This window comes from Cryptomeria japonica, chromosome 7 (assembly GCF_030272615.1).
Source record: "Cryptomeria japonica chromosome 7, Sugi_1.0, whole genome shotgun sequence".
NCBI classification, from domain to species: domain Eukaryota; kingdom Viridiplantae; phylum Streptophyta; class Pinopsida; order Cupressales; family Cupressaceae; genus Cryptomeria; species Cryptomeria japonica.
Window position 1 is genome coordinate 582,534,383 of NC_081411.1, and position 144,179 is coordinate 582,678,561.

Below are 144,179 nucleotides of genomic sequence, written 5' to 3' on the forward strand. Positions count from 1 at the left end.
TGTCCATTTGATGAACTTTTCACTCATTTTGTGTTGCAAGAGACAATAGAAGAATGGTAGTCCATTTCACTGTAGGTACAAAAGTTTCATCATTATCTCGTGCAATAAAGAATTTCATGTTAACTTCATCATACAACCTATAGGCTTTTGAAGATTTAGAATAGCCAAGAAAAATGCATTTATAAATTCAATGATGTAACTTAATTGTTTTTTCCTTGGGATTCAAAGCATTGGAAGTGAAGAGAAAACTATGAAGATGTCAAATAGATGGAGGATAACCAAACAAACTTCATATAGAGTTGCTTGGTGAAAATCGGACAAAGGAGATCCATTGCGAAGATAAACTATTGTTATTGCTCTGAAAAATGTAACATGATGCCTTTGAAATATAACATTACTTGAATCATATTCATGATAGCTTTATTCATTCTTTCAATAACCATTTTGTTGAGGAGTACCTAGAATAATGAGATGATGTTGATTTTGATGATTTTGATGAAGTTAATTCTTAGAAACTATAGAAGTAAATTCTCCAACATTGTCTATTCAAGAGTACCAATTTGTGGTTGTGCTTGGTTTACAATTATAATGTGAAACCTTTTAAAAGTTTCAAAAACTTCTAATTTCTAATACTAGAAATAAATCCAAATCGTGTGGCTATTCATGATTTGGTTGTATCTCATTTTTCGGATATTGTTTGTCTTCAGGAGACAAAGCTTTCAGTTGAGTCCATGCTTTAGTGTGCTCCTACTATTTGGGGTTTTGGTCACTGTTAATGTATCAGAGATATGGGTGCTTCTGGAGGGTTGGCCCTTTTCTAGGATCTGAGGAAGATTGTTCCGCATTGGTGGATCTCTAGCCCCTTTTCTCTTTCTTTGGCTACTTCTAGTTTGGAATTGGGTGAGATTATTTTGGTTACTACTATGTATGCCCCAACAGATTTTCAAGGCAAAGTATTGTTTTGGTCCCATATTCAGTATGTTAGAGAGACTGCTCCTTTTATTCCTTGGGTTGTGGCTAGGGATTTTAATTATGTTTTATGTTTGGAGAAGAAAAGTTGGGGGGAGGGGGGGGGGGGGGGGGGCGGGGGAGGGGTTGCCTCGATTGGGTCCTTCCTCTATGTTGTTTCATGAGAATGTGGACCATTTGAATTTAATTGATATTAAACCATCTAATGGAGTCTTTACTTGGAATAATAGAAGAAGTGGTGTAGAGGCAATCTTTGAGAGCTTGCACATGTTTTTTTTTCTTGTTTCTAGGTTGGTGGCAACTTGAGTACTACTTCTGAAATTCTTGACTAGAGAGGCGTTGATCATTGGCCTATCAAACTTTCAGCTTCTTCTGTGGTAGTTCCTAGAAATCCTGCTTTTAAGTTCTAGCTTATGTGGTTGCGAGACCCTTCCCTTCATGACTTAATGGCTTAGTCCAATGGAGAGATGGAAGCCCTGCTTATGGTACCACTACGTATTGCTTTGTTAAGAAACTGCAATTTGTTAAGTGGCATCTTAAAAAGTGGAACATGTCAAGATTTGGTAACCTTCATGTTATGACAAGGAATGTCCAGGCTTGCCTTGATGTTATCACTCATGAAATCCAGGATCTTGGCTTCTTAAAGGACTTGGGTAGAGCTGAGTCAAAAATTGTTAGTGAGTTGGAAGAGTGGGGACATAGGGAGGAGATTTTTTGGAAGCAGAAGGCCCGTAACGGCTGGCTTCAAGAAGGGGATCAAAATACTACTTTTTTCCACAAGTCAGTGCAAGCCCGTCATAACAAGAGTTACATATCCTCTTCCATTAATGCTGTTGGAGATTAGATGAATTCTTTGTCAGCTATGTCATGTGAGGCCACACAGTATTATGATGCACTCTTTACTGAAGATTCACCTTATGCCGAGGAACAAGAGAATCTTATCCCAAGTTGTATTCTTCTCTTGTTACTAATGAGATGAATGATTCTCTTATGTGTCCAATCTCTCTGTCTGAGTTGGAGGAGGTTGTGTTTGGGATGCGTAAGGGAAAGGCTCTGGGCCTGGATGGGCTTCCTATGGAATTCTTTCAGGAATTTTGGGATATTGTCAATTAGGACTTGTTGGAAGTGGTCCACGAATCTTATTGCAACAAACAAATGCTTAAGGCTATGAATTATAATTTCCTTGTTCTTATTCTGAAAAAGGATGGTGCTAATCGGCTAGACATTTTCAGGCCTATTGTTTTGTTTAATGTTGTCTATTAAATTTTCACCAAGTTGATTGTTGAGAGGCTCAAATGTTGGCTCCCCATTTTAATCTTAGATGAGCAAGGGGGTTTTGTGGTAGGTAGACACATTCTTGATGGAGTGGTAGTTAGCTATTCACTCTAAGGCCATTTCCAAAGAGAAAACTATGTTCATCAAACTTGATATGGCCAAAGCTTACGATCGAGTTAAGTGGAGCTTCTTGCAAAATATTCTCATAGCCTTTGGTTTTAGCTCAACATGGGTTCATAGGAATATGAGTTGTGTTACTTCTTTATCCTTTTCTATTCTTCTTAGTGGGGAACCTGCGATGTTATTTGGGGCTTCCAGGGGTCTTTGCCAAGGCGATCCTCATTCCCCTTATTTATTTATTATTATGGTTGAAGGCCTAGGTAGATTTATCAAGTCTTGAGTTTCCTAGTATATGATTTAGGGTTGGACTTGGAATCATGAGTTAACTAAGCTTTCTCATCTCTAATTTGTGAATGGAACTTCTCTTATGGGAGTTTCTTGCATTCATTAAAGCATAATCCTTTAGGTGAGTGTCAGATATCTACTTAGCTACTTCAGGTCAAAAAGTCAATGATCAAAAGTCTTCAATCTATTTTTTCAATACCCCAAAATCTATTTAGAGGAGGGTTACTGATATCTTGAGGTTTCAAATTTGGTATTTCCCCTTTCTGTATCTGGGTGTTCCCCTTGTTGTTGGACAACAATCAAGGTTGCTCTGGCAGGACTTGCTTGATAAGCTACCTAGGAAAGTTAATCACTGGACTTATTAGTGGCTTTCCACTACTGCTAGGGTTGCTCTTCTTCAATCGGTGATTTAAGCTCTTCCTATTTATAGAATTTTTGTTCAAGCAACTCCTATTTATTTTCTTAAAGAATTTGATGTTCTCACATTCTAATTTCTTTGGAGTAGTAATTTGCAAACTTCTAAGTGGAGCCTTGTTTGATGGGAAGTTGTGTGTTATCCCAAGAAGGAAGGGGGTTTGGGTCTTCAATCTTCTATCTGGAATGAGTAGGCGTTAGCAACCAAATTATACTAGTGATGGTGTACAAGTCAAAATCAGATTTGGTCTCAGATTCTCAAGATAAGTATTTATCTAGTGTCGATTAGGTGGATATTGGTCATTACCCTTTGGAGGGAAGGGGCTCTATGATTTGGCACACTTTGAAAATTGGAGCTCAGTTGGTTAAAAAGGGCCTTTTTTGGATCTATAATCGAGGCTCTGAAGCTCTTTTTTGGTTAGATTCTTGGGACGGTAATCCTCCTCTACTTTCCATGTATCTCCATTTGTAGCCCCTCTATGATAGGTTTTTAGCAACTGGTTGGAATAAGGTTATGCATTATAAGTGTATTCAAAATATAGGCCTTATTGTGGGGTATAGATGGAAGGAACCTAGTGAATGGTCATCGAGTGGCTCAGAGGAGAATCAAAATGAGTTGGCTCAGATTCCTGCATCTAGGTGGCATCTAGGGAGTGCAACTCTTAGGTTGGGTAGGATGCATTGGTCTGGGGAAGTGCCTTTATGGGCAAATACTCTATTTTTGTTGTCTATTTGGAGCTTCTTAAACAAATGTTTGGAGATATTGAGATACCTTGGTGGAAGCAGGTCTAGAGTAAATTTTGTTGATCAAAGTGCAAATTTTTCCTGTGGTTGGTTAGTCATAATCGGTGCCTTATGTGGGACAATTTATGTAAGTGAGGCTTCTAGGGTCCTTCTATGTGAATTTTGTGCTACACTGATGTGGAATCTATCTCTCATCTTTTCCTTTAGTGTTCTTTTTAGTTTATAGTCTGGGGTCAGTCTTGTTGGCATGTTTCTTCTTTGATTGAGTTTTGGGCCCACTAGGGGAACCCCCTTGTGAGGACCCAGTTCCTTCAGGTGGCTTGGCTTGTTGGTCACTCTTTTATTATTTGGCATATTTGGTTGCAGAGGAATCATAGGATTTTTTAGTATAGTTGGATGATCTGTTTGCATTTGTGGTAGAAAATTTTTCACTCTCTTCAGGAGATTGTCTTAGTGAAGTGTGACTTTTCTGGAGGTGTGGATCCTAGAGATGTTTCTATCTATACTCGCCTGAGTTTTCTACTTCAAGGAGGTGCTCCACTAATTGTTGATCAAGTTATGAGGAATATATGTAGACACCCTCTATGAAGAATCAACAGGGAGGATCGTTGGACCCCTCCGCCATAGGGAGTTTCAAAATTAACAATGATGGTTCTTCCTATGGGAATCTTGGTCATGCAGGTATCGATGGGGTTGGTCGTGATATTTCTAGGAACATCCAATTTATTTTTCTATAAAGGTCTCCAATTGAATAATCTTATGGATGCTCTATCCATCTTTTGTGATGTTAAGCGTAGGCATGTTCTTGGTTGGAGAAGGATCACTCATGAGTCTGATTCTCAGGTGATGGTGACTTTTCTTAATAGATAATAGTTGGATGATGTTGGGTGGCACTTGCAGTTGATTATTAGACATATTCTTCAGTTGTGTGGCTCTTTTGATTATGTTGTTTTTAGGCACACTCATAAGGAGTGGAGTGGGGTTGCTAATTTTTTGGCCAAATGGGCTTCTGATCAAATGTATGCTTGTAATATTGTGGATAAGAGACAACTGCCTCCTAACATGGCTACTATGTTAGATCATTTTATGGATAATGGCAAGGTTCCTTAAGGTCCTTGTGGAGTGGCTTGTCCTTCTTTTCTGTATTTTTCTTGTTCTTGAATAAAACTTTACCCCTCTTTTAGTTAAATTAGAGGGAAGTGATAATGTATCTACTCCTATATTGAAAGTGGGCATAGTTCAAAAAGCTTATTCTTTAGGAAAAGGCATCGAATCCCAATTGTTATTTTTCTTTAATGCAACCAACTCTTTGTCCATGAATTTCATCCAAGAATTTGCATCATCCATAGTCGTAGCCTCTCTAATAGTCTTAGGATCATCAATGTTAGCAATCAAAGCAATAAATATAGCTAGAATCCAACAATGAATATCCAAAACTTTTTAGTTGCCACATAACACATGTAGACCTCCTTAGTTGTTAAGTTTGAGGCTCTTTCTCTTCTATAGAACTTTCAAAGTTGCTTGATCTCTCCCATCATCAAGTCCAACAAAAGTCTGTAGTTCATCTTTCATTGGAGTAGGTAAGATTTGAACTACCTCCCTCTATTTCTCTTTTTTCTCTTTCTCTAGTTGCTATTAAACAGTGGAAGGTTTCATTTATTTGAAAATCACACTTTTACTATAGAGAACCTTCTTTGCAAATGGATCCCAAAGCTTGTAACCCTTCACATCGACACCATAGTTGATGAAGATACACTTAACTACCTTGCTTTCCAATTTAGATATTTTCTCACTCGATAATGTAAATATGCCTCAAAACCAAATACTTTGAGATGTCTCATTGAAGGCTTTTCACAAGACCATACCACCATGGGCATCTTATCAACAAGTACCAATGAAGGAGATTTGTTGATCAAATAACATGCAATAGCTATAACTTAGCCCATAACTTTTGTTCAAGGCCAACACCACTCAACATACTCCTAGCCCTCTCCATCAATGTTCTGTTCATCCTCTCTGCAACTCCATTTTGTTGTGGGGTGTATGGAGTAGTTTTGTGTCTTTCAACCCCATTCTCTTTATAGAACTTGTTGAATTCTGCTAGACAAAACTCACCATTTTTGTCATTCCTCAAACACAATTTTTCTACTAGTCTAATTTTCAACCAAGAACTTAAATTCCTTAAACCAATTAAATACATTAGATTTACTTCTCAAGAAATATAAATACATCCTTCTACTGTAATAATCTACAAATGAAACAAAATATACATATTTTGATAATGAAGGAACTTTCACAAGACCAAACACATATGCATGAATGTAGTCTAAAACCTTAGAAGACATATGAGAACTAGAATAAAATTTAACATGGTGTTGACATATAGACAATGTTTACAAAAATTGAACTTGAGACCACAATCATTAAGGCCTTTCACAAGTCTCTTACTTTTTAGAGGTCTAAGACCCTTCTCATCAATATGACCAAGTCTCTAGCTCCATAACATTGTTTTCTCCACTGGAAGCTTCATGTCTTGAACATTGACACCCTTAAGTACCCAAAAGCACTACCATCGGATGTAGAAAGAACAATTTTCTTCTCTGCTCGATCCAATAGTGAGGATGAAAAATCCAAAGGTCTCTTCTTTGGTACATCAAAGGAGCTATTGCACTAAACAATGCATGCATCCAACTTGTACAAAGTGTTGATTTGAACACCCTTAGCCAACACCATAGCTCCTCTTCAATCTCACTCCCACTCAAGAAAACAAATTGAACACCTACATCATTCAACTTGTGCACTAAAAGAAGGTTCCATGCAAAACTAAACTAGGGATATGGATTACACCATAAATTCCCTTCACTTTACCCTTAGGGAATAAAAATTTGACTCTTCCATGACCAACAATCTTTAGATGAGAGTCATCACTAAGATATACTTTTCCATAATTGTGCTCTTCATACTTCATGAACCAATCTCTATTAGAGGTCATGTCAAAAGATGCTTTCAAGACAATCAACCATACATCTTTTAATGCATGCATAGCCAAGGCTACAACAAACACATCATAATCACCTTGAAAGGATTTATCTGAATATGAATTAGAGGCATTTTTATTGTTTTGTTTTTCTCCTCCTTGCATTCTTTAAAAAATGACTGTTCTTGCCACAATTCCAACATTTATCCTTGGACTTCTTTGCAAGAGACTTAGATTCTCTGGGGACTTATATTTGGACATTGTCCTTTTCTTGCCTTTCTCCATTGATCTACCTCGAGCAACTAGGGCCTCCTTAGCCATCTTAAAAGAGTTTCCTCGCATTTCTTCAAATAACAATGAAGCAAACACATCATCTATTTTGAAAGTGGTTGTGGTACTCCCAGTACTGATTGCTAGGTGGTCCCATGAGTTGAGTAAAATCTATAATAAAATCATACAACTATCCTCGTTCTCAATCGTCACAACAATAGAACCTAGCTAAGCAAAAATCACGTTGAATACATTGAGATGATCAACAATGGATCCTTTTCCCTCCATCTTCAAATAAAACAACTTATTTCTGAGGAATAACTTATTTACCAAGGATTTTCCCTAATAATTGTCTCCAAGTTTCTTCTAAATCTCTGCTACATTATTCTCTTATGAAAATTTAAGAGATATAAATCATTTAAATAGACTCTTATCAGACCCTTAGCTTTTTGATCCATTATATCTCAATTGGTTTGTGGTGTTGTAGATATGACAACCCATAGATCTCTATCCATGAGCATATCTTCCATTTTTAGCTTCCAAAGTTCGAAGTTACTATGTTAGAATTTCTCCATCTTATAACTACAACAAGGTTATGAGCAAAACTTTTGCAAAAATTCCATTGAAAGAGATCAAAACAAAAAAACTCTTCTACCCAACAAAGTGTGTTGGTGAAAAATTATTTTCACAAAAATGTTGTTGGTTCCCAAATCAACAGATCCCTAAACCCTAAGGATTTAGCCACATTCTTATCAACAAGTCTAAGGCTGGATCTGGATAACAAACAAGATTCAGTCACTAAGGCTGCAATCTTTTGCACTTTTGGCTTTGCAAAACCAAGGCGAGTAAACCTTAATAGTGCCTAATGATTTTGTAGATCTACTCATGGATTGACACTATTACATAAAGCAAATATTTCAATGAAAATATACCAAGGAAAGGAAATAAATATTCAGATTTGTCTTCAACCTCAGTTTATACCTTACATTCTTGCATTGAGATTGGTTATCTAAGATAAAACTACTCCTATTGCAAAAATATAAAAGGTGAAACAAGAATGATTCTAAAAGCTTAAATTTGATTAGTGCCCACCTAGGGTAAACAAATTCCAACCTACAGATTATCAACACTCAAAATGAAACACATTTAATGCCCATTTGAACATACTATAACTTGCATAATATGCTTCTGAAAATCATAACAAAATACCTAATACTTCCCAGTCAAACACATATTGCAGTAGTTTGAAAATAGAATTTAACTCTTTCTTTGAAAGAGACCCATATTCAACTACACATTCCTACCGGAGAAAGATAAACTCATACATCATTGACATAAAAGTTCATACAACACATGGACATAAAGTATAAGGCAACCAGAAAATGATCTTCATTTCATCACTCATTCAAAATATCAGTTTACACTTCAAAAGGACATATGTAAAAAGGAAATGTTCATCAGCCCATATATTCCTCTTGGCCTATGTACATATTACTTAGCAAAGCTTTCAAAATTCGAAGATCAACCCCTTCACAATGGCCCCTAATTCCCTTTTATAACACTAAGGGAGCAAACAAGCTTCAGCCCAATTGTGACATCTGTCAAAACCCTAACTACTACATTTTACAAAAAAGCTACCTAGTAGCTCAAAATTCATCTTTGTGTGCAAATCTTCAAGGATCTAGGTTCTCATTCAAATCATGTTACTGTTATGAGGCCCCAAAATGGGCCCTTTTTGAGAGGACCATGGTACTGGGCACCCTGGTCATTGAGGACCATGAACATCAGGGTCCCAAGATCTTGGGGAGAGAAATGGAGACCATAAAAATTTGAGCTTGATACATGGTGTGAGCAGAATCAGAGCTTCATTCAGGCCTTAGGGGACAAACTCCAAAGTGAGGGCCCAAGTGAGGACATAATTGTAAGGGAGTACAATTTAGGATGGTACACAAGGATAACAAAGTTGGCTAAGATTTGATACCAATCGAAAGGAAGGTGAGGTATGAAAAACGCTTCCAATGCTAATCTAATCAAAGAGAGTGGATGCAAATAAACTTCAAACCCTTAACTTTTATAGTTTTAGATTGCATTAAATTAAATACAGATTAACCCAATGCAAATAATAACATCAAAATTTATGTTGAAAACTCCTTTTGAGAAAAGACCACACTCCAAAACACAAAGCTCAATTGCATTACCAGAAATAATAGTTACAATGCAATACAAAGAGATGATGCTCTACATGAGTAATCATAACAACAAAGAATCCTGGAGTAATTCTAGCAACATAATAGCATCTCAGAAAAGCCTTCAACCTATCATAAAAAATACTCTAAGGCACCACGTATTTGTAGAGCTCACACATGAAGAGTAGGTGCCCATGGTTTCTAAGACCATCTCCAATTCCTAGGTGGTTAACTAGTGTCCAAAACAACAAGTTGTCACAAACATAACCCATTACACATAGTTTCTCAAACAAATACCTACCTTTTCATCCCTGGGAAATCTACCACATGCAAAACATCTTCAAAGAAATTTTTAAATCCAAGAATAGGAGTTTACCATTGCACATAACCACCCATTAAATATGAGCTCTTCCACTTTCATAGTGTGAGTTAAATAACTTCCACAATTAACTCTCACAACTATTAAAATTTTCATCACAAGTTGTCATAGTTTGTCATTTAATTGACATAGCAACTTATGACACTCACCACCATAAATAGCCTAAATTATAGGTTTTCCAAGGTGGGTCCTAAATTCCTAAAAAATAGGAACTTTTTCATAGTCATCAACTTCCATACAGGATGTCACCTCATCAAGAGGTCCCAAGAAGTGATATGACAAAATATAAAGTTAGATACTTATGATAAAATGAACATGCATCAAATAATCAAATAAATCAATTCTAGGAATCTAAGGTTAAGTCACCTTAATCCCAACACACAACTTATGGGGATAAGTGTGATCAGATTAGGATCATATTATGTTATTTTTCAACTTTTACACAAAGTAAGCCATCTTACACACTAGTCAATGGATATAGGGAAACTACTAGGGCATGGGTATGTGATTTTTACCATATATTTTTCCCCCACTTGCATGTGAGCTAATGTGAGAGTACATGTCAGTAAAATCAAGTGGTCAATGTAGAAATGATATTTTCCACACCCAACATATGGATAAGAGATGTCGATCATGTGTGCTATCATCACCACAAGTGCTCAATCAATAGCTTGCAAGAACATGAGCAAAATTTGTAAAATGAGTATAGTCACTTGCTAAGATTTTTTATAAAAATTAAAAGTAATGTGAGATATTTTACTTTCTACTAGAAAAATACTACAACTTTGAGTATGTGGACATACATAAAGGATTCTAACCAAGTGGATAAGGACTTTGACCAAGTGCACAAATGTAAAGGAACTTACACCAACTAGATAAGGTTTCAATAACTGTGACCAAGCAAAAAAAGATTTGACTCTAGATATAACATGATAAGGTCTCAACTAAAGAAAAAATGTACTTCATTTGGTTAGAATGATGAAACTTTATTTACTAGTAGAAAATGATCATATCTATCATAATTGTATTGTTGCAATAAAAATCTTGAAGAAATGTCAATGATAATAATTCCCACTACGTAGTTGCATATTGAATGAAGTGAAATTAGAACAATAAATAAAATATTATATAGGAAGGTCAATAAGGGGGTTCATTTGTCCAATTATATAAACTAGAAATCAGGCAATTAACATCCAATTACATTAAGTGGAATGAAATTCAATAGGAGAGCACAAATTGAATCTCACTCACCTTTTTTATTTTATTTTAATTGAGTTTAAGATTGGAAATGATGAAGACTAGGTGTAATGATCTAAAATTGAGAGTAATCAACATGAATAGAGAGTTTCAGAACAAATATGGAGATGTTAAGTATAGATATAGCAATGGGAAGTAGAGAAGAATGTATGTTTGAAATCTGAGCTAAAAAATGCTAGACAAATGTTGCGAGGTGACCTTGTCCCAAAGGTATAAGATGTAGATACTAGAAATATATTTAAAATTAGAATGTTGCTTAGAATATTCTCCTAAAATAATGTTAAAAAAGTGTTAGACAATGGGGCTAGGTGACCTTGTCTAAGGTTTCCCGCTTCTTCAAAATCTGGTTCTCTATGTCTTAGTTTATAATTTTCGGATATGTATTCCTTCTCTTTCAAACCTATAACTTGCACACACAAGAGAGGAAAAATGGTGTTGCGCTGATAAGGGTTTTCCTTAGTCAAACCTTGGGTTTGGAATTAACTCGTAATGAAAATAGACTTAAAAATAACATGCAATTCCAAAGGAGGTTTGCCATGAAGAAGAAAAATATGTTGCACATGTAAGGAAGTTAAGTAGTGGAACAACTTCCTACACTAACCTTGAGAGGAGGGTGATGGAAATTTTTTTACAGATCATCACAACAATTACAAAAAATAAAAATAGATATAATAAGATTCAAACCATAACACAGTGATTTACGCGGGGAAAACCCTTTCGGGAGAAAAACCCCACACTCCAAAAGCCGCCCAATATATTATTCAGCAATAAAAAAAAATTACATTATACTTGCAAAGAAATATCTTCACAAGAGTACCACTAATCAAAGATTCAAAGGTAACTCAATAGCCACAAGACTCTTACACCCAACCTCTATCTCACACACTACATATATAGGAGATACAATACAAGAAATAGTCAAACAATATTACAAAACCATGGGCTAAAACTACCCAATAAGGTGTAGCCGACTTTATCTCCCTTCTAGATGCCCTATGATGTGTCCCTCCCTTTTTACAACTCTTTTATGTGTCCTATGTATTTTATATTTCCTATTTTAGGAGTACAAACTTCCAGAGGCCATAACTTGTGAACTGTGTGTTCGATTGACGAACCGTTTGAAGCGTCAGAAAGCTCGCAAAGTACTCTATTGCCTCGTAAAATGCTAAACTATTAACACCCACTTTTCAGGGTTTTTTGGGGCCTAAATTCCTCAAAATCAAATTTAAACCTTTCATTAGATCCCTCCAAAACAGAAAATTTAATATCTTCTAAACTAGTTGTGATCTTGCGACGTAACTTTACCAGAATGCTTATCTAGCCAACCAGAAGCTTCGAGGAGAATTTCACACCATTTCATGCTCAAATGAAAACTTACCATAAATAGTAACCTCATATAAATGCAAGGTTGAGACACCATTTCCCAACAACACATATGAATGCCATTGTTGTCATTGATGTCAAACCAATGTGAATTTATATGGTCTAGTTATTGTTGGTGATCCAAATATGTATATGTTTAGTGGAAGTATGGTATATCTGGTTGATGATCCAGATGTCCGTTTCTATGATATGTTGCTACAAGATTGATTGCATATTCACGTGGTGTTGATCAAAGGATATGGGATGATGTTTCGAGGTGTTTCCAAAATTTTAGTGTTCCTTGCCTGGTCGAAAAGTGATTATGTTATCTTTGGTGTATGCTCTAGTAAGCTATGTTATGTTCCAGAATGTATGCTTGTACCAAATATGCTTTACATGATGTTTCTATTCTTAAGGTGTTATACTTCTTTTATGGTGGACCACTTATTCTATTTTTGGGCCCGGATTAAGATATTTTTGATTTAGTAGATCAATTTGTACTGTCTCATGCATATTGGTTTGAGTGGTTGCATCTAAATATTTTTAATGATGATTGGAAGGTGTGCTGACTTGGTGTGAATCCTCACATGTCTTCTTTTCCATCTAGATGATATATTTTTGGGTCGATGCTATGTACACATTTCATTTTCCCACGATAGACTTAGAAAGTTTATTTTGATCCGATTTGTATATATTAGGCAAATCGATTATGTTTGAGGTGTGATACATGATGAAAAAAAGGGAGTGCGCTATGATGATTTGAAGGAGGTGTGAAGCAGATCTAAGGTTCGGTGGTTATGCAAAGGAGACATATGATTAAAATTTGTGAACTATTATCCCACTTTGATAGATGCTACTTTGTAAGCAGTTCAATCAATTATTTCTATTGTATGTGAACAACAATTTGTATCTTGCCCTAAAGAAGTGATCTTCAGTAGAGGAAAACCTGATTTTGTATCTTGCCTAAGGTTGTTGCCTTAGTCTGCAAGTCCAGAGTAGTGAGCTCTTTGGTTTTTTCCCTGTTTGGGTTTTCCACATAAATCTTGGTGTTCTTGTGTTGATGGTTTTTGGTGTGTTGGTGGTTTAATTTTATGCATAAATGTTTTGATGAATGTTATGGTTCAAGTAACTTAATGTGATCAAGTTTTTGTATATGTTGATTCACTCCTTCTCTTAGCTTTTTGGTAGTGTTCAACAATTGGTATCAAAACATTGTTTCTTGAAGAGATAGATTAACCATTGAGGTAGATCTTATATTTTTGAACACTATGTTTAAAGGAGAACTAAATGATATGGATCATTGTGGTTCGAATGATTTGGATGACATTGTTGATATGGAAGGTGAACTGAGCTATGCATTGGTAGACCTGGATGATAACACAAAAAAATATAAAAGGTAGTTGAGAAGATTTATTTTCTGTGAAGTCTACTTGATAAAGGAAAGAAGGTCATTGGTGAATTTAAAATAAATATTGATGAGAAGACTAGAGAATATTCAAGGCTTGAAGAAGAAATTGGCAAACTTAAGGAGGAATTGAAAGCAACAAAAAATTAGATTGATAATGGATTAAAACTCAAAGGTGGCAGTGAAGTGTTATATGTCATTCTCAATTTTTAGAGACAAAATAAAGGAAAAAGTGGACTTGGCTTTGAAGAAGGTGAATGCTCAAAGGACACTAGAAAAAAAAAGATCAATGAACACTCTAGAAAGAATCGAGAAAACTTCATTCTAGACTAAAACTTTGAAAATTCAAGGAATGTCCAAAGACCTCTTTTTGTACCTACCAGGTATTCATCCTTTAATGGTAATTGTTTATGATGTAATAAACTTGGGCATAGAGCTAGTGAAAGTAGAAATTAAATTAGAAATAAATATTTTCATGGAAGATGTCATTATTGTAACAAACTTGGTCATAAGGCAAGTAAATGCAGAAGTAGGATGAGCTAGAAAAGAGATGAAAATTTGAAAATTAGCAAAGGTGTTAAATCTTTCAATGAAACTTGAAATGTTTGTGTGACCTATGGGCATAAGGTTGTTGATTGAAAAATAAATTGGATATTCAAAAATAGTAGAATGAATGACAATAAACTTCAGAAAGGGCTGATATGCTATAATTGTAACAAAATGGGACACATTGTGAGACATTACAGAAGCAAAACTGAGAAATCTGATGACCCGGAAAATAAAATTGATATCAATGAAGAAAAGGAGAAGACGAAGATGAAATGGGTGAAGAAATCAAATAATGAGACTAAATAGAATATTGAGGATGGATCCACACCTTCTATGGGTGCAAATTCTTCTTCTGGTAACCAACTCAAACAATTGTGTTTGAGGGGGAAATCTTAATGCATATCTTTTGTCCCCTCTTGGTTTGACATTGAGTTTCTCTCAGCATGGGAAATGTGTGAAATATATTTCTAGTGGATTATATTGAAGGTTCAAAATGTTTTTGGTAACTTCAGGTATACATTGTATCAACTTTTTGAGAAAACCCTAGATGATGACTATTTATTGCTTATTCATTTGTGCAATTGCAATCAAAGAGATATAGAGTGAAAAGAGAAGCAAATGAGATCAATCAAAGGTATTTCTCTTGTTTTTGATATTTCCAAATGGCAAATCCTAAAATTATCAATGTCAATAGTGAGGCAAGACCTAGTTTGAATCGTTTGTTTTAGCGATGAACGACCCTATTGGTGCATTTTCTATTGTTTTTGACATTGTGGCATGTAAAGAAGACATTTTTTAAAGTTACATTCATGTTTCCTTGGAAGGGTATGATCATAGCTAGCTTAATGATATTAAGAAGATTCATCTAGTAGATGGTACATAAAAATTTAAGGCAATATATGCTTTTTAGGGCAATAGGGTTTAGATGCTTGGAGTAATTTTCCCATGTTCAATGATAAAGAGATAATTAAGATAGTGTTAATAAAAATTCATTCAAAGACTATTTATGGTTGGATCAACCACATTTGATCAATTGGAATCATGCTTGCTTTGAATTCTATAAAGAATAATGAGGTGAATAGATTAACTAGTGTTGTGTTTGATAAGAGAGCCCTTCAAATTGATAGAATTGATGACTTGGAAGTCAGGTTTGCAACTTTCATATAAGGTGTATAATAGGAATCGTGAAGGACCGTGTTCTTCCACGATGATATATGTGGCCTATAAAATGATAAAGGAAAATGATGATTATGATCTATGTGAATTGTTGAGGTGACAATTATTGAATAACCTCTAATTGACGAAGATTGAATTGTACGCCTTCTAGTATGGTTCACTCATTGTGTGTTTGGTATTTTATTTTCTAATGCATTGCCTAGATTAAATTATGTTGTATGGAGAAGACATGTTTTTGTTAGTGCTCAAAATAAGGAATATTTGGATAATTTAGATGATTGTGATGTTGCTTGTCATAAGTTATTCATCGATATTTGGACAAAAAATGGTTGTAAGGAATTGAATCCCTTCGAAAGTTATTGAATGGTACAAGTATGTTATTAATTTCTTGGTTGACAAAGACAATTGTTTCATTGGAGCTATTATTCTGAGGACTTGATGGGTGGATAAGCTTCCTTATGAAGTGTCAGAAAATGAATGCATGAGTATTGTGGAAATAATCCTTAAAATGCCAAAAGATGTGAATGAAGAAAGAATTGGAACTTATGATGAGATCATGGGTAAGAGTGTTGAAAAGAGATCCAACAAGATTGAAAATGTGTTGAAATAAAATAAAGCAAGGAAAACATCTAGAGAAGCTTGTGCTTCTTCTTCTTTGTCAAGAGCTAAACGTATATCAAAGGAATCTGTAGCGGCTATCATTGTTGAAAGTGATGAAGAAAACTAGAGGTAAGTATACATAGAAGTGTTTCAACAAGGAAGATGGTGATTGATTCCCCTACTTCTTTAGAGGAAGGTTATTTTAATGAAGATAAAGTTCTTGAGATTCTTGGGAGATCAGATGGCTTAAGAAGTTTTGGTGAGTTCTATGTCATTGGTCCCTCTTATGTTCAAGATACCATTGAACAAGCTTGTGTAATGTATTTGCTCCAAAACAATCTTCTTCCCATAAATGTTGCTGATGTTCTTCTAGAAGAATTGATAGAGTTGTTAGTTAAGCGTATTATCTATAGTTATTGGTGATGATAGTGATTCTAGTGAACCTTGCACATAAGGAAATGTGGCAGAGAAAATGACAGAAAAGTGCCTAAAGGCACACCATGATCTTAAGTTGAATTTGATTAATTTCAAAAAAATGTTGGATAATGCAACATAGTTGTATGGGTATTGCTTGAGGTGGCCTACGAGTACAAAAAAATTTAAAGATGAAATAGACTCCATTGAGTCTCAGCTTACGGAGTTAGCCTAGTCTTTCAATATTTACAAAGATGCTAATGGTGCAATGAGATCCAAGGCTCGAGATCTTCATTCTCAATTGTCATTGCGACAAAAGTAGAGAGAAGAATATGTGAAGTTATTTTGTGGACTTAAGGATGCCATGGAATTATGATTGTCTACTTTTCTCATACTACTGGCAGATGCAGAGAAAGTTCAGCAGAGTGTGGTAAATATTGATGTCTTTGATGATTCTATGAATTTAAGTATTGTTTGTGAGTGTTAGAGGAAAATTCTATTTGCTACTATACATTCATGGAACTCTTCTTTTGTGGGATTGATGAAATAATACAAGGATATTTGGTCTGGAAATGTTTGATAGGTATTCCTATTTTCTTTACTTTTTGGAGATTTTTGTTAGGGGGAGTTGTAATTTTGCTCAATATTTTTTTTTTGTATGAGAAGTGGCCCTTTTTCATTGTTATCAAAGGAGGAGAAATATTGCTAGGGAAAGATATTGCTTGAGGATTTTTTTGTTTTGCCATCAATGACAAAGGGGACATTGTTGCACATATGAATGCCATTGTTGTCATTGATGGCAAACCCAGGTGTCAGTTTGTATGGTTTAGTTGTTGTCGGTGTTCCAGATATGTATATGTTCAGTGGAAGTATGATATATTTGGTTGATGGTCTAGATACCTGTTTCTATGATATGTTGCTACAAAATTGATTGCATGTTCACATGGTGTTGATTAGAGGATATGGGATGATGTTTCAGGGTGTTTCCAGAAGTCTGGTGTTCCTTACTTGGTCTGGAAGTGATTCTGTTATCTTTGGTGTCTACTCTAGTAAGCTATGTTATGTTCCAAAATGTACGCTTGTACAAAATATGCTTAAGATGATGTTTCTATTCTTAAGGTGGTATACTTCTTTTATGGTGGACCACTTATTCTATTTTTGGGTCCGAATTAAGATATTTTTTATTTAGCAGATCAGTTTGTATCGACTTATGCATATTGGTCTGAGTAGTTGTGTGCAAATCTTTTTAATGATGATTGGGAGGTGTGCCAAATTGGTGTGAACCCCCACATATCTTCTTTTCCTTTTGAATGATATATTTTTGGGTCAATGCTATGTGTATGCTATATTTTCCTGTGGCCAACTTAAAAAGTTTATTTTGATATGACTGGTATATATTAGGCACATTATGTTTGAGGTGTGATACTTGATGAAAAAAGGGAGTGTGCTATGATGAATCGAAGAAAGTTCAAAGTAGATATAAGGTTCGTTGGTTGTGCAAAGCAGATAGATTAGTACAAATTATGGATTGTTATCCACATTTTGATAGATGCTACTTTGTATACAATTTAATCTATTATTTCTATTGTATCTAAATAGCAGTTTGTATCTTGCCTCGAAGAAGTGATATTCAATGGAGAAAATCCTAATTTTGTATCTTGCTTAAGATTGTGCACCTTAGTTTGCAAGTCTAGAGCAGTGAGCTCTTTGGCAGGAAGCCATATTCATTGTAAGCTGTTGATATATATTGTGAGTTACATTCTCATTGTGGTTTTTCCCTATTTGGGTTTTCCACGTAAATCTTGGTGTGTTGATGGTTTTTGGTGTTTCGGTGGTTTACTTTTATGCATAAATGCTTGGGTGAATTTTATTGTTCAATTAACTTAATGTGATCAAGTTTTTGTATATGTCAATTCATCCCTCAGCTCCCAACTTCCAGTAGTGTTCAACAAAATATATGTGGGAACTCATGACCAAACCTCTATGGCTTCTTGTTCATAGTCTTGCATGTCTCTAGTCACTCATCCATGCATGGTTTCAAACAAACTATAATGTTGGATGAATTTGTAATGGATTGGAATAGAAAATGAAATACCAAATTGTATCTAACACAATTCCAGGTTTAGATCATCCTCTAATGAAAATTTCAAGCTATCACCATCACTATTAGTTTTAGTAGACATAAAACCATTACCAACTAAAACAATCTTATGATCTCCTATAGTAATAAACTCAACTATTTTATCATCTTCCTGTAGCGTCATAAAATTGTGACCTTGCAATTTTCAACCACATTTGGGTCTTCCCATTGGCGAAACGAATCCCTAAGCCTGATTGGAGACTCGATACATGCTCACACTAGCCGAAGCTTGTATCATCAACAATTATAAAACCTCTAAAAAGAAGTAAAAGATAAACGTGTAGTTGCTAATGATAGCATGACTTTTAAAAAGGATTTTTTGCATGACCACCCCACTAGGACTCCAACTGCGCTTCCAACTCACACTTCACTTTTGAGAAATTTTTTGCATGACTATGAAAGCCTGGCTCATGCAACACCGTTTTCGTAATGGTCACCTAGTCACAGTTTCGTAGTAGTTAATTGAAGTTCAAGGCACAAAATTGCATGTTTTGCATGATTACAAAGTGTTGGTTCGTGGAGCACCGTTTTTGTAATGGTCACCCAGACACAGTTTTGTAGTAGTTAACTAGAGTTCAAGGTAGAGAATTGCATGTTTTGCATGATTACAAAGTGTTGGTTCATGGAGTACCCTTTTCGTAATGGTTACCCAGTCCTAGTTTCGTAGTAGTTAACTGGAGTCCAAGGCAGAGACTTGCATGTCAACCGCGACTCCTTTCTTTTTTAGAGCTTAATTTAGATAGGTTTTTTCCTAAAAAATAGGACAAGAAACTTTGTAAATTGGAGATTTCTATTCATTGTTAAGGGTCCACAAATTGATGATTTCAGACCCACTTAGAGATTTTAGATTATTTTTGCAGATTGTTATGAACTTGAGAAGTTTTTGTGACACATTCTTTGAATTTAATACAAGAAGTAGCTTATAGATTGCTTGATCTATGCATATGTTCTATGAGTTTGTTCTTTGCAGTCTAGTAATGTCTATTATTTGAAATCAACAACTTGTTCTGATCTTCTGTTTATTGCCTTATAAATCATATTGCGCACGTAAGTGGTGTATGAGAATTAATGCGATAGAATGATATTGTAGTGATATTATTTCCATGAATTTGTGAGGTTGCATGACTTTGTATGTTCATTGGAGGTCCGTTATTGAATGCTGATTTGGATAATATTTGATGATTTTTGGATTGCAGGGTACTAATTGAGTAGTTTGTTAAGTTGTTATTGAATTGGTTTCATTGTTATTTTCTTGTTTCTTTATCTTTTTCATTTTTTTACCCCTATCCTTGCCCTATTTTGGGCCCCTTCCATTCAAATTTTGCATTGGGCTTTGCATTTTGGAAGAGGGAAAAGTTTCCCTATGTCGGCCTATAACAAAAAATCAGTCAATTAACCCTAATTGACGAATACATAAGATGCATTCTTCTCTACTATTTGCATAAGATAGATACATGAAGAGGAAATTGCGATCCTAAGTGAAATCAAGCATTCAAGCATTCAAGCATTCAAGTGTCCATTCAAGCATCCATTGAGCATCTCAAGTCTCCTTTCAAGGCTAGGTGTTGCATTCAAGTCAAGGATTCAACCATTGAAGTGGAGATCTCTCTTGACATTCAATTCTACATATCCTTTCAAACAACTCTATCAACATTTCAATTACATCCTCCCTTGAGGTGAATTCCATTTCAGTCATTTACTTTCATTACTTACAAGTACTTTTCATCATTTGGTTAATTCCGAAACTGGGGTTTGACCTAAAGGCAAACCCCCAATCCCAACAACATTTCCTCTCTTTTTTGTGTGTAAGTTGCAGGTGCGCAATTGTATTTGTAGATTTGGACTCCATTCTTAGAGGCGAAAAAACACTTTTCGAAAGACCGTGTGCACTTTCAACACGGTCTCGAAAACTTTCGACCAAATTTGTAGGGGATTTTTGTCTCGGCCTTTTACTGCTAATTCCAAGTGCACATCTTCATCCCGCATTTCTATCTCAACTTATAATCATTTCTTTGTCGCTTTTGTCTTAAATCGCATAATTCAACCTATTGCATTCTAAAAGAGGGGTTACTTTCACTTTCCAAATTCATTGTCAATTCACTTGGCATTTAATCTCTTGAGATTGGATCTACTGAATTCTCCCCCCTCTTTTAAATGTAATGTGTGTGAGAGGTTGAAGATAATATTTTGTGAAGCTTTCACTCCTCTTGAGGAGAGAAATTTTTCCTCTTGACTTCTCCATCCCCCTTTTTCACCACATTACACTTCCATTACTGATAACCCCACATTCTCGACTTCTATAGTTCTCAGTGAAGACAATCTATCATCATTAGAGGCTCCAAAGAACTAGTTTGGGATACAAGCCACATAAGGATGACTATTTTCTATTTGTCTATAACAACCCATATCATTTGACTTAATAACTGACTAATTTCTCCTCCTTTTCTAATCAATTCAATTTTGAATTTATTATTACTTTTCATATTTTCAAACCCATCTGGTTCCATGTCATTACAAGAAGAAGAAAGAAGAAAACTCAGGTCATCTCATTTAGAATCATAGAGTTAAAAAAGAGGATTATTTGTAACTTTCAAGTGTTTATATGAATCTGGTTGCAGGTACAATACATTAAATATGTTCAAATCATTTTCATGCTCTTTATCCTCAATTTTTTTTATTTGTTCATGGATTATTGTTGCTACTATAGCGTTATTTATTGGTTCATCTACAACTTCAAAAGTGAATGTTTTTTATTTCATCTGCAACAAAAATACATCACTATTTATATTTCCTTCGTTGTGAACCATACCATCAAAGAATTATTTTGCATTCCCAACTGCTAAAGTGAAGAAAATTGCCATACTTGTTGATTGTGTATGAGGAGAATAGTTTTCTTCGTTTATTGAACTATTATAATCACTTTCATTTTCTTCATAATTAAAATTTGTATATTTCAACTATACGAGGCCTAACTTCTAGGTTGCCCACTTCATGATCTTGAAAATGTTCTTGACCAAAAAATGTAAGATTAGAACATTCAACTATGCAAGGTAAAAGATATACTCTTTTTGATTGTTCAATGTAACCATTCATATATTCTTTAAAATTTTTGTAATATGATTATTGTCACACCATCCAGATGACAACAAATCATCTTCTATTTCAATGGCTTCTTGCTTTGCAACTTCAAGATTACATATCTTACTTCATTTCAAATGAAATTGGATTTCTGGATGTAGTGTTGCAACAAAAATGGACAATAGGTTTGATTGACTGGGCTAATTAGCATGTGAAATTCGCTTTAGGGATTGGTTAAATTGATCTAAAAAATCTCTTATATGATCATCTTCTTCCTATTGAATTTTGAAAAAAAGGTATAGAAGAGCACCCACATTAATTGTTGGCTTGAATCTTGCAAGAAAATTATCTTTTAATATATCCCTAATTGCTAATCCATCCTTCTTGCAAATGTTCGAACCAAACTGCAATAATCTCTAGTGAACGACTCAATAAATAAACGAACAAATATAGCTTCAGAAACCCCAATAATCCCACAAACCACAATGAATACTCAAATGGGACTATTTGGATCTTATGTGTTTTCTCCATCAAACTTTGGAACACATTTTCTTGATCTTGTAGGCAAGGTTGTGTATTGAGGAAAAGATAAAAGCCCAAAATGAGTTTGCCATTTGGGCTACAATCAAAGCCATGATAGTTAAACTAATATTCTTTTAACAATTTTTTTTTTCTATATAAGCTTCAAAATATAGACTCAACAACCTCCATCCTTGGGGAGGTACCTTTAGATTTATTAGTAAAAAAAGTACCAACACTTAGTTCCCTGGTAGAGTTGCCAAAAATATATTAGTAAATCAATGTTAGTCTTTCCTTTCTTTCTTTTTCATCAAAAGCATACCCCTGAAAACCAAATTATGTTATACAAGGGAGCCACCCCTCTTAAACGTAGTGGAAGATCACCAATGCAATGGTGATCTCTCCAACTATTGGTGGAATTTGTGATGAAAGGGTATCAAGTTATTCTATTTAATTTTCTTTTTTTATTTTATTTTAGACTTATTTGGTAGGAAAAAATATGGGTAAAGGAAAATCCTGTTGCCACATGGGTAGGAAATTGGATAGTCGATATAGTTGCCTTTGCAAGGAGGAAATGAACACTTGAGAATGGTTGGAAGATTAATGGTCATAGTAGATAAATTGGAACAGTTTGGAGGAAAAGGAATGTATAAAAAGAATTGGTTATGAACATTAGAATTTAGTTGGAAAATGGTTAGAAAAGGAAGAGAAAAAAAGCGCCAAGGGGAGAATAAGAGGAGGTCGTTAGCATGCGCTATAGATGTGTGGCTAGTGGGAGTAATAGGAAGAGGCTAGATAGGTTGAACAAAAGAAAGTCTAGGCTAGGGAGGAGCTCCAAGTGTGGGCCTACATACAAATGGTTTCGACCATAAGAGGTGAAGGAGATGTGCAAAGAAAGGAAGAATAAGTTGGGAGATAAAGAAGCCAATGTTTGGGTACTGATCAATAGTTTGCATTTTTAGGAAAGAAATGAGACAAAATTTTGGAACTGATTGAGGAAGAAAAGAGGAGGTGAAAGTTGAGAGAAGAATGAGTGAGTTTGTAGAGATGGTTGAAAAGATAAAGGAAAGAATGATGGTTCAAGTAGGAAGAAAATAATATTAGTTTAAGCGTGCTAGAACCGACATGAAAAGATTGGTCGAATAGGCTTATGGTTAGCATTGTTGAGTAAAGAGGCCTTTTATTTAATTATAATCATCGATGTGTGTGTCAAGAAGGAATAAAGAAACATTTGGGTATTGTTTGAGTCAATGGTTATCCATGCTCTTCGCTAGTTATTGATTGTTCAGTTGAGTTATTGTAATCCTTGTTGCAAATTTTGTTTGTGTATTAATAATCTAAAAACTATCTTTTTATCTGTGAAGTTCCTATCACTATTTTTGATAGTAAGTGTGTGAAATAATTTGTGCTAACATTTTGGTATCAAAGCATGTGTATGTGAGGTTGTTGCCATCAAGTGGTATTAGAGCTTGAGATCTTGAGTGTGTAGATAGATCATCGAATGTGAGGCAATCTACACCAGGACCTTCAGGTGAATATTGGTGAAGGGAGAAGAAGATGTGAGAAATATTTGGTCATCTTGGCTCTCCTCCAACATAGATGAAGCTAGGTAGAAGGTGTGCAAACTTCTTTTACTGAGAGGAAGTGGGTAGAAGAGGTCTTGGAGAGGTTCATCTTCTAGAATCCTGTTGGGTAGAGGATGGTAGTGAGAGTTGTGGGAAAGAAGTTGAAGTGGTGAGAGTCTAAGAGGAGTTCAAGAGATGGGGTAGGTGTGAAGGAGTCCTGTACAATGGTGAGATATGGAAAGACTGAAAGTTAATTGATGGAGAAAAGAAGAAAAAAGCACATCGAGAAATAATTTATGATACATGATCTCATGTGCATGAGCACATGCTCTCTTTTGTCCCCTCGGGAGTCTAATGCAGGGGCATCTTTTTTTCTCTTTAATTTTCTTGTTTTATTTTATTTCAGTCTTATTTTGTAGGAAATGGTTTGGGTAAAGGTAGATCCTATCACCACATGGGTAGAAAATTGGATAGTTGATATAGTTGCCTTTGATAGGAGGAAGTGAACACTTGAGAACAGTTGGAAGATTAACAATCAAAGTAGATAAAGTGGAAAAATTTGGAGGAAAAGGAATGGATAAAAATAATCAGTTATGAACATTAAAAATCGGTTGGGAAACAATTAGAAAAGAAAGAGAGAAAACAAAAGGCCAAGGGGAGAATAAGAGGAGGTTGTTAGCAAGCATTGTAGACATGTGGCCAGTGAGAGTATCTGGAAGAGGCCAAATAGGATGGACAAAAGAAAGGACGAGCTAGGGAGGAGCCCCAAGTGTGGGCTTGCATACAAAGGGTGTCAGCTAGAAGAGGTGAAGGGGCTGCAAGAGGAAGGAAAAATAAGTTGGGAGATAAAGAAGCCATTGTTTGGGCAATGATCAATAGTTTGTGTTTGCAGAAAATAAATCAGACAAAGTTTGAAATTGATTGAGGAAGGAAAGAGGGGGTGATGGTTGAGAGAAAGAACAAGTGAGTTTATAGAGATGGTCGAAAAGAGAAAGGAAAATGATGGTTCAAATAGGAAGAAAATGAGATTAGTTGAAGTGTGCTAGAACTGAGAGGAGAAGATTGGTTGGATAAGATTATGGTCAACATTGTTGAGTAAAGAGGCCTTTCATTTAATTGTAATCATCGATGTGTGTGTTGAAGAAATAAAGAAACATTCAGGTATTGTTTGAGTTAACTATTGTCCATGTTGTTTGTTGGTTATTGATTTCTTAGTTGAGTTACTATAATTCCTATTGCAAATTTATGACTATGAATTAATAATTAAAAAGCTGTCTTTTGATATGTGAAGTTCCTATCACTATTTTTGACAATAATTTTGCGTTAGAGCATTTGTGCTAACAATTTGGTATCAGAGCGTATGTAAGGTTGTTGCCATCAAGTGGTATTATAGTGTGTGTATGTGAGGTTGTTACCGTCAAGTGGTATTAGTGTGTGTATGTGAGGTTGTTGCCATCAATTTGTCTTCGTTGATCGAGCAAATAGAGTTAGTAATCAACTTAATTTTGCAAAGACAAATCTGTCTACTAATAGAGAGGATCTAAAATTGAATCAAGGTGGGGGTTTCCTTTGCATTTCATTTTATATAAATCCACTATTCCTTCTACATTTTTCATTTGGAGAGAGCAATTGAGAAAAATCTAGGGGGTTGTTCATGCACATACACTGAACTTATAAAGTGCCCTTTTTATGTTTCATTCTTGGGGGTATTATATAGACATTTTGTAACTATAAACTGATATAAAGTTTATTTTTGTGAGTTCATGATGTCTTTGTATTTTTTTTTATCCTTCTATTATCAAGATGACTTCAAAGAACTATTGGACCTAGAAACAAGAGACAAATAATCATTATCTTGAGCAAGATCGATTACCCTATCTCTTTGGACTTGTTCCCAAGCCAAGTGACCATGAATAGAAGAAATGCATGGTTTACCAATAATGACATAGTCTATGTACTAATATGCCTTACTATTTTTGAGGTTTTTCTACATCACATAAAGCACATTGTTTCTTAGCGTAAAGTCAAGTATGGTTGAATATGGATAGATTTTGGTGTCTACATTATAAATTCATCCCTTCATTCAATTTTTAATCATCAAGATCAATAACGACATAAAATAAACATAACTTAAAAAAAATACCATCATAACTAGTATTTACTCAAAACCCCACTAGAACTCCTACATTTTTGTTTATACAACTAGGGTGAACAAGTTCTATCAATAATTAACCATAACCTAAACTATTATCTATAGGACATGCAAATATACCATGATCAAGATACTTGAACCATACTAGTAATAACATTTTCCTATATAAAAGGATATCATGTAACCTTTAATTCCTTGTTGGTAACACCATACACATATTTATCAAGTTTGCACCTAGATCAATAAGACCTCATGAATCTTGCTAGAAGAAAGATACATAATAAAACCTAGCTAAGTGCATTTTTCTTATGCAAATTATTATAAGGAAAGATAATTTGATTATTCAATTATCCAAGCAACTATCCATATTTAAGGATTTAACTTATATAGGTACTATATACAACCATTTTTTGTATACGTCTTTAATGTATAATCCTTGAGGATTCCTACTCTTGGTAGATAGTATTGCTAGAAAGCTAAGGACTAATTTAACCATGAAATATCAAGATGGTGATACAAAGCACAACTTTAATTGATTTTATTGACATGAATCTATTCAATAGGTTAAGATAGTACATTAATAACAACAAGGGTCCTAAACTAACTCTAATTAAGAATGCTAATACCAACATATTTATATGGATCAATTAGTTTAGTTGTAGTGGAATGCCCATTATTAATCACTACATGTGTTCCAATGTGAAGAATATTTAATTATACTAGAGTCACATGTGCTTACAAATTGTTTAAGGAGAAACAAGCTATACAATTATTTTGCCCGATGTAATAAAATTTATGGTTGACATATGAGTCAATTTGCATTTACCATTCACATGCATTGTGATATCATGAACAATTCCTATAGTAATCCAATATCATGTTTCTCTGAATTATATTTTTTATTACTAGTCAATTCATCATAACAAAACAATATTACATGAAAATATATCCTTGATTCCATCACAATTATTTACAACAATGGAAGCAATAATACATTTCTTGTCATTGTGCTATATAAGAGAACTCTTATCATGTTTCCATGAAGAACTATAATATTAAAATAATTTACTTTTCACTTAAATTTTAAACATGCTCCCCATAGGAATATAATGCACACGGTTTCGTTTTCCAAAAGAATTCTATAGTGTTATTATAGTTCTCATAAATATCTACCTTTACTATATTCTAAATTTTATCCTATCTGTACATGTTTGACATTACTATTTAATAAAAAAATAGGTATATTGTATTATTTCTATCATATAATTTTATTTATGGTTGGATAAATGTCGTGCTTACAAATCAATTCCATGTCATTACTACTTCAACGTCATTAAAAACAAATTGAGGTTTCGTAATAGTGAGATCATATATATTTTAACTTCTATAGTTTAAGCTATTTTTATGTTACCAAACATTATGATAGACTGACCTATATCCATGCACACAACGATAAAATTCACCCACATTCCTACCATGGTAGGATATTGGTATGTCTCACACACATATACACCAACTTACTATCTAGTTTAATAACATGCATTGATTTATTACAAACATTATCTATATTATACATCAAGTCAAGGCTCATACACGAGAGAAAAGAGAGCATGGCGAGACTTTTAATATTCCAAGTACAACATTTTCACTAAATGATTAAGGAACAAAATTCTATAGCTAAAATGTAAACCAAGGCCTTGCTAGGTGTGCCTCCAATGATTCCATTAGGATCAAGGTATCATCCTTCCATAATAAAAATGTTTAATAACAAGGGAACACATATGCCTCCCTCTAGGGACGATTGAAATTTCCTCCAAGAGCCTAAAGGAAGGGAACAAAGAGCATTCCCAAGACATCGTGTGCTAGATTGCAACAGTACTAAAGTTGGAACACAAGAAAGTGAAACTAAAGGAGAAAATCAAGGGCCTCAAAATCAAATCCTAGGCATGGTAGAAAATCAAATCCTAGGCATGGTACAACCACACAAGGCTAAATAAAGTAATATCTTTTTCCCAATAAAATTTATGGTAATTCTCTCCTTGTTGAAAGATCTATAATATGGCATGGAGGTGTGATTCCTCCTACATGTCCTTAAATTCATAAATGCATTGTCCTAGCAACAAAAAAATGATTTGCACTTCTTCAAAGGAACACTGATGGGCACCAAGTACAATAATATCCAAATATTCAATCCATGAAAAACCATAAACAATTATGTATTTCTTCTAAGAATTTCATAAACAATATGCATATCTCTAATTGCTAATTCTATATGCTATTTATTTTTCATAAATGAACCAAATTATAACTACACATATTGCATATATAAATAGAAATATAGAAATCCTTAGGGCAACGCTAAATGACTCCTTGCAATTTTCATTGACCTCACACACCACAAACCATAACACATTTATGACAATCTAGATAAAACTAAAGAAAGGTAGGCAAGCATATGCAATGCATTTTATGAAAGCATTGAGTAGTCACCCAAAAAAACACAAAGGGGATGCTCAAAACCTAGGTGATTCCAAGAGTCCAAGAAAATTCCTTACAAGATTTGTATGCTTAAAACTAAATTATAGCCATTTAGTTATCATTATTCTTAATTCAAGTGGTGCCATAACTTGAATAATGAATTTTAGACCTATCAACTACCTTTAGCTTCTCAATCCTTTTCAACAAATTGATTTTTTTGCTTAACTTAAACTCCTATTATTGCATGAATACACATTTATTGAAATATTTCTGTTGGAAATATGGATGGAGTAACTGAGAGGGGAGGGGTGAATCAGTTACCACAAAAATAAATCCACAAGTCCCTTAGATGTCTTAAATATAAACTGTTGAAACTCGGTAAATTAACTTATCATTGTTCATTAAACATTAACATGCATAAAACAAATAACATGAACACAAGTAACACCAGATATAACGTGGAAACCCAATTTTGGGAAAACCACCAATGTAACTAGTTACTGATTTTCACTCTTCTGAAGTGAGCCCTGTTAGGAGCCAACCCTGTTAAAGGTTACAAAACACACTATTAGGTGTGACCCTGTTAGAGGATTTAATCACCCTGCTAGGAGTGGCCTTGTGAAAGGTCTTAAGAACAATTCAACCGAATTGTCACCTTGTCAGAGGATTTACAAAAATGGTTGTTAGACCAACTCTGTTAAGAGATTTCGGTATCACTGCTACAATGGTTAGAAAGCAACAATGAAGTGATCTGAATTAAATACAACTTATCTTGCTGATACAGATCTCTGTTCTGCGCCAATAGATCCTTACTGATCACATATATCTTTTCTGCACCTCAAGGATATCACTGATCCTTCATTAGAATTTGCACATTTATGCTCCTTCACATTTCCATACTTCTCACACTTCCTCACACTTTGAAATCGCAACTTGATCTCTCATATATACCATTCAGGTTACCAAGTCGGCCCAATTACAAGTTACAATAAATATTACATAGGTCGGCTACATATACAAGTTTTAATAAATATTGCTTCGGTCGACTGCATAAACATTTCACTGATGCTCGGTGAACACTGCTGATTCTTCGGTAACCGACTGAACTCGGTAAGTACTGCGAACTCGGTAAAGACTGACTTTCCTTCACATATTCTTCGAAGACCGACTGAACTCGGTAAAGACTGCGAACTCGGTAAAGACTGACTTTCCTTCACATATTCTTCGAAGACCGACTGAACTCAGTAAAGACTGCAAACTCGGTATAGCATTCTGGAGTGCTAGGTAGACTCTGTAACTTGCTTCCCTTACCGTCTGAACTCGGTAGACTCTGTCTAACTGCCTTGTCGAACATTCTGAGCTCGGTAGACTCTGTCTAACTGCCTTGCCAAACATTCTGAGCTTGGTAGACTGATATGACATTTGTGTAACATCAAAGACAATACACAATTAAACAATTGTATCCAACAATCTCCCTCTTTGGCATTGATGGCAACACAACATGTCATAGCAGAATGAAATTTGAAAACAGGTCTTTTCCTTTATGACAACAACATGCCAACATAACTTTCCCTTTGGATAGAGAACACTCCCTCTTTCAATAATCTCCCTCTGTGAAGTAACTTCATCTTTGGACGGTAAAACTCTCCCTCTTTATCAAACAACTCTCCCTCTTTATCTTAATGAACTTTCTTTCAAATTTTAGTAGGATATGACAGTAAAACTCTCCCTCTTTGACAACACATGCCAAAGACAATAAGACTTCATCTGAGTGATAATGTACCTTTTGTACTGATTCATATGCAATATTTTCCTGATTATACTGCATCAACTAGTAGATTTTTCACTTAGGATGAGTTGATGCATCACTAAAACTTTTCTTTAGTGAATTTCAGATAGGGGAGTGACCCCTAACTTACCTCTTAGATACAAGAATGCATCCTTAGCCAATGGTTTTGTGAATATGTCAGCAATTTGTTCCTTTGTGTGAATATATTCCAATCTGATCTCCTTGTCCTGCACCAATTCTCGGACAAAATGATATTTTATTGCAATGTGCTTGGTTTTGGGATGCATCACTGGATTCTTGGACATGTCAATTGCACTTGTATTATCACAAAACATAACAATTGGTTCTTTGATTTCCATTTTCATGCCTGCCAATAGCTATTTAAACCAAACAACATTTGAACAATTTACTGCTGCAGCAACATATTCTGCCTCTGCTGTAGATTGGGATATACAGTTCTGCTTTTTGCTTGTCTAGGAAACCAATCTCTTTCCTAGAAAGAATGCTCCTCCGCTTGTACTTTTTCTGTCATCAATGTTTCCTGCCCATTCAGCATCAATAAATACTTTCAAATCAAAATTTCCTCCAAATTTGTACCATAATTCATACTCTTCAGTTCCTTTCAAATATCTCATTATTCTTTTGATTGCCGTCATGTGACTTTCTCTTGGTTTTGCTGAGAATCTTGCAACAATACCAACTGCAAGAGCAATATCTGGCCTAGTATGAACAACATACTGCAGCTTTCCAATCATAGATCTATACAGTGTTTGATCTACTTCTTGTGATTCATCTTCCTTGGTAAGCTTCAATCTAGTACACATAGGAGTTCCAACTGGTTTACAATCTTCCATACCGAACTTTTTCAGTATCTCTTTGATGTATTTTGATTGTGTAATGTAGATACCATTTTTGTTCTGTTGAATTTGAAGACCAACAAAGAATTTGATCTCACCAAACATAGACATTTCAAATTCCTTATTCATTTGTACTGAAAATTCTTTGCAAAGATCATCATTTCCTGTGAAAATAGTATCATCTACAAATATTTCTGCTAAGACAATTTTGTTATCTGATCCTTCCTTGATATACAAGCTACTGTTATCATTAGTTCTTTGAAATCCAATCTGAATAAGATAGTTATGCAATCTTGCATACCATGCTCTAGGGGCTTGTTTCAGACCATACAATGCTTTATGTAATTTGCAGACCATGTCCTTCTTTTGTGGATCAACAAAACCTTCAGGTTGTTCAATATAAACCTCTTCATCCAATATACCATTAAGAAATGCAGATTTAACATCCATCTGATAAACTTTGAATCCTTTGTAGGCGGCATATGCAAGTAAGGTTCTGACTCCTTCCAATCTTGCAACAGGAGCAAAAGTTTCTCCATAGTCTATTCCTTCTTGTTGAGCATATCCTTTGCATACTAGTCTTGCTTTGTTTCTTGAAACTTTGCCATCTTCATTCAGTTTATTTCTGAATACCCACTTAGTTCCAATCACATTTTTATCCTTAGGTCTGGGTACAAGAGTCCATGTCTTGTTTTTCTCTATCTGTTCTATCTCTTCTTTCATAGCCTCTGTCCAACTATCATTTCCCAATGCATCTTTGACATTTCTAGGTTCAAAATCAGCAAGTAAACAAGTGCTTTTCAACTTACCTCTTGTCATGGTTCCTTCAGATTTGTCTCCAATGATCTGATCTGCTGAGTGATGTCGTCTGACATACTCGGCTAATACAGGTTTCTTGCCTTTAGAATGAATTTCATCATTGTCCTCTTGTTCTTCAACTGGCTGGTCCGGCTCGGTAAATATTGGCTCGGTTTCTTCAGACTCGGTAGACACTGGTTCTGGTTCATCAGACTCGGTAGATACTGGCTCGGTTTTCTCTTTCTGTAACTCGGTTACTGATGACTCGGGAGTAGAAGATTCCTGATTAGCAGATGTATCTGGTATTGTATCAGGTTCAATAGACACAAATCTTCTATAATCTTCTGGTTCTCTTTTGCTTTCTTCTTCAGATCTTTCTGCAAACTCATCAACTTTCACATGTGCACTTTCTATAACTTTATGAGTAGACAAGTTCAAACATCTATATGCTTTACTCTTGCAAGAATATCCGAGGAATATACCTTCATCACCTTTCACATCAAATTTTCCTTTTCTAGATTCTTTCAAAATGTAACATTTACTTCCAAATACTTTTAGGTAACTTACATTAGGTTTGTAGCCATACCATAATTCATAGGGGGTTTTGAATGAGTCCTTCTTCAGCTGTACTCGGTTCAAGGTATGAACAGCAGTGCTGATAGCTTCCTTCCAGTATTTGATAGCAATATTCTTTTCAATCATTAAGGTTCTTGCACAATCCATGATAGATCTGTTCCTTCTTTCAGCTATTCCATTTTGCTCAGGAGTTCTAGGGGCTGATACTTGTCTTTTGATTCCTCTTTCAATGCAAAAGTTATTGAATTCATGAGAGATGAATTCACCACCTCTGTCTGACCTTAGACATTTAAGTCTTTTACCTGTTTCTTTTTCTACTCTGGCCAAATACCATTTGAACTTTTCAAATGCTTCTGATTTGTTCCTTAAATACATGACAGTCATCATTCTTGAGTAATCATCAACAAAAAGAATGAAGAACTTTTCTCCAGTATAACTTTCAGTTCCTATGGGTCCACATAAATCAGTATGCACAATTTCTAATATATCTTCAGATTGATAGTTTTTGCTTTTGAAACTAGTCTTTCCCATCTTTCCAATTTGACAATTCTTACATAGACCGACCTCAGGTTTCTTTATATCTGGAATACCTCTTACTTTTCTGAATTTACTTATTTTCACTAGGTTATCAAAATTTACATGACATAACCTTTTGTGCCATAACCAACTTTCTTCAACTTGAGCAATAAAACATGAATTTTCACTTGTTTCAAGTCGGAACAAATTACCTTTTGTTTGAGTGCCTGATCCAATCAGCTTTCCTTGATTATTTAGCAGTTTGGCCTTTCCATGCATGAATTCCACCTTGAGTCCACTATTAAGTAGCTGTGCCACACTCATCAAGTTGTGATTGAGACCTTCAACCCAGTAGGCATCATCAAATACAAGTTCTTTGGTTATAGGGATTCTACCTCTTCCTTTTATGTAGCGAGGTTCATTATTACCAAACCTTACACTACCTCCATCATAGTCTATAAAATGTTCAAACTTGGTTTTATCACCAGTCATATGATGAGAGCAACCACTGTCTATGATCCAAATATCATTTTTGCTTATATGAGAAATAAGTGCCATCTTATCTTCCTCATCATTATCAGAATCATCTCTTATAGCAATATAAACAATTTCATCTTCACTATTATCAGAATCCTTAGCCATAAAGCATGTTTTCTTACCTTTGAATGATTTGTAGTCCTTTTTGCCATTCCATTTGTGATCTTTCTTTTCATCTTTGCTCTGCTTGTTTGGGCATCTAGCAGCAATATGACCGACTTCATCACATGAAAAACAGATTAGAGGAACTTTGCCTCTGTATTTTCCTCTGCCTTTGGAATATTTCCTTGCTAGAAGAGCTTCAATTATTTCAAGATCACTGTCTGAACTTGGTTCTGATTCATCTTCACTTTCTGACCAAGATTCCTTTTTCTTTTTGCCTTTCTCCTTGAGTGAAACCTTAGCTTCAAATGCTGATTCCATGTTTTTGGAAGCTGGAACATAGTTGTCATAGTTGTCTAACTCAAATGCAGTTAATCTTCCAACTATGGCCTCTAAATTTATCTTATGATTTGCTTCACATCTTCTTTCCTGAATTGCAGAAACTTTGATTGCATAAATGGGTAGTAATGTTCTGAGAACTTTGCTTATGACTGTTTCCTCTGAGATATCACCTCCAGAAGCTTTGATTGCACTGACACTGGCTTTGACTCTTTCAACATATTTTGCAATATTTTCATCCTCACTCATTTTTAATTGATCAAACTGTCCTCTCAAGCTTTCTGCTTTGGCTCTTCTCACATTGTCATCACCACCATAGATATCTTTCAGCTTGTTCTACATTTCAAATGCACTTTTGCAATCTTTGACATCATCAAACTCTTCATAGCTTAGGGCAGATGCAATGTCTATCATCATGGTGTTATGAGTCTTCTTTGCAGCAATATCAGCAACAGTTAGTGTACCAGTGGGTGTCACATATTCTGTGTCAAGATGTGTCAATCCTGTATCTCCAATGGAAGCCAAATGGAGTCTCATGAGACCTTGCCATGCTGAAAAGTTATTTCTGTTTAGCCTTGGAATTTCCCTCTTGTAAGACATCTTGATCTTTAGCTTAGATCCTTGAGATCCTTCCTACAAGCACCGAAAGCTCTGATACCAATTGTTGGAAATATGGATGGAGTAACTGAGAGGGGAGGGGTGAATCAGTTACCACAAAAATAAATCCACAAGTCCCTTAGATGTCTTAAATATAAACTGCTGAAACTCGGTAAATTAACTTATCATTGTTCATTAAACATTAACATGCATAAAACAAATAACATGAACACAAGTAACACCAGATATAACGTGGAAACCCAATTTTGGGAAAACCACCAATGTAACTAGTTACTGATTTTCACTCTTCTGAAGTGAGTCCTGTTAGGAGCCAACCCTGTTAAAGGTTACAAAACACACTCTTAGGTGTGACCCTGTTAGAGGATTTAATCACCCTGCTAGGAGTGGCCTTGTGAAAGGTCTTAAGAACAATTCAACCGAATTGTCACCTTGTCAGAGGATTTATAAAAATGGTTGTTAGACCAACTCTGTTAAGAGATTTCGGTATCACTGCTACAATGGTTAGAAAGCAACAATGAAGTGATCTGAATTAAATACAACTTATCTTGCTGATACAGATCTCTGTTCTGCGCCAATAGATCCTTACTGATCACATATATCTTTTCTGCACCTCAAGGATATCACTGATCCTTCATCAGACTTCGCACATTTCTGCTCCTTCACATTTCCATACTTCTCACACTTCCTCACACTTTGAAATCGCAACTTGATCTCTCATATATACCATTCAGGTTACCAAGTTGGCCCAATTACAAGTTACAATAAATATTACATAGGTCGGCTACATATACAAATTTCAATAAATATTGCTTCGGTCGGCTGCATAAACATTTCACTGATGCTCGGTGAACACTGCTGATTCTTCGGTAACCGACTGAACTCGGTAAGTACTGCGAACTCGGTAAAGACTGACTTTCCTTCACATATTCTTCGAAGACCGACTGAACTCGGTAAAGACTGCGAACTCGGTAAAGACTGACTTTCCTTCACATATTCTTCGAAGACCGACTGAACTCGGTCAAGACTGCGAACTCGGTATAGCATTCTGGAGTGCTAGGTAGACTCTGTAACTTGCTTCCCTTACCGTCTGAACTCGGTAGACTCTGTCTAACTGCCTTGCCGAACATTCTGAGCTCGGTAGACTCTGTCTAACTGCCTTGCCGAACATTCTGAGCTCGGTAGACTGATATGACATTTGTGTAACATCAAAGACAATACACAATTAAACAATTGTATCCAACAATTTCATTCCAAAAAAATGTTGTACCTCCTCCATACTTCCATAACTGTTTTTTTATAATAACCAGAATTTCACATTAACTAAGTCATGGATTAGGGTTCCGCTATCACTTGTCGAAGCACGATGCAACTGAATCCAAATGAAATCCATTGTAGCCGTTAATAGAAATGTTCAAAAATATCTGAAACTAGAATGTAACGTGAAATCTTTTTTAAAACGTTGTTATGGAGGGCGGAAAAAGAAAAAAAAAGCATACCGGGCTAAGATAAAACCATTCTATCTTTCATTATCTTTTACAGAGTATTCTTCCTCTTCAGTTAACATTTCCTTTTGTTTCCTTTTCTTTCTCTTTGTTATATTTTTTTCAATGTTTTTAGTTGGAGCTTTCTAGGTTTATTCATCTTTTTGTTTGTTTTATTTTTTTGGTTGGGATTTTTCATCTTTCTGGTAAGGGTTTTGTACAGCGTGCACGCAGGTCTGTATTTCTACTGTTTCCCTTTTTTTTTTTTGGGTTGGTTTCTCTGTGATTTTTCCTTTTTTTTTGGTTGGTTTCTGTGTTTTACATAGGAACAAGCCGAGCAGAGGAAGGGGCAGAGGAAAAGGAAGAGGCAGGGCAAAATAAAGTGACAACTGATAGAGGCAAAATACTTGTGCTAGGTAATTCTTCTTACAGGTTATCCTTATTATAAGAAATTCTTCTTGTTTTAGATTTTTTTGATGTCTATTTTCGGTGACTACCTGTCCTTGTTTATTATGCCGCTGCTTTGAATTGCAACTGGGGAGCTTCCATTAATAATCTCTTTTTAAAAATTTTGCTGACTAGAGAATGGATTTGTGCATGAATATTTGGCAAGTGAGGAAGGATGGAGGAGTTGTGCTACAAGCTGATTTTGCTATTTTGAATTGAATGATAAAACCACCGAGGAGGGATGGAGGGAGTAAGAGATATTAAAGGGGACATTCTCACCTGCTTGAAATTGAAGGCTCTATGCGTAGTCTACATTCAGGTATGTCTTCTATCTGCTATTTTTTTCCTTCCAGCCACTAGTCATTCTTCACATTAGAAACTGTTTTTTATCTTATTGAAACTGAGATTGAGAATGACTTTCCTAAGAATTTGTCATGTCTCTATTTCAGTTTGATATGTTTTTATAATAATAATGTGTTGATTATTTGATCAATGATGATTGCTACCTATTTAATCAAGATGTTAATAACATTTAATTACATTTGATGAATGACACTTGTTATTTATTTGATTAATTTTTTTTTTTTAATCTGACCGGTTAGAAACTAGAAGTGGTTAACACATTTGTACAAATGTGTACAAATGTGATAAGGGAAGGGGTTCGTTTGACCTTAGTCATTAATAAAGACAAATTTCTGCCCCTGCTGACTGTTCCTTTACCAATCACTGCTAACAACAGACACGTCTCCCTAAATATGTGTGACCTTTGGAGGGATCATGTCTTTACATTGATTGTGGAAGACTATAAAGTATGGAACTGGAGGGGGAAAAAAGAAATAAAAAGGTATTAAGAAAATAAACTGTAAAAAAGGAAGAGATCGATTAGAGCTGGAAGAGCAGATCGATCAAGGACCAGAATTATTATAAATTGCAATCTGCATTTGCATTAATTGGGGTATGCATTATGGTTCATAAATATAAATTACTAACTTAAGTGATAAAAATAGATGAATAATAAATAAATATAATTATCTATTATATGGAGTAATTATATATATATATATATATATATATATATATAGGAATGTACTTATATATATGTATGTCAAAACACATACATTTATGATACATGAAAGACTATTATAATGATCTCGCCTTAAACTTTTCGTTAATGCCTTTGGAAGGATAGGTTGGTTTGTTTAGGGAGAGGCAGAGTAATTCCATCCCAAATTGGGTGACGCATAAGTGGTGGTATTAATGGGTGTTCATGAAACCCTTGGGCCAAGTGGTGGTATTGATGGGCATTCATGAAACCCTTGGGCCTACTTGTGGAGGTGGTTTCAAGCGTCCTATGGCAGTAAATCCCCATCCTTCATTAGGGTTAGGAAAGAAGTAAGGATGATGTATAAATATAATAATTATTGATTGTATTACGAACAATTAATTGTCTCTAGCATAATAATCGGAATTAAGGCATGATAGTGCATAATAATGTATAATGCTGCATGCTAAACAGGCAGTCCTAGCAAGGGACATTACATAATTTTTTGTGCTATAATATTCTTTCTCTTCTCTCCTTAATACTGGATCTAATTGGAATGAGGGTCAGGTTTTCACACTAAGCACTAACACACGATGCATGTAAAACAAACAATAGGGACAAGGCAGACATGAACCAAAACTATACATTTCAGAATCACAAAATCAGTCATAGGTGCAGAATCACATTTCTCAATTCATGTTTGATGTAAGGTCTCTAGAGTCACATTTCTCAATTCATGTTTGATGTAAGGTCTCTAGAGTCACATTTCACAATAAATGCTAGATGTAAGGTCTTTAAACTTAAGAGAATAGGCGTCACAATCTAGTGCCTACCAATGTTATGAAAAAATCTTAATTTGAGAATTTTAGAGGGAGGTAGATCATAAGGGAATTAGGGTTCAATTTGATAAGAGATTTATAATAAGTTAAAAATCCATCATAAGATTTCTTGAATTCCTACAGCTACAAGATATTCTATAAATTTAATAACAAAATAGGACCCACTTCAACTACTAGTAAATGAATTCAAAAGCATAGGAGTTCTCATATCAAGTAGACGAGAAGTGTTGTTTCCAAAACCCAACCTAACTATAATTTTATCATATAGTAAAGGTTCCACACAATATAAGCTACGCAAATAGTTAACCACAATTAAAATCGTTCAAGAGAAAGTTTCTATGCAAATTCTTTTGTATCTCATAAATGTGTGGGAAGGGAGATTTTTTTATCTTATTAGTTGAACTACCAAATGGAATTATAAGTAATTTTGTGTATATATATTTTACCTAAATGTACCATAGTCAACTATGGAATGGTGAATACAAGGATGCATAAGGACGTTTAGAAGTTATATGTTTCTTCTAACAATGTCTTGCTATACTCTTTGGCCTCCCTTAAATTTGCAACTAAAATGACCTTCATTCTCATCTCCTTCCTGACTGCACACAACTCATTATTCCACCATAAGGAGTAGGAGGCTATTATTGATCTATGTGAAACTAGCTTCATGTGGTCTCCTCCACTCTCTAATAGGGTGCACCATTTTACATGCCCTGCATCTTTCTCCTTGTACTGCCTTACCTCTTCTTCCACTTTTGTCCATGTTTCTCTCCACTCTCTTCTCTTCCTATATATGAAATATATGTCTTCACATATGGTAATTGTACTCCCCAATTGACACATTATTCTCTTACACTAATAAGTCTAGAACAAATATCTCACATTACTAGTCTTTCTTAGTCTAAACTTGATTTCTTTGGACATGGAGATAGCGTTTTCATTCTTCTTGCTGTCATCACAAAAAGGAGTCTCTTATTTTTTTATATATATAAAATCAGTATGGGAGAATTATTATAGTGTCGAGAAATGCTCACCTTAGAAGTGATCACAATGTGAAGCAGATCCTCAACATATTGGCTTACCCTATTTTTTCTCTTTTGCAGGCTCTCATTGAGTCTAATCTTGTATCTGTTGCTGAAGATACAGGGATACCCATCGTCAAAGGAAATGCTCCTAAATAAAAAGCCTTTCTCTCCTAGGTAAACCCCTCTTTATTACTCCTCTTAAGATTTATTATGGCTTGAAAAGGGATTCCATACCTCATAAATGAATGACAAGCAACGTTCTTCCCATCGCACCCATATCCATTAATAATGTCAAGCCCTTCACCACACCTTCATTGGTTTACAATATTCCCAAATTCATTGTTATGACTCAGGAATTGCGATCTGCTTCATATATCTAAATCTTAGTTGTATACTATTACAGTCATGGAAATATTCCGGACCCTATCTAAATCTTACTTGTATACTGTTACAGTCATGCAAACATTTCGGACCGTAAGTTGAACTTTTTTGGTTTAAGAGAGGTTTATACTTTTTAGTTTTAACTTTATTCTATCAATACAATCAACGCCATTTCTTAAACATTTCTAACCCCATCAGTCCGATGACCAAGTAAAGAACATTGCAATAAATAGGACTTTTCTATCTATACGGAACCAGGTTGCGATCCTCACAAGAATCTTAATGTAGCCATAAAACAACATAACCGGTATTATCATGCCTTGAGGATTACCAGTTCAACACTTACCTCTATATTCTATAACAGGGCATGTGCTATCCTAATGTGAACTTTTGAAGTTTGACAAAACATTCTCCTACATTACAGGGCATGACCCATAAACTCTTAATCGCAGTATTGTAGGTTTTTAAACATTGAGACTTGATTTCCACTCATGGCATGCACTATGCAAGTTCTTAGCTGATTTTCAAAACCTGAAACTTCTTTATATTTGGTGCACTCTGAAATGCAGACTTCTGCCCAAAACCTTTTATCTCGTTCTTTATTCTATGCTGAAATCTCAAATCACTGTTATTGAATGACAATTTTAATGCCTTGAAGAATACCTATTGTCTCTGCATGGTTTAAGCTTCCGAGCAAATGCACTTGAAAGTCCATACTTGCTCATGGTAAGAAATGAACGACGGGGCAAAGTCCAAAACACACTGGCTAATTAGGAAAACAGATTTTAGTTGCAAGTCTGACATAATCTGAAAATTCTCGTATGGATACAACACATCTAAAAAATTGACTTTTAAGAAACATCACCTGCCTTCGAACAACATAACTTAGCATATAGACATTATTATTGTAAACCTAAGTTACCAGGTTCTTCTAGTTTAGCTCAGGTCCTGGTATTGGTATAATTCGGGTACTGGTACAGTTCAGGTTCTTTCTAGCTATAGCTTGGGTTCTTCTTGGGTACCTTGGTTCTCTATGGGTCTTTCTATGAAGAACCCACAGAGAACCCAAGCATCCGGAAAGTACCAAGGGCTGTGCCTAAGCATAGTTTCATAAACTAAAATCTCAGTTTCACTCCCACAACTTTGTGACAGCATTTTTTATTAGAATATGCTAGCAAGCAAGCAATTAAATATCATTTCAGTTGCATTTGTGAGCTATACATATGAAAACAGGGTTGGTAAACTTTATATCAGCAATAGTGAGCTTGATTTCAATTGATTTACATTATGCATACGTAGCAGGTGTTTGCTTATGTTTTGTGAAATCACTTTCCTTGTGTTGTTAATGGTTTGACAGTTTATCAAATGTTTGAAAAAATGAAATTGAGCCAACTTCTGCATTTGACACAGCTAGTGGTAGTGGTAATCCAATTGATTGTGATTCAAATGAAATTGAACCAAAAGTTGATATTGACTTTGACTCTACTGATTAAGAACATGAATATTAAAATCAATTATAATTTGAATTTTCATTGTGTAATGACATTTTGAAACTTGAGTATTTTCATTTTTTCAAATTATGAATGAGGTATAAAAATATTCTACTTTTTGATATTTATTGACAATTATGGATTTATGAGTATCACTCTTCTTGTAGTTTTACAATGATGTAGTCTATGATGTTTGAACACACACACACACACACACGTATATGTATGTATGTATGGATGTACCCAATGATTTTTTTTTGTCGTACCCACGAATCTGTACCTATCTGTACATGTACCGTATCCGTACCCAAATTGGTAACTTAGGATTATACTATTTAGGAAAAATATATCCAATACAATAGGTTTCTTCCACATAATCTCAATCTATAGACCAATTGTATACAATCTCCAACTAGAACTTCATACCTTCAAGATACAACAAATTAGACCAATTCCACACTATCCAACCTTGGCACATTCATATGAAAAAATAGAAATTGCCTTCTTCATGACTAATCATCAAACTATCTAATTGCTATGTAAAATACCAATAATCACTCAACCATCTCATGATCATTGAACCAAAGATCGTGGAACCACTTCTCTTAAATCCTATATGCATTTGCATTAGCAACTTGTATTTAGCACTTTATGAGCTTTGAGGCATTTTCTAGATTATTTTGTATGCACCATGTATCCCTTGTTTTAAGATATGTATAGTTCTCACATCATGTCCTATGATGTCTATGCCTCAATAATTGAAACTTTGGCATTGCCTCATCTAAGACCCAAATCCACCTGCTCATTTGTTTATGATCCTATGTAGTCGGTCAATATTAAATCAAATAAGCATTAGTGCAAATGATTTAATAAGATATTCTAGCCCTTTATGAATACACAAAATTTCAATACGCTAAAGCTAGCTCTTTATCAAATTCCTTAATCAGGGAGTCTAGGGAGTCTAGCTGCATGCAGCCTTTGTTTCATTAGTCATGGATATACAATAGAGGGGAAACACTGGTGAGACCAGTAAAAGAAAATTTCTCTCAGGAAAATCATCTCATGCATTCAGTAGAAGTGCAATTAGAATAGGTTTTGAGCATATACATGATAAGCTTGATAAAACTCTCAACAGTAACATCATAGGCATGCATAAACAGAGGTAAATAATAACACCTTGCCACTTGCATTGCACTCATTTCATGACCATTTTCAAAGCTTGTGAATGTAATATCCCTACATAAATATTAATATATAATCAATTATCTTATTTCTCATTTTATTAATTTATTTCTTATATAACCAATTTCTATTTTATATTCTTATATAATCAATATCTAAATATTAATTTATAAACAATGTTTAATATTTAATATTAATTTAGAATCAATAATAAATTAATGTTTAATGTCCAAGGGGTTGAGCTTAACTGGCTAAAACATTGGGTTCTCACTGTGGAGACCCAAGTTCAACTCCCAATAGGGACATCTGAAATGAAATTCTAAGTTGTGACTCTTGGTCTTCCATAAGATGGGGAAGGTCTTGGGGTCAATCTAATGGAACTCTAAGTTGTGACTCTTGGCCTTCTATAGGATGAGAAGGTCTTGGGGTCAATTTAATCAGACATAATAATAATAATAATAATAATTCAAAGATATGTAATGGGGATGGGGCCCCCTACTGTGTCCCCACTGGTTCATAGCTCCAGTCAAAAGCTATTCGGGCTTCGACCAATTACCAATCACAATAAATAAATTAATGTTTAATATTTAATGTTTTTTAATGTTTATCCAAAATATATAAATATTTGCGAAGATTTTATATTTTTCTTTAAGGGGGGGTTTCTTAAAGTTATTATTGCTCCATCAAGATACCTGTACCAATAAACAAGGTGACTACAATCTCAAAGCATATTTCTCTCATCATCCATCATGCCAGCACACAAATCATATAAGATCCATCTAAAGAGAAGCCACACTTTGTCACAAAACAAAGCACAAGTCTTGTCTCAATTGATATCTCAGCAAAAAGACTCATCCAAATGTATCACTATGCATTAGTAGCTATCAAGATACAATAGCCATATCTGAAATAGCACTCACAACTAGTGCTAACACATCCAAATGTCCATACCTCAAAGACATACAAAGCATAGTAAAGTCATTCCATCAACCCATAAATCGCAATCACAAACTCAATGTGCAAACTTGTCAAAGTAAAACATACACATATAGGAACTACCACTACGTGGGTAATACAAATTTGAAAATGATCAAGGCATATCAATCCTACTTATAGCATCACATAGAAGTGCAAACAACATCATGTAGTACCAAGGAACATCCACAATGATATGCAAAATCTGCAAACCAATAACTTGCAAGTACAACTCTCATCATAATTCTCCATAGCTCTCCCATGTCCTCCACATTCAATAAAGGAAATAAATAAAGAAAGCTCCATGTCATCACCCAAGAACCAAGTGAGAACACATGAGCACAAACTAGTAATCACCATAGCTCCATACAAGACCTCAACTTTAATGTCATGTGAAACCAAACATCTAGGAAGATTACCAAGACCAAAGAGAGAAACTACAAATCAAAGCTTGTAGCATGTCTTTCTACATACACCTCTAAATGCTAAATGTTTAAGTATGATGTCCTTCACAATACCCCAAAAGAAAAACTATAAAAACACCCAACTATTCAATCACAAAGATCAAACACATGTATCATGTAACCAACATGGATGTAAGCCTTTGTAACCAATAATATCAAAATCAAAGTAAACATTTCCAAAGAAGGAAATCATCCCAATACACCATCTTCTAAAACAAGGAGACAACCATGCTATCCATCCCTCAAAATGAATATTCTAGAACTAACCATCTATCCATAGATCAAAATCTTTATCTATGAAAGATAAAGCATAAAAATAATGCACATGGAAGGAACAATGGGAAATACCTCCCAAGTAATAAACTATTGAGTGGACCAAGAGTGGGGAATGGGAATGGTCCTCCAAGATATCCAAGTCATCATAATCATCCAAAGACAATCTCCTCATAGGTCCATTTCAAGGTGTATGATTCTCTTACTTCCTACTAAAATCTCACCAAGAGTATCTATATCAACACATGTCTCTAATCACAAGAGAAAAGAAGCCTCACTTAAGTCTCCAAGTATCCATGAGAACTTGTAACCAATTGTGATGTGGTGAAAATTAGGAGTTAGGGTTTCACCAAGTATATCCACTAAATAACCCAATCAACACCACAACATTGAAAGAGGAGTGAACCCAATAGATCTAGGTTGAATCCCCAATGGGTAAAGCGCTGAGGTTTTGATTGGATTCACTGGTTGGAGTTGATTATCCTCTTTCCTAGTTTAATTTGAAATGTATTTATGAAATTAGGGCGAAATAAGAGATATTTGAAGTAACTTGACAAATATGAAATGCTACAGATGTCCCATGGAGCCACAAACTAAGATTAGGAAAAATAATAGATTCAAAACCTATTCCTAGAAGTTTGGCCTATTTTTTTGGACCAGGTAGCATAGATCTGCCTTGGTCCTCTGAATTTTTTGCTATCAAAAGCTGAATCTGTTCGTCATTGTCAACATTGCCGAAATTCTCAGAGTATAGCTCTTGCACTTGTTTTTTGCACATAGAAAGAAAGGGAAAGATGTCGTGGATAGGAGTTTGCTTAAATCAAAACCCGGTTTAGGAATTAACTTTGAATGAAATAATGCAAATACTGAAATAAATGTTAAGGAGATATACCTCATATATGCAATTGTTAATGATGATGCAGTTCTCTTTGAATGTAATCACAAATGTTGAATGTAATGCCACGACAAACACATGAACATGAAAAACCTATCACACACACATGCTTGAATGAATATTGATTTAACTTTTCTCCACAATGCTTGAATGATGAATACGCAATCTTGAATCTTTGAAAATGCTTGATGATGATTGCTTCACGGATGCACAAATACTTTAGCTAGATCATGGATGTCAAAATGGATTGATAGGATGTCTTTATATATGGTTCCTTGGGTAAATTACTGATTAGGCTTACCTCCAACCGTCATTTGTAGCCTTGGGGGCTGAAATCCATTATAGAGGTAAAGGATCGAGGCCATTTCAAATTAGGGCCTATTTGAGGGGGACCGAGGCATTTTGGTGTGCCTTGGTTTAGACCAAGGTGCTCCATGCCTTGGTTCTCCAGCAAACAAGACCAATACAAAGAGAAAAGGGGGAAGGATCTCCAAGATGGGACCCACCAAGTGTTGTTCATGACATCAAAGTTGAAGAATAGGGTCAAACCAGACATAGAGAGGGGATGGGATATGGCACACTAAAGTAGGAGCACAAACATGAGGTGTAAATTAGACCGGTTACAATTTACAATGCTACATTTAGCCCCCACTTTAACGAAAGTATGAGCCTACACAAATACTAGTGGTAAAGTAGAAAATATGAGAGAGGAGCAATTAGGAGCAAGATCACAAGGAGATTAGACATCACTAATTTTGAGGAACCAAGCCCCCAATCTTAGGATCTTAACTCATACAATCATATGCAAAGACACACAAAATAAGACAAAGACAAAAGGACAAACAAAGACAAAAGACACACAAAGACAAAAAGGCTCCAAGTCAACTACTAGAAGAGACCCCAATAATCAAAATGTCTCACCTGCTAATATCATTCTCGGAATGCTATCACAAGAACACAAGCAATCACATAAAAAGAGCAAGAGCTTGCATCAAATGATGAACCATGATCCACAAATAGCAAATCTATGAGCTCATGGGGAAGAGAAAAGAGAGGACATGGATGCCACAGGCTAGCAAGTTGTGTTATGCTAGGTGATCCATGTTGGGGAGGAGAGTTAGAATAGTCTAGTTGTGTTTTGCTAGTTCCACTCATCTTATTGCATATGTTGTTGTCTGGTTTCAGGAATTAAGCATCTTGTATAAGACTTTGTTTTATCTGTTTTCGAGCATGCAACAACTTGTATAAGACATGAAATGAAAATCAAAATGTGTCTAGTTTCAGGAACATCTCGTATAAGACTTTGTTTGGTTTGGTTTCGAGAATGTGTACCTCGTATAAGACAAATATATGCCTGGTTTCAAAAACATCTCATATAAGACTTTGTTTTGTCTGGTTTTGAGAATGTGTACCCCATATAAGACATAAAAATGTTGTGTTTGGTTTTAGGCATTACACATCTTGTATAAGACTTTGTTTTGTTTGATTTTGAGTCTGAACACCTTGTATATAAGAGATGCAAAATAGAGTACAAAGAGGGTGATATGCAATGCCGCCCCTTGAGATGTCAACATAGTCCTATTTTGATGTCTTAAGGAAGCTAGAAACAAGGATACACACCTTCAATCAAGGAAGTATCCTTTTAGGCAATAATTTACATAAATTTAAGCTAAAGAGGCATTACTCTTACAAGCAAGGACAAGATATTTGGAAAAGAGATATCTTGCAACAAGTGTACATGGAATTCTTGGAGGAGAAGAGATATTTTCTCAAAGACATCTACCTCCAAGAGGAGATTTTTGAACAAATATAACATCATCAACCAAAAGAGAGGAAGGAGAACAATAATGCATACCTTCCCCCTATTCTTAAGTGAAAGAGATTCTTGATGAAGGATGACACTTTTTGAAAAATTGATTGTTCAAATAATTAGATAATCTATTCAACAATATACAAGCGTATATATAGAGATTACAAGACGACGTTCTAAATTAGGAACTAAATATAGGTGAATAAAATAAAATTAAATATTCTAATACCCTCCCTTAATGGTCGTTCTATCTACTAACTACCCTACAGAAGACACTGCTGGTCTTTTGATCACAAACGGAAAGAACACTCTGCTGCGGACACCCTCCCCGGATCTGCAACACGTGAATGACCAAGAATACTAGAATCCATCCAACTTGATGTTGGGTAACCAAACTGAAACTTGAAACCACATTTTGAGGAAAAATCGACAAACCCTTCAAAACTGAAGATACAAATCATTTTTTGTGGAAAAAAATGGTAAAAACCCTAAATAGGAACAAAAACCCTGAAATGATTGCTCAAATAATTAGATAATCTATTCAACAATATACAAGCGTATATATAGAGATTACAAGACGATGTTCTAAATTAGGAACTAAATATAGGTGACTAAAATAAAATAAAATATTCTAATACCCTCCCTTAATGGTTATTCTATCTACTAACTACCCCACAAAAGACACTGCAGGTCTTTTGATCACAAACGGAAAGAACACTCTGCTGCGGAGACCCTCCTCGGATCTGCAACGTGTTAATGACCAAGAATACTAGAATCCATCCAACCTGATGTTGGGTAACCAAACTGAAACTTGAAACCACGATTTTGAGGAAAAATCGACAAACCCTTCAAAATTGAAGATACAAATCATTTTTTGTGGAAAAAAATGGTAAAAACCCTAAATAGGAACAAAAACCCTGAAACGATTTTTGAGGAAAAAACTGAACAAAACCCTAAAACATTGCATGGCAAGACCCAAAATATCACTTGGTAAGACACTAAACATCACGTGGTAAAACACCAGACAACATCACGTGGGAAAACACCAGACAACATCACATGGTAAAATACCAGACATCACGTGGTAAAACCTTGATTTTTGAGGAAAAAATAAAGCAAAACTCTCCCATGATTTTTGGCGAAAAATCAGAAAACCCACTTTCCGCACCCATAAAATCGCAAAAAATCTAGCAAAATCCGTCGCTTGAACTTAGACTGCCAAAAATCGAGCAAATATACGCGGGTAGAAAGACTACCGCCATCGTCGCCACGAAAACACCTAGATGCGAAAATTTCCTTGGGTCAGAAAAAAATGACTCACCAAAATAATATCCCCCAAGCAAAAAAAATGCGAAAATCCTTTCGTGCGGGGAGGAAACCCTAGTTGCGTCCGCCTCACAAACTTCCGACATGGGTTGGGCACAAAAATTGTGGTCATCCTAAAAAACGACGCGAAAAAAATTGTGCAGAAAACTCAGAAAATCAGGGCCGTGAAGATCGCAAAAACTCCGCCAAAAAACAAACGTGATTTCTGGAAAGGAAAAAGACGACCTCCAAAAAAAAACTTCCAGCAAACCCTAGCAGGCGGGACCTGCAAAAACTTTTGATCCAATTCGCCTAGGAAAAAACTTTCGAAAATTTTCAAAAAAAAATTTCAATAAGAAATAATTTTAGAATTATAAATTTTCCAAAACTTTTTAAATCCCGCTTTGATACCATGAAAAATTGATTGCTCAAATAATTGGATAATCTATTCAACAATATACAAACGTTTATATAGAGATTACAAGACGACGTTCTAAATTAAGAGCAAGTCGTTTAAAGTGAACTACTAAAAAGCTAAACGCTAAATAAAGCTTAAAAGCTAATTAACTAAAAAGAAAAAACTAAATGACCATTAAACAAGGAACTAAATATAGGTGACTAAAATATAATTAAATATTCTAATATTTTTGACCCTAAGTGAGGGTTTTGTTAATAATAGATATACATTACCAAGTATAGAAGAGGTTGTAGTCAAAGATACACACCTCTTGCATAAGAGAGAATCCTTGAGAAAAAAAACAAATACACACAAGGAATGACATCGTATTGTAAGCAAACATCACTCAACAAAGGAAAAGTGGATGCTTAGAAAGGATAGGAAAGATCAATCTTCCCCAAGCATAGGGACAATGAGAAGGATTACACAACCTTCAAAGAGAAATTATACATAAGAGGATGCACCACTTGAAGCAAAGAAAGGTCCTAACAAGTAACACACATGTACTCGCACGAAGGAATATTCAATGTAAGAAAAGATATCAAGATATGCACAATGCAACTCAAAAGAAGAGATAATCTTCGAAAAGGAGAGAGAGAATTGAATATATATTGTCCTTGCCCCCCAAGCGAGGAGATAAGGAAAAGCTACATTGCTGCCCCAAGATCATTGTTATTGAAAAAGCATCACCACTCATGACAAAGAGCCCCCAATGAAGTTAATTACCAGTGTCTTAAGGTTAGGAGCAACATGATAGGGTGAATGGACTGCTAAGGCACTACCTCTTTACCAAGAAGAGTGCAATATCAGTTATAAGAGCTATGCGAGCTCGATCATATTGGTCTTGAACAAATGCTTTAACGGCCTTACAATTTCCAAGAGAATGAGAATAACACGATGAAAAAGACAATGCTCTTTGCCTTCCTTATACTTATAATTGTAATTAATTTTAATGTAAGGAAAGACAACATTCTTATCATATTTCAATCTCCAAAAGATCCTTGTAGCCAATTTCTCTTGATCGTCAATAGGAGTAGGTCTTGTCTCTTGAGATGTAGGACAAGGATCGCTAGAGGGAGGGAAATTGTCTTCTATGACTTTGATAGTTCCATTATCAATGAGTTCTTGTATTCTCTTTTGAGAATCAAGATAATAATTGGCATGGTGATCATGGGTTTGATGATTTGAGCAAAAAGGATTATTTGAGGAAGAAGCACCTTTAGGGGGACCATAGAGTTCATGTCTTGCAAAATGCTCCTTAAGCTTTTGCACCTTAAGGAGATCATCCATAGGTGAATGATGAGGATGTCCTAGACCTTCTATACTTGCATGCGAAAGAGGGTTTGTAGGGACTTTGATTCTTTGTTCATATTTTCCAAGTCCTTGTCCACTATAGCCTTGTTTTGAGATTATATTATAACCACTCCTATAAGAATGTTTCAATTTTGAAGGACTATTATCATAAATTTCTTTAAAATTGATAGTGTAAGGACACATGGAAGGATCAAAAGGAGAATTAGATGAACAAGGAATATCCTTTGTAGGAAATTTCTCCTTTATATATTTATTCATATCCTCTTTGATGGGTTGGGAAGGAGGGTACGTATCATCTAAGGCTTCATTTTTGCTTAATGTTATGTGAGGCGATAGATCATGAATAAAATGCATAACATCATTGTTGGTTCCCAAATCAACAGATTCTAAGTCCTAAAGGAATAGCCACTAACTTATCAATAGACTTAGAAAAAGATTTGGCAAATGAACGAGATTCAGTCACAAGACTGAGATCTCCTACACTTTAGGCTTTGCAAAACCAAGGTGGGTCTCCCTTGCAATGTCTTAATGACCTACAACAACTTTATGCTCAGACATTGCACGCTACAACAGATTATCCCAATGAGAATATATGAAGGAAAGATAAATAAACTCCTAGTTTTAGCTACAACCTTAGTTTATCAACATCTATATAACCATTGGGACTAGTTTTTCTACACTACTCCTACTCCTAAAACAAGAATGAAAAATAGAAATGAAATGATATTTTAAGAATAAATGGGACCAACTGAACTAGAACATGCAAAGCATTGACCAGTGCCAAAGAGAGGGCAATAGAGTCACATGAAAAACCACCTATGCTATTACATTCAAACATGCTTTGAAGATCTTCTAAATGTTATCAACTTGCAATAACAAGATCGCTAAAACATTATCACATAACCATGCTTATAAATCCATCTATAAACATAAAACCATCTAAAAACATAAAATCCCATTGTACTCAAGAAAGCAGTTACTCTATCCTTTGGATAGAAAGCAATCAGAAAACACAACTCAGAGCAGCAAATGTGCCTGAGAATGACAATAATACTTGATTAGTTCATTCAAAGAAGTTTACATTTCCAGGTGGAGACAATTATCTGATAAAATAAAGCCATTAAACATATTTCAAAACACAAAAAAATTCACAACTAAGACTAACTTCCATAGAACACTTTACAATTTTTTTTCAAAATGTCTGTCTGCCTTACCAAAAATCAGGGTTGGAACCCTTCAAAATGAGGAAGAAAAGAAATAAATAGACAAAAGAAAAGATCTAAAGAAAACCCTAGAATGCATTATAGAATGACATGTCCTTGTCCCTGTTGTCTTCAATTTAAATCTCCATTTTCTTCCTCCAAAATGGGTTTTCAATCTGCCCTCAAATGTGACACTTCAAAAATTTGGAAAAGCTTCAGCAGTTACTTATCACATTCACCTTTTGCTTCTACTCTGAAAATTTCTCCATTTGGGGCCTGACTGTCACTGCTTGCAAACTCACCTTTCAATTCATTTTGAAAATGGAAAATCACCCCTTTTGAATGCCTTGACCTTCTGCAAACAACCCACTTTTCTATTTAATCAGAAAATAGAAAATTACCCCTTTGGGTAGCTGACAGCTCTGTCAATAACACACCTTTTTAGTTCAGGCCCAAAATTGGCAAGAAGCTCCTTTTTGCAGCTGCCTTGTCACAATCTGAAATCACCCCCTTGGCTGGAAGCGATCCGTCATGTTATTTTCTATGCATTTGCCTTTTGAAAAAGCACATTTTTCAAATTTAGCAAATATGCCCCCTTTGCACAAAGGAACATCTTACTGTAGCCTTAAAATTTACATTCACATGCGTCCCTTTGCTACAATTTGCACCCGAGTAAAAAAATACCCCTGCTAGGTGAAAACTATTTTTGAATGAAAAGTGATGCCATCCAAAAATATTTGCATGCCTGAAATATTTCATTTCTTTTCACCCTGTACATCTGCATATTATTTTCTATGCATTTGCCTTTTGAAAAAGCACATTTTTCAAACTTAGCAAATATGCCCTCTTTGCACAAAGGAACATCTTACTATAGCCTTAAAAGTTACATTCACATGCGTCCCTTTGCTACAATTTGCACCCGAGTAAAAAAATACCCCCGCTAGGTGAAAACTATTTTTGAATGAAAAGTGATGCCATCCAAAAATATTTGCATGCCTGAAATATTTCATTTCTTTTCACCCTGTACATCTGCATATTATTCCTCGAATAGCTCTTTAATCATCAGCATCCATTGCTGAAATGCTTACCTCTTACCTCAATTAAATCTATACTGACATATGTTACTCAGATGGAAACAAAACACCTTTATGCATTTTCCCCATAGGTGAAATAACTCATCTGGTAATAATGCATACTCTTTGTTTTATCTCTGCCCCTTTGTGTAAAGTTTTCAAATACATTGAAAGTGCCTCTGAAATCATTTTCATTGTATATTTTGTGTGAACACAAATATCTACAACTTCTTGCTCGCTATTGTTTCCCAAAAATTGTACAATAACTGAGGCTCTCTGGATGAGCACTATGACAATTGAATGAATGTTTGATTGATATCTGGGTGTCATTGGTGTGAAAATCCCCCAACACGCCCCCTTTCTTGTATTTCGCAGATGAAGCAGCAAGCAACAACCATCCACAACTTGGCATACACGAGCTTTTATGCCAATTACACGACTTTAAAGTTTCGAAGCCTTTCAAAACCCCTTTACAGATGCTTTGCAATTTTGGTTTTTTAAGAGGCACATTTCTCTTTGGCGTTTTAACAAATCATGTGCCATGCGAGTGTATATGTCTCCCATGGTATTGTAGCTATACCATCTAACATAATTCTTTCATGCTTCAATAGATATGCATACTCCATCTCAGAGCTCCCACACTGGCACAAAGAGGAATGATGCTAAGAGTCATAGCAGTTTTTGGCACCATATGTGCCATTGCATTTGCTTGGAAGTTTATATAACTTCTGCAACAAATACGTTCCTTGCATATTCTATACAGTTACAATATTTGCCAGAACTCCTTAATACTTTATAGATGCCAATATGTTGCCACAAATCTCCCATTCTGGCATTGACAGAGAGAGCTAGGAAAGTGGCGTGTAAATGTTTCATCGATCTAAAACAGATCCTACGTTTGGAGTACAGGCCTACCAAGGTGTTAGCAAAAGGTTGTGGGGTGTGGCCTTATACCGCCCAAATACATTTGACCTGCATATTTATAAAGCATTTCATCAAATCTATTTTGTGCATTCACCGCAATCACATTCTATGATGTCACTCATCTCTGAAGCATCGGTCTCCCACCTTTGTGTATGCAACCTCAATACCATCTGCAACAACTTCCTGAAAATGGCAATAACACTATTTGCTCTCCCGCAGTGTTTATAATGCCACAAACACATCGTGGTGGGTTCATTCTTTGAAGATGGCCCTGCTCTCACGCCTCCACAGAGACTTAGCAGAGATTTGCTTCAACGACTGACTTGGAGGATCATGCCACTCTCATCGTGGCCCCTGACTAATACCAAGACGTACTTTCTTTGTGATGTGCAACGACAACGCCTCCACCATGTTTCCTTCCAGCCTGCATTCAGTTTACAATCATCGCATGAAGATGTTGGCACAATTTGGGATAAATATTCCTTACGCGGTGATGGATATCCACTGAATCATTGAATCATATTTGAAACTTGTCTTTGATCTCGCACCTAATCAGCGTGCATTCACTGCGGTCACCATTCCCATTGATTTCCATCAATTCATCCACAATGCAATTTGGGACAATTCCAATCACCATTGATTAGTGGTGGAACAACCACTCTAACTATTTACCTCCATGGTGCCGAATAGATAGAGTTCTTGTGCAGAGAGACCAAGATCAACTCGATGGAAACCCTAGCAATTTTGGTGTTTTTTACACTTACCACTTTGTTCGCCCTAATTTCATCTCATCTTGTTTGCTTCGCTGGCCTGCTTCTTCATTTTGCTTATCTCGCCGTGTCTTCTTGGCCACCCTGTGCGTCTTGCAGGATGGCGAGGTGAAAGTTTCCTCCCCGTGCTTCTCTCATCCTGCAGCCCCTTACTCCCATCAGTTTGCTCCTTGTGGGATGGAGGGAGGAGACTAGGTCTCCCCCATTCCCGCCAGCCCGCATAGGTTTTCACTATGCTTCTTAATGCTTGCGGGGTGGCAGGGCACCTGCTTCCTATCTCTTATCCCGCGCGTCATTTGTGCGTCTTGGTAGCCCTTCACGGGGAAAGAACAAAGGCTTATAAAGTCTTTAAGATTTTAAAAGACAAATCTTTTCCTTCGGGAATATCCCGCATCACATTACAACACACACACGGGCAAAGACAGATGAAAATCTTTCAAAATTTTGAAAGTGAAAAACTTCATTCCCTCCATGGGATATTTCAAACTTTTATTTTGTTTCTTTAAACACATGGGCCCACCACTTTTTCCCAAAGCTTGCATCATTCACTTAATTGATTAATCAAGAGAAAAACTTTTCATTCTCGGTAGGGTTCAATTACTAGAATATATTTTACAACCCCCTCCTCTACATCACCGAACATTAAGATGATCCAAATCATCTATTTCGTTCTAATGATCCAAAAAGCTCAAGAATAATATTATTTAAATCAACTCAATTTAAATCATATTCATTCCACATTTTGGGCATCAACTGGTTTTGTGAGCATTGACTATTTGCTTGATCCTTGGCATTTTGGCAAACAACTTCCAAAATTAACTCACCCATATGATCTTTCAATCTTGTTGCAGGGATCCACCCTATTATTATTTAAATCAATAGTGATTTAAATGTTTCTTTAGTTGAGTACAAGTTTGTCTGGTTGGGTCATAACTTCACTCGTGTCCCAAGGTGGGCCTGACTAAAAAAATTTCGTTTTCGATAAACTGACCCGTTGAAAACGCTCTGGTGCACTGACTGGAGATGTTCCGGATGTGAGAAATTGAATCCGCGATCATCAACCTTGACATTTTGCAACCCTGATTTTTAGTCAAAAACACCTAAGTAGCTCCCAGAATCAGCTTTAAAAACTGACTCAAACACCTAATCAAGGCCTACAGACTGACACATTGATAAAATGTAATACTGAGAATCCAGCACATTAGACGAAACGTCATTATGACCTCCGAGACAAAAGATATTAACCTTGAAAGTCGTTTACTCAGAAAATCTAGAAAGTGCTGCTTCCGAACCCTAAAATAGTCCGTTTGGAATGGGCCTTGAAAATTGAACAAATGACAAGCTTGGGGGGCTACAAATCGGGAAAGTGGTAGATAACTTTATAGAGAATCATGGGGTACACTTTCTTTAAATTGTAGTTCATGTAGGTGTGAAATAAAATTTCACAAAAAGGGCTACTGACTACTGTTTGACACAGTACAACTTGCAAAACTGAACATTTTGCAAATGAAATCAACTTTGAAAACTTGTCAAACGGATTTATGGGGCTATGCCACTTTGCATGGGGCTTCAAAAAATAGTGGAAAATCACAGGCAACTCTCTGTTTGGCATAATTTTCAAGTGGTACAAAGATACAATTGCTCAAAGTGGGCTCCTCAAAAAAGGTAAAGTGTTGTAAATCAGCAAGCCAACTTCTGGACCTCCAAAGGAGACTTAAGAAAATCATTAAATCTGGTGCAGGGAAGCTGAAAATGGAATCATAGCATCTCTACAAGGTGCATAACACTTCCCCAAAGGGATTTATCATGAAACTTAATGGATGCAAAATTATGAGCTGTTAAAAAGAGCAACTCAGGCTTATTTTGCAAGGGCAAAATTGAGTGCATTTGAAAAAAATTTTACATGGGCCCTCAAAATTTAGCCAAAATTTGGAGGTCCCAACAATCATCTTCTTTACAAATATGTTGATGATTAAGATAAGCTCTAGAATAATAAGGGGATCTAGAGAGATTGATAAACCTACCTTTCGTTCATACCCCCCTTGCACTAGAGTATGCCTATGAGAAGACGATGGTGCCATATTGCTCTTCAATGTTTGCTCTCTATTAGAGAGATCATTGATAGGAGTATTGAATCTTTCTTCATTCACATGAGATGCCCTAGGAGAGGTACAAGTGTTAGTTTTTTCAATGTCATTTCTAGTATTATCATTGTCTACAAAGGCTTTTATGTGATCTACACATTCAACATAATCAATGCTCTTAAAAATGTTATTATGAAACCCCATATAACATGGATTAAAGCTTTGAGATGTAATTTACAACTAGGAAATATCTTTGAAACCCTAAAAATGCAATATGAAAGAATACTATGAATGAAAAGAAGTAATGTAAAGTGAAAGAAGCCATTATCCAATGCATGATTGTAATAAATGTAAATAAAAAGTAATGTAATCATAGTTGAAATAGAAAACAAATCAGATTTAGTAAATTCCATTATGAGTGCCTAAAATCAAATTTTAAAATATAAGCGAAAAATTATGCAACCCACAAGTCAAATTTAGTAAAATAAATAAGGGTTTTTATGAATTTAACCGCTAAATTTATGTTTTTAATTGAAAATATGATCTACGAGTGCAAATTTGAAAGCTAAAATGCATACAAATCAGATCTGAGAACACAAATAAGAAATTAGCATTCAAGATGTCAGGTTCACCAAAATGTAATGTGGTCAAAATTAGGAATTAGGGTTTCATTGAGTAAATCCACTAAATAACCTAATTAACACCACAAAACCACAAAATTGAAAGAGGAGTGAACCCAATAGATCTAGGCTCAATCCTTAATGTGGAAAGTTTTGAGATTCTGATTGGATTCACCTACTTAGAGTTGATTATCCTCTTTCTTAGTTGAATTTGGAATGTAATGAAATTAAGGAAAAATGAGAGATATTTGAAGTAACTTGACGAATATGAAATGTTACAGATGTCCCACTGAGCCATAGACTTAGATATGGGGAAAACAATAGATTTACAACCTGTTCCCAAAAGTCTAGCCTGATTTTTCAGGACCAGGTAGCACAAATCTGCCATGGTTTTTCAATTTTTTTGTCATCGAAAGCTGAACTTGTTTGTCACTGTCAACACTGTTAGAATTCCTGAGTAGTTAAACCTCAGTTGAGGAATTAACCTTGGACGAAATAATGCAAATATTGAAATAAATGTTAAGGAGATATACCTCAGATTTGCAATTGTTGATGATGATGCAATGCTCTTTGAATATAATCAGAAACGTTGAATGTAATGGCATGACAAACACATTAACATGAAAAACCCTAACCACACACATATGCTTGCATAAAGATGGAGTTAACCTTGGATGAAATAATGCAAATATTGAAATAAATGTTAAGGAGATATACCTCAGATCTGCAATTGTTGATGATGATGCAATGCTCTTTGAATAAAATCAGAAATGTTGAATGTAATGGCATGACAAACACATGAACATGAAAAACCCTAACCACACACATATGCTTGCATAAAGATTGATGTAAATTTGCTCTGTAAGGCTTGAATGATGAATACACAACCTTGAATCTCTAAAAATGCTTGATGATGAATGCTTCAGTACGAATACTTTAGGTAGCTCATGGATGTCAAAATGATTTGATAGGATGTCTTTATATGGGATTACCTAGTTAAATTATTAATTAGGCTGTGACCTTTAATGGTCATGTGTAGCCTTGGAGCTCGAAATCCATTAGAGAGGTAAAGGACCAACCCCATTTCAAATTTGGGCATGTTTGAGGGGGACCAAGGTGTTTTGGGGTGCCTTGGTCTAGACCAAGGTGGTCCACGCCCTAGTCCTCTAGCAAACATGACCAATACAAAGAGAAAATGGGGAAGGATTTCCAAGATGGGACCCACCAAGTGCTATTTATGACATCAAAGTTGGAGAATAGGGTCAAATTGGACTTAGAGAGGGGATGCAGATAGGACATGTTAAAGTAGGAGCACAAACATGAGGTGTAAATTGGATTGGTTATAATTTACAACGATCAATCCATGCCAAACTCCAAATGCAATATAACATCATCATGAAGTAGTCAAGAAAATGATCATGTAGTCAATACAAAGAGAACCAAACAAGGTAAATGTCAAAGTCCAACCATGAATTTAGAAACATAAACATGACAACATGATATAACCATATCCTCCTTGGAGATCACATGCTCTATATGCACATATCATGCACTTCTATTATGCTAAAATTCTAATGTGCACAAAAAAGAGTATGCCACATCATAGTAGCAAACATCTTGTCAAACAAGGGTAACATGCCAAATGACAAAGCGTAAATGACACCTTAACCAAAGACTCTAAGACGCCAAAATATCTAATCACATGAAGGTATATCATCTTTGAATAGTAAAGCTACAAATGTGAAAGAATTATCCAAACACTAAATAAAATTATCCACCATAAAATGGTGAATATAACATCACTATCATAAGCTCCCATTGAATTGTGATACCGAGCTCTCCATGACATCATGATAACCATCTCTTGAATGAAGATCATTCAGGTCCACACAAGTATAAATAAAATGTCAATAACATCAAGTGAAACAAAGATCTCCAAGACAAGAAGATACAATTTCCAAAAAACCATTAGGAATCTATCCAACACTACCAATTCATCACTATCAAAAGCTCCCATTGAATTTTTTTAACCAAGCTATCATAACATCATGGTATGATTCCCAAAACTAAATATCTAGGTACTATATGCGATATCCATCCTCTCATCTTAAAGCACATATACCAATATAAAAATGGCCACAATCAAAGCCAACTATTGAAGTTTGCATCAACATAGAATCAATCTGCTACAGATAGAAAATCCATGTGTGAGTCATCACACTATAATCAATAGGTTGCACATACTTAAAAATTACATAACTCATAGATCTAACACCGAAACATGCAAATTCATCATCACACTAGTAACTTGCAATTTGAGATATCAAAGAGAATAATCCAATGGACCACATGACTCAAACACCAAAAATCTGATTTGCTAAACGTGTCAGCATCCAAGTACCATATTCAAGGGACCAAATATGCATCAAGGAAATATGAAATAACCTCCTAACACGAATCCAAATCACAACTAATTCACTTCAAACTTGATTATGTTGTTGTAAAATGGTAAATGGGATTCACTAGTCTAATCATGTGAACTAGAAATAAAATCCTTTCACACCAACACTACATTCAAGGATAATCAATAGAACTAACTTCAATACCTTGGAAGAGATGGGCTCAATGGTTGATTGCCCCTTTTTGTGATTTTGATATGATTGGATAAGATAGAATGGGAAAATGCAAGAACTAGGTCTATTGATGTAAAATTGACAATAATCAACATGAACAATAAGCTTCAGAATATTTATTCTTGAAATTAATCATAGAACTAGAGTTTTGTAGTTCTCTAGATGACAATGCACAAATCACATGCCACCATACTAATTTAACAATAACACATTATGCTGCCACCCTAATTATGAGCTTCCCATGTTATAACTTCTTTATCATTTCAATAATCCTGTTATATGATCAAAACGTGTTGGACACGTGTGTTGAGTGCCCTAGTCTAGAGATTTTTACTTATTCAAAATTTGAGAATGTTTGTCACAATATGATCTATACTCTTTATTGTTGGATATGAACCTGCACACAAAAGTGGGGAAGAATGGTTGTGTTGTATAGGGTCTTACCTAATTCAAACCTTGTGTTGGTGTTCCTTCTCCACAATAACTATGATGATGCAAAAGAGAGCTCATCCTCAAAAGGATTGAGGCTAAACAATAATGGAAAAATTGTAATAAAATGATTATACCTTAGGTATGAAATCTTCTCATGGAGTCTCACTTAAAGGTGATGATGCAATTCTCTAGTATTCAATGTGTTCGATACTCATATTCAGAATTCTTGGATTCTCTTGGAATCTATTAACCCTTACGAATGATAGAAGATGTGCTTTACATAGGGATCACAAGGTTATTTTGAAGTTTAGTCCTACATAAAATGGTCAAGTACCAAAATTGAGATCAATTTTGAAAACGTGATTTCAAGAAATTTTAGTGGGACTTAAGAGTTGGGTGTCCTAGTCTCGCGAAAATACGGCCTCAAAAAGAGATTCATGACTATTGGGGTTTGTGATGTTAGATTTGGTCCTAATTTAAGTATTTTATGATAGTTAAATTGTAGGATTTAACAATGAAGATTTAAAATCGAATAGGGCCCAAATAGGTATAATTGATCTATTAAGAAGCACAACAATGTAGGTCCCAAACAACGTGTGAAATTTTTAAGGGATACAATTTAGTGTACTATAGGTTCTAGCTTAATATTTTTAGTTTTGACTTTCTCAAAATAAAAACATGTTGATACATATATAATCTCATTCATATGGAAGTTTTCCCATAGATCCTTTGAAAATTGTTGCACTATCACCTCCCTATGTTAGTACATGTCATTGCAAGGAATATTTTTTATAGTCTTCTTCTTGATAGATAATGGATTCAAACAATGGTAGTAGTGCCCTTTCTCTTCATCAATTCATGAATTTCATCTATGAAGGGAAAGATTATGCCTATACTAATCCATATTACCATTGTCAAATTATTGGCATTACTCTTTCTATGCCATTTTCTATAATGGTACCTGTTGTGACCATTTCGCACATCGCCCCATCAAAATGGGGACCCCCCTTTTTTTTTGAGTTCTGGTTGCTTTGTCTAGCCTCTCTCTCCTCTTCACGATGAAATGTGTGAGTTTATAAGGTTTGCATACCATGTCAGTTGATTAAAATTCTAGTTAAGGAGTTCATTGAAGTTGCCCACTTCATGTTGAGTGATAGATGAGTGATTTTTCTTTGAGTGTTTTGCTTGAGAATTGGTGTAAGTATGAGTTTGAGCAATTGAATGAATTATTCCAAAGATTGAAATCTTGTGCAATGAAGTAATTAATAAGCTCATTTGTTATCCGCCTAATCTCTAAGTCTTCTCTAGGTTTTAACTTCATGACTCACACTTTCGAAGTGAACTTCATGTTTGAAGGATATGGAGCAAACTTCATGTTTGGGAGATTTAGAGTGAGCTTCTTCATGTTGGAAGTGGAAGAATGAAGGAAATTGCCTACTTCATGATCAAACACTCAAGAGCAAGCTTCATGAGTTCACCATTTGAATCAAAATTCCTACTTCGTGACTTGCCTCGTTGGAGTGAAATTCTTACTTCATGACTTCATGTAGAGGAGCAAAATTCATACTTCATGACTTGAGCAAGTGGAGCGAAATTCCTACTTCATGAGTTCAACTTTTGGAGTGAATTCCTAACTTCATGAGTAGATGATCTAAAGTGAACTTCATGAGTTGAGGTATTGGAGCGAATTTCACCTTCAAGGCTTCACAAGCGAAATGGAAGATAAGTAGATGAAATAAATTTGGAATCACTCACTTCATGTTCAAGCATTCACAAGCAAACTTCAAGAGTTGTCATCTTGGAGTGAACTTCATGAGTTGTCTTCTTGGAGCAAACTTCACGATTTGTGTTTTGGAGCGAACTTCACGACTTTGTGTTTTGGAGCAAACTTCATGACTTTGTGTTTTGGAGATAACTTCATGACTTTGTAGTTTGGAGCGAACTTCACGAGTTCACCTTTTGGAGCGAAATTCATTATCTCCCAAGTTGGAGCGATTTACGTCTTCAAGCCTTCATAAGTGAAGTTGGATTTAATTGAATGAAGCGAATTAGAAAACATGAACTTCATGAGTTGCTAAGTTGGAGCGAAATTCACAACTTCTTGAGTTGCTAGGTTGGAGCGAATTCTCTACTTCATGGACTTAACAAGTGGAGCGAAAAAACATACTTCATGAGTTGAGCAACCCAAGCGAAATTTCTACTTCATTATCTCACATTTTGGAGCGAATTTCGCAACTTCATGAGTTGAAGTATTGGAGCGAAATTCAGGTTTGAGAGTTTTGGAGCGAATTTCATCTTTGGATTAGAGAAGCGAACCTAGCAAAAAAGGCGATTGGAATAAGACTTCAAGTACACACAACTTAAAGCGAAGTTCATACTTCATGAATTGAGTAATTGGAGCGAAATTCCTACTTCGGGAGTCAAGGAATTGGAGCGAACTTCAGGATCAAGAGACTTGGAGTGAATTCCACTCAGCAATAAACTTCATGATTTAATCAATTTACTTAGGCGCCTAAAGTAAATTTAAAAAAATTGAAATTAATCATGGGGCAGGTCGGCAAAGGGTAGTTTTTGTTTTGTTTTAAATTGACAAGGTTGGCCTACATAGGAAAGGGCACAACATTTCACTTGATCGCCTATAAAGGTAAGAATGAAACAATCAGTTTGACATCAAATCAAACAAATATTCCTTCTCTCTTGAGCAGTAGTCAGCGAACTTCAAGTGAAGATTGGAGACTCTAACATCATAAAGGCGAATTTCTCCCAAAAGATCAGCAACAACAACATCATATAGGCGAATCTGTTTCAAAAGCTCAGCAACATCTTCACAAGGGTGAATTTAGGCAGATTGAAGGGCGAATTTAATCCTCCAGCACCAGAAGATCAAGAAGAAAGCGAACCTTTAACATCAACAATTGCTTCATTAATTAGATTTTAGGACTGAAGTCAGAAGTAAGTACTTTATGTAGGCTGATGTAAGGGCAGGAGCAGGTTTGATTTAGGATTGATAATCAGTTCATTGAAGTAAATCAGACCGTCCTAATGCATTTAATGAATAAATCAGTCTTTAGCAAACTCATTTTGTAGTTAACTAAGCAAGCTTCATTGTATCACCATTATTCTAACTTGCACATCTCTCATAGGTGAAAGATAGCGTCTCCCAAACAAAACAAGACTTTCTCCCCCCAGGCGCTCATCAAGGAAGATATGAAGGGGAGTGCATTCGAGAGCAGGATCACGTCGAATTGGAGCAAAGTTGGAGACACAAATCTTGGCAAGTTCGATACCAAGAAGTTTTGCCACCCATCATACATCAACGAACCTACAACAATAGCCAAGAAGATGATTGAAAGTGGACTCATAAACGCAACTGGCTTTCCTCCTGCAGTGCAATGCTACGAGCTCATTATAGAGTGTCCTCAACAGTATGACTCTGACTCTTGGAGAATTATGGCGAAGGATGGGAAAGTGCTTGCATATCTCTCGGAGACAACAATCAGCGAGACATTCCATCTACCTGAGCCCAAGGAAATGGTCTACATAACCTTGGAAGGAGCTAAATCAACCTACGATGATGATCCAGATGCTTGTGCAAAGATCATTGACAAAGTTTGGTTAAAGAAGAGTAGAGGAGGAAGAAGCAGCTGGCTCGATAGACTGCACAGGGTACACTTCAATGATGAATATAGAGACTTCATCACCTTGCTCCATTGTAATGTCCCTGCTAAGTTCTGATATGAAATCCTAATATTTTTCACTTGGACATTTCATCAAACACTTGGCTGTCATAGTTTAATCTGCTGATCTCAGTTTCAATTTGACTTTAAGGATATTCCAAGGAAAACTTTACATGTAAGTTGGGCCACAACAATGATAGAATATCATAGAAATAACTAGGAACAACAACCACAATGAATTAGGGATAAACAGGGTTCATTATCAGACACACAACTACTTGTTGTCATTTAATCAAATACTTGACATACAACTTCAGAGTACTGTCAAAATAAGATGTAAACCCAAACTAGCTCAATCCCTATTAAGAACCTGTAGCGTCCTAAAATTGCGACACTTGCAATTTCGACTGCATTTGGGTCTTCATGATGGCGACGCAACACTGAACCTGAATGGAGACCCCGAAACTCGTTTACGGCATCAAAAACTGCATATTTCTGTACCTTGGCCTGATCCTTCCTTGCACCCTGTTGTCCCGGGAGGTGGGACCATGGCGCCCAGCGCCCTGGTCCCTGGCCCTATTTTGGGTCCGGTTTCTTTTGGGCATCGGGTCTTCAAGTTTGCAATTTGATAAATAATCTTTCTAGGTCGGCCCAAGGTCGGAAAAATCAGTCTTTTAACCCTAATTGACAAGTATACAAACTACATTTCCTCTCCCATTTTAATGGGGAAGGGATATATGTGTGCAAGAGGCGGAAGTGATAGACAAACATTCAAACATTCAAGCATTCAAGCATTCCTTCAAGCAATTGAGCATTCTAAGTCTCCATTCAAGGCTAAGTGTTGCATTCAAGACAAGGATTCAACCATTGAAGAGGAGATCACTTACAACATACAACATACAACAACATTTACACTTTCGCATGTAAGATACAAACATTCTTACAACAAGGTTGCAGGTACGTGGCTGTAATTGAAGATCTGGAACCCTTGTGCAGAGACGAACAGATCCCCCTTCGTTTCGCGGATTTTTTGAAGGACCGTGTGCACGCCGAGCGCCATCGTCCCGTCAACTTTCGCTCAAACTTGCAGGACAGCATCGTCTCGATATTTTACTGCTAATTCCAGGTCCGCAGCTTCATCCCATGTTTCTATTTCTGTCTGCAAGCGAATCTTTCTTACTTTCACATACACTCCTAGTTCAATCCTTCTATCTACATTTTTTACAAAAGAGGGTAGCCTTGCTGTCTCAACCCTTGAAACTCATTTAGAATCCAGTCTTGCATTGTGTGGGATTGGATCTTGTGGGTTTCAACCCCTCTTTTGAATGTAAAGTCTCTCCTAAGTGAAAACCGTCAATCCTAGTGACCTCCTTTCTCTCTCCTTGGAGTGGGGGGGGAACACCTAGGGTTCGATTTTCCGCTTTACATTTTGGTGAACCCGACGTGAACATCTTAATTCTGATTATTCATGGTTAGATCTGAAAATTTTGCCTCCTTAATTACATTTTCATGTTTGATCTTTTACAAATTTTAGAGGTTAATTGCATGAAAACCCTAAATTTTCTTTTTAGTAATTGAACTTGCGAAATGTTTAATGGTTAATGCTTGTTTCAGATCTACCTTTCTATTGCAAATTATCAATTCATATTTGTGCTTTAATTCTGAAAATTAAGTGGTTAAGTGTCAAAACCCTAATTTTTAAACCCTCTTGATTCAACCTCTGACTGATAATTTCACTGATTAGAACATCTCCAAATCGGCTGTAACTTTGGATTCCGCAACAAAATCATAATATCTTTCATCCCTGAAAATTTGGAAAAAAGTTGCGAGGACCGTGTGCACCCCGAACGCCATTGTCCCCGACATTTTTTCCGAAATTTCGAGAGCTAGATCTTACTGTATTTTTCTGCTAAAATCCAGAATCTTGGTTGATTTCATCAATTCTAACACTTTCAAAATTAAAGTCAAAGTTGGTCTAGTGATTGCTTGGATTAAGGCTTCTAATCATTCAAAAATTGTTGAAATTGAAATTTTGTGTCAAAATTGTGTTCTTACTGTCCTAAATCTGAAAGGTGTGTTGGCATTCATTCAAAGTTTCAGTGCTTTATTCAAATTTTTGCAATTTGTGACTTTTGAAATTAAGTGTTTAATTGCAACAACTTTGATTTCCACTTTCAAAATTGAATTTTGCGCGAAATTGAGTCAACTTTTAATTTTCAAAACTTGCATTGCTCTTAGTACTCCCTCTAAAATCATAAAATTCAAAATTTCAGTTTCCCTCTCTTTTTCAAAATTCAAATTTTGCATTTTTCAACAATCTTGGTAGGGTTCAATTTTGAGATTGCAACTTTAATTTGGCCTATCTACAGATCGTAAAATCACTCAATTTTTTCAGATTAGCTTTAAAATCATCATAACTTTCATCCCTGAAAATTTCAAAAAAAGTTGCGAGGACCGTGTGCACTTCGTTCGCCACGGTCCCTGACATTTTTTCCGAAATTTTGGGAGATTGTCGTGATTGCATTTAACAGCTTAAATCCAGGAGATTGGCTGATTTTATTGAAATTTGCTACCTCTAAATTCAAAATCTTCTCTCTCTCTCTAGTGCATGAGTTTTACAACAATAAGCCCTACTTACACTATTCCCGTTAGACGAAGCCTTAGAATTAAGTCTTTCCAAGGTTTAATTACCGAGGAGATGGAACCTAATTTGAATGGCCTTTTTAACGAGGACACGGGTAATTCCTCTAATCCTCCTAATGATGAAGAAGCTCTCCATGAGGTTTCTGTAAAACAACTTTCAAAATTGGATAACCAATTTGATGATTTTCATCAATGGATGTCTCAAGAATACCCCGATAGTCAAGCTCTTTCATTAATTGAGGGTCTAAAACGTATGGTTCAAAGTGATAAGAACGGAATTGATATTTTGCGTGGTATTGCACACATCGTGGATTCGAATGTGATGCCTATGAAGAGTTGTGCCGAAACTTTAGGCTATACACAACCTCCTACTCAAGTCAATCATTCTATTCCTTTGACAACTTCTATTGCTAGTATACCTACTTTTACATCAAACATAATGACTACTTCAATACAAGACATTCTGCCTATGATCACCAGTCATGGGGGCAATCCTTCCTCTTCAATTAACCCACTTCTTTCATTCAATCCGACTTCTTCATTCATTCCTTCAATGAGTGTCCCTATTACATCTTCACAAATGAACATGGCGCAAGGGGCCAATTCATTTAACCATTCCATTCCTCCTTGTAGTGCTCCTTTTTTCCAATCATCTCCTATGACTAACCATCATAGTGTTCCGCCACCTTACTCTCAATCAATACCTTCTTTCAATAACATAATACCTCCATCACAATCTAACACGTCTAATATGAACTCTTCGACTGAAGCGACCATTAACAATCTTGCACAAACTGTCTCTTCTTTACAGCAACAAATTGCCTCTATGAATCAATCTAAGTTTAGTGTGCCCACATTTGATGTTGCGAGCCCACTTTCTCTTGACATTGTTCGAGCTATCCCTCCTAAGCATGTTGAAATCCCGCAGTTGGAGCTTTATAATGGTAAAGGTGATCCTCTAACACATGTTAAGACCTTTCAAACAATATGTACCGATTTTGCTCATGACCAAAGATTGCTTGCAAAACTGTTTACTAGGACATTAAGAGATAAGGCTCTACAATGGTATTGCTCGTTGCCTTCCTATTCTATTACTTCTTTCCAACAACTTGCAAATGCTTTTATTCAACTATTTCAAAACAATATAGGTCCTAAAGTTACTTTGATTGATTTAATGCATTGTAAACAAGGTGTTAAAGAAAAAGTGACTGATTTCATTGGTAGATATAAGCATTTGTGTGCTCAAATTTCTTTTCCAGTGCCTGACAATGATATTCAAAGAATCTTTATTTCTAATTTACAAAAAGATATTAGAGAAAAACTTCTGTTTTCTGAGTTTACTTCCTTCCAACAGTTGTGTGCAACTCTTCACAATTATCAACTGACTGTGAGTCAAATGGAACAAGCAAATCCTATGGCTCCGAGTGATAAGGGTGATAGTAGTCAACAACAATTTGGGAAGTTTAAACCGAACAGAGAGTCCGTTAAGTTCAATGAAAACATCATCAACAATAATGTGAATGCAGCATCAGGTGTGCCTCCTATTTCTAAGTTTTTCAAGTAAGAAAGAAAGTTTACTCCTTTGAATGAATCATTGCATAGTATTATGAATAAGTTATTGGAACAAAATGTGCTTACTCTCCCTCCTATAAAGCAAATAGATCCTGCAAAGATTAATTCACCCTATTTTGATAACAAATCTTTTTGTCAATTTCATCGTCAACCTGGGCATGATAATGAAAAATGTTTTGCTTTAAAGGGTAAAATTCAAGATTTGATTGATAATAATACTATCTCTATTTCTGGTGTGAATGATAAAGGCAACACATCTGTAGCTCCTCCTAACCAAAATCTTAAGATTTTTACTGATCCATTACCTTCTCATACCTCTAATGTGATTGAGACTAATGATTCCTCTTTCTCACCTGATGGTCTTGTGTCTATGACTCCGAATGTGATTAACTTTGTAGAGCAGTAGAAAATCCCTAAAGAACCTTCCATCACATTTGATTCTAGTGAAACTATCAGGGCACCTGATGGTCCTTTATATATAGTTGCAAAAGTCAAGAATACACCTTGCCGTGGAGTGCTTATTGATCCTTCTTGCATGGTTAATGTCATTACTGAAGAATTTCTTTTTACTTTGCAATTGAATCAAGTGATCTATGACAAAACAAATGTGGTTGTGAAATTATTTGATGCATTTTCTTTTCCTGCAATTGGTTCTATTACATTACCTATTGAGGTCCATAACAAATCCCTTGACGTGAGCTTTGCTATTATTCCATCATCCGAACAATTTCGTGTGAAGCTAGGCTATCCTTGGCTATCTTCCATGAAAGCTATTGCTTCTCCTATTCACAAGTGTTTGAAATTTCCCCATAACGGTGAAGTTGTTACTGTCAATCATATTCTCTTTAAACCAGCTGAAAAAACTTCTAGCGTTCCTATTGATTATTTTTGGCCTAAACAATTCCAATCTCTTCCACCGTGAAGTGATCATCTATTCAAATCTTATCAAAAGTGGAAAAAAGATATGATCCTATCTCTAAGTGAACCTAGAACACCCAAACTTGATATTCCTATCGTTCTTGAGAAGGAAGTTCTTCCTTTGAAAGATAAAACTAATGTCTTTCCTCAAGAAGATTCCCAACCCATTCCCATGAATGTGACTATGTCTATGTCTAATAAACTTTCTAAAAGCAGACCTATACCTCCTCGTCATGATGGACTTGGTCTCTTTCCTAAACCAAATATTCCTCCTTTATATGGAGCAGTTCCTCCTCCTTCCTTTTATAGAGAGAAGAGACCTTCCTCTTCTCCTATTATCCAACCTAAGAGACCACAACCTAAACACCCAAGTGATAAGGATGAGAACATTCCTCCTCAATCTTCTCAACTTCCTACTAAGACTAGACGAAATCGTTCTGCGCGTGAACGCCGACGAAAGCGTCGTCTTAGAGCTCAGGCAGCTGCTTTTCAAACTTTGCAATCTCCAAAAACACCTTCAACTAGCATTATTCCATTTTCTCCAAAATCTCCTAAGCATAAGATGCATGATGATTTTGATCCTGTACGAGTGAAAGATCATATTTTTATAAATCTTGATGATGATATAGATGAAAATGTTATTCATGATGAAAATGTTACTCCTCTTTCTTCTGATAGTGAATATGAATATGTTGATGTTGATAACCATATATCTAACGAATTTTCTAAAGCACTTATCCTAGCTCCTAGACAAGAACAACGTGGCTTGGAACATGAACATAGCCCTTGTTTGGATCTCGTGATAGCTCCATCTGCTGTGTTGGATGTTCCTCCTCTAGCGTGTTTCCTGCCTTCCCGAAATATTGATCAACAAGATCGAGGGGTGGATGACGTGCTAGACTAGTTTCATTAGCATAGCAGACTCTCTCCTCCTCTCTTTCTTTTGTTACTTCTTCTATGTGTTATTCTCATTCTTCTATTTGTTGTCCTTAGTGTTGTCTACTTGAGGACGATGCAAAGCATTGAGATCTCTTTTGGTCTCTCTCATGTTGACTCAAAAGACACATGTGTTCCCTTCTTCTAGGTGACCTTCCTTGATTGGGGAATGAAGAACAATTATGCATACATACATATGATATACATGAATTATCATACAGCATATTGACCCCGAGGAAAGCGAAGTCACCTCGTGCTTTGTGTTTTGTGTCTATTATCCTTGGGTTTATCTCACACTTGGGGGCTAAATCTTTGTGATAACGTGCTCCTTTCCCTTCTCATTTCTTATGTGTATCACTACCTTAAAGCAATCACCCCCGTTGAGGCGGGTGCGATCGCTTTAACGTAGGGGGCATACACCCCGTCCATATCCCTTCAGGATACTTGAAAATTTCTTGGCGAATTTAGCTTTGCCTTGAAAATTTTTGGTATTTTTCTTACATGACTCATAGTGAGGGAACCTTACTACTGACAGTCATGGTTCTCCCTCGTGATCTTCCCTTTTACTTTGTCAATCGAAGCTGTAAGATCTTTAGTCCACTGGGGGCTTGGTGTATCTTGCCTCCTTGACGTGGTGAAAGTCTTTCAATGTTGTTTCCTTGTACTTTACCGGAAGTATGGGCGTACGCTTATACTCCCGCTAAAGTGGGGGCTAAATGTAGCGTCCTAAAATTGCGACACTTGCAATTTCGACTGCATTTGGGTCTTCACGATGGCGACGCAACCTGAACCTGAATGGAGACCCCGAAACCCGTTTACGGCATTAAAAACTGCATATTTCTGTACCTTGGCCTGATCCTTCCTTGCACCCTGCTGTCCCAGGAGGTGGGACCATGGTGCCCAGCGCCCTGGTCCCTCAAGACCATGGCGCCCAGCGCCCTGGTCCCTGGCCCTATTTTGGGCCCGGTTTCTTTTGGGCATCGGGTCTTCAAGTTTGCAATTTGATAAATAATCTTTCTAGGTCGGCCCAAGGTCGGAAAAATCAGTCTTTTAACCCTAATTGACAAGTATATAAACTACATTTCCTCTCCCATTTTAAGGGGGAAGGGATATACGTGTGCAAGAGGCGGAAGCGATAGACAAACATTCAAACATTCAAACATTCAAGCATTCAAACATTCCTTCAAGCAATTGAGCATTCTAAGTCTCCATTCAAGGCTAAGTGTTGCATTCAAGACAAGGATTCAACCATTGAAGAGGAGATCACTTACAACATACAACATACAACAACATTTACACCTTCGCATGTAAGAATACAAACATTCTTACAACAAGATTGCAGGTATGCGGCTGTAATTGAAGATCTGGAACCCTTGTGCAGAGACGAACAGATCCCCCTTCGTTTCGCGGATTTTTCGGAGGACCGTGTGCACGCCGGGTGCCATCGTCCCGTCAACTTTCGCTTAAACTTGCAGGACAGCATCGTCTCGACATTTTACTGCTAATTCCAGGTCCGCAGCTTCATCCCATGTTTCTATTTCTGTTTGCAAGCGAATCTTTCTTACTTTCACATACACTCCTAGTTCAATCCTTCTATCTACATTTTTTACAAAAGAGGGTAGCCTTGCTGTCTCAACCCTTGAAACTCATTTAGAATTCAGTCTTGCATTGTGTGGGATTGGATCTTGTGGGTTTCAACCCCTCTTTTGAATGTAAAGTCTCTCCTAAGTGAAAACTGTCAATCCTAGTGACCTCCTTTCTCTCTCCTTGGAGTGGGGGGGGAACACCTAGGGTTCGATTTTCCGCTTTACAGAACCATTACAATATGCTGTCAAAAGACCAAGTATGGACTGATTTACAAGACTAATCTCAGATTTTCTGAGGACTATGGACTGATATAGACTCACACATCCATAACTGAAAACAATGGAATAAGAAGCTAGAAATCTGAATTGTTGTCACCCAATGATAGCGATGAAGATGCAAACAAAATCTTCATTTATGATAGCTCCAATGTGCAAGACCGAACTCTACCATGTGCTGTCCCTGCTGCTGCCAAGAAGGTCTGAGAACTACATGAGATCTGCAGTCTTAATGCTCCTCCAAACTGATCGGATCCTCCTCTAGATGAAAACGCCCTTCTCCTCAAGAGGTCTCCAAGCTATCATATGCATTAATAGCTCAAATCGAAGGTCTGAAGGCCCACGACTTGCCTCAGATTTGATTCACAAAATAAATTGAAATGGGCACCAAAATACCTTACAAACAGTCCCAATGGTATCGCCTCCCCCTTCTATAATTTTTGGAATCATTACAATCAAATCATTGCATGTAGAAGGTGGCATGAACAAAAACGTGGCGACCAAGCTCTGCAACTGTGATAATGGCAACACCTTATATCTTCGATTTGCCTCCACAAAATAACAAGAGGTATTGCCTAGATGCCCAAATGAAATCGCTGTCTAATAAAGCCCAAGGGATGCCTTCTCCAACACTAGGCGTTCTCACAAAATCTGCAAGTCTGAAGCACTACCACGATCTGATATAAAAATCTCCTTAAGCTCATGAAGGGTATCATGCAAACACTTGATACAATCATAAGGGTCCTTGGGAGAAATCACATTCTCATAGAGGCCTCCGAAGCATTTACTCATGCTAGAGATGTTATCATCCTAGTGCTTCAAGTAATAAGGAAGACACCAAGAGAGTGTTGGCAAATTGACACTCATCCGATAAGAGTTAATGGCATTCTGGGTTGTCATTGATGGCAACTCATCTCCGGGTGTAAATATTCTATCGAGATTCATTACTTTGTTTTGTTTAGGTTTACTAGCATTCATTTCACTTATCCGACATTCACTTTGCTTCACAACCGACTAAGTCCCGATCTCGGTAACTGATCCTGATAACGTGCATTTGGAACCCGGTAATGGGTAGGACTCGGCTAGGAGATCTTATGGCCCCGATTATTTTTTTCATGGAATTTATGGTAATGTGTGAAGGCCGACATGATCTTTGGGATTATGTTTGAAATTCATTTTGATCCGGCAGCCCATAGGTTTATACTTTTCATTGAAGCCGAATGGTGGAAGATAGGAGGATATTTAAGGAGATCCTTTCACCGATGGATTGATGAAGTTTTGTGATGCGAAATTTGATTGCGAATTATTTAGTGATTATTGGTATGCATTTTGGTCAGTGATTAGAAGCGTTTGTGTGCAGTTTCACGTGCACAGCTTAATCGGTAGCAAAACATAGCATCAACAAACTGGTACATAGTGAAGGATATTAGAGCATGAACCGGAACTTATCCAACATGGTTAGATGCATCTTATAAGTTCATACTTCTTGTAATTACTTTGTAATGCTTTGTAAGTCAATGAGACTTATCATTTTGTATTGAGCAATGAGCTCTAGGCAGCTGGCCTGATTGCATGTGCAATCCCCTTCATGTAATATTTGTATACCTTGATCAAGTATATAGATATTGTGGATATTAGCCCCATTGTGGGTTTTCCCTTTACAAGGTTTTTCACGTATAAATATTGGTGATATGGTGTTGCCTCTTTATATGTTATTTGGTGTATGCACTTTAATTTTATTTACTGTTAATTGGTTAATAAGCAATAAGTTCAAAACTAACATTACCAGTAGAACTTGGTATTGCAGACCTTCATCCCAAAAGTGATGAGCTTAATGATAAGAGGGAGGATTATGAAAATGTGCTAGGTATGGCTCGTGAACATGCTATTGATACTTTCAGCTTGTTCAAGTGGTTGTTTCATGAACTTAAGGAGATAAGGATCAACCAAAGAGCCCTGTGAAGCAAAATGGAAGCTTTCCCTGCTGGTTCTACTCATGGTAATCCAAATAATGAAGGGAATTGGACTGAGGCTGAGAAGAAGTCGGTCATGGACTGTATCAAGAAGTCGGGGGAAGGGGTTGATCAACTGAAGAAAAGGCTGGAGGAATGCATTACCTGCGTTGAGGAAGGCTATAACAAGATCCAGGATACCCTCAAGAGTATTATGGTAAGCAGTCACAAAATTGTCAAACAGTTTGCAATAGTTATGAATACCATGGTGAATAGTTTGGAACAACCGGATAGGGTTGCTATTATTGGGGATGATGCTGAGGCGGCTCAAGATGGTGAAGGATCCTGCAAAAGGACCCGTGGGAACATGAAGAAAAAGTTGGCTATTCAAAATGTGGATCACAAAGCTATGAAGGCTGCTGCTGATACCATGAATGCCCTTGAGGCTAAGGTCGCTGAGACCCTCAGAAGCCTAATGTAATTGGGTCGTTTTCTGTTTTCTGGTTGTTGGATCTGTCTGAGTCTCGGTTTGGTTTTTATGCTATCTTTTTGTGCTCGACTGAAATAGAGGGGATGGTGACTAGATTCATCGAATATTCTAGAAAGGAACGTGAGAAAGGGAACCAGATTCTAGAAGATAGTTTGTTATGATCCCATGTGGCATTTCGCGTTCCTATTGGAGGATGCTTCCTCAGTTTCTATGTTGGCACATGCTATTTTCCTATTGGTTGATTCATGATGATGATTATCTAGATAGGGTTTTCATTTGTATCAAACCCTAATTAGGGTTTAGGTGGCAAGATCTTGGTCCTTGATCTCCATTCGATCTCAACCTTTCATTGTATTTGGGAGTCTTATATAAGCTCTGCTTATTTTATTTGTAATGGTTAATAGCAATGTTGATGATGTTAGTAAATAGCAATAGAGTAGAAGAGAGAGTAATAGTGCTAGAATATTGACAAGAGAAAGACTTGAAGGATTGTTGTTGTTTGCCTATTGGATCAATAAAACATTGAAGCTAAGGTGTTTTTGCTCAATCCATGAAGCTTACTGCATGGTTCTTTTGTCATCTCAAGTCAATCTTTGATGTTAGTTTTAGTGTTTAGATTAAATGATGGAATGTTGCATTTGATATATTGTGAAACTCGTTATCCATACCACTAGCTTCTTGCTGATTGTAAGCGAGCCTTATTTGGTCAACTGGAACATTTGAAAGTGTTTAAGTTCGATTATTGCTAAATCATTGATATGCATTCAATTGATGGTGTCTATGATTAGTAGTAATTTGAAAATCTCCAAACATTCGTAGAAGATTGCACTAGTTTTAGTGGAGCTGTTTCTGTATGGCAAAGCTATAACTGGTTGAGTTTCAATTGTGTCATTTATTCATCCGTTCATTTTGGAATAGCTTAGAATTTCTCTAAACCCTCATCTTTTGCCATTTTTTTGATAATATTTAGTAATCTTAGGAAAAAATCCCATTGCATACCATCTGCCAATTACTTCATGAAATCTTTTTGAACCATAAATGCCCCTTGATGAAACAACAATCACAATGACCAACTAAGCTTGTCCACACGTAGTGATCCTACATATATGAACCTTGGAGTCTTTTTGGGGGATCCTTAAGCTAATCTTCAACATCCAAGAGATTTTATTCAAGAGAGGATAAGATACTTAAGGTATTTTATTCTGTGTTCGCATGTGCGTAAAAGACACATCAACAATACCTTTTACATTAGTCATAGTAGAGACAACACTTATATCTTGTATTGCTAACTTTAGACCATGCAAAGATAAATCTTCTTTCAATTCATATCTCAGTGATAATTAATGTTCCTTAGAACTCACGCCTTCTTACATAGGTGAACATAAATTTTGAGCCCAATTAACTTAACATTTTTTATATGAAACATGCATTTAATCTCTTATGGAGGAATTGTTCTATTATCTTCTACCATTTTTACTACTTATTTTCCCACATATGTATAAACATCTTTTTTTAATAAGTCAATGATGTGGATTCCCCTCTTTTTTATTTAGATAACAATTACAAGCCTAGATTCAAAATATTTCATAAACATGGACACAATGGAAGTGGTATTAAGAACACAAGGAAATGATCAAGGTCCTTGTGGAACCTAAACTTCACATTTATACAATGTTTAGATCACCAATCCATTTCTTCTCTTTCTCCATTAGTTGATATCTCTATTATTTCTTCCTTTCATCGATTAAACCTTTCACCCCAATAGGAATGGTTAATTCCTACTCCATCTACTTCTCTTCTTCCATCTAAATTATATGATAGCTCCTATACATATTTAATTCATCCTCCTAAATAATTACTTCCCATCCACGTAAATCCCTTTTGATCACTCTTCATCTTTATATATGTAAGAAATTTCTAAAATATAGGCAACTAACATTCTCTCTATGCATATAATTGATTTCTAGGCCATTCCACCAACCAATTCCAAGTTTTGATGATAATATCCAAAAACTTATTGATATAGTTTTCACACTTTCTCCTTCTACTTCTATACCCTTCTCTTCTTCACATGATATTTAAAACATTCAAAATCACCTCTATCTACCTTAGTCTACATCGCGTGTACTCTTTTTATTCCTTTCTACACTGCCTCCATTATGACATTGAGATCATTGCAACAATGATCTTACCTCTATCATATATTGCCTTTTTATTTTCTTTGCTAATGCATGATGTTGATATTACCTCTATCTTGCTCTCCTTATGCTTCTTCATGCTTTCTTATGTGCCATTAGGCCTCTTTTTATCTATGGTATCTTCTTTCTTTCTTTCTTTTTTAAATCTTTTCCTTAATTATATTCTATGGGAGCAAGTACCTCTTATTCTTTCTTATTTTGAGTACACATCCTTAACTAAGGGTCCATTTCTTTGTTCTTCCCCTTTACACTGCCTCAAAATATTCATACATCATATATGAAAATATTTTAAGGGGAAGGAACATATTTTGATCACACGTGCATATTCACATATGCAAATTGATAATGTCAACATGATTTCAAAATAAAATTATATGTAGGGTGACAATTCAACAAGAGTGTTTGATCTAGAATTCCTTATTTGGGAAAATAGGCATATCAAGAATTCCACTTATGCTTTATGTAAGGAAAATAAGCCTAGATCAATTTGGAAAAATAGACTATTCATGGTGATAATACTATTCAGAAGAAGTCTCTATCCCTCCAAAGATGTGCATTCCTGTTAAACTCAACTGCACTGCTGGAGACGTGTTTGGGTTCATTGAGGTGTGATATGCAAAGATGGATACGTCTACGAAACTATTTCCATGAAATTTATTAATTCTCAAAATATCCAACAATATTGATAAGATTCAAAATTCCCAAAGCCTAGAGATGATGCAGCTATCGATGTAGCTTAGTAGTTAACATCACCGGCTAACATAAAGAAAAGATCATTTCATGAAGGGTGATAGTAGCATGGTTGTCAAAATGGAAAATCATGTTCTCACGATGCTTTTGATACAATCAAAGTAGAGATTCTCGTATTTGCTGATAATGTTGTTGAAAGCTCTGAAATAATTTTGTGGATTACTAAATTAGCATTAAATGAACTACATGATGTTGTGCAACTGGATCACACATTTTTGGCATTATTGTAAATGTTGAGAGCTTAGATTTCAGGTTTTGAAGGGTGTTGCAGATTGGTCGAAACTTGTCATTGGTAAATTGAAAGATATTCAAAAGAAACTTTTTTTCAGGCCAGAAATTGCAAATTAAACAGCAAAAAACAAAACTGTATGATTTGATTCACATTGAGACTCAACACAACTACCTCAATAGAAAACTGTTCAAACACATAACAAACAAAACAGACAAATACAACAAAGTTAATCCCGATGATTAATGTTGTAACATTCCCCTCTTATCTAAAGGGATTAAACCAAAGCATTCCTCAAATTTTTTCAAACTTCTCTCATCCAACTGCTTTGGTAAGAAAATCTGCGGGTTGGTCTGCTATGGGCCAATCCTTGAGTTGTACACTTATCATCTTTTACATAGTGTCGAATCAATTGAAACTTTGAAACTTGGTGTTGATGTGTTTGGTTCGATCATGAAATATTGGATTTTGATTGGAATTTAATTGTCAACAAAGAGTGATGTAGATGAAACTTTTTGTTTCAATACATTTTCAAGAATTCTTTGAAGTCATAAGATTTCCCGAGTTGCCTTAGAGGCTGCCATATATTCAGCTTCTGCGGAGGATAGGACTGGCACTGTTTGCTTCTTAACATTAAGAAATCAAATGCAGATTTGCTATCTTCCAAGTCACCTACATAATCAAAATCTGAATATCCAAGCAAAGAGAAGTGTGTTGCAAAGAAAATAGAGGAGGACAATATCCATCTCAAAACTCAAAAGGAGAGTTTACATAGGACTTAGACCTTCCAGGAGAATGAGCTCTACAAATTTTTCAAAGTTGGTGCTCATTTGTGTTAGTGCACGTAAATCAGTTTTTCCTCCATGTTTAATGGGATTATAATCATGGATTTTTGTTTTAATCCCATGACTTGGATACAACTATTTTTTGCTTAGTTGTTAAGCTAATTAAGGAATATCTCTATTTTTAGGTTTTATTCTTGTTTTTCCTTATTTTTTACTTTGATGAAGTCTCTATATATTTTCTAATTCATTCATTTGTATATGATCAATCAATCAATGAAATAGTTTTACTTCTCTCTTTTTAGCTAGATCTTACTGTGTTGTGCGGGTTTAGATAAAATTTTACATGGTATCAGAGTTCATGGGTGCTGGAAAGAAGAAGCATTAACAATTTTTTGCAGTTTTTGAAAATTAAATTGTTTTAGAATGGGATTTTTCATTGTCTTGGGGGTTGTCTTTTAATTTCTTTTATGTATTCACGAACATAAATAAAGTTCCAAAAGGGGCTAATCTAAGTCTAAAATGGGAATAAAGTATCATCCATCTATCATCACTTTGGAAGAAGGAAACTACAAGTCCTTGCGTGAAATAATCCTAAAGCATTGTCAATGGATTCATCTATTGCCACATTTGAATGGGCTTATTCCCGAACCAAGTACTTGTTGGCAGAAATTTGCATGGGGAAGTAGAAATGATCATGCCTTAGGATTAATTGGTTTAAGTGTTGGGGACCACACAACATGGGTTCTATCACACATTGAGTACCCTCGCACTCTTTGGGCCACTTTATGGGAAATGTATGGAGGTCCCATTGAACCTCCATTCCCAGATGATCTAAGATCTAACTATAGACATGCTTCTCTCCTTTGATAATGATGATGATCCTATATATGATGATGACACTGAAAGACATCTCCTAATTCTCCTCTTTCTACACCTCCAGTATCGGTAGCTATTCAGTCACCTCCAACTACTAGTTTGACAGAGATTTTGGCTTCTCCAAATGCTACCTTAGATTCTCTTTAGTAGGTTCATTCGTGTCATCTTGATGAGCGAGATATCATCCTATCAGACATTTATCATTTGTTTGTTGAATCTCTCCTTGTCATGATGACAACATTAAGGACGCAAGCCATCTCTCCAATGTCAACTCAGATCGAGATGCATATTCTTTTGGTTTGGACTCTCTTGTTCTCTCTCAACCACTCCATGATACTATCTTGACACATTGACATACACTCAAGTAGGGCAAAACAACATAAATAGACCCCAATCCAAACTTTCCAACACTCACTCAATTCCATCTTCAATTAGGACTTCTAGTTGTCTTGGATGCAACTCCCAATGCCAAGTAAATACTCACCATCACTAAGACCTTCATAACACCCTTGAGGACTCCTCTTCTTCGTCCAAAAGCCAACCTACACCCCTCCTTCCGCCCTAATAGACATAAAGAAACCCACGTTTGCAGCACTGTCCTACTGTGATAGTCTTAATTTATTTTGGACAGTCAATGAACTTGGACCATTCCTTACCCATGGAACTTCAAACACAAGTAATTATGTTGGAGAACACTTCCACTTCACCCCTGACATCCAACCCAATCATCAAACTCACTTCTAAGTTTGCAAAGAGCAGCGATACAACTCACTGTCAAATTGTGATAGTCTTAAGGCTTTTGTGTGGACAGTCAAAAGACTTTGTTTGCTGTGGTTCTACAACTTGATAACCTTTGGATCACACCAAGGGGTCCCTCACACATTCCTCTCTCCCTTCACAAGATCTCCCAAGGACCAATATTGCACCTTCACCACCCAAAACTTCATGAAACCATGTTGTTCTCAGACTGAGACACAGAAATAAGTACTTTCCAATACATTAGCATGTTCCAAAATGCTCATGAGACTCTGAAAACACAAAAATATGGAAGAGATGACATTATATAAGTTCCCACCCATTTTGTGGGTTTCCAATGACTAGAAATTGAGATTTACATTATTACATGCTCATTGTTAACCCTAGGGAGGGTTTTGACAGTTTACACCCAAAACTTTGATATCTCAGTCAAAACGTAATAAAAATGAATGAAACAAAGATCAAATTAAAGTAGTTTCAATTAATCTTCATTCCTAATGAGTTTGAAAAGCAGATGAATGAGATATCATAGAGAAAAACACCAAAGTACAGACTGTCACGTCTAAGAATTACAAGAAATGTGCAGGGAACTTCAAGATTTTTATTGATTTTGTTTTCAAAAGTATATCAAACTTCACACTGATCGAGGATAGGCTTATTTAAATGTTCTTTGAGCCCTCTCCAACTGTTATAAGCAACTTTTGATCTTGCATTACCAACTAACACCTAATTACCCATATAAATGCAAAAGTTGCTTGACAACTTTGACAACATTTAACAACTTTGTCAAAATTTGATCCTAGAATCAACTTGTAAACACCATGACTCAAAACTCATTTAAATAGGTCCGAATATATCTAAAAGAACCTTACGTATCATTAAACATCATATTTGACCTATTGAGACATTTGCATTATAGTGACAATTTTTGGCAATGTGACTCTAATAAGACTCAACACAACTCTTGATGGTCTCAATGACCTTTATTACATCAAACATGGTCTTTCAAGACCTTATTTATGACAAAAACTCAAAAATATGAACTTATCACAAATTTGGTCTCATGGTGGCCATCTTGTGCCAGGACCAAGAGATCACAGTTTTTTTTTCAGATTTTGTTAAAAATATGAACAAGGTATATTTTCAAAACATTCTACTTTATTCTTGACTATGTAATCTGATATGTTAGATTGTTTAAAAATATTTTCTTTATTAAATCTAATATTGGTTTTATGCTTTTTGGCTTCAGGTGCAACACATATTCTCGATGGCGAATGTTTGGGATAACTCAACCAATTTGTTGCTACCTACTTCTTGGTGTAAGTTTCTTTCACCAGCCATTCATATTTTGTAGTGAAATGAAATTGGAGAAAACATAAAATATTTTCTAAATGAAAGTTCAATACAAATTTGGGTCTTACATGGTGATCCAAATGTGCAGGGACATGGGTTGATGAGAATTCACATGTCATTCATGATGTCAATGGGGTTTTCAAATTAAATGTAAAGGTGCTAGAAGGTCATCAATCAAATATCTTGGCATGGTGCATGCTCTATACAACTCGATATACATTATATTGGCATTATTTAAAATCAAGGCAATGCCCTCTATGACATTGAAAGAGACCAATTAGGTTGTCCCATTACAAGTTGATTGTTGATGTTAATTGTCTAGCCCTCTGTTGCATCATTAATTTGTATCCTCTTTCAACTTTGCTTAATAATAAATAAATTGACAAGTTGCAAAAGCTTCCTCATGGATTTGTTGTCTTTACTTAAGAATCACTATAAGTTATGTCTACTTTTCTACAATATAACTACAAAATTTAATTTTCTTCCCTTGAAATAAACCTGCAATTCATACTACAAATTCATAATTGATTGTGAAGACAAATTAATCCATTATAGACACATCCATTCATATAAGTAAACAAATAAAATAAGAGACAATTCGAATTTTCTTGTAGTTATTTTATTCAACTCAATTGTGTATGTGTTGTCATAGATCTATCATCTAACCAAGAAATATATTTCTTTTGACTTATTGCATTGAGAGGAAGAAAAAGGAAGCAACTTTTCAAAAAAGGCGGGAAACAAAAATTCAAAACTTGAAGACCTTTGTACAGGAATATATGCATTAACAAAGAGTAATACTTGAAAATTGACGACTTTCCCATTTTGAAATCAAGAAATGCACCTCTTTCAACTCATAATTTTCGAGAAGAGGAAAACGAAGAAACATGCTCTAAATAAAAGGCAGGAAACTTAGAATTTGAAAATTTAAAATTTTAAAACTTGTAAGTATAAGAAAAGAGGGAATAAAAGATCAGAAGTGATTAAATACACGCTGCTTGAACTCTTGAAGCCTCTTGATGTGTCCCTTGTAGTCTTCATCTTCAATCTCTGTCTTTGTCATCTCTACCTTTACCATTCCACTAACAATCCTTGATAGTGCATCCATGTAAGCTTCCAAGTTCTTCAGGTAGTGCACATCCGAGGACCTTTTAGTGCACATCCGAGGACCTTTTTTTCTCACACTTTACTCTTTTATCTATCAGACACACCTGGCATATGACTTGTAACTAGGCATTGGAAACTTCTAAGCTCATCGCCTATCCTCCTTGTCTACATCCAGTGGATAATGAAAAATTTCTTAACCAGTTCAAATTTGCTTTGAAATTCATTATCATGCTATTTAGATACTCAGGAAGGGGTTTAATCAACATGATCTACAGTATTGCAAGCAATTTTCTCATATGAGATAATGAGCGGGCTAAGAATCATTGCCACTTCAAATGCTCTTGATAAATTGCTAGTAATTCTACATGCTCATCCCAAGCTGTATCCACATGATCCAAAATTTCAGCGATCCTTGACTCAAGCAATGAATGTGCTATCTCTATTTTAATCCTTTTTTCTACCCTTGAAGTGTGCAATTTCAATACATCAACCTCCTTTCTTAATCTGGTTGCTTCTATTCTTGCCTAAGCCAACTCGCTTCTCAATCCTATAATCTCCTTAGAAGATTTGGGTCCTCACCTTAGTGTTTGCATCCCACGGCTCGATTAAAGTCCTGATTATGCTCTTGCACAACACAAATGACATCCTAACTCAAATTGCACCACATTTGGCACCTTATTCCTGCTCCAAAATAGGGTAGGACCATGGCACCACGCCATAGTCCTCCCTAAATTAAGCCCAATTTGACCCCTCGGTCCTATTTCAAAATTGAATGGGATTTCCTTCTCTGTGTTGGCTCATGTCAGAAAATTAGCCAATTTCACCAACGGGCAATTATATAAAGATGATTTCCCCTCTCATTTGACACACACACAAGATATCAAGCATACACGAGATCAAACATTCAAGCATTTAAGCAATTGGGAATCACCAGTCTTCTTTCAACTTAGGAGCAACAAGTCAAGTTTCTAGTATTGAAGGATACATTATTCATCCTATTTTGTTGAAGACTTCTAAACCTTAATTCCATGTGGAGGCAATGAAAACTTCACAAGGAGGTATCATAATTCAATTTTTAGTCATAATTCAACCTCTCCCTCAAAAGGACATCCTTTCCTTTCAATCATTTCAATTACATATATTTCAATTTCATGGTTAATTCCAAAAACGGGTTTTGACCTAAGGCAAACCCCTATTCCCAATAGATTTCCCTTTCTTTATGTGTGCAAAAAACAGGTACATAGCTGTACTCTTGATGCAGACAAGGTAGGGAGATCCAATGAAGGACAACCTCGCCTTGCAACCAATAACACAATCAACATGAAAGATATCGGTAACCAGTTCACAAAACACAAGATATAACTAGGAAAACAGAAAATATCATTTCTTATAATAGTTTAATGATATTGCATAGGCCCTCAGGAATTACACATGCTGGACTGCAACCCAGGATTACAAAACAATTCTTATAACTCAAAACTATGATCCACAAATCATCTGCTCAACAAATCAGCCTCCGGTAACAGTCGACATTGCTTTGCACTGATCCGGACCTTAGTCCCTCCAAGCAACAATCTCCAAACAATTCCACTGGTAACTGCTCCAACTGGTTGAACTACTTTAATGCTCCTACATCAGACTCTTGGGCTTAATTGAAAAGTGAGTCCCATCACTTGATCTAGTTTGACAATCTGTCAGTAGGTACTTGCAACTACCTCAAGGGTTCGATGGTCTGACTACAGGTTTTGATTGCCTCTCTTCGACAAATCAATTAGACCACCTTGCAGCCTGCCTCAGTTCAACGATCTATGCAAGTCTCCACATACCAACTGCCTCAAGCTTAAGCTCTTAGGTTCAGTGGTCTTCTTGCAAGCCTTGTACTGCCTCAATGCTCAGTGATCTGAACAAGTCTTCAAGCTGCCTCAATTTCTTTTCAACCAACCCATTCACATGTAGTACACCTCCCTCAATCAGACTTTTTAGATACTTATTATGTCTATAGTTAACTTTTTCAGTGGATATTAGTGGATACATTATATCGTGATATTTTACTCAGATATTATGCTATGATGTGTTATACTTTGATTTGAGTTTCAATGTATGTTGTTTATGCATTATTTCTTCATTGATGGTTAGATGTTATTTTATTAGATTATTGACCATGAACTAACACATTTATTTTATGCATGAGATGCATTATGTATATGTTATCATGTTTGTAAGTGTATGGGATGTGACGAGATGATTTTCCTTCACTCACTTCAGTGAGACAGGGAACGCCATGATTCTCCTTTACCAGTGTGTCTACTGTGTTTGAATATATATATGTATGTGTGAATTGGTGATGCAGGATTTGCAAGTACAAGGTACTGACTTCACCTGGTCCCACAGGTCTGAGTGTTCCTAAATAATCCGATGGAAGTGGAGGAGATAGTCTTAAGGCCTTCAGTTTTACCCTTAGCCTTGCTTGTCACTAAGCAGTGTCACTCATCGGTCAACCGTCCCTTTTTGTTGGTATGCGGGTCGTGTTTCTGTTTTGTTTTGTTGTTTATGTGTTATGCGTTTATCTAAATTAATTTTGAAATAAATGATTAAGTGTATTTTAACATGATTATTATTATTTATGGATTATTCCAGAAACGTAGAAAAATTAGAAACCTTAGTCAATTTTGTGTTTTGTATGAAAGAGAAAAATAAAATGTTATTCTAGATTAGCGAAGGTTTGTATTGTTCTTACTGTTTTTGCATTCATTTTGGAAACTGCAAGTCCTTGGTGTGCATACTTTGTAGGTTGCTAGTGGGTCTTATTTGTATCTCCTAGTACGGTGGGGTGGTTCTTTTTAAGCCACATGGTTGGGTGCTAGTGCTACTTTCAATCGGGTGTGTTTGTTCCTTCTTGCAGGAGTTGGCTTCATAGGTGTTCCAGTTGCACTTGGATTCGAGCATCTTTTTATTCAGTTGGATCCTATTTGTTATTTTGGATCATTCTTTGTGTATCGTGAACCTTATATGGTCAGTTGTAATTATTTTATATGTATGCCTTCATGGCAAGATGTAAATTGTAATGTAAACATTATCTGATCTTTTGAGGCTTAGTGATTTAGTGGAATGTAATGTATTACTATCTTATGATGCAAAACAAATGTATGAATGGAAATTAAATGTTAAATGCATATGTTCTATTAGATTATCAGATGTAATGTAATGGGAAGAATCCTCATGAATGAAACCTAGACTTGTTAATAATATTGTATACTACTAGTTAAATGCAATTATATTTTTATGTTTAATCAACTTAATTGGATTAATTAATGCTAAGCAATGTTTAGTTTGAATCATGTTAACCAAGTTGGGAAACCCTTTAGGTGTTCTGTTAAGTCTTCGGGGTTTCCTGGAGGGGCATTACTGTTGGCAATTGACACTCATCCGATAAGAGTTAATGGTATTTTGGGTTGTCATTGATGACAACTCATCATCTTAGGGTAAACGGTTTCATTGTTTGGTTAACCGACATTCATTGCACTTAAGCGGTATTCACATTGCATTACACCAACACCGACCTTCACTTCATACCCGGCTAAGTCTTGATCCCGGTAACATGTCCCGATCTCGATAACATGTATATGGAACCTGGTAATGGATAGGACCCAGATAGGAAATCATTTGGTCCCGATTATTTCTCTCATAGATTTTGTGGTAACGTGTGATGGCCGACATGGTAATTAGATTTATGTTTGGATTTCATTATGTTTTGATTAAGTAAAAGTAGGTATTTGAAAGGTACCTGAACCTTGTACAAGCCAAGAGAACGAAATTGCTAGATAAAGTGCCTGATCACTTCAAAAAGACAAAATGATCCTACCAAGAGGAATCAACTAATATAACATAACATAAATACCCGACGCAGACAACAAAAGGAAAGCATAGAGACAACAAAAAGATAGAACCTAGGACACCAACAAAGACCTAAATACTATTCATAATTTCTTCAACATGAACAACCATTTGTTTCATGTTGCTTGCTGAAGCCTTCAGTTCCTCTAGCTCACGACCTTTGATGTCGCCCTTGGTCTTTGTGTTAGCTTTGGTCTCCTTTCGTGACCCTTCTTGTCCGGTTGCTCTTTATCACCATCCTTCTCAACATTGTTTTCAAACCTATTTATGAGGATGTTCATGTTGTCCATAGACGATTTGAGGATTTGGAAATTTTGGTTTGCGATCTTCTTAACGTTGAGTTCCAACTTGTCAATTCTGCTGCTAAAGTCATTCATTTTATTTTCCATTTCCTTTCTATCTCCCATCTTGTTGACCTTTTTTTCCGTTGCTATGATTTTTCCAACCATACATTCAATAGCTTCCGCATTATGTAGAACGGCAACCAATTCTTTAACATGTTCAGCCAGGGGCTTGTCACCAATCGTAACTCTTGCAATAGCCTGCGTATCAGTTTTCAAACTGTTGATATCCTTCACCATGGTAGCAATGGTCTCACATAAGGCTTTAACAGTATCATTGTCATCTTTGCCACTTTTATCCCCTTTATCCTCCTTTTGCAGACCTGTGGTATTCACAACCTCGATATTGCCCATCACTGGGTTACCCTCCCCTTCTTTATCCTGACCCTCAACCTTCTTGTTTTCTTCAGCCTCCTCCTTAGAGTCAACCAGAATGTGGTTGATATCTGGGTTGCTACCCTTTTTAGCGATCTTCCTCTGAATCTGCTTTCCAGCAGCTTTCCCTTTCTTTTTTTTAACAATTTTTTTCTCAAAAGATTCAGTTTCAGATTTTGACATTTTTGAATCCACAATAATCCTTCTCTTCTTGGCCCTATTCCTCCCTTTTTTGCTAGTATCTTCCGATTCTCCCTCAGTCTCCGATTCGAAGTTAAATCCACTAGCTTCACTCTCCATTGTCTCATCTCTTGCTTTTTTGCCCTTAATAGGCTTTTCAATACACTTCCCCTTAAGCATTTTATAAACCAGGACCATAAGCCCCTGGTGGAGGGCATGGTCACCTTTGGGGTCCTTCTGAACCTCCTTTATAGTATGATCCATTGAGTATGCTAGGTAATAAGGTAGGCTCACCTTTTCCCCATGACGGAAATGGTTGAGCAGGACAAAGTGATGCCCGTAGGCTCTGGTAAACCTGCCGTTTAAGGTGATGTAAGCTATAAAGGCAAATAAAACAAACCTCCATGGCCTGCCAATTCTCTTCGGAGCATGATAGGAGTTGTCAATTTTGATCATCTTTCTCCTCTCTTCATCCATAATAGGAAACTTATCTACTGCTTTATTTGAAATGCCACGATCCTTGTAAAATTTCATTCCCTTAGTAGTCATCCCAGTAGCTTCGGCAATGACCTCTTCATCAACATTCATCATTTGGGAACCGATAAGGATTTTACCATTTTTTCAGTTCTTGATAAAATAACTGGTGATTGTGGGGTCTTTCCCACTTAACCGCTCCATGAAAACATTCAGCCCCCCTTGTTGAAGGATATCCCAGACTTCTATATTCTTTCTCCAGTTAGAGTAGGAAGTGGGTTCAAATCTTTTCTTGTTACCTCCCATATTTCCAGCACCTTCCTTACAATTCCTTCTCTCAGCTTGATAACCTCTCCTCTGGTTTCTGTGGGTACTTTGTAAGAATGCCTAGAATCCGTGCCAGATGATAATGATAAGACACCTATATAAATGCTCATTAACTTCGATAAAACCCTGCATCGAAAAAGCCAGAAGAAGCATTAGAAATAATGATTAAAAGTACCACCTTTCCTTATCTGGCTCCGATCCTGATTAAGCAGAGATTTCATTTCACTTGCAATCTCCATTTCACCATAATTAGTAATGATGTCTCCCGATTGGCAGGCCAAGTTGGCTGCCTAATCAACACAGGAGTTGACCTCCCTATACACGTGTAAAAACACTCATATCAAATTCATCGTTGATTTTCCTAGTTGCTTTAATAGCATTACTATTAGACCAAGAAGGCGAGAATTTCATGTTTAAACAATTGATTATGTTTAAAGAATCTCCTTCACACCACATTTTAGTGCATTTAGCTTCCTTGGCAAGGATCATCCCATGGTAAGCCGCCATGGCTTCGACAACATGATTAGTCTGATTTCCTATGGGAATGCTTTTAATTATTTTGCATATTCCCCATTCATCCCTTACGATCACTCCACATCTTGCGACACCCGGGTTACCCTTTGAGGCCCCATCAAAATTGATTTTCATCTATCCCTTGGGTGGACTGATCCATGTCACACCCTCTCTTGATTTCTTATTGAAGCCATCATGGTAAAGTTGGAAGGATATTTAAGATCATTTCAGTGATAGATCAAATATGGAATGGAATGCAAATTTTTTGTTGCGAGTGTTTCAGTGAGTATTGGTATACATTTTGGTCAGTGATTAGAAGTGTTTGTGTGTAGTTTCACGTGCACAACATAACCGGTAACAAAACATGGCAAAATATAATATCAGACAACTAGTATATAGAGAAGGATATCAGAGCATTCATCGAAGCTTATCCAACATGCTCAGATGCATTTCATAAGTTCATTTCAGTTTGTAATTACTTTGTAATACTTTGTAAGTCAGTGAGACTTCCTATTTTGTGTTTGAGCAGTGAGCTCTAGGAAGTTGGCCTTTTTGCATGTGCACACCTCCTCATGTAATATTTGTATACCCTAATCAATTATATAGATAACGTGGGTATCATCTCCACCATGGTTTATTCCTTTGCAGGGTTTTCCACGTATAAATCTTGGTGTTATGGTGTTGTCTTTCTATGTGTTATTTGGTGTATGCACTCTAATTTTATTTATTGTTAACCGGTTAATAAGAAATAAGTTCAAAACTAACATTACTGGTAGAACACTGATTCACCCCCCCTCTCAGTATTCTTGGATTCCAATAATTGGTATCAGAGCTTGGTTCCCAGGAAGAAGTTTAACCACATGAGGAAGATTCAGAATTTGGAATCAATGGAAACCGGTCTGCAACAAGAACTTCAACTAGCTCTTGAGGATCTTGATAATGAGCAGACGGAGAATAGTAAAGTGAAAAAATGAATTGAAGTAAGCCAGAGAACACATCATTTCATTGCAAGGAAAGATTTCAATTGTCAAGGCTAAGAGAAAGGAACTTTGTGATCAATTGCAAAATCAGAACAATGATGAGGAAGATACTATGAAGGATCATTGTCAGAAACTTACTTAGTAGAAAACTATCTTGAAGAATGAGATGCAAGCCCTAATTATGAGAATGTGCAAGGAGATTGAGGACAGAAAGAAAAATGAAAAAAACCTAGCTCAAGCATTGAAAGATAGATCTGAGGAATGCAACAGACTTACTCATGAGAATGATATGCTAAAACTTGAGCTGACCCAGTCCCAGAATAATAAACAGGAACTTGAAAGACAAATTATAATCATGAGGGATGATTTGGTCATTGCAAATGAGTAAAAGGACAAATTTCAAGCCAACTCTACCAAACCTGATGAAATGCTGATGAATCAGAGAGATGCTAATGACAAAAGAGGTCTTGGTTATGAAAAAGGAGAAAGCTCCGATACTGCACAACAAGATCAATCATGTGGACATAAGTAGAATCATGACAAACGAAACCAGAAATCACCGGTAAGACAACCTAATGATTACAAATTCAATGGTACATGCTTTATTTGCAATAAATATGGTCATATGGGTAGTCAGTGCAGAAATGGGAATAATCAGAATAATGCATCATTCACCGGTCTTGAAAATGTAAGATGTCATGCATGTAGTAGATTTGGACATATGACTAACCAATGCAGATCAAAAGGAAATCAAGGAAATCAAGGGGTTAACAAGGAAATTCAGAAGAACAATATTATTTGTTATACATGCAACAAGATTGGGCATATTTCTAAATATTGTCGAAGTAAGAACCCACCGACAACTAATGGAAATGTTGATGAGAAGGGAAAAACAAAAGTGGAAGACATTAGGAAGAAACATGAGATGAGATGGGTAAGAATAATAGATACACCATAGGCATAACAATTGGTAGAGTCATCAGGTCCTACACCAGTAGCAGATACAACTAGTAAATAAGGCACTTGACCTTAGGGGTAGGCAAATTATTGAAGATCATGCAAATACCTTGGATTAGGTCTAAAGTCAGAAAGTTTTGATTGCGGATGGGTACTCAGGATATTTCAGTTGTTTACCAAAACCTTCTCATAGACTATGAGAACCAGTCAAGCCTAACCGACAATATTTATGAGAATACAAAATTAGGGTTAACAACAATAAAAGGGAAAAGTAAAGTTATTTTCTTCACACAACGATTGAGCATTCAGATGAGCGAATTTCGAGAGCATTTCAGAGTTCAAGGCAATTTGAACGAGCACTTTCTTTCAAGGCAATCTGATCTCTCAACAACTTTTCAAGGTATTTTCATTTGCAAAAACCCTAGTTTCCATGTTGGCTATAATGGCTTCATCTTCATCCAACATCGATACACTTTTGGTGGTTGACATTAAGAACCGCCCTCATCCCATTTTCAAGAAACATCCGTACAAATCTCTTTTGGATGAGCCATTGGGTGCATTTTCAAAGGTTTACCATGGAGCTCTTCATAATGAGGATATTAGGGCGTATATCCATTGCGATATCGAGGAACTTGGAGGATATGCGTTGTCCTACAGTTTCACCCAAAACCTAATTACCGACCACCAACTCAAACCAGAATTTGCACACATGCAGAGGAAGGGTTTTACATAGTTCATGGATTTTCCAACTTTTGATGAGGAAGAATGGGTGTGATATGTTTTGAGCCACATTCACAGAGAGTTCATATGGTTGGACTGGCCGTACAAGATCACAAAGGATGTCATAAAAAATGTTACCTGTTTACACAAAATCGGAGGTGTTCCCAACACAAGGTGTTAATTATCTAACAAAGAGCTCAATAAACTTACTGGCACAACTTTTGATGGATGTTCTTTATGAGTAGATGATGTTAGGAATATAGATGTGAAGTTTGTAGCGATGATTATCAGGTATAAGGTTTATCAGTCAAACTGGTTAAACTCCGTCTCCGGTAATATAATTTTGATGGCACATTAGATGGTTAAGGAGGACGCCCATTATGATCTATGCGGTGTAATGTTGAAAGAACTCATGACTAACCTACAAAAGATCAAGAAAGACAAGAAGAATACCTTCCTGTATGGCTCCTTCATTATCTATTCGATATTTTACTTTTTGGGTACTATTCCTGGTATTGGCAAGATGCAGTGGGCTTATGACCGCTCGGTAGCAACACAAACTGCACAAATTTTGGATAGGCAAGGGGACAAGTCAAGTAAAGAAAATTTATGGGCCTTTTTCAATACATTTTAGGAGGAAATGAAGAATAGGTTCCAGATCCCCAAATCAATAATAGAGAAGTATAAGGATACAATTTGTTTTATGGTGAATAAAGATGAATGTATGATGGAGGCCGTACATCCTAGAATAATCTGGATAATACCAATGGGATACGAGGTAGACGAGGCCACACTGGATGCCTATGCACAACATCTATTGTAGGCACTGGTAGATGAGAAGGAAGAAAAGTTTGGAACTGCCCAGGAGAAAGGTCTGAAAGTTCATTAGGAACAGGTAGCTCCGACAATCCAGAAGAAGATGACCAAGGTAGCAAAATAAACATTGATAAGTGAAGGTCATGAAAGGGCTAAGGTTGAGCAGAAAGTCAAAATTTTGGAAGAACAAAGGAAGGAATAAATGAATCAGAAGAGAAGAGAGGAAAGGGAAGCCCGAAAACAGCTCAGGCCACACCCAATGTGGTCCCAGTTACTACAGAAACTTCCAAACAATTGGAAGAATCCACAGCTGAGCCTGGTAGTGAGAAACCGACAAAGCCACCCAAGAAGAAGCAAAAGGTTACTTGACAGTATATGACAGTTTCTTCTGAAGAAACAAAGTCTGATGCAGAAATTAAGGAGGTTCCCAAAAAGAAAGGCGTTTTTGCTAGAGTTGTGAGGGAGAAGAAAGAGGAACAAAAAAAAGAACTAGTAAAGAAGACTCCCCAGAAGCCAAAGATTACAATTGTACATAAGAGAAAACCTAAATCAGATGAGCAACCCAAATCGGAAGCAAAAAGAAGAATCGGTAAGAAGAAGATGAATGCTCAAGATTTGATTGATCATATTATAAATGATGGTAATTTAGATAACCTTTGTTCATTCTTTAATGATTTTAATGAGATGGATAAGAAGAAGATTGAAGAGGCTATTCTTTTGTATCTTGATTCTTTTAGTAAGATGATTGAATTGGAGAAAAATTTGCCTAAGGAGTTATATGATAAGTGAGAGGTCCGAAAGCTACACGCTCACTCTTTGGACCTACAGATTAAGGAGACAGAATTGGTCAATATTTGTTCCACAATAACTCCTCCGAAGATGGATGACTTGATCAATAAAATAGGGTCATAAGAATTTAACCATAAGTACAAAATAAACAGTCTTATGCTGGAAAGATTTGAAGAAATTAGAAAGGAAACTATTGAGATATGGGTCAGAATTCTTTTGATTTTAGGCTATGAGTTAAGTTCTAGTTTTGTGCAATCCCAAAATATATAGTTCTCTAAGGATAAGAAACTGATAGATCAATAAAGTGTAGATACTGAGAAACTGACAAGCACTCCACCAGATACCACTGTACTGGTTACTGAGTCACATTTTGTAATAGAGGATATACTAGCAAAAAATGTACAGATTGCAGAGGATATAGAGGCTAATGTAAATAAGGATTTAGAGAATAAGGATACAGAGGATACTCAGGTTTTGGATGAGGCACCAAGTGGCAAATCCATCGGTGCACAAGAGCTGAAAGATTCAAAGGTTACCTCATTGAATGATAAGGGTAAGGAGACTGTGGTGGTTCTCTCCTCCGACTTGGAAATTGACACTTCTACCATAGCTAAAGGAAATTTACCACAAACTTCCATCAATTTTGACAAACCCTACCACAAAATGTCACTGATAGAGAAGATTTTGGCAGCAACAGCTCTTTAGGCACATGCCACTCAGGAATTGGCCCAGGAAGAGTCAAAGAATAAAAAAATTATTTAACTTAGTTTTAAAGTTTTGAACCGGTTAGTCCCTGAATTTCAAGCTTAGGAAGGCGCACACTCTTTGGGTAAAATAGAGGAAATTATTGATTTTATCCCCAAGCACTATGATTCTTTATTGAAAATTTCACTAATAGAGGCTAAAGAAAATTTTGTGGCGGTCCGAAAGTTAACATTTTTGCAAATGATTGAGGTTGGTAAGGAGAAACTCCAGACCTACTTGTAATCCATTGATGTAACTTTGGCAGAAGGAGGCAATGTATATAAGACTTGTCTAGATTTTGATAAGCTCCCTAGGTCCATAGACAAGCAAATATCAGATTGTAAGAAAAACTTAATTCATATTTCTAAATCTTACAACCAGACAACCAATCTAAAAAACTCTTTGGATGGTCTAATTTTGGTGGTTATGGATCAAATTTTGAAATTGGAGAAGGATAGGGACAATATATTAAAGAGAGCAAATGAGCTCCAAAATCTTATTGGTCCCCGACTTGATAATTTGTTGTTTCATAAAGAAGAGTGCATTTATAACTTGCAGAAGGAGGATCCTAGTACTTCAGGAGAAATATAGTATTATGCCAGTATCTTGAATGGATTCATCTCCATTCTTGAATATCTTAAGCAGGGTTGGGATACCTACTTTTCATTTTTGAAGAATATGTATGCAGTTATTTTGAAGTTTGTATAGAATCGACTCATTTTTATAACTATACAAAATTCTTTGTGGGCACCCCACTTTGTCATTGATGTCAAAGGGGGAGGAATAAGTGAAAAATGTATATATTTATCAGGGGGAACATCAAATGTATATAGCAGATTCATGTACAGGTCAAGAGGTTATGGAGATTCAATGGCAATTTCACAGATGGTACCATTTTTCACATGAGTGTTGCCATCAATGCCAAAGGGGGAGATTGTTCTCAATTGACACTCATCCGGTAAGAGTTAATGAAATTTTGGGTTGCCATTGATGGCAACTCATCATCTCAGGGCAAGATGGTACAATTTTTCACATGAGTGTTGCCATCAATGCCAAAGGGGGAGATTGTTCTAAATTGACACTCATCCAGTAAGAGTTAATGGCATTTTGGGTTGTTATTGATGGAAACTCATCATCTCAGGGTAAATGGTTTCATTGTTTGGTTAACTGACATTCATTGCACTTAATTGGTATTCACATTGCTTTGCACCGACACCAACATTCACTTCATACCCGACTAAGTCTTGATCCTGGTAACATGTCCTAATCCTGGTAACGTGTATATGGAACCCGGTAATGGATAGGACCCATATAGGAAATATTTTGGTCTCGGTTATTTCTTGAATGGATTTTTTGGTAACGTGTGATGGCCGACATGGTCATTAGATTTATGTTTGGATTTCATTATTTTTTGACAACCAACATGTTTATATTTCTCATTGAAGATGAAATGGTAAAGTTGGAAGGATATTTAAGAAGATCATTTCAACGATAGATCAGATATGGAATGGAATGCAAGTTTTTGGTTGTGAATGTTTCAGTGAGTATCAGTATACATTTTGGTCAATGATTAGAAGCGTTTGTGTGTAGTTTCATGTGCACAACATAACCGATAACAGAACAGGGCATAACATAATATCAGACAACCGATATACAAAGAAGGATATTAGAGGATTCACCGAAACTTATCCAACATGGTCAGATGCATTTGATAAGTTCATTTCAGTTTGTAATTACTTTGTAATACTTTGTAAGTCAGTGAGACTTCCTATTTTGTGTTTGAGCAGTGAGCTCTAGGCAATTGGCCTTTCTGCATGTGCAGACCTCCTCATGCAATATTTGTATACCTTGATCAAGTATATAGATTTTGTGGGTATCAGCCCCACCGAGGTTTTTCCCTTTGCAGGGTATTCCATGTATAAATATTAGTGTTATGGTGTTGCCTTTCTATGTGTTATTTGGTGTATGCACTTTAATTCTATTTACTATTAACCGGTTAATAAGCAATAAGTTCAAAATTAACATTACCGGTAGAACACTGATTCACCCCCCCTCTCAGTTTTCTTGGATTCCAACAATTACAATTGGTATTAGAGCCCAAGTTTCAACACTGGGTACTATGGTTTTAAATTAAGCCCATTCAACTAGACCTATTGCTAAGTCTTAGTGTTTGTGTTTCCCTTGTTAGTATCCTTGCTGTAGATTTAAACTTTTTCTCTTGTGTTATTGTTAGGATTATGGTTGGGAAAGGTAAAGGCCATGGTCGCGGTCATGATCATGGTAGAGGTAAGGGTCATGGCCGTAGAGAAGATCATTAGAGTCCTTCATTGCAACCTACTCATGAGAGTGTTGAGTAGGTTTAGTCTGTTCACCAGAGTGAGCACATAGAGGCTAGCCAACACAGTGAGCAACATACTGTACATTAGGTCCTCGAAAGGGAGGAGATGCAATAGATGTTTCAGGAGGTATTTTCTCGACTTGGTCCTAGACCTTAGGTCGAGCAGTAGGGTAATGTTCAGTTTGGAGAGTCTCACCTTCAGGATCATGTGGAGAGAGAGAGGTCTCCAAGGAGGAGAGAGGTTGCTATGGACAAGGAGGCAGTTGCCATGGGTCATATGAGGGATTGCCGAGATCTCGTCCTCCCACTTTTGATGGTTTAGGTACTGGAGTCGAGGATGAGACTTGGCTCATTGACTTGAATAGGTGTTTCGTCATGCATCTGTATGGTAGTAACACCAAGGCGAGGTGCACTATTATGCATCTCAGGGATTTCACTTCTACTTGGTAGAGGTTGGAGGAGCAAAGGATTAATGTGGACATTAGTACACTATCGTGGGAGTTGTTCCTAGAGAGGTTCAAAGCTCGATTTCTCTTAGTGCAATGGAGAGAATGCCACACAAATGAGTTTCATGAGCTACAACAGTTGGGCATGACTGCTGACTAGTATGAGCACAAATTCTATGAGCTCAAATAGTATGTCGGTATTGGTAATGATGAGGTGATGTTGGTATAACATTTCATGTGAGGTCTCAATGACCGCATTAGTGGGGGAGTACAAGTATTTGAGCCTTCATTAGTTGAGTTACTCATGGTGAAAGCCAGGCTAGTAGAGTAGAATATTTCATGTGCACATGGTGGTTAGTGAGGGGTACAGATTGACAGTGAACCTTTTAATTGATCTGGGACTAGGGGTAATCAGTCTTAGGGTGTTGCACCATACAAGAGTTTTCAGAGACCTGCTAAGGGTGGTCAGCAACATTAGCAACAAAAATTTCAGTCTAGGCCAAAATAGTTTTAGGGTCAGTGTGGGGGCAACCCTTAGTTTAGGAAGGACAGGAACTGGCAAAGGGCTAGATAGAGTTTCTCGGGATATTCCTCACAGAGTGCTTCTGAGGCCCCTAGTAGGGGAAGTTTCCAGCATTCCAGTGGGCTGACTAGAGGTAGAGGACCCGATAGGGGAGCTTGTTTCTCCTATGGTCAGTATGGCCATATAACTGCACATTATCCACAACGTTTACAACAAATTGGTAGTTAGAGACCAACAACATCGGAGCCTATAGTTGGGGATGCAGGTTGATCCCACAGAGCTTTTGCGGTGATTGATAAGGCTGAACTCATAATAATGGTTCCCACTTTTTCCCATGAATGAAATTCGTGAGTGGGATTTTTTTTTTTTTGGGATTTGAATGAACTGGGGGTGTTTGAGCGAACTACCCTTTGGGGTTTGAGCGAACCCCCCAATTCGATCGTACTTGTGACATCACTGGGGTTCGCTCGAACCCCCCCTTCGAGCGAACCCCCTTTTTAACTAGTTTTTAACCATTATAAAATGAATGTAGGGGGGTTCATTCGAACCCCCTTTCTATGCTTCTCCACTCCAAACTCTTCAACTTTTTGCATAATTTTGGCCTTGAAATGTCTGGTCCAAGGCTCAAATGAAATAATTTTGACAACCCAAAAATATAGGATGGTAGTGCTAGAAGAAAGCTTTCCAAAAACTCTAATTTTATTACATTGTGAGTTTATTATGATCTTGTTTTTTAAATTTGACTAAATATAGGTTTTTCACCGAAGATGAACTTCTCTGTTCAGTGCATTGGGAAAAATAGTAAACTAATTCAAAGAAATTGTGAAAAATATCTATGCCCTTGGTATTCATGTCTTCTTTCTAACAAAAAAAAATTTGAATTTCAATATATACAAAACAAGTTATGCGTTCAAATGTACCTCTATGTCCAAAATATAACTAGTTGGACTTCAAAACTTAATAAAACGAAAAATATTCAACATATCACTATCAAACCAACTGCAAGCCTTGGATATTGATGTTACAAACCAAAATTTGAAAGAATTGAGTTTTCATCATTTATAGAAAAAAAAGTTATGTGTTTCAGGAGGCACATCACTCTTAAAAAATGTAGTTTGCTGTAAAAAAAACTACTTTTTGAGGGAGATGGAAAAATTTAAAAAAAAATCTTCAAAAAAATTTGAAAAAAAAATATAGAGAATCTAAAAACAAAATGCTACAAATCACTAATTTACATCATCTTCAAATTCTTAATATTTTAAAAGTTATAGTTGTCAGAAGTTCAAGATTATTTTAAAAATGTTCATCTCAGTGTCAAAAGTGGCAAAAGTTGGAACCATTGTTGTGAGTTCACCCATAACCGCCAAGTAGAGAACCAGAGCACTGTCATCGAGACTACATGTGTGTTGGGTGGTATATCTATCTTAGTACCGTTTGATTCAGGTGCTTCTAATTCCTTTATATCTTCTTCCATTATGGAGCGGTGTGGGCTCGTGTCTGCTAGATAGGCAGATAGGTGGAAAGTAGAGTTGGTTACTGGTTTTCGTGTGGCTGTAGATTCCTTCATTCCTAGATGTGAGTTGGACCTAGGAAACTTTACTACCATAGTTGATCTTCGAGTCATTCCTTTGGGGTCTTATGGAGTTGTGTTGGAGATGGATTGGTTAGCATCACAGTGCTAGTGTAGACTGTTGTCAGAAGGCAGTGGAGTGTTTAGATGACCATGGTAAGAAAGTTGAGATAGTTGGTATTCCTAGACCTATATCACTTCGTATGATCTTTGCTATGCAACTTAAGTAGTGTATGCGTTAGGGGTGCCAACTTTTTGCAGTTTCTCTTGAGGACATGGATGAGAAGAAAAGTAGGGAAGTTGCTATTGATAGTCACCCTCTTCTTCGGGAATATGCCGATGTGTTGCCTATTGACATTCTTGGTATGCCTCTAAAGTGAGACATAGAATTTCACATTGATTTAGTTCCTGGAGCATAACCTATTTCAAGAGCACCATATCAAATGGCCACTGAGGAGTTGAGTGAGTTGAAGTTGTAGATTGAGGAATTGTTGGCCAAGGGGTTCATTCGTCCTAGTGTTTCTCCTCGGGGTGCGCCTGTTATCTTCGTGAAGAAGAAGGATGGTTCTCTTTGGTTATGCATTGAATATCGATAGTTGAATAAGATAACCATCAGGAATCGATATCCATTGCCTCGTATAGATGATCTCTTTGATCAGTTAAAGGGAGCCAAGGTGTTCTCTAAGATTGATATGAAATCTGGGTATCATTAGCTATGTATTCATGATGCAGACATTCATAGGAGAACTTTTTGTACCCATTATGGTCACTATGAGTTCACAATGGCTGCATTTGGGTTAACAAATGTGCCTTCAATTTTCATGAGCCTCATGAATGGGGTTTCCACACCTACCTTGATCGTTTTGTCCTTGTGTTCTTGGATGATATTTTGGGTCACTTGCGACAGGTATTGCAGTGCTTGAGGGAGAATCAACTTTATGACAACTTTGCAAAGTGTGATTTATTCCAATATGAGGTGAACTATCTTGGTCATGTAGTTTCAATAGAAGGTGTATCCGTGAATCCTTTTAACATCCAAGCCATTTTAGATTGGCTAGCGCCGAGTAATGTTTCTAAGGTTCAGAGTTTTATGGGTTTGGCCGGATATTACTGTCGCTTTGTTCAGAGTTTTTCCCAGATAGGTCATCCGATCACTTCTCTTCAGAGGAAAGGGAAGAAGTTTGTTTGGTCAGAACAATGCAATGTAGCTTTTCATACTTTGATGGAACTCCTTGTAAGTGCATCGATTTTGGCAGTTCCTGATCCATCCAGAGATTTTATGGTTTGTACATATGCCTCTTTAGAAGGTATAGGAGCAATGCTTATGTAGGATGGTCATGTGGTAGCCTACGAGTCTCGCAAAATCAAGAACCACGATCTAAATTATCCAGTTCATGACATAGAGTTGGTAGCTGTAGTTCATAATTTAGTTAGGTGGCGACATTTTTTGTTAGGGCACTAGTTTGAGTTGCACAATGATCACCATAGTTTGCAGTATATTTTCACGTAGCCGAACTTGAATGCTCGACAATGAAGATGGATGAAATTGTTGGAAACCAATAACACTGAGGGGGGGGGGGGGTGAATCAGTGTTATACCAAAATGATAAGTTTTAGCCTTATTAAAACATGCATACACCAACCGGTATACTGGTACATATAGAATTGAAAGAAGTAAAGAAACTTATAAGCCAATCACATAAATGAGAACCATAATACAAATTTATACGTGGAAAACCTCAAAGAGGAAAAACCATGGTGGGATTTGTGACCCACAATATCAATCCACTGGCCATATGAAGAGATATTAAAAAATATGAGGGGCTTGCACTTGCAGGAAGGCTTACAGCCTAGAGCACACCGCTCAATCACAAAAGGAGCCTCACTGACTACTTAAAATTCTAGAGTACAATCCAGAGAACTGTGAACTGCTAAGATAGCATCTTTAATGGAAGAATATAGTTTCAGTTTAATCTCTGTCTGTCCTGGTTTGAATCCCTAAACCCTTTATCAGAATAACCCTTACAATAATTTCCTCACATACATAATCTCTCTGAACTATTTCACATCATATTACATTCGCATATCCATAATATCCTATCTCATGTCTCTATCTTAAAATGATCTATCAAATTGACTTATATACCCTATACAAATTTACATGCCTTATGTCGACCTACAAAGATATATACAATATCAAATTACATGTCGGCCAGATAACTTAAATGCATAAACATTAAAATCAATTTTTGAAGCCGGATCCAAGAAATGTCAGCCTCCAATACTGATAACCTTTACTAAACCATGTCGGCCTGCATTGTTGGTGACCAAAGAGATTCTTTTGTCCTATCGGTGCCGGTGCCGGTGAAGCCGATACACTATAGAACCAAAACATGAAGCCAAAACACAATACCATGTTTCCATCAATGACAACATAGTGAAACCAACCAATTGAGTATCAATTTCCAACAATCTCCCCCTTTGGCATTGATGGCAACACTCATGTGAAAAATGGTCAAGGTTTCATTTGCTGGTTTCATCCTGCCCTACTCCCCTTGGGCTGAATATGCAAAATACACCACATCTCCCTAATTCCATAACTCCCTCTAATGTATACAACTCATTTTATTCTTTTTCACATCTATACTAGTCCCCCTTTGACATCAATGCCACCAAAAATTCTAAAAGGAATGTCAAAGAAAAAGAACTGTACAATGAATATCCCAAAATGTCTTACCGAAGCTTAACCAACTTCAAAATTTCTGGATAAGCCTTCTCCAATAACTCTAGATAAGTATCCCTGCCAGTTTTGAATGTGTCAAAAATAGATACAAGTCCACTCAATAAATGCGCAAAAGACTCTTTTTCATTTACCTCTGCCGGTGTGGGCTTTCCCACCATATCCATGCATTATTTCTTGTGTACACTGAGTGAATCCAACCGGGGACTCACCAAGCCTCTCAGGCTTTTGGCTCTTCTAATTATTTTATCTCTTTCCTTCTCAAAAATAGAAATTTGGTTCTCCAAAATCAAAATTTGACCATCAATTGATGTAGTCAACGAAATCAATTTGTCAAAAGAATTAGCTATATTTGCAATTTTCCCCTGAATCTCCTTTATCTTTTTATCCACATTAGCTGTAAGTATTTCAGTGTTACAACATACCCTATATATATTTGTACATTTCTTCAAAGAGTTTTCTATTAGGATCAACTTCTCCTCAATATTTTTCTTCTCAGTTTCAATTGCCTGATCAAATGCAACTCTCTTAGCTTGAGTAAATCTTTCTAGTGCTTGCTGGTTTGAGATTTGCTATAAGGATTGAAAATCCTTTGAAATATGATCAGTGATTACCTTAAGCTTGCTGGATGGGCTCACTTCATTTTCAATCTTACACTATGGGACCAGTCGGTATAAAACTGTGATTGATTGATCAATAATCCCTTTATCTATGGATCCCTCCTTCATTAGTTTTTGTGAATATATGCCCTAACATCCTCTACATAGTCAACTCCCTCTGGAATGCGAGAAAATGCTCCGAATATATGCCCTAACATCCTCTACATAGTCAACTCCCTCTGGAATGCGAGAAAATGCTCCAACTGAATCTTCCAGGGAAGCCACATGTGGATACCACTTGAAAATTGGTCCGGGGCGGTCCTTGACCTCTACCACAGTCGGGTTTGCAACAAAAATAGGAATAGATGATGATCCCGCTTCCATGTTTAAAGATAAATACCTTTTGACCACTCTCGATGAGATCGCTCAAGAATAAATCTGATTGCTCTGAATTGCCTTTGATTGCACTTAGTCTCTCTAAATGCAAGGTGATTAACAATGAAGTGTATTCGACCTTTTAACCTTCGATAAAAACCCTAATCTTCCATTGACATAAATGACTACCGATGAAAGATACCAGAACTCGCTCAGAACATATCCATGCCATATAATAATCTCCAATATCTGGAACATCTTCCAAAACCTCTTTCGGGGGCATATGCAACATCTTCATGAATTTTGCCTACCCCTAAGGCATTTGCCTCAGTTACCAGATGAGCTCCCTGTCGGTGCAGGAACAACCTCCTCTGCTGGATAAGTAATTGGTGCATTCCCATCTGATGATTATTCTTCAATCTTCCTAACCCATCTCTGAGTATGATCTTGCCAGATTTCACTAACCTTCTCTTTCCCTTTCTCATTTGATCCTCCATTACTAGCCGGTGGATTTCTGTTTCTACAGAACTTAGCAATATGTCCAACCTCATTACATGCATAACATGTAACATTGTTCTTTTGAATTGCTTTTCTAAAACCGGTGAAATTGCTTGACCTACATTGATTAGCCATATGTCCAAATTTTCTACATGCATAACATTTAACATTCATTTTGCAATTTTCTGTTTTATGACCAAACTTATTGCATTTGGAACATTTATCAGGCGCAGAATCAGGGTTCTGATTTGCTCTGTTTCTACATTGCCTAGCCATGTGACCAAATCTATTGCAAACAAAACATCTACCATTGAATTTATAAGAATTAAATTTCCTTACCGGTGCCTTATGGTTTTGATGTTCATCAGCAGTACTAGAACTCCATCCTTGCTCAAATCCAAGTCCACTGGAATCTCCAATCTACCTTTGTCTCTTCAATAACTCATCTAGCTGTGCTGAGCTAATCTTGGATTTTTCTTTATACTCACTTGTAGTAGTTAAATCTTCTCTCAGTATTATCATTTGTCTCTCAAGATCTTTCTCATTAATCTAGGATTGTACCAAATCAGTTCTCAACATATCATTTTCATGAACCAACCTACCACATTCTTCAAATTTGTTCTTCAAGGATACAACAAGATTTTCTTCCTTTTTCTTTATATCCTCAATCTCCTTAGACATCCTCATAGTTATAACTTGCATTTCATTCTTCATAACCATGTTCTCTTGACTCAATTTCTGACATTGTTCCTTAAGTGCATCTTTCTCTTCATCATCCTGACTTTAAATTTTATCCTTAAGTTTTATCCTTATTAAAATATGCATACACCAACCGATATATCGGTACATACATAATTGAAAGAAGTAAAGCAACCAATAAGCCAATCACATAAATGAGAACCATAACACACAGATTTATACATTGAAAACCTCAAAGAGGAAAAAAGACAGTGGGATTTGTGACCCACAATATCAATCCACTGGCCATATGAAGAGATATTACAAAATATGAGGGGCCTGCACTTGCAGAAAGTCTTACAGCCTAGAGCACACTGCTCAATCACCAAAGGAGCCTCACTAACTACATAAAATTCCAGACTACAATCCGGAGAGGTGTGAACTGCTAAGATAGCATCTTCTATGCCAGAATACAGTTCCAATTTAAGCTCTATTTGTTCCGATCTGAATTCCTAAACCCTTTACTAGAATAACCCTTACAATAATTTCCTCACATACATAATCTCTCTGAACTATTTCACATCATATTACATTCACATATCCATAATCTCCTATCTTATGTCTCTATCTCAAAATGATCTATCAAACTAACTTATATACCCTATACAAATTTACATACCTTATGTCGACTTAAAAAGATATATACGATATCAAATTACATGTCAGCCAGATAACATAAATGCATAAACATTAAAATCAATTGCCAATGCCAGATCCAAGATATGTCGGCCTCCAATACCAATAACCTTTACTAAACCATGTTGGCCTGCATTGCTAGTGACCAAAGAGATTCTTTTGTCCTACTGGTGTTGGTGCCAGTGAAGTATCTGTGAAGTGCCTGTCGGTACACTATAGAACCAAAACATGAAGCCAAAACACAATACCATGTTGCCATCAATGTCAACATAGTGAAACCAACCAATTGAGTGTCAATTGCCAACATGAATTCCTCTACGAGTATAATTTTGAGGTTCAATATATTTAGGGGAAAGATAATGCAATGGCAACTACTTTGAGTCGTAGACAACATGAGGTTGCAGCATTGTCCCTTGGGGTGGATTTGAGAGAGAGAATCCTTGGGATGCTTCCTTACGATAGCTAGTATCAGGAGGTTAGAGCCATGACTGAGACTGGAAGGCCATTAGAGGGTAGATATTCTGGATATATTCTTGAGAAAGATGCTCTTCTTCAACATCTTGGGCAGATCTATATAGCTCCATTGGATGGACTTTGTACTTTGATCATGACTGAGGCCCATCGTGCACCTTATTCAGCACATCCTAGTGTCAAGAAGATGCATGTAGATCTTAGACAGATATATCATTGGGATGGAATGAAATGTGACATTGCTAATTTTGTGTCAAAGTGTTTATAATGTCAATGCGTAAAGGTGGAGCATCAACACCTTATAGGGATTTTACAACCTAATTTGGTATCGGATTGGAAATGGGACATCATTTCCATGGATTTCATAGTTGGTTGGCTTGTTTCTTCGCATCGTCATGATGCCATCATGGTCATTGTTGACAGATTGACCAAAGTTGCTCATTTTGTTCCTATTCGATCTTCTTATACAACAACAATCGTGACATGAGTTTTTTTGGAAGATGTGGTGAGGGTTCATGGGATTCCTAGGTGAATCATTTCAGATAGAGATCCTATCTTTACTTCATCATTGTGGACCTCACTTCTGCATGTTTTAGGGACCCAGTTGAACTTTAGTTCAACTTATCACCTAGATAGGGATCCTATCTTTACTATATCATTGTGGACATCACTTTTGCATGTTTTAGCGATCCAGTTGAACTTTAGTTCAACTTATCACCTAGAGAGCGATGGTCAGACTGAGTGTGTGAATAAGGTTTTGGAGGACATTTTTTGCATGTATGTTATGGACCAACAGTCACGTTGGGAGGAATATCTTTATCTTGTGGATTTTTCTTATACTAATGGATATCATAGCTTCATAAGGTATGTCTCTCTTCCATGCATTGTATGGTCATCCTTTCTGTACTTCTTTGAGTTGGGATTGGTTAGAGGATAGGGTGCGTATAGGACCGGATATGCTTTGAGAGATGGAGTAGCAGGTAGAGCATATTCGTGGGTATTTGGTAGCAGCACATGATAGGTAGAAGAAGTATGCCAATGCTCACAGAGTGGATCATTTATTTTCTACTGGCGATCGTGTATTCTTGATAGTGCATCCGCGAAAAGTCTGATCCGTTATGTAAATGGTTCTAAGATGGCACCTCATTTTGTTGGCCCTTTTGAGATCCTTGAGAGGATAGGACTTGTTGCCTATCGTCTTGCCTTTCCACCGAGCCTGTCTCATATACACAATGTTTTTCATGTTTCTGTTCTTAGACTTTATCATCCTCATGTGACCCATGTTCTTGATTGGAATGCATTGCAGGTCGATGACATACAACTTTCCATGGAGCTCATGCACATTCTGTAGTGTCGAGGTTTGACCCTTAAGGGCCGTACCATTGATCAGGTAAGGGTCCAATGGGACCCAAATTATGAGAGCTCAACTACATGGGAGGATGCAACAAAGATGAGAGAGCTATACCCTTATCTGTTTTAGGTTTCCAGGAGTAAGACTAGTTTTTTGGGGGAGGATGTAGTACCCCTCCCTCGATCAGACTTTTTAGATACTTATTTTGTCCATAGTTGTCTTTTTCAATGGATATTAGTGGATACAATATATGGTGATATTTTACTCGGATATTATGTTATGACATTTTATACTTTTATTTGAGTTTAAGTGTATGTTGTTTACACATTATTTCCTCGTTGATGGTTAAATGTTATTTTATTGGATTACTGACCATGGACTAACACATTTATTTTATGCGTGAGATGCATTATATATATGTTATCATGTTTGTAAGTGTATGGGGTGCGGGGAGATGATTTTCCTTCACTCACTTCAGTGAGACATGGAACATCACGATTGTCCTTCACCAGTGTGTCTACTATGTTTGAATATATATGTATGCATGGATTGGTGATGCAGGATTTGCAAGTATGAGGTATTGACTTCACTTGGTACCACATACCTGAGCATAGCTAAATAATCCGATGGAAGTGGAGGAGATAGTCTTAAGGCCCTGAGTTTTACCCTTAGCCTTGCTCATCATTGAGCAGTGTTAGTTGTTGGTCAACCGTCCCTTTTTGTTGGTATGCGGGCCGTGTTTCTGTTTTGCTTTGTTGTTTGTGTGTTATGCATTTATCTAAATTAATTTTGAAATAAATGATTGAGTGTATTTTAACATTTTAATAGATAAATCAATTGCTTTATTTGAATAGTTAAAAATTTAATTGTTGAGTTAAATAGTGAAATGTTATATTATGTGTTTTTAGTTGATTTAAAAAAAAAGAAATAAAGTTGTTTTATTTTTATCTATATTTAATGGTTAATTGATTTTCATGTTTGAGAAAAAGGGAAATGATTTTTAATTTGAAAATTTAAATAAAAATGCATTCTTTTGAAAAGAAAAGATATATTTCAATTTTTATTTTAAAAAGTTTAAAAGTGTGACCTAAAAAATATTTTTGGGGGAAAAAATTCTTTATATGTGAAATATTTTCCAAAAACATTTCATTATGTAATTTGGGAAAAAACATTTTGGAAACCTCTATGTATGGTTTTGGACTAGAAATTATTGGTTGAAGAATCTGGTTGGTGTTTTGAGGTTTGTTCTTCTTCAACTCTATCTTCTTGGAAAACTTACTAGGTTGGTGTATTAAATTTTTTTAGCTGGGTAAAATTTTGGTTTTAAATCAGCTCTCTATTGAGATGTGGGTTGAGTTTGCAAGAAATTTAAATTAGTGTATTTTTAATTTCCCCGTTAGTTTGTTATTTTTAAATTTATCATTGTTGATTTATAGGGGGTTATGTTATTGTTAATATTATTTCAAGATTGCTCGTAGGCGGCATTTTGATCAAGTGGCAGCTATTTCTTTTGATTTTTGGCCATTTTCCCGTTCGTCAGCATGCACACCAAGTGGTGTCTTGGTGTTGCCTCGAGTCGCTCACTTTTCTCACTCAAAGTTGAGAGAACGTAGAGCTGCCGAGTGGCTCAGGTTTTTATATCGGTATAAGCTTCTTGGCCCCACCATCCATTGTGTAAAGTTGAAGACACTTGGTGTCCCCGTGTTGCACGATCTATTTCTCTTTCTGCGCTCAACTTTGGATATCCCCCGAGTCGCCGCATGTCATCCATGGCAGTTCATGAACCAAGATGTGGTTTTCCTTGCAGTTTTTTTGTTGGGTGGATGTAGGAATCGCCATGAAACGATTGAGATAACAACTTTGAGGGTTGTTTTGTTGGGTAGTATCTCGCAGTTTGCCACGCCAGGTTTTCTTATTAGAAGTGGTTGCTAGGATGTTGCTGATGCTGCGAGCTATCAGTTAGGAGTCGAGGGCTCTATTTATGCTTTCTTTTGCTTTCTTTGAAGGGTTCAAAATTTTAGAAAGATTTTAGACTCTGGCTCATTAAAGAAGCCTTTATGTTGATTTAATTTGGTGAATGATAGACATGTCAGATTGTGCCTATGACCTTTGTGATTATTTTATTTGAAGCTTAATATATTGACTTCTGTGTTGTTTTCAAGTTCAATAACTTCTATGATATCTGCTATGACACTCCGCGGATTAAACTATGTTCTGAGACTTTTTATCTGTTGGATGAATGGTTAATATCATTTGATGTTGAAAGAGTTTTGTTGAGTTACTCTTTCGAATGATTCTGAGCATGTAGATTGTTGAATGAGCTTTAAAACCGCATGTCTCTGGGTTTTATATGCTGTTAATGCTTTTTCAAAATATTTTGGCGTATCGCCTAAGTAGTGTAGATCATTTATTTTAAGTTTTCTTCTTCCCCTTTTCTTCCCCAATTATATGAAGAGCCGACTTCTTAAACCCGAAGGTCATTAAGTGAGTTTTGCGCAAAAGGTCCCCAATCACTAAATTTACCATAAGGCTACTAGCGTTTAAGGTAAAATTAAGAGTCAACAGTTCTTTTTCAGGCACACCTGGTGGGACCGTAATTTTGGAAAAACCTAAGCTAGTTTATGAGCCATAGACTCATAACCAGGAGCCAGACAACTTTAAATCCCAGTTTGCTCCTTCCACCCCTAGTAAGCATCCATTCGCCCGCAACCACTTCCTTCTGAAACCCACATACCTTCCTTGTGCTTGTTCCCATAATAATGGCTCAGATTCCCCCTAGAAACTTCATGACATGGAACAACGAAAGCCCTCTCATTCCTCCCATTCCTCCTGCATTATGGGGGCCAATTCCCTTTGTCGCGCTAAAATTTGTCCCTAAATTCACCAGAGAATGTCCCAAGACCCCTGGGGAGCACCTACAAGATGTGACTAATGTCTACACCGTCCATAACATCACTGAGAAAATTATAGCTTTGAGATTGCTCATGGCTTCATTCAAAGGGAAATCTCTAGATTGGTATAGATCCCTTGGTACAAATTCTATAGTGGATTGGGATCGGCTGGGTGATCGCTTCTTTCAGAGATTCTCCGACAAGTCCGATAGGTCATCCCTAATGCATCAATTGATTATCATAAAGAGAGCCCCTCAAGAAGCGGTGACAAAATTCAATTTGAGATTTTAGAGGACCTGACAGAGAATACCATTGTCCGCCTGTCCACTTTTAGATATGGGGTTCATTTTTTATTTGAAAGTCTTCAACTCTGATATATCCATGATGATTCAATCTCTAGGAGGCAATACCCTCCCGAATGCGTTTGATTTGGCAGTCCAAGCAGAAAATAATCTAATTGATGCTGGGAGGCTTGCGCCTCGACCACTCATGCTGGTCTTTCCTAAGCTATAAAATAAGGTCCCTGAACTAGCTGTGCCAAAAACATCTTCTCCCCAATCTATGTACGTGTACTTTGGACCCCAACAAGCAATTCTGCCTCCATCCTCATCTCTAGTTGCAGAGGTCAGCGATATGAAAAATTTGTTGATATCTTTCTTGAATGAAATCGTCAATCTAAAAAGGTCCCAATTCCCACCTGCTAGACCCCATTTCCAACAAAATTTCCAAGGGAATAGACCCGCATATCAGCAAAACCAATATGCAGATAACCAAACTTCCCCAAGTCAGCTAAATGGCCAGATAGTTCTGGTACCCAATCCTTTGTAGTCTGTCTATCCTAACACCAACAAAGAGTTGACCGTGGGACATAATAATCTAGCGGATGATACCAATTCTTGATGGTTTCCATGTAACAATGCCCACGCTCCAAGAAATTGTCCAAGAGGTAATTTAAAACAAAAAATTGCAGATCAACGAAACCTAGGCATGGCTTTAGATGATTCGGTTTATGTATCCCCTGGCATGGACAATGCGTCTCTCATTGCCCAGATGCAAGGTATGTCAATGGAACAAGAAACAAAGATAGCTTCAAACCATGCACTATTCTCTTGGATGGAGGATAGAGATTCCGTGCTCACAAATGGCACAACCACATCAAGCTCGGGGGCTCCTCAAGTGCAATCAAATTACAACCTCCGATCAAAAAGGCACTTCACGAGAGAGAATATAGGCACATAGGGGATATTTACCACAGATAAAGATCCTAAACAATCCGCAGTCGCTACCACATACTCGAGAAATGAATTTATCCCTTATAAGTCGAGAGAGACAAAGAGGTCGGTGCTGTCAGTGTTGGATGTGGTGGAGCAGCTAAAGAAAGCCTCAACCAACATCTCCTTATGGGATCTCCTTAGTATCCTAGAGCAGAAGAATCGGTTGAAATAAGATCTGTCTGAGGTAGGGAAAACTACAAGCGGAAATGCTACTAATCCTCCACAGGTTAGCGAAGAAAGATTTCAGCCTCCCGCAGAAAGATCGCGCTCACCGACCGTGTTGACAAATGAGGCCATACCCCCTAAATCCCAAGCGGAAGGTAAGCCTAAACCAAATCCTTTCTATTTGAACCTCATAGTAGGAGATAAGCTTTTACACAATTCTATGATAGATTCTGGTGCCAGCACCACCGTCATGCCTAAGTAAATTGCCGAGGTTTTGAATATTAAATATGAGCCTTTAAATAGGGGTTTTATGCAACTAGATGGGAATAAGGTCTAGACTGTGGGTCTAGTCAAAAGCCTTCCTCTGATGTTGTTTGCATGTCCTAGTGTCACCGTGCCTCAAGAAGTAGTAGTTATTGACATCCCGCCTATTTTTGGTTTTTGCCTTTCTTGAGACTTCACCGCCAAATAGGAGGTTACCTATCACCAGACTGGTCCCACCTTATCCTTTAGAACCCCTTCAAATAGAGCACATAGTGGATCAGGCTATACTCAACTTTGAGCCAACTCATACCTCCATCTCCAATGAAGAGAGGAAAATGATGGAACTTCTTGAGGATGAGGAGGTGACTGGGGATATTCCACCAGAGCAGGAGGTTTTTCTCAATGAATTCACAAATTTTGATCCATACTCCAACTATCATGCCACATGTCTTAGTACTTACTACATTTTTGATGAAGATTAGGTCATCCCAAAACTAACTAAAGAACCGTTGACCAAAGAAGAGTTTTCTTCTACGCTCTGGACCTTACACTTTGATGGTGCAAGATGCAAAGTAGGTTCAGGGGCTGGGATTTGCCTTACTTCACCTTCAAGTGAACAGATTCTGAAGTCTTTTGCTTGTAGTTTGCTTGCTCCAATAATGAAGAAGAATATGAAGGACTGATCCAAGGCTTAAGCTTGGCAGAAAGGATGGGTATAAAGCAATTGAAAGTTCTGGGCGATTCTGAGATGATCGTACACCAGGTCCGAGGAATCTCTAGCGCCAAACACGTATGTATGAGATCCTACTGCCATAAGACATGGGATCTAATTGAAATATTTTATGCTTTCAACATCCAGAGGATTCCTTGAAAGACAAATGCATCCGCTGATTGGATGGCTACTATTGGATTGCAATTTGATCATGCTGTGGACCTACTCGCTAATCCCCAATTGGTCTGTGTGACTGTTCGACCAACTATTCTTGACAATGACACCCACTGGCAAGTTTTTGAAAGCGACAAGCAAATCAATTTGTTCATTGAAAACTCAGGAGAGTTTGCTGATCAATTGCAACCTAAGGTAAAGGAAGCTTACAGGGATCAGATCATTCAAGTGAAATCCAACAAGATCCCAAATATATTGATCACCCTAGAAAATTTGTTTGACCATGATGATGCCAAAAATGATAGGTGAAAACTTATGGCTGATAAGGGAAACTACGTCGAAATGTCAGTAGGGAATGAGAGAATACTCAAGGTCGGAAAGGAAGTTCCCTCGAAAGATTGAGAGAGACTAGCTCAATATTGTGATGAATATGTGGGCGTGCTAACATGGTCATATGAAGATTTAAAAGGGTACAATTCTAGCATCATTCAACACACCATTGAGCTAGCATCATTCAACACACCATTGAGCTCGTTGATGGGGCCAAGCCGGTTTGGCAGAAGTAGAGAACTGTCAATCTAAAAATTGAGTTCCTTATGGCTTAGGAATTGAAGAAACTGATAGAATCAAAGATCATCTATCCCATCAAGCATAGTACATGGGTATCTAATTTGGTGCCAGTTAGGAAAAATAATGGAGATATCCAACTTTGTGTAGATTTTTAGGACCTGAACCAAGCATCTTTAAAAGACCATTATCCTTTGCCACCAATGGAACAGTTGTTAAGCATGGTAGCAGGGTCAGAGATGTTCTCAATGTTGGATGGTTTCTCAGGTTACAACCAAGTATTGGTGAAGCCAGAAGATCAACATAAGACAACCTTCACAACCAAATGGGGAACCTTCGCTTATAAAAAAAAGCCATTTGGGTTCTCAAATGCAGGTGCAACTTTTCAAAGAGCTATGGATCTAGCTTTCAAGGAGCTCATTAACAAAATCATCCTCATATATTTGGATGACTTGACCATGTTTTCAAAACACAAAGAAGATCACTTTGATCATCTTTAGCTACTATTCTAGAAGTTTGTATAGTTTGGCGTCTCCTTAAACCCAAAGAAATGCATCTTTGGGGTCCCACAAGGAAAATTACTAGGGCAGGTAGTGTCAAAAGAAGGAGTCTCCATCGATCCAGATCAAGTGAAGGCAATAAAGGAGCTCCCTCTTCCTGTCAACAAACAGGGTGTTCAATTCTTCCTAGGTAAGGTGTAATGCCCCGCCAGGAACCCTAAAGGAAAACAACGCAACTAGGCAACTAAAGGGTGAAATAATTTTTTTTGTTAAAGACTAAGTGCACTAACTAAAACCATTGCACATTTAATAACACAACAAAAGTCTAACATATGAAATCCTAAGGTTTACCAACGAAGATTAATTCATAGATTATATTAACACCACAATTAATCCAATTGTCCATTTAATTAGATAAATTAAATGCTTAAGTTTAAAACTACACATACATCCAAATTCCATAACGAAGAAATAAAAGTATTCCAATATATCCAATTTCCATAAAACATTTAAACATAAGATCAAAGAAATAACACTCATTCCACTGACATAATATTACAATATCCATGGCTTCCAAAAATGCCACAGATTATAAAGTTACAATATCAAGGTTACATAAAAGTCTGATACAATGACCACAAGGTCTCAACTGAACAATGATCTCGAACAAGAGCTGGTACATAAACCACGAACCAAGAAACACCAGTGAAGCCTTTCCTCGCCTAAAGATACAATCCAGAACATCCGATGGGAAGTGGCACTACCACTCGACCATGTGATCCCAAAATGGAATCACCCCACCGTGCTAGGAGATAGTAGAAAACCCTCAAGCAAGCAAAGTAAGACAAGTACGAAAGGACTACAAGACTCCACAACATCCATGTGACTCAACTCACAAAACAATAGTGACTCTAAGGAGAGAGTGTCATCGCATGTCTTATGGTGGATACCATGGTATAGCCTCCATAGGTCCCGACCCCCATCCTGGGTTTCTCCTGGTAACCTCTCCCAAGCCTCCGGTTCCAACTAAGTCTCATGCAGACCCTACCAATCCTTTCGTGAAGACAAGGTGGTAAGTTTGCCATTCCAGGCCTTCTCGTAACATTATGAGCCCTGTACTAGCACTCACCTATGCACGAGGTACATTTATCTTAATTAATATTTAATCTACCCACCCCCTAATCAATTATTAGGTTATCACTTTTTAACTGACTTCCAACGGGTTATCCTGTCATCCACTTCGAGCATGGCCCTCGCTCGAAAGCCACTCTCTCTCATAGGACACTAACAGGAAGGGTTTCTCTATGAGAACTCTATGCCGAAACAGACAACCATAACCAATCTTGACAAAGTACAGGTGAAGGATACAAAATCACTAACCCAAAATTGACCATTTGGACAAAACACACAATGGGTCACATCAATGAGGTTATACAACATCACCCGATCAAGGAGATATAACAACATATGACATAATGACAACACAACCAAAATTGCAATGAAATTAAGGTTGACTGAGAACACCATTTACACAAGATCCTATTACAGGCAATCTTTTCTCAAAGTAGCCAAAAGCATAAATTTACTTGCAAATAAAGATTTTTTCAGATAATAAGAAAATACAACTATATTAATACAAATAAATCCATGTTGTCATTTGTTCAAAAAGATTTAAATCAAACACATATGAAATAATCTCCTAATGTTCTCAAGCATAAATCTAAATCTTAGACTTTACAAGCTTATCTGAAAACACCCAAACTATAATTTAATTATATTCATAAAATATAATTGTAACTATAGATTACATTATATTTACATAATATATTTTTATGTACACCAATATATAATTTACTTTTAATTATATTACAGAATATATGTTTATCAATTCAAAATTTAATTTCCACAGTATTATAAAAATAATACCAAACATTATAACATCAAAATAAAATTAACTTATATATATATTTAAAAAGTCAATTAAAAAAAACACAATTTATAAAACTCTGCACGGATATCGAAAACACTGTTTTCAGATTGTACCGCACAAAAAAGCAAACTAACAACCCCCTGCCACCGTGCATGCTAGCCCATGCTACCGCACGGTAGCAAGTACTACCGTCCGGTAGCACTGCTACTGTCGGTAGTATTGCGTACTACCGCTGGTAGCAGATGCTATCGTCGGTAGCAGGCGCTACCGCCAGTAGCTTATGTACCGTAGGTAGCTCCCTTACCTTTATATATATATATTAATTTAATTTAATTTTTATTATTATTATTTTTTATATATATATTTTTAAATAAAACACTAATTTCAATAAAAACAATATTTTTCCAATAATTTCATTTTCACAGAATTTAATCCTTCATCATCATATATATATATATATATTAAGGTTTAATTAACCCAAATAAGTTTATTGTATAATTAAACTTATTTTCTTAAGGTAATAAAACCATTTCACAGAGATTTCATTAATAGACAAAACTGCCATAGCCAAAACAAAATCAAATGAGAGAAGATAATTTCTTAGGTAAATACCCTTTCTCACAAATCTTGCAATTCTCCATGCATCATAAAATCTTGATGAATTTTCCATAATACTTTTCCTAATTTTCTCCAAATTAAGTTCTTCCCATAAACTAGAAATACACATCAAGCATGAATTTTAAAACAAAACTTTGACTTCACCAAAAGAAGGTTTTGGAATTGACAATAATTTACACACACATCATTCAGAGAAAAATAGAAATATTTTCTAATAACCAAAAATCAAAGAAGCCATCCAACCTGGTATAGGTTTCCTAGAAGAAATCTGTAGAAAAGCCCTAATCTTTCCAATAAGCTTCCAATAAATTTCTCCACCTAAATTTCCTGACCTATTTCCCATGTATCTAAAATAAAGACCTATTTCCCTATTTAAACTAAAATTCTAGGTTCAATAGCTTTTTCTCAAAAAACCTAAATTTAGAATAAAAACAATTTTATTTTCTTTTCTAATTTTATAACAAAGATAAGCTAACATGCAATAATTAAAAATCATTATTCTTTCTTTTCTTTTCTCATGCAAATTAATTAATGTTGTAAATAAAGAATTAAAACAATATTTTAATTCTAATTAATTCTTTTATTCATTTATTTAATTATAATTCTAGGAAATAATAAATATAATTAATCTAATTTATTTTTCCATTTAAATAAAAATATATTTCTAATATCATGCAGCTTGCAACTTAATTTAATAATTTCTTTTAATTAACTAAATTTATAATCTCAATGCATAAACAATACAACTATGAGATAATTCCATAAACTTAATTAATTAATTAATTAAATCCACTAAAACACTCAAATTAAACAAAACTCAAGCAATTACCCATACAAAGATCAAACGACAAAATACGAAGGCCGAACAAACTAACAAGACGACCAACTGACGACACTCACACGAGTGTAACTGAGTAAAATAGGGTCAACTACTATCTCCTCCACTTCCATCAGAAAATATAAGGCATGCTCAGACCTGTGAAGCCAGGTGGAGACGATACCCTGTACCTACCCGGTACTTGTACCTGCAATAATCTGCATCACTGAACCACACATGCATATATAAAATATAGAAAACACGACATACACAACAATGAAGGAGAATCGCGACGTTCTCTGTCTCACCGAAATGAGTGAAGGAAAATCGTCCCCTTGCATCCAATACACTCGCAAACACACGACATATAATTACACATTGCATAGATAAAGTAAAATGTCAGTACAGAGCAATAATCCATAAAATGCCATAAATCACAAATACTGAAATACTGCAAATAAATTATACATCTCATCTCCAGATAAAGCATAATGTCATACTAATCTGAATAACATTTCATGGTAATGTATCCACTGAAAACAAATAATAAAATATGAGTCTAATGAGTTCAAACAAGTAGGGGTACTACATAACTTTGTTAGCCACTTTATCTCAGACTTTGCTAGGATGGTGAGGCCTATCACTCTAATGCTTAAAAAAGAAAAACATTTTAAATGGACTCCTGAAGCTAAATAGGCTTTCGAGAATATCAAAGATTCCATCTCTTCAGCCCCCGTGCTATCCAACCCCAATATGTCTAAAGATTTTATAATGTATGTTTTCTCTAGCCATTATAGCATTGTTGTGGTTCTAACCCAGAAAGATGCAGACAAAAGAGGTAAACACCCCATAGCTTTCCATTCCAAAACTCTGAAGGAATATTAGGCTAAGTACAATTTTGTTGAAAAGAAAGCTTTGGCCATTGTCAAAGGCCTAAAAAAGTTTAGGCATTTTATTGCCTGTAATAAGACTACTATGTATGTCGCCCACCCTTCAGTCAGAGAATATATCATGGGAGGCGATATTACAGAGAAGAAGGCGAACTGGATTACCAAAATCCTTGAATATGACATTGATGTCAGACCCACCAAGGTAATCCGCAACAAAGGTTTGTGTGAGTACATAGCCCAAGAGCTTGAACCCCAAGAAGTCGAGGTTGCTACAAGGGAAGTTGTAATGGTCACCTCCGAACCAAGAAAAGCATTTTGGATGGAAACTCATAAACATTTTATGAAGACTAGGATTTTTCCTAAAGGCCTCCCTCCCAAAAAAGAGGAGATTTTACAGGATACAAAACGATGACTTCCACCTGGTGGATGGAGTAGTTTTTAAGATAAATTTTGACAAAATCTTGCTCCGTTGTGTGAACCAGGGCCAAGCTAGTAAGATTCTACATGAATTTCATTATGATTCATCAGGAGGTCACTTTTCAGCATAAACCACCATCATTAAGATCACTCACGTTGGGTACTTCTAGCTCTCTATGTTTAAAGATGTGCACACCTTGGTAAGGGATTGCAAAGAATGCCACTACTACAGTGGTAGGGGCAAAAAGGCGGAAATGCCGCTCAGGCCCATAGTGGTGGAAGAACCTTTTGCTTAGTGGGGTCTTGATTTCATAGGGATGATCAAACCCCCAAGCTCATATGGACAATACAAGGATCTTAACTACTACTGACTACTTCACTAGATGGTTCGAGGCTGTCCCCTTGAGGAATTCATCAGAGGCCGAAATATTAGCATTTCTCAAAGATTTAGTGTACCGATATGGTCTGCCAAAGACCATAATATCGAACAATGCACGAGCATTCATAGGCTCATGAGTCACCCAATTCACTCTCAATAGAGGTATCTACCTGAAGACCTCCTCAAAAGTACTATCCACAAGGAAATGGCCTAGCTGAGTCTACCAACAAGAATCTCATAAGACTCATTAAAAGGATGGGCTCTGAGAACAAAAGGGAGTGGCATCACCACTTGAGAAGCGCATTGTGGGAAGACCAGATAACGCCCAAATAGATCCTAAAGAACTCTTCATACAAGCCGGTCTATGACAAGGACACATTATTCCCCATGTCTTTGGAGATCCCTGCCTTACAATTACTCAAATCTATCGAGGAGGCAGAAAATGGTCCCATGGAGGCGAGATTGGCAGAAATCAGGGAACTAGAGGAAGCAAGGGAAGCGACTTTTTTATCCCTTCAAAACCGTCAGCAAACCGTCAAGAGGTGGTTTGATAATAAGAAAAGTTCTAACTCAGGATTCAAGCAAGGTGACCTTGTTTTGAAATACAATGAGAGGGCAACCAAGCCCGATCAACATGCTAAATTTGATGGTTTATGGGAGGGACCCTTCCGCATTATAAATTGCAAAGGTTTCAATGCTTTTGATCTCGAGGATATGTAGGGAGATTCTCTCAGAATCCCGGTCAAAGGGTTCCATCTTAAACCTTTTCACAAGTGACTTTTTCCTATGTACAATAATGTAAATAGTGTTTTTCTGTGTGCCTTATTTATCTAGTTATGTTTCTTCATGTATTCCCAAGTGATAAATGAATCACAAGATGCACCTTGATCAAACAAAAAGAAAATCATTATATTATAGGTATCTTGTTACAATATATACATGAGGTCTATGACCTAGTTTTGAGAAGAAAAAAGACAAAGCTTTCTGAAGACATGGTGACATTATCTCAAGGATCTTCTTCATCTTCATCCTCATCCATCTGGAACTTGGAGTCGTCATCTTCATCTTTGACATCATCTCCCTCTGGCCACTCATAGCCAGAGTCGTTGCAAGGCTCCTGAACTATTGACACAAGCACCAAGTTTTGTTGGACATGGGGCGTCAAGATCCATAGGAATATATAGTCCATGAACTTAGTATACCATTCAATACTATCCGTATTGGGAACTATCAAATGGACCCGGAGGAGGAACTCCACAGCAAGATCCACTCGAAAGCAATGAGATGATGATGACATGGTTTTCTGATCGCCTATAAGTGGATGCCAGGCCACTTCCTCACAAAAGGTGATGAAACACCACAAATTTGAGGCCAAAGGTAAGCCTCTAAAAGGGACGTAATACACCACCATGTCTTCAAGGCCACCTAGATACTCCAGGGAGAAAGCGCTTTAGCTAGCTCTGAGGTCAGATAACCAGTCATCTCAGCATCTAATAACAAAGCTACAAAACATGAGCAGATATCTGTGTTTACACGGAATTTGTTCATGTTGTCGATGAAATCCTCCCTAAGAACCCATTTGATAGCAGCAATAATCAGAGGATTTTTGCGTCGTGTCATCCCTTGTAGCCTCTAGTCCAAGATATTACCTAAGAAAGCAACTTGAGCCTTACTGCTGGTGAGCCTGATGGGAGTATCCATTTCTTCAATAAACTCCATCGTTGAGTGAAATACTGTGCAAAAGAATGTCTGAAAAGACATATTTATAGTAGATTTTCAGCTCCAGATGATGAATGAAGTAAAAAGCCAGTGCTCCCAATTTTTGATATAGCTATCTTTCCTCATCAACTCATGCAAGTAGACGGAGTTTGGTTTGAAGGTTGCATATGTCCTACCCTGTATCCCGAAAAGAGAAGCAGTATCCTTAGATGCCACACATATATATAGGTACATCGTGTTTAAGACATAACACTTGTAGGTCTATTATAACTCATGTAAGCTCCGTTGGCTACTGATACTCTCCTTAATGGGGAGATTTGTTCGGACAAGAAGATCGTCTCAAGCGGCTCTAAGTAACAAAGGATTGAATAGGCATTTTCTTGGGAATCATAGATGGCGACGCTCATCCTTTTCTAGAATTAATTGCTACTGGAAAATGAACTAGCATACATGCAGACAGGCACTCGTCATTAAACACCTTCTTTCACGAAGATATAGGTATGCAACACATTTAAGGAAGAAGGTCTCCAAAAGTGCCCAACATATTGCTCATTCTACACCACGAGCGCCAAAAATCTTTAGAAGTGTCAAAAAGAAAAGCCCTCTTGCAGAAGATGGAGATGGAAGCAAATCCCTCAGGAAGATTGTGGGTAGATGTATTCGGGGAGCTCTCATATTCCTCTCACGCCATGCCCCCAAAGTCAAAATATCAAAGAACTAAAGCTAAATCAAAGATGACCACCCGCAACTTGATTGCAGTGATAGATTCTCTGGAGAATGTTATTGAGCCCAAACTTCACAGACAACCTAAGAACCTCAGAGAGGCCACTTGCAATAGAATGGTATATCACATAAATGAGCTGCAATCTACAACAACCAATTTCTGGAATAGTGGTGCCCCTTAGTTCATGGTCCCCATGGTCCCGCATTGTCCAGAGTTCGTGGCTGCGTGTGCTAGTAGGTTTGACCCCATTTATTTTTCAATTCAGGGCTCTTTTCTGAAAGTAGTTATAATCCTAGAGGTTATGAGAGATATGATGTGTTGTCCCCTTTTTGACAGAACGGAGGTGTTCACTGAAAGTTCCATGTAGGAATATTGGAGCACTAGAAGAGATATTGTCTCTTTTTGTCACGACGTGCGAAACCGAAGTCCATCAGCTAGACCTCCAAGAATCCCTCTATCCTACAGTGACTTGAGGCATGATGACCTCAAGGATATTTCCTCGACTCTTGTGTGGCTCTGTGGTCGTGATAATGACCGGGAGATCACTGCTCCTATGATGGGCTTCGTGTTCAAATGCCAGAAGTAGAAAGGGCCATTTCATTTTGATTTCTCTATATTTATAGCCAGAGAGATGGTAAAGCAGCTATCTGAATTCCAACATTTTTGGCAGTTCAAGTTCACCTCAGTCCTAGCTCACCTTTTCTTACACTAGAATGAGGCTTTCTTTAGCCAATTAATGCAACTAGCTACCCTGAGACAGGAAACAAAATGACTGTGTTGGTTTGGACAACCATCTTGCTAGCTTCTTATGATGCCTACCAGTTCTCAGACTATTTCCTAACTCCTATCCTTCGAGATCTCGATTTGATCCCCGAGGAGCCTCTTGCCCACTTTTCTTAGATACAAATGAATTGGATATATAATGAGTGCCCCCCATGTGACTAGTTCCTAGGTAGTGACTTTTCCTTTATCCAGGTGCATGGCTTCTTTGAAGAGCCTTTCCGCCTACCTACCTACGTCACAAAAATAACTCTCCCTTGAAATTTCATGATAGTTGGTGAAGATTGACAGAGCTATATGGGCAAGAAAACATGATACATGCATAACAGAGCACCACAAAGCTATTGGCCCCATTACTCTCATTTGGAGAAGCGTTGCTGAAAATGACTTGACATCCAAGTTGGTGCAACTTGGCTTATTAGTAATTGATGATATGTGGAGTTATGACCTAGATGGGTGCCTGTCTAAGAGAAAAAATGCAATTAATCATGAACCATGGAGTTTGTGGGAAGGACGCACTAACCTGCAAGTGAATGAACCAAGTCTCTATGTGGGTCTCAATGATTTTCCCATTTTAAAATGACCCTCATGGTTGAATTTTTACTCTATTGTGCAAAAGTACAATCCAATGAAGCCCATTCCCTGGAGTATGCGAGAAGCCATGAGATTGGATTCATGGCCTAAGAAAAAGAGGGAGGATTTCTGGATCTTCCGTTAGGAAGTGAATTGGCCTAGGGCTGACATAGGGAACACTCCTTTTGATGAGTGTTTTGAGATTGAATGGCGATAGCACAACAAGTTAGATGAAGAGATAGGCGATGAGTCCCCATGTGGTGACTCATCCCCCGAGGCGACCCAACAATAGAAGGTAGAAGATATAAGTATATAAGAGCAAGAGACCGAGGCTAATACTCCTCTTCCTCTCGCCGATTCAATTCAAAGACCCTGTTTCCAAACTGCCAAGAGATTGGTTGAGAAGAACGCACCTCATTCCCCTTTCAGTAAAAAGCAATATCTGGGTTATGCACAGAAAGGTTTGTCTTCTCGGGTCCTAGAGGTTCCCTCAGTCCCTCAGTGGCTGGTGACTTCTATGGTTCAGGTATGCCCTTCTTTTCCCTTTCTTCCTACTTAGTCTGTATCTTTTTTGGCTCCTCATCTCGCACCTATGCCTACTCAAATCCCCACTGCTCTCACATTAGCGTCCGTCGGGGCTCCGATCAACCCTCAAGCTGTGTCATCACAGGTTTCCATTTCGTTCCCTGCCCACAATTTTATCCCTGCAGCATTTTGCCCACATATGCTTGATACAACCACTATCTCACATAGACTTGGTTTTAGAGAGTCCACTCCTTCCCCAAATTTTGGGGCAGCATCCACTGATCCATTTTCTTCAGGAGCCTCTCCTTTCATCCCGCTGTTTTCTCCAACCACGCTTGCACACCCCATTCAGACCTCTTTTGGTGACCCTCTTTCCCAATTCCCCTTTGCAATCCCTTCTGGTGCAACGTTTGTAGGCCAAGCTATTGCAAACCCAAATGCTTATCAACAATAGGTTACCTATTCCAAGACTACACGTATTGGTAGGACCGGTAAGAGAAAAGAGAAAGATGGTGCTAGGCTAGCCCATCCGCACATACAGACACATTTCAGTGATGAAAAGGATAGTCTTTTCTTTGTGACCATGTTCCCCAAGGTAGACAGGACAGAGGCCCAACTGAGACCCACCAATCACACCTTGCATGTTGTCAGAGTCAATCTCCTGAATGCTACAACATCTGACAAAGTTGAAATGATGGAAGAAACTACGAAGGTCGTGTCTTCAGATTTCATCAACAAGAGTCGTCACCTAGAGAAAATGCAAGCAAAGAATGCGAGTCTCTAAGAATCTTTAGACCAACAGAGAAAAGAAGACAAATCTAGGAATGCTGAAATCAATTGCTTGCAGGGATTGTTGACATAGGCTAACTCTGAAAAATGAAAGTTGCAGTCCGCCCTGAACAATGTGAGTTCTCAGTTAAAAGGATAAGAGGCAACAAGGAATGTGGCCTTGAAAGAATTGCTGGAGAAGGAGAAAGAAATACAACAACTAAAAGCAGCTTCTAGAGATGCTACCCAAGTTCATACACAACTGCCTGAGGAGATCCCCCTAAAAGAAGAATATGCTCGACAACTGAGTGATGCACAGGTCACGCTTTTGGAGGAAAGAGAAGAAATTCTTGGATATGGAAGGTTTGTTGCAGCAAGAGTGAGATCGCATGTCACAACTTCAACAAGCTGTACAAGATGGAAATGCCAAAATCCTCGCTCTAGAAAGTTAGGTGGTCCATGAACAAGATAAGTGTAGGGAGCTGCAATATGAGGTAAGAGAAAAAGATGAGGAAGTCTCATGGTTGTCAAACCTTCCTCCCCCCTGGGAAGTTCTGTAGGATTTTTCTCCAATAATGGTAGAATTGTATGTTTCCCATTGGGAAAGGATTAAGCAGTATTGCCCTTCACTGCAACCCGTGCTGAGATTTATAGGAGAAGCACAGTCCCTCTATGCTGAAGTGGGCGCTCTCATTAACAACTCTATGCTTTTTATTGGTCCTAAGCTCCTCGTAGCCCATAGCTTAATTCAGATGCTATATGCTGCTCAAGATGAAGAGTTGAGAGAAAAAGGAATTACAGATCGCAAGCAATTAATCAGGAAGACTAATGTCTTTATTAACCAGTACAAGGTAATCGTGCATGTATCAACAATGCTTGAGCCTTTACAGATTTCGGTTCTAGATATCAAGCAACACATAGAGAGGTTTGTTTCCCTAGGTGTGCCTTATCCTTTTCCCGCAGATGGTTCTGTGTTAGGGATTGAACAAGTGCTGAATGAGATAGAGAAATTACAGCAAGATAGGACCTTCCTATAGCGCTTGAGCAATCTAATTTTGGCAGAAGAGGTCGAGCATCTCTTGCACCCCCTGGTCCAACTCTACGCGCTCTTGAAACTGGTCCATGATGAATCAATGATCTTGCCATTTGATGAAGTAATTTTTTTAGATCAACACTACTAGAATCTAGAAGTGCAAGTGTTACCCTCCGAAGAGGAATGGTTCCCATTGCAGCAGGTCTTTGATCTGCTTCACCCCGTTCTAGCATGAAGTCTGGTCTTTGAACCAACAATTTTGGGTTCTAGCATTCCGCAGGCAGAATTCCCCATTTAGTCACCAAGAAATGTTAATATTATTTTGAGATTGCTCATAGGTGGCATTTTGATCAAGTGGCAACTATTTCTTTTGATTTTCAGCCATTTTCCCTTTCGTCAGTGTGCACACCAAGTCGTGTCTCGGCGTTGCCTCGAGTTGCTTGCTTTTCTCGCTCAAAGTTGAGAGAACGTGGAGTTTCCGCGTGGCTTGGGTTTTTATATCGATATAAGATTCTCGTTCCCACCATCCATTGTGTAAAGTTGAAGACACTTGGTGTCCCCACGCTACACAATTTGTTTCTCAATCCTTCGGATATCTCCCAATTCGCTGTGTGTCATCCATGGTAGTTCGTGAACTAGGATGCAGTTTGCCTCGCGGTTTTCTTCTTGGGTGGGTGTAGGAATCGCCATGATGTGGTTGAGATAACAACTTCAAGGGTTGTTTTGCTGCGTAGTATCTCGCAGTTTGCCACGTCAAGTTTTCTTGTCAGAAGCAGTTGCTAGGATGTTGCTGATGCTGCGAGCTATCAGTTAGGAGTTGAGGGCTCTATTTATGTTTTCTTTTGCTTGCTTTGAAGGGTTCAAATTTTTAGAGAGATTTTAGGCTCTGACTCATTAAAGAAGCCTTTATGTTGATTTAATTTGGTGAATGATAGACATGTCACATTGTGCCTATGGCCTTTGTGATTATTTTATTTGAAGCTTAATATATTAACTTCTATGTTGTTTTCGAGTTCAATAACTTCTATGATATTTACTGTGAGACTCCGCGGATTAAACTATGTTTTGAGACTTGTTATCTGTTGGATGAATGGTTAATATCATTTTATGTTGAAAGAGTTTTGTTGAGTTACTCTCTTGAATGATTCTACGCATGTAGATTTTTGTATGAGCTTTAAAGCCACATGTCTCTGGGTTTTATATGCTGTTAATGCTTTTCCAAAATATTTTAAGTTTGGGCAAACTTGGGAAAATTGGGGAAATAGGAAATTTCTGTTTGTTGAAAGAAATTGGAAACAAAAATAACCATATACCCTATTGTTTTAAAAAAATTGGATATGAAATTTCGTTGGGGTTTGATTTTTAAATTTATTGTTTAAAAAAAATTAAATATATTCTGGGTTTTTTTATTGTGGCTTGAAAAATATTGTTTTGGGAATTTTGTTGTGACTGGTAAAATAAACTACTTGTGCATATATTTTATTAAATTGGGGTTTTTATAAAAAAAAAAAAAAAATTATTATTTTTTTAATTGGGGTATTGTGGTGGGCCATGGGCCACCATGGCTGGGCAGCCACGACTTGGCTGCCCACCACAACCTTGGTTGTGGGTGGGGGACCACGCCGTGGCCCCCAAGCTACCACCTCCCTTTGAGGGCTGCGTGACAACAATGTTAAGGTTCAATTTTCTTTAAATATATGTACATATATATATATATATATGTACATATATATATATATACATATATATATATATATACATATATATATATATACATATATATATATATACATATATATATATATACACACACACACACACACATATATATATATATATATATATATATATATATATATATATATATATATATATGTACATATATGTACATATAGGTATATATTTTTATATGGTAAAAAAAATATATAGTTTTGGAAAAGTGGAAAAAAAGGGCTATTTTTTTTGAAAAAAAAAGGGTATTTTATTTTGAAAAAAGGAATATAGATTTTTGTTTATATATATATATATATTTGAGTTATGGAAAATGTGATTAAAATGGTTATTATTAAATGGATTATTTTGGAAACGTAGAAAAATTAGAAACCTTGGTCAATTTTGTGTTTTGTATGAAAGAGAAAAACGAATTGTTATTCTAGATTAACGAAGGTGTCTATATTATTCTTATTGTTTTTGCATTCATTTTGGAAACTACAAGTCCTTGGTTTAATGAAATTAGACGTTTTCATGTGGTCTTTTTCATTGGTCGATCATGTCACTTGGCTGAGTTTTGTTAGTTGTTTTAACCTATGTGCAAGGGCTTGTATGGCCAAGTGTTTTCTAGTGTCTTGAACTCGGTTTTGTAACTTCATTTGGTACCTTTGTTTTGGAGTGCGTTGGGACATTTTTGTTTAGTGTCATAAGGGAGAGTGACTTTCGAGTGGGGGCCACACCCAAAGAGGATAGCAGAATAACCCCTCAAAAGTTGTATAAGTAAGTGATAACCTAATAATACATTAGGGGGTTTGGTAGATGAAACATTAAGTAAGATAATTATAGCTCACTCATGGTTGAGTGCTAGGACAGACTATGGATGCAGTGAGAAGGTCTGGAATGGAAAACCAACAACCTTGTCCTCACGAAAGGATTGTTTGTGTCCACCGAAAGGATTGTTTGGGTCCACTTGAGACTTGAATGGGTCTGGAGGTTTGGGAGAGGTTACCAGGATAATCCAGGATGGGGACTGGGACCTATGGAGGCCTTCCAGGGTAACCATACCAAACTATGTGATGACACTCTTCCTTTATGGTCACTAGTGTCTAGTCTTGTTGGTATCACCTGAGTTTTGTTGTGGAGTCATGTTCTACGAGTTTATGCTTCTTGTGAGTTTTTATGATGTCGTGTTTTGACCATATGTGTGCATACCTTGTAGGTTGCTAGTGGGTCTTGTAGACACCTAAAATTGTCATGTCTAATTAAATAAATATTTTTATTTAATTAACTAATCTAAGCCTAATTCTTCTATTAATTAAATAAATCTTTATTTATTTAATTAATTCATTTATCCTCTTCTAGCCTTATTTCTCATTTAAATAAATACATTTATTATTTAAATTATCCTTTTCCAAAATTAAATAAATATCTTATTTATTTAATTGATCCCACTTCTTCTATTAATTAAATAAATCTTTATTTATTTAATTAATTCAGTAGCCTTTTCTACCCATGACACATGTCATTCATCTCTTAATTCATATACTACCTACCCCTCTCAATATTTTCTTATTTCCTCTACCTACCCTCTAATCATAGCCGACCATTTATCTTTTACACCTCTCAATCTTATCCCTCCATTTCTTATAGTGTCTTCTATATAAGGAGATGCTTCCTTCATTATCAAACCCTAACTAACTCACTATGCATTCAGCCCCGACTACACTTTCAAACTTGCAACCACATTTCCGTTCTTTGTTGAGCTCTTGTGCACATATAAAATCTGAGAGTAAATATATCAAGCAAGATCAATGGAGATAGGAAGAATGGAGATCCAAACCCTATTGGACATGTGATGGTATAATCTTTGTGATTTCATTTGATTTGCATTGTCTTAGGTAATCTTCATATGTTATGGTGGATCTTTGTTGTTGTCAGGCTAGGGTTTTGTGGTTGAAACTATTTAGTCTTTCAATATTATCATTGTTGTTGCCATTTTCACCATATACATGTCTTATTTCTATCTCCTAGCATGGTGGGGTGGTTCGTTTTGAGCCACATGGTTGAGTGGTAGTGCCACTTTCCATTGGGTGTGTTTGTTCCTTCTTGTGGGAGTTGGCTTCACAGGTGTTCCAGTTGAACTTGGAATCGAGCAGACAAGGTAGGGAGATCCAATGAAGGACAACCCAACCTTGTAGCTAATAACACAATCAACATGAAAGATACTGGTAACTGGTTCACAAAATGCAAGATATAACCGGGAAAACAAGAAAGATCATTCCTTATAATAGTTTAATAAAGTTACATAGGCCCTCAGGCTTTACACATGCTCGACTGCAGTTCAGGATTATAAAAAAATTCTTAGAAATCAAATCTATGATCCACAGATCATCTGCTGACCAAACCAGTCTCCTGTAACAATCAACACTGTTCTGCACTGATCCGGACCTTAGTCTCTCTGAACTTCAATCCCCTCGGACCAGAATTTCTCTAGAAACTACATCTGTTCTCAATATCTTCCTCTTCAGACCTTTGTGTCCCTAAATGAATCTCCAAACTTCCTCTTTATACTATCCGCAAACAACAACAACTCAATCAAGTCAGATAAAGATCAACTGGTTCATGATGAAACGTGCAAACAATAATATGTTGGCCCAAATCACCAAGAACACCTCTAATAATTCTTAGAACTACATGTGGCCTTCCAAGAACATCATTCAAGCCCAAGACAACATCTCCCAATGATCCAAAAGTTATGGAAACCTTCCGCAACCCAATTTAGCTTTGCTTTACACACTACAAGACCAACCGGTAAGAACACACCAACACTGAGACAATATCAGAATTGATATCTCACTGGAATCAAATCCAAATGCCATGAATCCCGAATATAATTAAGACAATTATCTCTAGGTGATAAACCAAAATCCACAATGCTAAATTCTCAACAGGAAGAAACACAACAATCTCCAAGCAATTCCACTTCTAACTGCTCCAACCGGTTGAACTAATTCGGTGCTCCTACATCAACTCTTCAGATTAGGCTTCATTCATAGTGACAAATCATCTCCCTTTGGTATGCAAAAATTTTGGAGGACCGTTGTGATGCGCCATGGTCCTGATAATTTTTGAGTAGTTTTTGGGTGTAGGTCTGATTCGACTTAAATTACTTAATCTGAGGTGCATGTGAAAATCTTGTGACTGTAGTTCACCGTTTTCATGCTTTTACCTTCATTTTTTAAGATTTTACCTTATTTTAGCACTTCAACTAACAAAAGACGAAACCCCCTTCAATCCAAATTCACTTAGCATTTAGTCTTGATATGATAATTACTAGATCTAGCGAATTCCCCATCCTCTTTTGAATGTAAAGGTCCTAAGTGAAAATAACTCTTGTAGTCTTCATTCCTTGGATGACCCTAGGGAATCATTTTTCCCGTTCACAAGTACTCAAGCATATCGAGAGGTCTATATGTAGGTCCTGCATATAACTGTTCCTCTAGTGTCTTCACCTTTTCTCTCAGGATTTCATTGTCTTCATTAGTCTTTATTGCTTTTGATTAAATAAGTCTGATTCCAGGCAGACAACTGAGAGAGGGGTGGGGTGAATCAGACTTTGTCTCACAAACTTTCACAAATTAAACTTATTCTTAGATTTGATTATTAAACATGACAATATAAATAAAAATTATAATATGAACACACATAACACCAATATTTTTTACGTGGAAAACTTGGTCAAGGGAAACACCATGGTGGGGACCTACCCACAATATGATGATACTCTGTTAGAAGTATATGAAATATTACAATGGGGAATGCACATGCATTCAGGCACACTGCCTAGAGCTCATTACTCAAAAATAAGAAAGGGCTACAACCTAGGGAAGAATCACCGTCTTACAAATACATTCAGATTACATCTAGAAGATCATGAATTGATAGAATAACATCTCCTAATGCTTGGTTACAATTTCGGTTAACCACAACTTTTTCTTCACTCTTCTTTGCCTCTGAAAGATTAATACATTATTTTATCATGCATTTTATTCTCATCCTACACATCACCTCTCCATACCACACTCAAATACAAAAGATATTACATATATTTATACATGACATCAACCTTGAAAAAGATCAACAAGGTCGGCTCAACACACATAACCTAATTACAAAATATAACCATACACGCTACAAAATCATATGTGGACCAATCAATGTTGGCTAAGAAATAGCACGAACCCATATCACACACCTCAAATGTGAAACACCTCCAAGAATTATGCATCAAACATTCGCAACACACTACAAGCATATGGTCGGCCAAAACAATGAAGAACACAAACACATCAGAGAAAATCATCAATTACGTGCACAACGATCAATGCTGTAAGGAAACTCAGGTGCGGAAACAACTTCCTACACTAATCTCTAGAGGAAAGTATTGTGCAAATTCTTTCAAATCCTTGCAATTTCAGATTCGTTAACTACTTTAACAAAGATATTGCAGCCATATACCATGCATACAGAAAATAGAGAATGATGCAATGATTTATCTTGGGGAAAACCTTTCGGTAAAAAACCCCAGCACTCCAAAACCTGCACAATGTATTATCTTCAACACAACGGTTACAACACACTTGCAATGCAAGTTCTTTCAGGAGACAATCGACACTTAAAGACAAATCCAGTAGCACGATATCATACCAACAATACACTCTTTTCGTATCATAGTCTGTAACCCTAAAAAATGCTTATGTGCTTTCCTTTTTAGGGCAACTTCCAAAGATAGCCGTATTAGGGTTTTACCATTCTCTGAGAAAATAGGAACCCTAAATTTTTTTTTAGGGCAATTCCCCGAACCCCACGATTGAAGAAGAGTGTACAGTACTCAACTTTATTAGTTGCCACATGTCTTGCATGTCTTCACCCGTCATTGAAATCTCCTAGAAATAGCTCTTACGTGTCATAGGAATCCATCATAACCATTTCAGCCATGATCTCCTTACACACAATTCAAGATGCCAACACATCAACATGCCAACTAGACATGTACACTCACACTTAATTACATTATTTGCAAGAAATACATTTTACAAAACAAATAATAAGAATAGGAATTATCCAAGGTTGAGACACCTTATTCCTAACAAATGCAGAGCACCAACACAAAAGGAACACGATCTAGAAACATCCACAAGCATCATGAATTACCACTGCAACATCCGCAACAACTGAAATTACTAGAATCATATCATCATTATACTGAATTTCAAGAACACTAACTACAACAATTGTCAACCTAGAAAAATCACTTGCAGAGCACTAAACCACAAACCACTTGAATTGAAGACACACATCAACCTCCCGAACATTCCTCCAAATCTCCAAATCAAGATATTACAATGTGGAGCAATGCAGATCAAATTATTGACACTCTGGCACAATTGAACAACTGGAAAACCAACAACAACATAGATAACCATAACTCACTCAAACCTTCATGCAAATCATTGAAAACTACAGTGAATCATCTATACACAAACCTCTACAAACCCTTTAATCTACAAACTTTGAACATGATGAAAAAATCAGCTCACTGACCTCCACTAGAACACTATCACATACAAAGAAATATGTTGACATCAATGACAACACATCTCTCAAATATGATCAAAGCACATCTTTTCAGCAATCTCCTCAAACATCATACAATCTTCTCTTTTGCATTGATGGCAACATATGATGTGAAAAACAGTCAGTGACAAAGAAATCAACAACTCTCTCAAAATAACTCCCTCCCTCTTACACATATTCTCTCACCCTTAGATTATTACACATTTTTTCACATGAATCTCTCCCCCTTTGACATCAATGAAAAAAACACATATTTGCACCACAAAACTCAAAACTGACTCACTGACTACTCCCCCTGAGTAGCAACCTCCACTCATCAATCCATATCACAAGATATGATTGTGAAATGCACCGGACTAATGCATACCAATGCATCTTAGCTATGATCAAGAAGAACAATCACCCCTAGCTTCCCTCTAAGATACTCAAAAGTATCCTTAGGAAAAGGATTCATGAAAATATCTGCAATCTGTTCCTTTGTAGGCACATACTAAACTCTAACTTCCTTCTCATTTACCTTGTCTCTCAAAAAGTGAAACTTGATTGATATATGCTTAGTCTTGGAATGCAACACCAGATTCTTAGAAATGTTACTTGCACTTGAATTTTCATAGTAAATAGCAATAGGCTCATCGCACACTACTCTGATATCCTTCAACATCCGCTTCATCCACACTACCTGAGTACAATTGTTAGCAACAACAATATATTCTTCCTCTATAGTAGATAGAGAAATTCAATTATGTTTTTTACTCATCTATGAAACCAACTTTTTACCTAAGAAAAATGCACCACCACCAGTACTCTTTCGGTCATCGACAAAAACTTCAACAATTAGAATATGAAATACAATTTACTATCAACAATACCTATTTTAAATCCAAGATTCAATAGATACTTATGCAATCTAGCATACCATGCTCTAGGCGTTTGCTTCAATCCATGCAATGCTTTCTTCAACTAGCACACCATATCCTTTTGATCAGTCAATAGAAATCCATCTAGTTTCTCTACATATACCTCTTCTTCCAATTCACCATTTAGGAATATGGACTTGACATCCATCTAATATACTTTGAAATCCTTGTAAGTAGCATACATAAGAAATAGTCTAACAACTTCAATCCTTGCCATCGGAGCAAAAGTCTCCTCAAAATCAACACCTTCCATTTGAGAATATCCTTTACAAACAAGTCTAGCTTTTTTCCTAACAACTTCACCTTGCTCATTCAATTTATTCTGAAAGACCCGTTTAGTTCCTATTACATTTTTATCTTCAGGTCTGGGAACAAGAATCCATATATTGTTCTTTTCAATCTGATTCAATTCTTCTTCCATTGCTTTTACCCAATGTTCATCTTTACAAGCTTCATTCACATCTTTAGGTTCAATCTTAGAAATCAAACAATACTCAAACTGATCTTTTGCAATTCTTCTCCTAGTCTAAACACCTTTATTTCTATCTCCTATAATCTGATTTTCAAAATGATTCAACCTTACATACTTGGGAGTCTTAGGATTTTTTTGATTTTCAGGCTCTTGAGTTCTCTCTTCTGCACTTGCACTAGTTCCTTCATCTTGATTTACTGGATTCATCGGAATAATCTAAACTTAATTCTGGGTCTACGGTTGCTTTCCTTTGTTTGCACTGTCACTCTGATCATCTGAATCATATTTACAAGATCTGATCTATCTCTCATTTCTTTCATCAAATATAACATTTTCACTCTGAACTATCTTTCTTAGTCTCTTGTTATAACATCGGTAGGCCTTTCTTTTAGTAGAATAACCAAGAAATATTCCTTCATCACATCTAGCATCAAATTTACCTAAATCTTCATCTCTTTAGATATAGAATTTACTTCCAAAAATTCTAAAATATTTAACAGTAGGAGCATGACCAAACCATAGTTCATAAGGAGTCTTACTGGTATCAATTTTAATATGCACCCGGTTAAGAGTATACACTACAGTACTCACAACTTCTCTCCAATAAACATGCAAAACATTTCATTGCAACATCATTGTCCTAGCAGCTTCCTGAATAGTTCTATTCTTCCTTTCCACAACACCATTTTGTTGAGGGGTTCTTGGAGTAGACAACCGTCTTCTTATCCCATGCTCTTCATAGTATGCATTAAACTCACCAGAAATGAATTCTCCACCTCTATCAGATCTCAAACACTTCAGCTTCAGACTTGTCTCTGTCTCAACCACAACTTTGAAAACCTTGAACTTCTCTAAAGCTTAAGATTTCTCTCTTAAGAAAATAACCCACATCATCCTTGAATAATCATCAATCAACAACATGAAATATCTATCTCCTTGCATGATTTGAACTCTAGAGGGTCCACACAAATTGATATGCACAAGATCTAAAAATCTGTTAGAAAAATGCTTCTTACTCTTGAAAGATATTCTAGTTTGTTTACCCAACTGACATTCTTTGCACATAGGGTTACTAGGTTTCAACAACTTAAGAAGATCTCTCATAGCCTGAGTAGATCTTATCTTAACAATGTTATAAAAATTCACATAACACATCCTCCTATACCACAACCAACTTTCATCAACTTGAGAAATCAAACATCTTTTACCAGAGCTATTCAAGTGAAAGATATTACCTTTAGTCTTTGTACTTGATGCAATCTCTATTTCAGAGCTACCCAAGATTCTACACTTTCCATTCTTGAATTGAAGATCATAACCCTTGTCCACCATCTATCCGACATTTAAAAGATTATGCTTTAGGCCTTCCACATACAAGACATCATCAGTATTGTGCTTACCATCAAGAGAAATAGAACCTCTTCCACAGATTATACCAACTTTATCATCTCCAAATTTCACAAGTCCACCTTCATACTTTTCCAAGCTCACAAACTTACTCTTATCACCTGTCATATGATGAGAGAATCTATTGTCTATCACCCATTCACATTTCTCTTCAACCCATGACACCAAATCTCTTTCCACATCATGCAGCTAGTAGAATCAGTAGGTATTGGATCATCTTCCTTGATAGCAATAAACACCATTTCATTATCACTTGTATTTCTCTTGTACGATTCATCATCTAAAACACCTTCATTAGAAATATAATAACAATTTTTCTAAAATTTAGGCTTGTAGGTTTTCTTAGGAACTCTTTCAGGACATATTGAGGCAAAATGACCTATCTTATTACATGAAAAATATTTAAGAGGTAACTTCCCTTCATACTTACGAGCTCCTTTAGGTGATCTCTTGACAATCAGTACTTCAATCTCCTCAAGATCTTGCTCTTCTTCTTCCATCTCCTTCATCTCTTTCCAATATCTTGATATCCTTCTTGAAGAACTTTATCCCAAATCATATCTCTACTTATCCTTTCCAGAAACAGTGGCTTTGAATGTAGATTCTACCTTAGGAAGGGAGTCACCAAACTCACTTAATTCAAAGGCTGATAACTTACCAATCAACATGTCTCTGGTCACATCTGCAATGGTCTGGATCTCCTCAATAACAATATCTTTTTGTTTGTAGGATGTAGGTAAGGATCAAAGCACTTCAACAACAATATTTGATTCTTCCAACTTTCCATCGGAAGTTCATTCACCTTCTGCATAAAAGAATTAATGTTCTCATCTTCTCCCATCCTCAACATCTCATATTTTCCTTTTAAGCTCTGCAAATTAGCAATATTCACATAGTTCTCACCTTCATACAAAGTTTCCAACTTCTTCTAGATCTCATGAGCAGTCTGCAATTCCATAACATTAGTCATCTCAGAATCTGTCAAGGCACTCAACAATGCTTGCTTAGCCCTAATATTGTATTCAACCTCATTTATCTCATCTGGAGTTGAAGGTCCATTTGGAGAAATAGTATACTTGTTCTTTGTAATAGTCCAGTAAGGTTTGCCAATGCATCTTAGATGACACTCCATGCAGCTCTTCCAAAGAGAGTAGTTAGTTCCATGAAATTTTGGACTGTTCTTCTTATAAGATGCCATCCCAGATCACCTCAAGCAGTTAAGCTTCTCCAAAGGAACATGCTCTGATACCAATTGATTGAATAGAACTGATTACAAGCAAAAAACTTAGAGGGAGGGGGGTGAATCAAATGTCTCACAAACTTGCACAAATTAAACTTATCCTCAAATCTGATTATCAAGCATGATAGCAAAAATTAACAACACAATTTGAACACACATAGCACCAAGATTTTTGACATGGAAAAACTGGTCAAGGGAAAAACCATGGTGGGAACCTACCCACAATATGATGATACACTGTTAAAAGTATATGAGATATTACAATGGGGAATGCACATGCATTCAGACACATTGCCTAGAGCTCACTGCTCAAAAACAAGAAAGGGCTACAACCCAGGGAAGACTCACTATCTTACAAACACATTCGAATTACATTCGGAAGATCATGAACTGATAGAATAACATCTCCAAATGCTTGGTTACAGTTCTAGCTAAGCACAACTTCTTCACTCTTCTCTACCTCTGAAAGATTAATACATTATTTTCTCATGCATTTTATTCTTATCCATACACATCACCTCTCCATACCAAACTCAATTACAAAAGATATTACATATATTTATACATGACATCAACCTCGAAAAAGACCAACAAGAACAACTCAACACACATCACCTAATTATAAAATATAACCATACACGCTACAAAATCATATGCGGACCAAGCAATGTCGGCTAAGACATAGCACATACCCATATCACACGCATCAAATGTGAAACACCTCCAAGAATTATGCATCAAACATCCGCAACACGCTACAAGCATCTGGTCAACCAAAATATTGAAGAACACCAACACATCAGAGAAAATCATCAATTACGCTCACAACTATCAATGGGGACCACCAACACAAAAGTCACACAATCTAGAAATATCCGTAAGCATCATGAATTAGCACCACAACATCTGCAACAAATCAAATTACTAGAATCACATCATCATTATACTAAACTTCAAGAGCACTAACTGCAATGACTATCAACCTAGAGAAATCACTTGCAGAGCACTAAAGTATGAACAAATTGAATTGAAGACACACATCAACATCCCACATATTCCTCCAAATCTGCTGATCAAGATATTACAATGCGAAGAAATGCATATCAAATTACAGAAACTTTGACACAACTAAACAACTAAAAAACCAACAACACAGATAACCATAACTCACTCAAATATTCATGTGGACCACTGAAAATTAAACTAAATCATCTATATACAAACCTCTACAAACCCTTTATTCTACAAAATCTGATCATCAACATGCCTAACAAATCAACTCAATGACCTCCATTGCAACACTATCAAAGACATAAATATGTTGACATCAATGACAACACATCTCACAGATATCATCAAAGCATATATTTGCAACAATATCCTCAAACATCCAATAGCTACCTTGTGAGAAAATTTTTCCACATTCAAAGTCAAGCCTGTTGCTTCTGTGGCTGATGTGTCTGCCACTCTTTTGACCAGTAAGCTGCCAAATAGTTGATCCATCTCGTGACTCATTCTTGGCCTCCTAGTAGCTAGGTGAAGGCACCGAATAACTAATTGATCAAGATGATCATCAAAGATCACTCCTAAGAGCACCTTTTCTCTCTGTATTGGATCAAATGAATCCAAATAAATGTCATGCTTTCTTCTTAACTCATCAAAAACTATGATGGAGGAGATATCCTATCCTTCCAAAAGAAGTACTGCACTCCTTTTCACGACTTCTCCCCATTTTAGGGATCATGATGGCTAGCTGTTCCTTAGCAGTTTTCAACAGTTCATCCTTCATCCTCATCCTCTCATCACGTGCTAAGGTATTTAGGTTAATACCTTTTTTCCTTTCTAAGTCATCTATCATATTCCTTATGACAAACTGTTGGAACTCTCTAGTCTATATAAACTTATCATCACTCATGAATTTGTTACAAGAATTTAACCTCACATCTTCACTAAGGTCACCTCTAGGTCTAAATGCATCAAGGGCCCACATTGGAGGAGGATCCTAAATTGTGACACCCAACCGGGTGTCAAACCTATTTGGGGGTAAATTCTCTTCCCCTTGAAAGTCAAAACCTTCGTAAGCTTGAAATTGAATAGCTCTCCCAAGGGATAATGTATGTAGGGGAGTTATATCCACAGGACTTTTAGGGACTTGGGAAAAAGGTCCTCCTGAAGATGAAGCTACATAGGCCTTTTCATGGCAGCCTCTACAAGTAACCTTTGTGAGGGGAGGGATCAGATGGCATATGAGAGGTAGTAGGAGTAGAAGAAGGTTCATCAAAATTGAGAGGAGGGGATGGTGGAGGTGAAGCTGGACCAATAGGAGAGCCAATGGATTGAGGAGACTCTGGTCTTTCCTCCTCGGGCTCTCGAACTTGTAGTTTTTCCTCCATCACTGGTTCCTCATGAGGCAGAGGAATCATATCCACATTTGAATATACATTAAAGATGGCCCTCAATATGGCCTCTGGGAGCTTCAATATCTACCATGCTAGAACATAAGTACTATCTTCCCTTCTCTTTCTATGCTTCTTATATTGAATTTTATGTACCATATCTCTTTTCTTTCCAAAACATCATTGCAATCCACAACATTTATTATAAGGTCTTCTTCATCATGCAGCTCATGCTACTGTGGTTTTGCCTTCCCAAGATTTTGGACAAACCATTCATAATCATAAAACCTATACTTAGCTTGGGTAAGTCTATATCTATTTAACATGGAGTCCAAAATATCATATGCTTTTCTATTTAAGAAATTATACATCCTAATCACAACCTGTGATGGGATCATTGAGCCCTTTTTATGAGCTCCCCCAACCAAAGACTTATTTACTTCTACCAATTGATACATTATCTCCAAGAAAACAACCCTATCTTGAATAGTGATAGGAAAAATCTGAGGAGCGACATGGCTACTAAATACCCTAATTATTGTATGGTCCTTGAAATGGAATCATGATCCCCAATTGTGAGGAATCTCCAACTCAAGTTTGAGATCCATGGGCCTAAAAAATTCTTTAACTTGTTGTCTTAGACCCCATCTGACATTCTTTTGGAGGTTGGTTAGCAATTTTCTAACAAAAAGATTCTCAAATACTAAATAGTTAGATTCATTCAAATGTAAACTCCAAATATATGTCTGCTCTTGCATCAAGAGAGGCTCTCCTCCAATTACTAGCTTAACCTTCAGGTCTGGATGCCAAACCCTAAGGCCCTTATACATAAAAATGTATACAGAAAAATGTGCATCAATGGAGAGTAATACCTGAAACTTGATGACTTCCCTATTTTTAAAACACAAAGAGCATTATGGAGACCCTTAGCTACTAAGAAAGGTTAATAAAAAGGCCTATTGATATCACTGTCTTGGATATCAATACACAACACCAACATCCAATTAGGAATCACGCTCCTCGCATCTGCAACACACACTTGACACAGAGAATAATATGTATTTGTGAAATATCCAGAAAATAGATCAACATTATAGGGGGCCACTTGTCTAGAGGTCAATTTCCTTTCATCTCTTTTGGACTCCTTAGGCTTGAATGATGCTAACTTTTCCCTATATAATTTTTCATTCTTCTTGTATTCTTCTTCCAATTCCTATGGATTCATAGTGCAATCCATATTAGGATTTAACTTGAAAACTTCCTCAATAACTTCCTGTGAGATTGTTGTAAGTCTACAACCCTCTTTGGCTACAATTTCCCTAATATCCGACCTATAATTGGCAGTGATAGCAACAATCAACTTAACATTCACGTATATATTTGGAAACACCAATCTAGCAAGATTGTAAGTTTAGATATTGGAAACAAGATTTCTTTCTTTCATTTTTTTATATCCTATTCTCCAAAGGCTAAAACTCCATGGCGGGATCAAAGCATCCCTACATCCAACATAGTGGTCAATAATAATCTCATCCGGATTGGATCCTGGTTTTGATCTTTTCTGAACTTCAGTTGACCCAGGAAGCTGCAAGATCACTTCCTTTGAAAAATTTATTTCCAAGGCTAGAAGACTCAACCATTAGGGTTTATTCAAAGCAATTCAAACAACAACTAGGGTTATGGAATTCTATTCAGGACACAATCTAGGCAATTGAATCACCTCGTGCAATTGAAAATCAGGCAGAGAGGGCAAGAGAAATAACATACCAAACACAGTTAGGATTTGTATGGAAGACCTTTAGTGTAAACCCTAGAAGTCATTTAGAAGATTAGAAAAATAATTTAGAAGTGTCATAGAGCACTATAAATGCAAAATTGAGTCATGATGGTGCTAATATATTCAAGTAGTTCAAATTATAATAGGTAATTGGGTTCATTAACTGGAGACACGTATGTTGGTTTGATGGTATGAGCTAGTTGTTATAATTCATAATTGAACGTTGGGACCCTAACAACAAGATCATTGCTAATTGGTGACGAATGTGAGTTGGGTGTGCAAAAGACTTACTATTTTTATTCGCTGCCACTCAAAATGCTTTTTTCAGCACTATAGGATTAACCATATCATGCATCTTCACACAATCACGCAAAGATCTCAGTCGTGGATTTATCTAAAAAGAATCACACTTTATTTCACTTAGAAGATGAGCCAATGGGATCCACATTCTTTCCATGTCATGCAGTCTTCTACCTGGGGTCTGTCAACTTGCCTAAACATGTGTAGTCACCACTAGTAGGTCCTATATGCCACATAGGTTGGCAGAATTGCAGAATTAGGATGAGTGAGAATATAGTCATATAGTCCTCCACTTGTCATTTGTTCAATGGTCCAAATGTGTGTCATCATTGTTGGTAGGGCCCATGTGTCACATATGTAGGTGAAGTTGTGGAGTTAACTCCTGCAAGCAACTTTGCTTGGCTGCGTAACTGTGCGATGATCTGGATCGTTAGATGAATGGAAAGTGATCGACCAAAACTATAGCATACACGATGAGGAAATCAAACCCACCTCTCCAATGTGTCCACTGACATCCAATAGGTGGAAGCTTAATGGTCCATTTAGAATGAGTTATATTTTTGCGGGTCTATGTGCCATGTGATTCAGTGGAGTTGCAGAGTTAACTATTGCAAGCAAATTTGGTTAGCTACACAATTGCATGATGATCTGGACTGTTAGATGAATGGAAAGTGATCAACCAAAACAATATCTCGTACTTGGTGAGGAAATTGTGCCCACCTCTCCAATGTTTCCACTGACATCCAACGTGCCAAAGCTTATTGGTCCACTTAAAATGAGTTAGAGTTTTGCGGGGCCCATGTGCCATGTGAGCAGATGGAGTTGCAGAGTTAACTCATTCAAGCAACTTTGGTTAACTGCACAACTGTGCAATGATCTGGATTGTTCGATGAATGAAAAGTGATTGACCAAAACCATAGCATATGTGGTGAGGAAATCGAGCCCACCTCTCCAATGTGTCCATCAACATCCAACAAGCAAAATCTTTGGTGCACTTAGAATGAGTCAAAGTTTTGCGGGGCCCATGTTCCATGTGAGTGGGCAAAGTTGCATAGTTAACTCTTGTGAGTAGCTTTGGTTTGTTGCACAACTTCACACTGATCTAGACCGTTAGATGAATGGAAAGTGATCGACCAAAATGATAGTGTATGTGGTGAGGAAATCGGGCCCACCTCTCCAATGTGTCCACCGACATCCAGCAAGTGAAAGCTTATTGGTCCACATAGAATGAGTTAGATTTTTGTGGGGCCCATGTACCATGTGAGCAGGTGGAGTTGCAGAGTTAACTCTTGTGACTAACTTTGGTTAGCTTTGCAATTACATGATGATCTGGACTGTTAGATGAATACAAAGTGATCGACCAAAACCTGCGTATGTGGTGAGGAAATCAGGCCCACCTCTCTAGTGTGTCCATCGAAATCCTATAGGAAGAAGCTTATTAGTCCACTTATAATGAGTTATATTTTTGTGGGGCTCATGGGCCATGTGAGCATGTGGAGTTGCGGAGTTAGGGTGAGTGAGAATCTTGGATTAACTGTGTAACTGTGCAATCATCGGGGTTGTCAATCTTATAAGAGATGCACAACAAGATAAAGTCTTAGGAAATAAAGAAACCAGGTGGCTAGCAAGAAGGGGCCAATCACAAAAACAATGTGAAAGGCTTAAGTCATGACTTAAGAGACCAAAAATTGGCTACAAGAAATCAATGCGAGATTATAACAAAAAGAGACAAGGATTGCATGGGTAACTTTACGGTTTAGGGAGGTCTTTGGGCTTAAACCAAAAGGATGATGACTCTAGTTTTTTGGATCTGGTCCTTTTAATCAGTCTCCTCAAAATTCATTTTTCTCTTTTAATGTTTGGTTGAACTCCTTACATTCTTACCTTCCCCTCACACATGTTGATGGACAAATGATGTACGATGTGACTAAGAATAATTATATTTCCTACAAAAGATTTTGCGATGGATATGTTTTCGAATTTCCAGGACCTCTACTCATATCACATTTTTTCTGCATTTATGATCTCTCTCTTGACTATTTAGTTTTCTATATATTTAGGTATTCACAACTTCTCTTTTTGCATTACATTTCAATTCCTTCATTTGCCCACCATTTGCCTTGCTGCTTTTTTTAGCTTTGCATCTATGGATTCTCCTATCCGATTCATTTCTACCAAACAACAAATGGCTTTTCTTGGGGAAATTTTAGATAGGAACCTCTTAGGGTTTTTGAATTATTCCAACCCCCTTATCATTCATGCAGTCAAAAAAGGCTTGGGGGGAGATTTCATCATGGCTTCTCATAGATATAGAGTGAATATAGACATCTCTGTTGTATTCCTAGCTTCAATTATCATGTCAGAAGAAGCAAAGGTGATGACCATGCACTTGTGTTGTAATCTCTTCGCCGACTAATTTTTGAGAGAAATTGAAATAGTCATTGCTAATATTGATGACCATTTCACTCTCATAAGACTATTTTGCAACTCGTCATGGGAATTGGCAAGTTCGCAGGATGCCTAGTCTTTCTGGGCCATTGGTGGATGTGTTTGTACCAAGAACAATAGAAATTCTCAAGCATATGAGATTTGTGTAGAGAGTTTTGGGTGAGAAGTTCAACAAAGGAAAGGATTGGTTCGAGGAATACATCAATGAGGAAGGGTTTGGCACAAACTATAAACCATAACATCATGGGCTAGTTATTGAAGAAGAAGTTTGGCCTTCTAGTTCAAATGATGAACCATAGTCGGGATGCCAGGTGTAGTAGGGGTACACATTCTAGGACCAATCCATCACTAAGGTCTAAGGGATGCTCTGCCCTTTCATTTCTTTTGCTTGCACGTCACTAAGACTTTCAATACTTGTTTTTGTTGTTTACAATCTGAAAAATACATATAAGGACTTTTCTAGTTTTCCTTCTGGGTTATATTAATCAATTCTATTGACTTTGGTATATTTTGATTTAATCTGAACTTTCAAAAAAGATGGAGATACTATATACTAGGGTGTTCAATAGTTTTTTTTGTATATAATTCAATGGTTATAAAATACCGATTGAACAAAAAATGCACATATTTTAATTTTTGTATACTATTCTTAATATAATATAGTAAATCAGTGGTGTGGATGCTTTGCCCCTTGATCTCTTCTTGCATGTCACTGCAACAACAGTTTTAGTATTCGATTTTTGGTTTTATAATTTGGAGAATGTATAAGCCTGCGAGCTATATTATGTAAGGATTTTTTTGGTTTTGCTTTTAAGGGACTTTTTTGGTTTTGCTTTTATAAACTCTTCTTGCATGTTATATAATGAATCAGTTAAATCTCTGGTTTTGATATGATTGTTTGGATTCCTAAGGTCTTTCCAGAATCCTTTCAAGTTTTGTAATACTTTTAAATCAATAATATCAAGTGAAAAATTATAGAGATTGTGAATACTATTTTTTTTTTACTTCGACAATTCAACCCTACAATTATTGTTGATGACATCAACCAATAAGAAGATGAAGAACTAATTTTATTAAAATTATTTAAATGTTTAAAAAATCAGAAACTATAGGAAAGCTAAAGTAATGGAAAAATTGTCCATAATGATTGGTTGATTGAAAAAAAGTTTGTCGATTGTCATTCATTCTGATGTGTCCATCCACATGTGCATCAGTGAGTAGGCAAGACGAAGTTACTAGGACATAAGAGGGGACTTATGGGACTTACAAGCACTAACACGTGACATAAGCAAATAAAAACATGCGTGTGAAGACAGGAAAAAATATACCGGCTGATAAAATAACAAAAGCCTAAGCACGAGGCCGGTTAACAGAATGAGATAAAACCCTTAGAGACAACTTAAGAGGAGATCTTACAGGTTGAGCCGATCAACTGAAAAATTAAAACAAAAGCCCACCTAAGGTTATTTGAAAATTTTAACTCAAAACATCTTATGTAACCCATCAATTAATATTAGTACATTCTAGCAAATCTAGATTTTTGCTTAAAACCCAGCCAAATCTTTATCAATTCATAAGATAGAAATATAAAGGGGTATGGAAAATGTTAAAAGAAAAAATTGATACATACAATATCTAGTGAAAATACGGGTTTTTTTAATTCGGGCTATGTATTGGGAGGGGTTGACAAGAAATGAGTTTAAGGCAATGTTTTTTGAAAATAGGGAGATTCTTTAGTATGCCATGAACACATGTGATATAACCCATGTTCATTAAGTGAATCCCCCTATGTTGCTTCATTGAGTAAGATGCGTGACAAATATAATAATCAAACATAAAGATATTCAATCAAGGCTCTTTAATATTCTATGAAGTTATGTGAGCAAGGGATTTAGAAAACGTGATATGTGTGTGAGCCTTAGATCATGATGAGCCAAACAACCACCTTAATTGACAATCAAAATGATACATATGGACTTAAATAATTAAAGATTAAAAATGTATGAGTTATTTATATAATTTAGGAAAAAAGGTAGTAATAAAGATTATGGAAAATTAAATTAAATTTATAGTCCATCATATTTTTAAAGCATAATTTGTTAAATTTCAATGAAATACTACTAAATCTTTTTGAAGAAAATAGAAAGTAGGCACAATTTTGAAAAATTTATGTTTAAACAAGAGAAATTATTTTTTCTTTAAACCTTTAATATACACTTAAAAAAGTATTTCAAAATATTAGCATATTCTTAACCAGCCTAATTTGATTAAAAAATGTGAAATTCAAAATTTAATTCATACAATTAATTAAGCCTAAAAGTGTGATACATCTTTTAAAATTGAATAAGTATGAATAGATTGCAAGTTATGCACAATTTTCAATATGTATTTCTATCAAGAATTAAAATAGTGCGTATTTAAAAAACAATAATAACAATTATACCATTTTCATTAATCAAAATCTAATTTTAAAAATTATGAACATCAAAATAACACTGCAAAGTATACAAGCACCCCGTGGATGATTGTATAGAAAAAAATAAATTTGAGACTTGTAAACCTAATTTTAATGTAATCCAAAAACAAAATAAAAATATATCATTTACTAAAAAACGAACATTCATTATTAATGTATATATCTATTTTGAAAAAATAAATATCCATTATAAATTATATTAAAGTTTCTCTCTCACACACACACATAAAACCAACATTTGTTTATATTTATAAATATTACAAACAATAGTATACAAGCTATAAAATAATTTGTGCATTGAATGAATCTATTTGATATTATTATCAGGGTTAAAATAAAAAATACTTTTACAATCAAAAGTAATAAAGAATATTAAATCAAATGTTTATATATATATATATAATTTAAAAATAATATTTCAATCATAAAAATGTATTCTTATATTTTACTGTATATTCTTTATAATATTAAAACAAAATTATTGAAACGACCTAAGATTTATTAATCTTGTGTAAGCATTCAAGTCTTTTAATATTTTTTCATAAGCTTGAAAGTAAGAAATCATACTTGTCTAGATATAATGGAATTGCAAGGCAATACCATTTCATGAGAAGTAT

At 36.4% G+C, this 144,179-nt stretch overlaps 1 long non-coding RNA gene across 2 annotated transcripts; it reads left to right on the top strand.

Annotated features, from left to right (window-relative positions):
* The first annotated feature begins 35,691 nt into the window (after nucleotides 1-35,691).
* Nucleotides 35,692-80,963, top strand: LOC131048506 (uncharacterized). 2 transcript variants are annotated; one of them, XR_009106452.2, is made up of 4 exons: nucleotides 35,692-36,343; nucleotides 36,510-36,693; nucleotides 80,458-80,527; nucleotides 80,650-80,963. It is a non-coding gene; the product is annotated as an uncharacterized LOC131048506 (long non-coding RNA). The 2 variants fall into 2 exon arrangements; XR_009106450.2 differs by having other exon boundaries at nucleotides 35,697-36,343; nucleotides 36,541-36,693.
* The last annotated feature ends 63,216 nt before the right edge of the window (nucleotides 80,964-144,179 follow it).